The sequence below is a fragment of the Melitaea cinxia genome, chromosome 16, assembly GCF_905220565.1.
Source record: "Melitaea cinxia chromosome 16, ilMelCinx1.1, whole genome shotgun sequence".
NCBI lineage: Eukaryota > Metazoa > Arthropoda > Insecta > Lepidoptera > Nymphalidae > Melitaea > Melitaea cinxia.
In genome coordinates, this window is record NC_059409.1 from 746,054 (window position 1) to 890,232 (window position 144,179).

A 144,179-nucleotide genomic window follows, 5' to 3' on the forward strand; every position below is an offset into this window, starting at 1 on the left:
AAGATTATTATAATGAAACAATATTTTGGGATTTTATCGCGGTTTGTTAAGTTATTTAGATGCCCGACGTTTTGAATACTTTACAGCAACCATGGTCACGGGAGAACTGTCTTGTTGTTTCATTATAATGAGTGGAATTCGCGTAAACATTAGAAAAATAAATATTATTAGAAAAGTAAATTTATTTTCACCTATTACCTATATGAAATCTAGAGAGTATGTCTGTGTTCGTCGAATCTTGGATTTATTGAACCGATTTAAAAAAAAAAAAAAACTTTTGTAATTAATCAATTTCTGAGTGACGGTTGTAAAAGATAAATCATATATAGAATTTAAACTAATCACACGGAATAAGCCATCTGTAAGTATCATATAAAAAGAACCAAAAAAACCCTATCATCATCACCAGTTCAGCCTATCGCAGTCCACTGCTGGACATAGGCCTCCACAAGTTCGCGCCAAAAATGGCGTGAACTCATGAGTTTTGCCCTTAGTCACCACGCTGAGCAGGCGGGTCAGCGACCGCAGGGCTGGCTTTGTCGAACCGAAGACGCTGCAGCCCGTCTTCGGTCTGTGTATTTAAAAGCCAGCAGTTGGACGGTTATCCCGCCATCGGTCGGCTTTTTAAGTTCCAAGGTGGTCGTGGAACTATGTTATCCCTTAGTCGCCTCTTACGACACCCACGGGAAGAGAGGGGGTGGTTATATTCTTTAATGCCGTAACCACACAGCATAAGAAAATCCCACATCCGCAAATCCCCTACACGAATGTAAATAGATAAAAAGTGGCAGTAAATAAACAAGTTAAAAATAAAAATGTACATAATGATGTTATCAAAACAGATAACGGTGTTCGTGCAGTGAGAGCTTAGTGAGTCAGTGCCGGAGCATGTTATGTAAGGTGCACCTGAGGCAACATTGCGCAAGTCTGAACGACATGCTCGCTTTTTGCGCGACTGACCGAACATTCTACTAATCACTTGGAAGTTCTGAATCAGTACAGGACTTTGATGGTGTAGCTAACATACAAAAATAAGACATAAATAAAATAAACAAAAGCTGTACAAGCGACGCTGCCAGACGCCGCGTTGGCGCAACAGTCACAAGCATTAGTTTGTGGCTATTGCGTTGGCGGTTGCGGGTTCGATCCCCGTACATGACAAACATTTGTATTGGCCATGGAGATGTTTGCCGTAGTTTATCTAGGTGTTTGTGAAGTCCTTGCTACTTGCTGCTAGCACATCAGCCCGAGTTGTGAGTTCTACAACATCATGTGCTACTGCTGCCTATAAAAATATCACAGATCGTTATCTTTGAAACAAATAGAAATAAGACTGGACAATAATTCTAGAAAGATCCCACACTTGTTAGAATAAGTTAAAGCTTTCATCACGTGGTTCTATGGCGGATTTTCTAATCGACGCTGGTCTGAAATTAAACCTGTATAACGTTTTTGCATGATCATATCAAGAAGCAATAAATCATCCAATACATGACATTGCTCGAGAAGGTTTTACAGACTCCATCATTATGATACATATAATGTGGGTTTATTAATCGTTATTATCTGCTGAAAGACGTCATTGTCTTTTTTCTGATTCTTTCCATAAGAATCTCTTAGAGTATTGAGAAGCTTTTGGAAAAGGAATTAGCCGAATGGGCCAAGTCGTTCTCAAGTTGGGCGTTTAGCAATACATTTGATGTGTGGTTACGGCAGTACAGAATATAGCCTCCCCCTCTCTTCCCGTGGGTGTCGTAAGAGGCAACTAAAGGATTACACAGTTCCACTACCACCTTGGAACTTATAAAGCCGACCAGTGGCGGGATAACCACTCAACTTCTGGCTTCGAAATACACAGGCCGAAGACGGCCAGCATTGCTTCGGTGTGACAAAGCCAGCCCTGCGGTCACCAGTCCGCCTGCCCAGCGTGGTGACTATGGGCAAAATACATGAGCTGGGGAGGCCTACGTCTAGCAGTGGACTGCGATAGGCTGAAGCGATGTATACATGTAGCGAATCATTTTTATTTACTTATAAGAAGATATTATTACATTATTTCCGAAACAAATCTGCTTACTTTTAACTTATCCTCAGTAAACACAGCCAGACGAATACGGATTGCTTTAAGTATTTTCCACAATATACAATGGCAACAATGGACGTCGGTGTAAATGGTCCAGTGAACATGACAAACAGCGCTCGGCGGTAAAGAAAGCATCTTGAGAACCTTTTTTTATACATACTCGTATTTAGGAAGATCTTCTGAGACATCAATTCCCTGTAGATCAGCGGAGCGGATTAAAATCCTTTTACCGCTCTATGATAGAAAAGCCCTTTGTACAGCTATGAAACACACACATACGACGTATTAGAAACAATTCGAAGAATTTCTAAACAATACTGAGATTAGGTTACCAATAATCGTCTACTAATGATTTATAACATAAAAATAAACAACAAAAAATAAGAAAAAAAAATACAAAAACTTTTTCATTTTTCGGAAATAATATTAAGCTTACAAAAAAAGTCATTTTTAGTATTATAAATTCAATATTGTAGAGCATATCTATACTTTCTGCTATATATATATATATATAATATTGGGTATATAGATAATATACAACGCTTATTTATCACTAGAAATTATATAATGTACAAAGGTGTGTTATTGTTATGTTTTTAGCCGACTTCCAAAAAAGGATGAGGTTCTCAATTCGACTGGATTTTTTTTAATGTAGGATAGGGTGGACCGATTTCTATAATTTTTTTTAATCGAAAGGTGGTGTGTATCAATTGGTCCCACTTAAATTTATTTGAGATCTAACAACAACTTTTCGAGTTATATCTAATAATGCGTTTTTACTTGAAAATTTTTTCGCTGACCTACATTGTATTATATCGCATAACTTTTTACTGAGTGTACCGATTTTTATGATTTTTAATTTAATCGAAAGCTGATGTTTATCGTGTGATCATATTTAAATTTCATCGAGATCTGATAACAACTTTTCGAGTAATTTTTGATAACGCGTATTTACTTCACTATATTTTCGTCTCCCTACGTTGTATTACTTGTCGATGTAATTGAAGTCGGTTTTTTTCGTTTGCGAGCAAATACAATTACACATTTTTATATACTTAGCAATTACTCTAAAGTTACCCCATATTTGAAAACAATAATAGTTTTATTGGGGGGCTTGACCGCTGTTATTTACCTGCGAAAGGATCAAGGAAAGTTTTGTTACAGTAAATACAAAGAAATACAGTAAATGCAGGGGCTGACTTTTTTTTGTAAATGAAAAAAGAATCATTTGTTCCTTTGTCTCTTTACGGCTCATTGTCACATTTGTGAGTTGTAGTACTGTAGTAGTTTATGAGTTGTAGTAGTCGACTGGATATACTTCTGGCTACTTTTGTATGTAATTTTAATAATTGTGTTTGCTCGCAAACGAAAAAAAACCGACTTCAATTACATCGACAAGTAATACAACGTAGATCGAACTACGCGTTATCAAAGATTACTCAAAAAGTAGTTATCAGATCTCAATAAAATTTATATGTGACCACAAGATAAACATCAGCTTTCGATTAAATTAAAAATTATTAAAATCGGTTCACCCAATAAAAGTTATTGCGGATTTTCGAGAGTTTCCCTCGATTTATCTGGGATCCCATCATCAGATCCTGGTTTCCTTATCATGGTACCAAACTAGGGATATCCCCTTTCCAACAAAAAAAGAATTATCAAAATCGGTACATCCAGTAGAAAGTTATGCGGTATAATACAACGCAGGTCGACGAAAAAAGCGTCAAGTAAAAACACATTAGATATAACTCGAAAAGTAGTTGTTAGATCTCAAATAAATTTAAATGGGACCAATTGGCACACACCACCTTTCGATTAAAACAAAATTTGTCGAAATCGGTCTACCCGGTCAAAAGTTCTGATGTAACATACATAAAAAAAAAATACAGTCGAATTGAGAACCTCCTCCTTTTTTGGAAGTCGGTTAAAAATGGTATGTATTATATAGTAAATAGTATATGTGATTTTATTTAATGCCTCTTGTTTATATATCGACTAGCTCGTTGGCGCAGTTTATGGTGGCCCTGCTTTTTGTTCCGCGGGTTGCGGGTTCGATTCCCGCCTGAGTCTGGGCGTAACATTTATATTTATATACGTAATATTTGTATGTATATTCATCAAAAAAATAATAATAATAATTAGCTATATCAGCCGGCTGTTACCTATAACACAAGCATTAAGTTGCTTACCATAGGAACAGACGACCGTGTGTCTACGTTATAAGATATTTATTTATTTACGAGTATATCCATTCTGTACGTAATAACGTAGTGGTATCGTAATTGAGTTTTTCTAAGATAAACAAATTCTAAAAAAAGTAGCGATATCCCAGTCTTGTAATTGAAATAGCTGGTTTTGACGTATCGGTTGACGTAAGTCATGATTACACTATGAGAAATTACTGTTTTTGTTTGAAATTCATTCTAGAATGATCTATCATATTTGACACGCTTGAATAGGTAAAAAGTGATGGCTAATTGAGGGCGTATTATAACAAAAAATGCATTAAAATTATGCTTACAGTTTCCTGCAATGTTGGCGTAATTCAGGGAATAATGCTTTTATAAAGATTCGTTCATATAAAGATTTATTATTCATCTAAATTTTAAAATAATGCAACTGTTAACCTTCATTGATTCTTTTAGAAACAATTTTTTTTTAATATATAACCAGGTCGGCAACAAGCTTACGGCTCACCTGATGGTAAACGATTACCGTAGCCTATAGACGCCAGTAGTGCAAAGGTTAACCAAGCGCTTTTTCAACCCTTTAACAATTACAATCGAAAACTGCTTTTGCATCAGAAAGAATGTTCATTTATAAAAATGACTGGCTTTAAAACGCTACGCTATGCTGCTTGTATTATTCCACTGCTGGGCCAAGCTGCTAAGCCTCTTTCCCCGTGTAAGGAGAAGGATCAGATCTTAGAAAAAAAATGTCAAGTTATAATTATTAAAATAAACAAAAAATTAATCACAAACACAGTTGAGATACAAAAAGGTATACAATATATAATATACAAATAGGTATACATACATAAAACAAGACACAAAGTTTAGTCAAGAGGCAATAGATTCAAACTTATAATTAACAATGTTTAATATCATATCATACGCGCGCAAAGGACTCACTATAGACGGCGCCACGGTCGCTTAGACCGAATATAAAATTATCATATCAAAAATTTCGATCTAGCGGTTACATCGTTCCATAGCTTAGTTGGCTAAAACACCGACACGGTCAGTCAGGGATGCAGGTTCTATCCCCGCTGGAACGGTCGATTTTTGATATGATATTAAAAATTGTTTCGAATTTCCTAATGTGTGGGTAGCACAAAAATAAATCATACGAACTTATAATTACTATCAGAAATGATTTGTCTATATTTGTTTGATATGAGGTCATTAGTATAAAATAGAGTTATAGATAAATAAGGAAGTAATAAATCATGGATCAGAGTCACGACGGATTATGTTCAATGACACGGAGCCAGCTCGCTGCATTACTGTAGCTCATGCGTCATTGCTTATGTCATGGGCTGGTGACCGTCGAACTTATTGCGATGCTTAGTATTGACACTGAACTAAATCTAATAGGCTTTTAATGAAGAATATAATTGAAAATCGCTTAGTTGTGAATGCCAAATAATGCTTTGAATTGGCACTGAATCATCATATCTAAAAAGTGTTTACTGGATAACTAATTTACATCATTAGGTATTTGTTTGAGAATTGAATTCAAGATTGCCGTGTATGTGATATGTGTGTGTGATATATTTATCATATCAAACAAATATAAATAGTACACGGCAATCTTGAATTCAATTCTCAATAACGGTGTTCGATGATGGCCTAATAAGCTACTAGCAACTACAGTTACCAAAAACATATTTTAAGGGGATAAAGGGAAGTAGGTGTTCAGAGTACAAAAACATTGGCATGATATCTACGCCTATGTCAAATGTTATTTCTCTAGGTTCTCTCATCTTTTAACGAACTCTAGTTATGTTAATGCTGTCACTTTCAGAATCAGTTCAACGTTTGTTACCGACGTCGTCTATATTTGGGGACAACGGGTGCAGCGGACATGACGTCATCAATGAACTCGCCATCGAATTATATAATAAGAAGCATTTGCAAGATGAAGCTTAAGTGCGCAGACGTCAATGGCATATATGCCGAGCTACCATGCGTTATACAAACGGTCGAATCAAATGTGAAGAAGGTTTATTAAAAATAATAACTTTGATAAACTTGACCCATTTTCAAATATAAATTAGATAAATTATCTTTTTATGCTGTTCGTTTTGTTTCCCTTTCTCGTCAAATTAAACACTTTTTATTTTATAGAATACGCAATAGAAACGAAGTCACGGGTATTAGGCTAACACACAATTACTAAGTGATCGCATTAGGTATTCAAGATAAGCGCTAGAACCGGTTCACGAACCAAGATTACAATAACATAATAAAAATAACAAATAGATTTTAATATTTCAATAACAAGTTATTAAAACTTGTCAAACCAGAGATCCTTAACGAGTACGGAGGCGTTTAACAATTCTTGTTAACTATTTAATATTGTTACATATGTAATTCTATCTTATTATATATATAAATTTCGTGTCAAATTGTATGTTAGCGATAAACTCCGAAACTACTGAATCAATTTTTATCAAATTTTGTAACCATCTGTAATTTGGTCCAACTTGGGAGATAGGGTAGTTTTTATCTCAATTGGACTCGGTAGGTGGCGCTGCTATCGGTATTTCAGCAGTATTTAGTAGCTGTTTTCCGGGTAGGACAACTCTGCCGAGTCCGTTAGTAAAAATATAAAAAAATTGCAATAGTAAGTATTGCTAAACGTAAAACTCAACAATGACTGGACGAATCCGGCTAATTTGTTTTGATACAGTTTTCTAATATTTTATAGAAGTGTTTCAACTTCACGTTTGATAGTTTGCAAGACAGGAAGACTACGTCTGTTGGTTCATAAACATATCTCTAACGTGCAAGGGTAGTTCCAAATGACAAAACCAATGTCCAGTTAAGAGAAACCCATAAAAAAAAAAGAAATACCAGAAGCGATATTTAAATATTGTATTTTTATTGGAATTCCCAAATAAAAACTTAAATATCTGTCTGGGGATTTTCAATTAACGTTTGGCTTTAATTTAAGTGGCTAAATGGAAACAAAATGGATAGCACAACGGGTACAACGATTACCTAAATTGCCAGTCTTACATTATTATGTACATATGTACATGTGTATGTTATTAAATGAGTATGTATGAAGTTTTAAGCGATATGAAGATATGATTGTAAACAAGATGGTTGCTGACGCGCAGCGCGTCACGAGACGAGATCACGAGCGCAGCGCGTGGTCCCGCGCTGTCTGATGATGCGGATAGCTCGGGCGCCGATTAAAATATATTGCTTACATATTTGTACCTTTTCATAAAATAACAAAAATCTTAGTCCAAAGTAAATTCGGGTTCGAATTAAGAAATCAAAGAAGTATTAATATTCCAATCTGTTTGACAAATAATATAAAAATACTTATATCACCCACACTATTGTTTTAGAACACATCAAACTAAAAACTGAAATGTTGATATTAAGCTGAAAAATGTAGCATGGACAGAAAACTAAAATACCAAAAACCTTTAATATGATTAGATGGGGGGAGAAGGTAGAGGTAGTAATGGTTGACTGATAATATAAGTTTGCAAGTGTCGGAGACTCGTACAAAACTCCTACCTCCATCTATGGACAATCATCAATAGCTGGCGATGAACTGTTATAGTATTTTTTTGTTTTCATTCAATAGTACAAAAACTCATCTGTAAGAATGACCGTAAGGAATAAGTCCTTACTTTATGAATAAGAATCAATTTTGTCATTTTGGATTTTTTTCTTTAAACTTTACTGATTCCTATGAGAAATCTGCAGCTGTCATTTACAGTAAACGAAGTTTACTTGCCTGTCTTACTTGCTTGCCTAAAGGCAATGACTATTTTATATACAATATTACTCAAATAAAAAGCAATGAACAATAGCTAGTTAATTTGAATTCGTTTACGAATTAGTTAAGGTAAGAAAAAAATATATAAAATAAGACAAAAAATTATTATCAAATTTGCCTTTTTTTCAAAAACACGTTCTGCCAGTTGTTATAAAGCTGTTGTTGATTTAAAAAAATCACAGACCTTATAACATCTCGATTCGACCAATAGGCGAAACAATATCCATACACTTTTATTGTTATTTAACTGAAACTAATTTTTTTTAGAAATTAAAGTGTAAAAGTGATGTTTTCAGTCATCGCCTCCCATACTAGACGTCATTTGTTTTTACATCTGTTTGTGCCCCCGTGTGTACGTGAGGCGGTAGTCACTTGACATCGCTATTAGCGCAATAGTTATAAGCTTTGCATAAATTAAACATGATTGTGGCGAATGCAATATTAGTAAATACACATATAAAATATGATTCAAGTTTTTAAACTAACCGTGCATAATTTATAAAATTAAACAATTCATAACACTTACAAATTACTAATTAAAATTTTAATTAAGTGGCCGACCTTCAGTTTTTTTTTTTTCAAATCTTATTTTGCATGTAGATTTATGAGTTTAGTTACAATTGTTTTACAATAAGACTAGCGAGCGTAACGTATAAAGTTTTTAAGTATTTCCTTGATAGTTATAGGTGTTTATTAGTTTCATTTGTTACAGGAAAACACGCAGTTCCTTAGGAAATGACATGCAATAATATTCTGCGCAGTTACAAGCGGATGCTCGAATCTAGAATATATTGTGGAACAAATGGTTATAGGCATTTTGTACTATCGATGAAAGTTCACATACGTCTGAATTTTTAAAAATCAAATATTTTTAAACGCATTAATATGTCGGCGCTGTTACAATAGGTCGTCAATTGAACTACATAATTCAGCTCAATTATTCCTGCTTATTGTAATATTTAGTTCATAACCTGTTAATTGATCATTGCAATATAAAAAATATTACTTTTAATCAAAACATTAAATTGTAATTCACGTTTGATTTATTGAAATACTTAAAGTGCACATGTACGAACAATGAAGTGTGTAAATACGGCCGCTCAGTGTGTTAGAATCATTCGAGCTTCAGCCACTGAACAATGCAGACGTCTTTGAGACGTGGATGCGCTGTCAGTTCGATAAACAAAGCTTTTGAACCTAGATTGGAGTTTGCCGCGTTGGCGCAACGGTTACAGCCATGGATTGTACCTGTTGCGCTGGCGATTGCGGGTTCGATCCCCGCACATGACAAATATTTTGCCATACAGGTGTTTGCCGTAGTCAGGTGTTTGTGCAGTCCTTGTGGGTCTCCCCACCGTGCCTCGGAGAGCACGTTAAGCCGTCGCGTCGGTCCCGGTTGTTATCATGTACACCTGATAGCGACTGTTACTCATAGGAGGGAATATATCCGCCAACCCGCATTGGAGTTGCGTGGTGGATTAAGCTCTGATCCTTCTCCTACATGGGGAAAGAGGCCTATGCCCAGTAATGGGATATTACAGGCTGAAGCGTTGGAGTTTTATTTATATGATGATTATGAGCGTCAATCAAGAAACCGTTCATCCTCCGTTACATATTATGAAGCTGAAAAGTTTTTTTGTTGGAACGCGCCAACTTATGAACTACTGGTTCGGATTGAAAAATTATTTTTGGTAAGGATATTCAATTTACCGAGGAACAAAAGCTTTTTAATATTTTAGAACGCTTTATTCTTAAGTTACCGCGAGTGAAACAGTGTTTACATTGTTCCAAATTAGTGGTAGCTTTACATTAACTCTAAGTAATTTATTAAAAACAAATATAATTTTTGGAGTTAACTTCTCAAGAATCGATTTTCGTTGATACACATTGAACATCTACTAAACGAAAGACCTCATCAGGTTTTTTTAACGCTATCTATATAGATTTATATAGATGGCGTTATTAGATTCGTTTATTTAGTATTTGGTATGGTGTTATTCTTTTTCTTAGACTAGAAAGCCTTTTTGGTGCCTAGTTAGACAGTCGATCTGGGGGAGTAAATTCCAGTCGTTTGTCCGAACTGACACGCACACTTTTTTAATACGTAAAACGATAGTTCAAAATGCTTTTGAAGGATGCTTGACAGTATTGATTTTGATATAGACGGTAAGGCATAAAAACTTCAGAGAATCGTATCTTTTTTAACCGACTTCTGAAAAAGGAGGTTCTCAATTCGTGTGTATTTTTTTATGTACTTATGTTATCTCGGAACTTTGAACTGGGAGGAGCGATTTCGATGATTCTTTTTGTAATCGAAAGGCGATGCGTGTCTTGTGGTTCCATTTAAATTTAATTGAGACCCAACAAGTACTTTCCGAGTTATATTTAATAATGCGTGTTTGCTTGACTATTTTCCTCGACCTACGTTGCATTATACCGCATAATTTTGATAACATTATTTACTTACTTGTGTAGAAAAGTAAGGAAGTGAATTTAAAACAAATCAAAAAGAAAATGTCAAAAATCGACCAGTAAGGTGCTGCAAACAGGTGACTTACGGTGGCCCAATACTTGACCTATACTACCCAACACATCGACGAAAGTCATCCCGTGGCACAAGTAAAATATGGCTAATAATAATATATTATATGATATTATTGTCTATAATTTGGTCAACTCGAATGCTTCAAATAACGAACGAGTAAAAAATAAAATATTTTATAAATTATACTGAAATAATTGTGTTTGCTCGCAAACGAAAAAAAAACCGACTTCAATTACATCGACAAGTAATACAACGTAGATCGACGAAAAAATAGTCAAGCAACTACGCGTTATCAAAGATTACTCAAAAAGTAGTTATCAGATCTCGATAAAATTTATATGTGACCACATGACAAACATCAGCTTTCGATTAAATTAAAAATTATCAAAATCGGTACATCCAGTAAAAAGTTATTACGGATTTTCGAGAGTTTCCCTCGATTTCTCTGGGATCCCATCATCAGATCCTGGTTTCCTTATCACGGTACTAAACTAGGGATATCCCCTTTCCAACAAAAAAAGAATTATCAAAATCGGTACATCCAGTAAAAAGTTATGCGGTATAATAAAACGTAGGTCGACGAAAAAAGCGTCAAGTAAAAACGCATTATTAGATATAACTCGAAAAGTAGTTGTTAGATGTCAAATAAATTTAAATGGGACCAATTGGCACACACCACCTTTCGATTAAAACAAAATTTGTCGAAATCGGTCTACCCGATCAAAAGTTCTGATGTAACATACATAAAAAAAAAAAAAAATACAGTCGAATTGAGAACCTCCTCCTTTTTTGGAAGTCGGTTAAAAACTGAGTGACCCAGAACTTTTGCATGTCACTGTATGTAAGAAGAATACTCGGCATTCTAACCTACCAGTATATATATATATATATATATATATATATATATATGTATATATATATATATATATATATATTTTTTTTTTTATGTCACTAGGTCGGCAAACAAGCGTACGGCTCACCTGATGGTAAGCGATTACCGTAGCTTATAGACGCCTGCAACACCAGAAGCATCGCAAGCGCGTTGCCGACCCAATCCCCAATCCCCCCAGGAGCTCTGGTCACCTTACTCACCAACAGGAACACAATAATGCTTGAAAACAGTATTATTTTGCTGTGATCTTCTGTAAGGTCGAGGTACTACCCCAGTCGGGCTGCTCCATATTTTGAGCAGGAAATTCCTGCTGTGCCCTAACCTCAGTAAAATATAGTATAGGTAATGATCGGTTAGGCCAAATCTCAAACATACAATATTGGCACGGTTGTTTTCATAATTAATAGTAGGTACATCACTATTAACCCATGCTTCAAAATTAAATCATATCAAGCAGACACTTCAAAAATTACTAAATTTCCCCAATTTTCTATTATATTCATCTATATTACAAAATAATATGTTCCTCTCAGTTCGAAAATGTTACAATCGGATATCATTCGATCTAATGCTCTAATAAAGTAAAAACATAAACTTTTTAACATATAAAAATAACGAGAGTTTAAAAATGACATTAGCGGTTACTTCCGTAGATAAAGTGTCCAGTGACAGTGAAAGCTTAAACAATGAGGTATATTACACATAATCTGTTTAACAGAAACATGAAATTAAAACATTGAAATCCTAATGACCCGCAGTCATATCTAACGCATACTTCTGCAGTACACCTTTCTCTTGAAACAGTTAAGAACAACTCCAACGCTCGACCTAAAAGCAAGTCCGGTGTCGAGCGACAAATCCGTGAGGCCTATTAAGGCAATTCCGCGGACAAGTTGCATAACTCAAGGCGGTATGTGATGGAGGAGAAGTCTGGTCTTTTCGCCGAGGCCAGCCTGTCGCTCGAGGGATCCTGTTGCCTGCAGATCCGGGACCCTCTAACTAAAACGGCTGAAGGCTCCCGCAGGGGTTTTGGTCGGTATTGCACCCCCAAGTGCTGAAGCCGACATACGGTCTAGGAATGCCTACCCAGACATCCTGGATATCACCCGTAAATGGGTTCCCCTGCGATAACAAAAAAAAGGCGGTATGTGAAGTGAGGAAACGCGGGACGGACACGGGGGTTTTTTATTAAACTAAATCTCCGACACAGGAGTCTGAGGAGCCTTTGCTTATACTAACACATTCCAGTTCTATTTATTATACTTTATACCGTTTCTTTCTGTCACTCATCTTTTATTCTCTGGGTAGGTTCCCACCTAACCTAATACTACCACCTAACCTACGCATTTATTTTATTTCAATTCTCAGTACCAGGTAATAAGGAAGAGACAGAGTGTATCTGTTTGATTAGTGTCAAAACTGCTTGCTACTTTTCATTTGATACTTATGCTTACAAGTATTTTATAATTTCTTAACTTTACAATTATCCCTAGTAAGTCTAGTTTACATACACGAGGCGAGCGACGAAGGGTGATGAGGGGCGGCCATTGGTATGCGCGGTCAGGCGTCAGTCCTGATTTACAACCGACTCGTGTAGCCGCACTACGTCACGATTGTACCAAGGTGTACAGGGCTACAGAAATGGACTCAGTTCATACAACTAAAAAACTATATCTAACTGTGTCTTCAAAGATAACTTAGATTAGAAAACTCAAATAGGACGTCATTTGATTAAATATAGAGAAGACTTTCTGTTGTTATCATCCTCACAACTACTTAATTACAATAATAATTATTACATTTAGAATAACAGACTGCAGTGTTTCTGTTACGTAATCACTACATAGTATAAAACAAAGTCGCTTTCTCTGTCCCTATGTATGCTTAAATCTTTAAAACTACGCAACGGATTTTGATGCGGTTTTTTAAATAGATAGAGTGCTTGAAGTGGAATTTTTATATGTATAAACATGCGTAATATAATAAAGAAACACTGATAGTTTTTGCAACCGTGCGAAACCGGGGCGAGTCGCTAGTTATAATAATAAATAAATAACTAAATATCTACACAATACACACACGGTCGTCTGTTCTAAAGTAAGCAACTTAATGCTTGTGTTATAGGTAACAGCCGACAGATATAGCTACATTTTTTTTCTACAAACATACTTATAAACAATACATATATAAATATATAAATAAAAATATATTACACCCAGACTAGCGGTGGGAACCTTCTCAATAAGTGCGGAATCAGAAAATTCATCATGTTCTATATTTCATTATTTTAACTTGAATCTCGGTGCAAAATAGGTAAGTGACGACGCGAAGGTAGATGGATATCAAAAATATGAAAGTGGAGACATCTATGTTCTCTTGCCAACATCAAAATCTGTTCAACTATATGAATGTATGAAAGAATGTTTACCTGAATTAAAGAATACAATTCAAAATGCAAATTTCATTAGTTTTCCATAGAAGATCACAAGTTTATTGATCGCGATGATTCAAATGAAGCTAACTCCAAATCGTACATAACAAATAAATAACTAACGCAAAGAAGGTGTGTAAAAGTTAGGATACTTCGCGTATCACCGCTAACCGCTCCACATACAACGATTGACGTAAAAAGACCGATTTAATAATAATTTTCATGAGTTCTTTATAAAAATATTTTTACATATATCTATACTAATGTAATTTACAAACAAACGCCTCTCATTCACCGGCCCCCAGTAAGGTGAGAAATCTACATCGGGATTCAATGGAATACGTACATTATAAGCCCAAACGTCCATACTATGTGGAATATTGGAAAGGCATATACAAAAATTTGTCGTGATAAGAATTGAAACAAGAATAACTTCCACAACAGTACTAAATATCTTAAAGGTAATTTTTCCGGCTGCACCTTACTCCATTTAGAATTACACTAAGAGAAATAAAACAAATAGTGATTAAAATTACTCACAAAATTGGTCTACTAATCAAATTCCAGTACGCGCGTGCCAGCCAAGTATGCCATCTAGCTATGAACTAATCAAAATAGTAATGAATGGGGACAAAAATTAGGACAAATTTTTCGGCACGCTTTTTTCGTCGACAAACTTTTATAACTATTGTAATAGGTTCTGTATATTCAGTTAGTATAACCTTTTCATTTACTAGACTTCTTCTGAAAACTTTAAATTGAACGGTGTGGACACATCATAATATACCATCTATGAATGAATATTATTTGAAGTAAGATGTTTTGTAAAATGTAAGAAAACTTTTATAAAATATGTACATTTTGTAAACGGTTTTTAATTTCCTGATTTATAGAACAGAAATATGTTATTTGGGGAATAAAAATTGGCAACTGCGCCTGCCAACGAGGTAACATATTATTTCTGAAATATATTTAAATGCGTATAGACAAAACTGACCTCTACTGGCCACTTTATATCATCATATCTTACGATTTCCACAGTTTTAATTACAGATAATTATGAATAGAATATTTTTATGTATTTCAATGTAGTTTCCTATCGTTCTATACTTTGCCAAGGTTTGTCAAACATTACGAGTACTTACTTTGAACTGACGCACCGTCATCGCTATGGTCAATGTTTGACTAAAATCAATTCATCATCATCATTTCAGCATTGCAGTCTATTGCTAGACATAGGCCTCCACAAGTTCTCTCAACATCAAACTTATGTGTGTTGCCCATAGTCACGATGCTGGGCAGGCGGGTTGGTGACCGCAGGGCTGGCTTTGTCACACCTAAGACGCTGCTGCCTTTCTTCGTCTATCTAATACATTCAATATTAAAAATATATATCGATTATGGTACCTATACGATACATGTAAGCAATTACAACTATCAAGCAACGAGTACAGCTGCCTCAAATTATATACCACACTGTCATACTGTTTGGCGCGAACTTGGGGAGGCCTATGTCCAGCAGTGGACTGCAATAGGCTGAGCTGCTGACTGACTATCACAGCAAATCATTCACCCATCATTTTCTATGGCGGTAGTGAAAATAAGATTTGGTAGCCAATATTTTCGTCCGTTGCCCGCACATAATTTCTACTTCTTTACTGCGAAAAACATATTTCGCTCCTCGTGATTATTTCATGTCTCGTGTCTGATTTTTTCGAAACAATTTTTCATAAAAAAAAGACTACAAATTTCCAACAAAATTTTTGCGGCTTTTTACTATCGATGTTACTTCTAACACGTAATTTTATTTCGATTATAACATTACATTTGATCTTCTGGAATCGTTCCAATGATTCAATGTTACCAATTGAAAACGATACGTAAATATGAAATAAAAAATATATGATGACATGTTATCTTTACATCAACTAATAAACAGTCGGTCTGTGCGTCATTGCTTTATTTTATCAAAGATTTAAGGTTTTATAAATTTTAAAATTTAAATGTTAAAGTGCTCGAGTTGAAAGTGATATAATTTACAATTACGTTATGTGACATTAAAATTGTATTTAATATGACATTTTGCGAATTGAAGTCTTCATGAAACTCGTTCCAAATTACTGAATAAAAAAATTAGATTGGGTTAGGACATCATCAGACTTTGAGAAACCAGATAAAAACAGGTACTATAACAAACGTTTATGTAATTCTAATTTGACACTAAGCAATATATAAACTACAAACCAAAAACGTTTACAATATTATAGCTTTATTTGGTACAAAGAAGGTATGAATAAACTTTTATTATTTAATTGGGAAAGATTTCAGGATCACCAAATACGTCTCTGTGGCGTATCGGTACAGAATTCGCGTCGCGTTCGATGGAAGGACGAGGCGGGGGCAGATGTGCTCGAGTAAATCGTGATCCGAAACTTTTCTGCTTCAAACAGACCCCCCCCCCGTCTACCCTGCACTTCGTACCAAGAATACAATCGTGTTAAATTTTTCGTCTTCTGATTTTACACACTAATTGACCATTGCAATTGTTCATTCGTTTCCTTAACATGGCTTTCGTTGTGAACACTAAGAGAAAATAGTTTGTTACATGCTTACGTGTATGTATGTGCATCTTGTACTTTCTGTTTCTCATCATTCAGCAACTTATCTAGCTCCACCATTTCCTGTTACATTCTTGCAACGAAGTTGCATTGTTGGCTTCATAATGCTTATTTTAGATATTTTTAATATTCTAATAATCGATTCACTCGTTACAACAACTGACATTCACAACATTCTGATGAAATGTCGAGTATCTGTATAATTTTTATAGTTAGGCCAAAATTTATCTTTGGTAATACGAACATAATTAAAGAATTAGCTCTTTAATTAATAAAATCTAAAGATACTCATCAAGTCAAGACAGTATGAGGAAAGAAAGTTCTCTTCCTAACAAAAACAGAAATATGTCAAAGTTCATAGGACTTAAAAAGAAAAAAAGATCACAAGAGAGATTTTGACTCACTACCTACAAACGCCACACAACTACAAAAGCCTACATTACTTCACCTCGAACACTATGGCGTTTTTAACCGGTCGAGCCACTCTAAAGCGAGTCTTGACAACAAAGAACATACAACAACCATTTACAGTTCACTGACATAATTACAATATTGGAAAGTTTATTGACAAAAATTATCATTTGTGCATTTATCAGAAGAAAATACGATCTCGAGATGTATTCAAGGTTAATTCAAATCTAATGGCCGATTGAAGAGCGATGGATTATATTAATCATTTCTGACGCCTGGCCTCGGGCACTGCATTAGCACAATAAGCTGACGAGAGACTAAACACAGCTTCTTCGGTTTGAGGTCGATTTGCTTACAATAACTAAATATAAAATTCTCTTAGAATTACGTATGCATAGAAATGAGGTAAATAAAGGTGAATCTTCTATGATGTTATAGGAATACCCGCTGTTACGTAAATATTACTTTGAACGATTTATTCTTGAAATGTTATTTGGTGGTTGTAACGAAAATTCCGATGATGGTGGCCGGTTTAATGCTGTTTGTAACGGGTATTTGTCTGCTTAAATATTTTATTTGCGGTCTGAGTTTCCTTGTAGGTTGGCCTGAATTCGTTCTTTATGGTCTACCCGGGTCTAGACTCCGGAAAACATGTAAAGCCGTGTTATCACTTGATGAGGTTAGTCGTTTTAGGGAAGATATCCGTCAAAACAAAACGTACTACGAGTTTTGTCATTGGCGAATTAAGCTTCTTCTCTTTTTCCAAATCATTCTGAGAGGAGATCTTTGTCCAGCATTGGAACATCGTTCTTTGATCGTCATCGATTCGTTTATTTCATGCAGAAATGCCGTAGAAAACTTAGACTAAAATAATCTCATAGAATACATATAATGTTAATATTAAAAATATGAAGTTAACACACGCCCCAGGATAATTTAAACTGAATTGACGATCAATACATAGCTTTCAGTCTAATTAAAATTTTTGTTTATGTATTGCGTCGTAATTTATTAAGTGGTACTTTATATCTACGACCTTCTGACCTTAATAAGAAATTATTAATAGGCACTTTAATTCTAACATAAAATGTGTTCAAATCGGTTTAGGATATTTCGACTGCAACTACAAATACAAATATACTTTATTGTATACTAAGAGAGGAATTTTTTACATCGAAAATAAAAACATAAGCATGTACAAAAGGCTGTCTTATCGCAAAAATGGCCATCTCTTCCAGAGAACTAAAAAAAAAAAAACTATACTTTTTCGCTTCAAATACTTATCGAGAAAGATTCCTTACAATTTGGTATATTACAAGTTATATAGATAAATATAGAATTTACATAATGTGAGACTCAAGTGTTGTATGTTGAGATAAAGGTATCGCTACACTTCACGCGTCAGCGGCGACGATCGGTCCGGCGGCGGCGGACGGCGGACGGCGCGGCGGTCCCACGCGCCACGCTTCACGAGCCAAGCGCGAATTACGCGCTTTCTAAACTCAAGATGCTCATAAGTGTAACGATCTACCAGATGGCCTTATCGTTATCTTCTGGTTACCGGGTCGTGAACATTTTTAAACTAATTATAGTTATAAATATTTTATACGTACTTTCATATTTTTATATACATATTATTATTTACTTCACTTAAGATTTTTTAAGGACTGGGCAAGTATAATTAGACATTTAAGATAAATAAACGATATAATTCCAACACGACTCGAAGCGTGTAATATAATCTATAATCTATATAATATATAATATATATAAAAGCGAAAGGTCACTCACTCATCACGAAATCTCCGAAACTATAACACGTACAAACTTGAAATTTGGCAAGTAAGCTCCTTATAAGACGTAGGCATCCGCTAAGAACGGATTTTACAAAACTCGACCCCTAAAGGGGTAAAACGGGGGTTGGAAGTTTGTATGAAAGTCCTATGTTTTTGAAGTAAGAGACTTGAAATTTAAAATGTAAGCTCTATAGATGATGAAAAGGCGTTCAAATAATGTATCTTTAGAAATCAACCCCTTTTTGGGGTTAAAACGGGGGATGGTAGGTTGACTCACTGATCACGAAATCTCCGAAACTATAACACCTATAAACTTGAAATTTGGCAGGTAGGCTCCTTATAGGACGTAGACATCCGCTAAGAACGGATTTTACGAAACTCGACCCCTAAGGGGGTAAAACGGGGGTTGGAAAATTGTATGAAAGTCCTATGTTTTTGAAGTAAGAGACCTGAAATTCAAAATGTATGCTCTATAGATGGTGAGAAAGTGTCCAAATAATGTATCTTTAGAAATCAACTCCTTTTTGGGGTTGAAGCGGGGGATGGTACGTTGACTCACTGATCACAAAATCTCCGAAACTATAACACCTACAAACTTGAAATTTGGCAGAAAAGCTCCTTATAGGACGTAAACATCCGTTAAGAACGAATTTTACGAAAATCGACCCCTAAGGGGGTAAAAGGGGGGTTGGAAGTTTGTATGAAAGTCCTATGTTTTTGAAGTAAGAGACCTGAAATTTAAAATGTATGCTTTATAGATGATGAAAAGGCGTCCAAATAATGTATCTTTAGAAATCAACCCCTTTTTGGGGTTAAAATGGGGGATGGTAGGTTGACTCACTGATTACGAAATTTCTGAAACTATAACACCTACAAACTTGAAATTTGGCAGAAAGGCTCCTTATAGGGCGTAAACATCCGCTAAGAACGGATTTTACGAAACTCGACCCCTAAGGGGGTAAAACGGGGGGTTGGAAGTTTGTATGAAAGTCTTATGTTTTAGAAGTAAAAGACTTGAAATTTAAAATGTATGCTCTATAGATGATGAGAAGGCGTCCAAATAATGTATATTTAGAAATCAACCCCTTTTTGGGGTTAAAACGGGGATGGTAGGTTGACTCACTGATCACGAAATCTCCGAAACTATAACACCTATAAACTTGAAATTTGGCAGGTAGGCTCCTTATAGGACGTAGACATCCGCTAAGAACGGATTTTACGAAACTCGACCCCTAAGGGGGTAAAACGGGGGTTGGAAGTTTGTATAAAAGTCCTATGTTTTTGAAGTAAGAGACCTGAAATTTAAAATGTATGCTCTATAGATGGTGAGAAAGTGTCCAAATAATGTATCTTTAGAAATCAACCCCTTTTTGGGGTTAAAATGGGGGATGGTAGGTTGACTCACTGATCACGAAATCTCTGAAACTATAACACCTACAAACTTGAAATTTGGCAGAAAGGCTCCTTATAGGGCGTAAACATCCGCTAAGAACGGATTTTACGAAACTCGACCCCTAAGGGGGTAAAACGGGGGGTTGGAAGTTTGTATGAAAGTCTTATGTTTTAGGAGTAAAAGAAATTTAAAATGTATGCTCTATAGATAGCGAGGTGTCCAAATAATGCATCGTAATCTATATATATAAAAGAGAAAGGTCACTGACTCACTCATTACGAGAACTTAATAACCGCTGGATGGTCCATCCATCCAGGATGGACAAAGATGAGGCAGGGAGGTAGATTATAGTTAGTTGACGTCTGCTAAGAACGGATTTTGTGATATTCCACCGCTAAGAGGGTTTAATTAGGGTTGATAGTTTGTATGAAACATATACAGCCTGAAAATAAAACTAAAAATGTGGTGTATAGAGAGGTTTTATAAAAATAACTATTAAATTATACTAAATTGTGCCTTTTAAAAAGTTACTCAGTTTGATAAGCATTTCAAGTGACTGAAATAAAAAAAATAATTTGCGTTAAACATCTTAATAGTAATGCATATCTTCATAACCACGCGGACGTAGTCGCAGGCGACAGTTAGTGTATTATAAAACAAAGTCCCCAAAAGTATTTGTGAAAGATTCCTTCAAAATCTACTGAACGGATTTTCATGCGGTTCAAGAGGAAAGTTTACGGAACGGCTAAGCCAATTTTGATGAGAGTTTCACTCAAAGTTTGCCGGGAAAACTTTGTGACACACTGAGTTCAACGCGGGCGAAGCCGCGGGCACAGCTAGTATAGCATATCGTTATCCTTATCTCGTATTTATCTAGAATGCTACGCTCAAAGATACGTGTGTATTACAAGCATTAATGTTTGCATATGTCGTTAGCGATATGTTATTACACAGAACCAAAAAAAAGTAGGTCGTTTATACGCACTCAATTAAACAATCGTTACAAATAAAGAATCGTAACACACAACCAAGTACGTTATTTATGTATGAAATGAAACATACCGCTTTAAAAGCGAGTTTCGAAGCGTAAAAAATAATGAGTGATAAATATGAGGTGATTCGAATGCGAGTCACGGGGCCGGCGAACGGAACGGTCACGGGACGTGCGGCCCGTCACGCGTCGCAGCGCATAGCGTCTGATATGGACGTGTCTTTAAATTTGCATGAGGCGTCTTCGAATGGACGCTGCAATCTTTAACACTTACTATACACAACTATAACTTAATTGCAATTGTATCTACGGTGGATATAGATATATATTGTTATGAATAGGTTTACCTTTTTCAATTGATTCAGTAAAGCCGACTACATCAATTATAATAATGAAGCTGGCTTGAAGTTCGTATGATGCAAAAAAACACATTACGGAAACTAAAAATTACGAAACCTTTATGGATCTCGGATTCAAATGTTTGATCAATAGGCTAATTTTCGTATTTACATACACATACATACATACACTGAAGTGAAATTGTAGCCTTAAGACGACAATATGTTTCGGAAACGCTACGGAAATATATAAATTTACCAGACTTTTTAGATTCTGCTTATTATATTGTACTTTAAATAAATATTAGAATAACCATACATTTTTTAAGGATGAAACGTTTCGTCATGGTTTATAATCAGAGTAATTAATAAGAAAATTACATTTTAATATATTCTTCAAGTAAAATGCATGCATGAGAAACTCTTATGCAAAACAAACTTGCATAAGATAAAAGGCAAATGAAGACAAAAAATAAAGAAAAAGTACAATAAACCTCTCCCTCTCAACTACCGCGAGAGTCTTTCAAAACACGACACTTATCAAGTACTATAAATCATTTAATTGTTAAAAATAATAAAACAAATGACCAAAAAAATTCACAGTTCAATGAAAAATATGCGCGTTTGCTGGAATCTACAGTTATTAATACAGAAAGCGGAAGAGAATGTTTGTTTGAACGCGCTAATTTCAGGATGCACGCGCTTTCCAAAAGTTCTTTTGACGTCACAAAGCCATATTACAATAATCTGTACATATGCGATATAAAAACATTATCAGTAATTTTAGTGATAGTATAAGAACACTATGACGCACAAGTAGGTCACACAATAATTGTATTTGCTGGCATACGAAAAAAAAACCGACTTCAATTACATCTACAGGTAATAACTACCTAGGGAGGTGGGGTAGTCGGTAAAACGGCCAATTAAATACACGTTATTTGGCATAACTCAAAAACTACTCGTTATATCTTGAACAAATTTAAATGTTTTCGATTGAAATAAGAATCATAAAAATCATTACACGCGACAAAGTATTGTGAGGTTTCAAATTTAAAAAATGCAGTCGAATTGAGAACCTCCTCCTTTTTTGAAGTCAGTTAATGATAGGGGCAGTTTTGTATCTGACTGTGAACTAACAGGCAATCGGACGAGGTTCTAAATTTCCAAGTTTATAATGTCTGTGCAAATCGAATCCAAGTGGCTATCCTTCTCGAGACCAATTATAGTATAGGCGTGTACAGTAACATTCTCTTACAGGTATTAGCACACTTCAAAAAGTAACGTGATGTATTACGTACGAGGTAATCAATATACTGGTTTGTCATAATCATGATTAAATGCCTAAAATAAACATACGAGTTACTAGGGCAACCGAAAGATAACTAAAGCTGGTAATATTATGTTCAGTTACAATATTATTGCTTTTTTATTTATTTAAAGATTACCGGTTATATAACAGTTATACATATTCGTTAATAGAATTACTATAGATATCATAGGTGATGTTATTATATTGTTAATCATTATTAAGATGCACACGAGACGCTTTAGAAATAATATACAAAAGAAAAAAATTATATTATGTATGTAAGTCTTGGAAAATGCAGTGTGGGACGTCCTCCGGCCCGGTGGACCGACGATCTACATATAAGATTGCCGGTGTAGGCTGGATGAGGATTGCCTAAAACCGGGATGTCTGGCGCGAACTTCAGGAGGCCTATGTCCATCAATGGACTGCAATAGGCTGAGCTGATGATGATGATGATGACGTAAGTATTCTAAAATATATTTACGTTACTACTGATCAAATAAATTAGAAAGGACGTGAACACACCATTAACGAAAACGATGTTTTTACAACAACAGACAATGCAGGCGAGTCACCAAAGCAAGTGATCTTAGAGCATCAGATGCTTTACGATCAAACTAAAATCATCACTGAAGCTTTATATCGGAACCTTCTTGCTCTTTCGTTTCTGGAATATTTAAACATTCCATGTCATAATGCAAACATGAACCGTCACCGTTAAATAATTCGAGGCGTGATCCGTTGAGGAATGCGCTACGGGTAAACACAGGACACTGATAAGGTAGATATCACTGATAGCACATAACAGCGATAAGTTATAATACACCTACCTCGCAGTAATTCAGTATGTATTACGATTTGTTCGAATCGTCCAAATTCTGAAATTATAAGGTGACCCCGTTCGCGTGGTCTCGGAATGGTTTCGGTGTTACATTTTCACGGACATTTCCTATACCAATAACTTTGTTATACATACCAAAAATCTGAAATACATTTAATATTTGTCGATCGCGTTTAGTTTGCTTTGTTTTAGAACCGCAAATTAATGGGAATTCCTAATATCCTTGACATATAATAACTATCAACATGCAAATGAAAAAATAACACTTTAGGTGCTTTATTTTAAATTTGAAAAGTTGAATCTTAAGAGACCTAGGTTTAATTTATTCGCAACTTCGGTAATTATTCATATTGAAAGATCGTTATTCTATCGGCGAACGCTCGGCGACCAAGCGGATCAGTATTCAGCGAGAGCAGCGCCTTACGCTCGTAGATCACCGCGCTGGCACTGAGCCATCGGACGCAGCGTGCATTGATTTAGCTCTTGTTTGGACACCTATTGTTTCACTGTCGATATTATAACTTATAGAGTTCCGTAGAAATTAATATCTTTTTCTTATCTTTGAAAATATGTATAAAAGAGACCAAATCAAAGTCAAAGATGACATTGCACCTTTGAACGTAAACATAGTAACGATCAATCTCTATAAACTAAACAAGGAAACTCACTGCTATCTTCTAGAAAATTAAACAAGCGATGAGACCCGACAGATAAAAATGAAGTAACAATTATTGAACAACGCAACAGACGCTCTATTACGTTTTTTTAGTTTATTTCTATGAACAAAGTCACGACTAAACATGATTTGAACATCGAGTTTCCCATGACAAAAGGAGGCGGGCACGTAGTCCCTACACACCGGAGTACTCCGAAGCGATGCGAGAGGTGTAGGAAATAAAAAAAGAAAGTCCGTGTACCGTTCGTCGACCCACATGCACGAGCGCGCGCTGCTACAGACGTGACTCGGAATAAAAACGAAATTGAAAATTTTTATAACGCGATAGCAAAAAATGCACATTTACTTTATTGTTTTGAAATCATTTCGTTATTTTTAATCTCACGAGGATTTTGAAATATTTAATTGAATGTGACGCTTAACAATTTTGCATGTTAGTTTTAATTATTCACTCTTTATAAAACTACATATTTCATAGCCAATAAAGAATATAGGAGGTATAATCTGTAGCTGAAGGTGATTTAATGACGTCATCTGTCTATTTTAGATACACGTCTTAGATAACTTATTTAACATCACAAAGTCAATGACATAAAAGGCAATGTCGAAACATTTACCTGTTTTTCAAAATCTGTTATGTTATCGTCAGATTACATAAACACTTAATTTCTATTTACTATTTTGTTTAACCGACTACTGACGTTTCATTATTTACAAATCATAAACGACCAATTAAACTCATAATATATTTTGTAACCTCTTTCGTATATTCGATCATTTCGAAACGATTTTCGCAAATGACGAAAGAAACACTAAAAAAAACCTGAGATAATAAGGAAAACGGTATACATAGCGGAGTGATTGTCCTGAACGACACATACCTGATTTGTGAAATAAAAGCCTTAGACAATGTGACATGTGTTAATATGTGTCGCTGCGAGCAACAGCTAGGGTCATAACAGGCTGTTACGTGCTCGTCTCGCGGACGCAGCGAGGCCGATTTGATACGTGACGACGATAGGGCTGGCAGATGAGGCCAATAAATAAAATCAGGCTGTCAAATTTTCAATGATGTAATTAAGACCTTAGCGGTTAACTACACTCATATCATCTTAAATGTACATGACATTGGCGAAAGCATTTGTGATGTGCTAGTAATATCAAAAGCTATTAAACAAAATCAATTAATAAATATCGTACTTAGATATAACGTACTTATAAATGTTTGAGAAAAAAAAGAGTAAGCAGTGACTATAAACATCTAAAAAAGAGATTGTATAGTGTACTGTCGAATTTAATAATTCCTAATGGAGGTCTAAAACATCTTTCCAATGTTCAAATGAGTCTGATCACTTATAAAGCGTTTATAAGCCCACCAAAGCTATTAATGCCGTAATTCGTGTCACATTTGTTTATTTAAACAACAATAAATATTTTGGAACAGTCGTTAACACTGAAACTTTAAATGGGTAGCAGTTGTAAACTATTACAAGCAGATAAATGATGTGATGTCCTAATTACGAGGAATACAACTAACGGTTTATAGTAGACATAGCAACTAGTCAACGTAGCTTCGATCCCTCTTGTGACAAATTTCTGTACAGGAAATACAGATGATGACACAAGCGAATCAAATACAACTCTATATTTAACGTTGTATTCAAATTCAATCGATACAAAGACATAGACAATAAAATATCTCTAAATATACAATATAAATAACAAGTAATGTTAAGTGATTCATGTGTTATCGACGGTGGGAGTGTTGATAAAATTTTCGTAACAGCCCTGCAGTGTGCCGCGCGTGCGTCGGGTCAACGAACCCCGCTCGTGTGACGCAAACTGTTAACTTTCTAACCGCGCCGCTACGTCAGCGCCCGGGCATTCTGGTTAAGGCCGTTCGTTCTACCTTCACTTGAAGCAGTATCACGCCACACCAAGGGCGTTCCTCCCGGCTAATTGTATTAGTTCGAAACGATTGTACTTAATGAGCGACGATTGTGCAATCGGTTATTGCCCAATAACGATAGGACAATGGGTTTTTTTTTTATTTTTTTAATTATAGCGATGCAGACGTTTCTTCTAGATATAAATCGGCTTGAAATAATAATAAAACAATTGTAAGCGAGGTAGGTAAATTTAAAACAGACATTGAGTATAATTCAAGCACACAACCAAATCTACGAGTATTATCGAATAAGGAGGTTGAACAAATTTAAAGCCATACTTAAATAAAAATACTTCTTACACTGTTTGCCTCGCTATGTGACACTTACCATGGGTCTAGAAGATCAGTTTCAGAGATATGTCCACCTTTGCCATAAACCTTACTATTATTTTATGTTTCTATATTTAATTTAATTTACTCTTTATTGTACACATAAAAAGAAGTTTACAAATTATAAAACAATTCACAAAAAGAAATGTAAAACAGGCGGTCTTATCGCTAAACAGCGATCTCTTATAGACAACCACCTTGGAAGAGATAATGTGAAAAAAGCGGAAAGGGTGTACAGACTTAAAATGAAAGAAAATCAAATATACACACATACACATATTATAATATTAACTATACAAAAACTTACAGAACGTAACGTAATACGTAAATACACTACGTATACACTACTATATGCATTTTTGAGAGCAATAAAGTATATATAAATATTATACAACATGCTTTATAAGTAAATGCTGACACTATGTATACGAGTATCAAATAATAATTAATTTGCCGCGATTTAAAACACTAGAAATGTCCAGAACGTAAAAAATAAAATAAAATCTAGAATAACTACATTGTACCTCATTATACTTTGTTAAATCTATTTTGCTATGTAATATTTTTGTTTTTTTGTGTACAATAAAGTGTATTATTATAATTATTTACTTCAAAATTTTGTTATTCAATATTTTAGTATTAATTTAAGTTAATGAATGTACAGAATATCCGAGAACATTCTAGTAGTAAATTTTTAAGTTTCGGTTACCAGAATCAAGTGAAGATATTTTCTTTATTCCAAAAGGAAACACAAATAAAAAATTAAGGTATATCTTTGAATAATTTGTAAAGAAACCTAAGTCTGTGGATATTGAGACTTAAAGTTCATATTACGGAGGTCTGGTTTCAGTTGGCGTGTCAGTAGGGTGACCAAAAGAGTACATATGTATGTATATTATTTTCTAATATTTACTCGAATTTTACTCATTATAATGAAATAACTTTTTCGGATTTTATATCGGTTTATTAAGTTTTTTAGATGCCCAACGTTTCGGATACTTTACAGCAACCATGGTCACGAAAGGTCCTTGCGTCCGATAAAATCCAAATGAAAAACAAAATGCAATACATTAAGTTGCAATGTTGTCATTTAATATAGAGTCGAACTGAAGCAAATTTTCCAAATGTTTGATGTATTTTATGGCTTGTCTAATCAAACTTAAGACACATTAAGTAGAGAGAAAACAATTCATTTTCATTTTCTCTATTTTTGTTTTAATTTTATTTTTAATATAAAATTTTACTAACAGACAAATTATTTATATAGAAAGACAGTAAACATAAACTGGAATACTAAATTGAGATTTAAAATGTTCTGAATAGTACTTAAGCAGTTAACTTTAAATCTGTTTTTAAAGTTCTGTTAAAAGATTCGAATGACTAAGAATAAGTATTATGTAAGTACATACACTTATAGCGCTGTATTTATCGTTATCTTGATTACCATCAAGCCAGACGTTGTCAAATAAGTAGGTATTAGTCTAATTAATAAAATAATTAATCTCCATCATTACACGTCCTCCAGCACGTTAATTTACGAGCAGCTGGTTATTATTTTTTTGTTCTCTACCAATTTTAACTGGTTTACACTAATGATCAGAGATTGTAGGACAAGATATTTACCATGTTTGTTATTTGTCAATTCAAGTTCCTTATAGTTGTATCCTTTACACGAGAGAATATTAAAAACTACTCGTATAACGCCAACGTCAAACAAAAATTAACTGAGTTTCATTATCGCCTATTTATCCCAGCAGGATCAACACTCCAAAACGGTATTATCTCCACATCAGTTATAATAAAGTAATATAATAATATAAACGATTGTATCAAAGTACATTTGAAACCTTCTTGAATAAAGAAGATGTGTCTAAATAAAATTTCGAGCATGTCTTTTTTTTAATGTAATAATGTATAGTATTTTTATTAGCTGTCAATAAAAAAAAATAATAATACAAAATGATTATCCGAGACTAGACAACAATATGGTCCACCTATCGTGACAGGTCTCGGTTCGACGGCCAGCCTTAGCCTAGTTGAGTGACGTGAAGGGGTGAGGCGTTCCCCTCCACGGCTCAGAACGACTTGTTCAACAAAATAAGGTCACTGCGAGCGGCCACATGTGTACGTCGAATACAATTTTTTGTTTATTTAAAACTATGTCACGTTTATTCGTGTTAAATAATATTTTATAACTTTTTTTTTTAAATATAGAAACTTGAATGTTAAAAGTGATAATAAGTGTGGCTTTAATATGCTGTCTTATCGATATTTAGTTTCGTCTTATATAAATTAAAATCGAAGTTTTTTATTACATGTTGTACTCGTGAGTCGCTTTAGAAAGTTTTTAATGCATATAATTGGACATAACATATCCATTTATTGATCAATTTATGAGTGTTTTATCCTATCCCGCTGTCTGTATGCTTAGATCTTTAAAACTACGCAGCGGATTTTGATGCGGTTTTCTTTAGTAAATAGAGTGATTCCAGAGGAAGTTTTATATGTATAATACATGCATAATACAGTAGAGGAACACTGATAGTTTCTGCAACCGTGCGAAGCCGAAGGCAGGTCGCTAGTAACCGAATAAATTATAACAATCCACACATATGTCATTCAACTCATCATGACACCCAGTTCTTTAGATGTGTGCGTTTATTTTCAAATATGCATTTTTTTTTTTGTTTAACAATTAACCAGAAGTTGTATTGCAAGCAATATGCAAGTCTCAGTCAAAAATATGAAACGTTACATTTATAACTGATGTAGGGCACAGTATGATATTTCCTCCTTAAGATATGGAGCAGCCCGACTGGGGTAGTGTCTCGACCTTACAGAACATCACAGCTAAATAATACTGTTTTCAAGCAGTGTTGTGTTCCTGTTGGTGAGTAAGGTGACCAGAGCTCCTTGGGTAATAGGGTTGGGTTATGGGCGATAGGGTCGGAAACGCGCTAGCGATGTTTCTAATGTTGCAGATGTCTATAAGCTACGGTAATCGCTTACCAACAGCAGACCATGCTTATTCACAGACCAAGTTATATAAAAACAGATACACATTACACGTAAAATGTTAGAGGATCAACATTCTATACATTGAATTAAACTTTTAATATTTTGGAAAAGTTATTTAGAGAGCACTAATTAATCGATACTGAAGCCAAAACTACAATGATCACTTCTGTCCGTCTTATAGGGCATAAAGTCTGTGTGACTGGGCACAAATTGATTTTATTCCTGGACATAAGATACTGGAAACTTTTTGTCCCGGAATTCGGTATGGTACTCTTAGGAAAAAGGATGAAATCTCAAACATGAAATAGTGAATAAATGCCAATACATAATACATATATATAAAATGCATTTACTGCCCAACACACACACGTAGTTCCAGTATCTAGATTAGTACAAGATTCACGCACACAAAAACGTCCGCCAAAATGATAAAAAACGTCTCCGAGTTGGAACCTGTTGACGGAGATTACAATGAACTACTACAACACAACGTTCAATTACATTACTTAATAGAAAGATTATTCCATTAAAGGTCACTGACTTATCTTCAAGTGGTGTAGAGGTCAGACGAAAATAGATCGATATAAATTGGTTTACATGTCAGATATAGACGAAAGCAGATTTTCCTTTATCAGAATTTTATTATTATTATAGTTTTATCTAGACTAGACATATGAAGACAAATTAAAAAAGGCTGAGGCAGATAGTCTCATTATTGAAATCAGAATATTTTTTATTACTTCACTTACATTTGTCTAATTTAAAGATTGATCTTGAAATATGTTTTTTTTTTATATGAACAGCGACTAATAGTTTCAAAGGAGGAAATGACAACAAATTATATTAAATATAAAAATAATAATAATAATAGGTACCTCTAATCAGGGACCACACGTTTGAAACCAGGGTTCGCCAAACCGATTCATAAAGGTAACCGTTTGAAATGGTTACCGTATGAATCGGTTACCGATTGAAAAGGTTACCGTTTTATTTCGGTTCCAAAACCGTAATAAAACGGTTACCGATTAAACTGTAATACCAAAATATAACGTTATGTATTTCGGTTTTAAATGATTCGGAGAAGTAACAGAGGGTGACAAAATCTGTGAGCCATCGTTTGAAATGAAGAATCTGTAATATTCCTTTGCTTTTATTGATAATGCTTGGTTTTTCATAAGACTGGCTTCTTTAACTATCAAAATAATTAAGTTTTTTGTTTTGAATTATTCGTTATATGCAATGTAAACATTAACGAAAAAGAGATGAAAACTTGCTCGCGCCACGCCCGGGGCCTGTCGTCTATCACAAATAAATAAGTTTTAAGTAAAATCACGCAACACACGGGAGTGAATGAGATAGAGATATGGTGTACGTTCGGACCGCAATCCGAGCTAGCGCAGCGCAGCTACAAGAACGGGAATTGCCCGCTTAAACTTACGACGCGAACGTTATGCCTACTACCGGTTTATTTCGATACTGTATTACCGATATGATTCGGTTACCGAATGATTCTCTTACCGTTATTTTGATTCGATAAGTACCGTTTTATAAAGGTAAATAACCCATACCGGAATATCCTTGTTTGAAACTACTGCACAAGAACCCATTTGTGTATGTACATCCTTGTAAATGGAATTTTAAAACACCACTTATTTATATTTGTGTAATATATAAGTAACATTATAAATGTGAAACATTTGATGGATATTTGTTACTTTTTAGATATTTTAGATATGGATATTTAAAACTACCAAAGAAACTACATTAAATAAAATCAAAATCAAAAATGTATTCAAATAGACTTAAAAAGCACTTTCGAATCGTCATTTTACATAATTAAAATTTTAAAATGATTATTATTTTTAAAATGAAAGCTACCACCGATTCGGAATGTAGATTCTGCAGAGAAGAATCGGTAAGAAACTACGCAGTTAGTGTGAAGACTTTGTGCATTGGCAGATCGGTTATACAATACTATGAGATCTCTGGATAAATAGCTTATCTAGTGACATTCTAGCCACTACTATTTCAATATAACGTAGTCACATGTACTAAATCATATTACATAATTACAAGTTTTATCAACACGTCAATAAAATACAAACTTGCATAGAAAGAATCTTAGCTAATAAGTTAAACGTTTTAGTTGCGTAAGTTAAACTGCTTGCCGTAACAAGTTGCGTAACCGTTGACGAGATGACAGAGCGTGGATGGATTACTAATTTTTATATAAGCCTATCGATTAGACTTCGTAAACTGAAGACAGATTCCTCTCTTTAAATCGGATTTTTATGATAATATTAGCTTAAGCGGTCTAATAAAAAAATATATAAGCCAAACAATAGCGTACTACAGCTTTAATCAAATCAAGTAATAAAATAGTAATAGTAAATAAAAATTCTTGCAAACTTGATTCCAATAACCCCTTATTCAATAAATATAAATACTTTTTTAATAAGGGGTTGTCACAAAAATATTAGTTCGCGTATAGCCAAGAAGCTAAACGAACCCCGGAATACACATTAGAAGTTGCAGCATTTTTTCAAATAAACTCTTTCTAGAAGAATCATTTAAAATCATTTAAGCATTAAATATTATGACTGCTTTTCCGTCAGTAACACAGCAGAGCAGAAATATACTTTGACAAGTGTAAAAATGATAATTATAAATTTTTTTTTTCGTCCTATTGATTATATTAATTTCTGACACAAAAAATAAATACCAGAAGACCAGACAGCGACAGATCACGCTTGTATCACAACAAACGTTCTTTCTGTAACCTTACATTTACACATTTAAACCCAAATACCCCCAGGACTGACATAAAGTTTAAATAAGCAATAAAAAAAGAATTTACACGCAATATTTAATAAATAATAAGTGTTCATATGTTGTCATTCTTTGCACGTTAAGTCGAGCGTGTGTGAGTCCTACATAGCCACAGAACTATATATTTTAGAAATAGTATACGAGTGTGTACGTTTTATACAATAAATAATATGAATATGTTTTTATGATTAAGCGAAAATATGTACATTTTTTAAATTGAATTTAGTAACGTTTGCATCGAAAATTTTCGTAGTAATGTAAATTACTATATTAGGGATGAGTGTTTGCTTAGCGTAACGAGACATGGCAAGAAGATTTTTTTTACATAATTTTTTTTCTTAATATACCAAAATTAAGAGATTAATCTATATGCAAATTTTAAACGAAAAAATTATTGATGGCGGAAGAGCTTAGCTTCTGTGACGTAATATTTGTTACGGGTTCACTGAGTGTGTGACTTAGCGTGACCAAGAGGGAGGGGAGGTGTCCCAAACGGCAAAATTTAGCGTGACGTATTTTATGGACGACCGCTTCAATTGTTTATTAATTGCTTTTCTCTGTTTTTCAACACCTACGATACGAAGTAATGAATATTTTTGATATTTTTGATTGAATGAACTTCGTACTTATGCACAAAATTATAAACAAATATTACTACTACTAATAACTATTGTAATAATAATCAACTGATTTAATAGTAATATAATGAAACCATAATGACAACTTTACACATACAAAAAAAAACATCTAATTTTAAAAACAACTTTGTTTTGATGGTAAATATTTCCATACTTTAATAATTATCAACCTTTTTTTTAAATTTTGTATTTATAATATTTGTTTTATTATTGTGTTGTTGTCATCTTTGTATACAGACTAGTATTATTTTTCGCTATCTGAACGCAAAGTCTGATTGATTATACGTAACAATAAACTAAATTTCGGGGAAGACACCGTGGCCTCTAACACAGCTTATTTAAGTTAGCACGGGTCACATGGCTTCTGGATAGTGTAAATTACATAATTTGAGCAAAATAAAAACTAGTTTATTAAAAAAAAAACCTATATCATTTTCATCTTCTATTTTCTGTGGTCAACTACAAAATTATAACCGACCTTGATGATGACAGTGCATTTTCCTCCTCTGTGATCACTACGACTCAAATGCAAGCAAATAATATAAATAACGCTTCAGCCTGCGATATCCCACTACTGGGCATATGCCTCTTTTCCCATGTAGGAGAAGGATCAGAGCTTAATCCACCACGCTGCTCCAATGCGGGTTTTTTTTTTTTTATAGAAGAGGGGCAAACGGACTGTTGGCTCACCTGATGGTAAGTGAAAAACAACATCCACAGACACCCGCTACATCAAAGGATATTAGCAGGCGCGTTGCCGGCCTTTAAAATAGGTCGGCAAACAAGCGTACGGCTCACCTGATGGTAAGCGATTACCGTAGCTTATAGACGCCTGCAACACCAGAAGCATCGCAAGCGCGTTGCCGACCCAATCCCCAATCCCCCCCAGGAGCTCTGGTCACCTTACTCACCAACAGGAACACAATACTGCTTGAGAACAGTATTATTTTGCTGTGATCTTCTGTAAGGACGAGGTACTACCCCAGTCGGGCTGCTCCATATTTTGAGCAGGAAATTACTGCTGTGCCCTACCTCAGTTAAGGGTTGGCGGATATATTCCCTACTATGAGTAACGATCGCTATCAGGTGTAGGTACATGATACCAACTGGGACCGACGGCTTATAATAATAAAAATAGACCCGGCAATCCGCGCGGTTTTACCCACGTTCAATGTTACTGCCTCTAACGTATTTCAATCGTATCTTGATGTTTCAAAACCTCGCCTGAACAGGTTTCTTAACGATAACATAATTTTCCTATCGACCTGTTTGTCAAAAGTGTGTTACGTAAACATTGTACTTACATATTCGTACGTTAGGCATAATTTAGAGATTTTATTTATAAAACCAGTAACGGCTGTGATATTGAAAGTCAGAAAATACTAGTTAATATTTTAGTAATTAAGAAGTTGTAACATTAAGCCGTCCAAATTTTTTTATTGTGAATCTGAATGTAAAATAATCGATCCATAGATACGTAATTTTTATTTGAAAATGCATTTTTGACGCAAAGGAACTCTTCAAGGAGACCTGCTGAGGTAGAACTGGTCATGTAGGATCAAACCCAGTACAACATCTTTCTCGGGCCGGAGTCTGAGGTGCTACTGGTTCACTTGCTCTCAGATGCGTATGCATGCATTGTGGCTGGCGGAGCTCGACTCAGGAAGGGCAAGCGTTATATTAATGTTTACAAACTATATCTAGATTATGTGCTGTGTGGTTAAGGCATCAAAGAATATAGCAACACCTCTCTTCCCGTGGGTGTCGTAAGATGCGACTAAGGGATGACACAGTTCCACTACTACCTTGGAAATTAAAAAGCCGACCGATGGCGGGATAACTATCCAACTGCTGGCTTTGAAATACACTGGCCGAAGACGGGCAGCAGCGCCTTCAGTGCGTCAAAGCCAGCCCTGTAACCAACCCGTCTGCCCAGCGTGGTGACTATGGGCAAAACACATGAGTTCACGCATTTTTGGCGCGAACCTGTGGAAGTCTATGTCCAGTAGTGGACTGCGAAAGGCTGCTGTGGTGGTGGTGGTGGTGGATACTTTGGATAATTACAGACAAGTGTGTATTCGGCTACATACTGAGTTCGGAACGGACAACTGTGTGTCCAGAACGAATGTTAAGCATATTTACGTTATTTATTTGCCACCCTCATCTAAATGTTTACGGCTCCTAGTCTGGGGAAAGACTATAATTTAAATAGCTTTTAAGTAGTTAAACTTTCCTAAACATAAAGAAGAAATAATAAATTTCACGTTGTACAGATATTTACGTCAACTTTTAACTACTCGAACTGCCGCAACAATTCACGGTAAGTCGAAACGTAAACAATGTGAAATTAATCATAATATAATAATAATAAATTATAAATACAAATATACCATTGTCCACGCAAATTAGTTGTGGTAAAGTTCGTATAGCTACTGAAATCAGTTATGGTATGACTTTTTTTATACAACTAGGTCGGCAAACAAACATACGGCTCTTCTGATGGTAAGTTACTGGAGTCTATAGAGGCCTGCAACACCAGAACCATCAAAAGCGCCTAGCTGACCCTACCCCCAATCCCCTCAGAAGCTCTGGTCACCTTACTCACGTCAGGGACACAACACCGCTTAAAGCAGTTTTATTAAGCTTGGAGCTCCTGTAAGGTCGATGTAAAAAATTGAAACGGCTTGGAAGCGACTCACAGCTGAGCAAAGGTCTTTCTTCTCAATATAGAAGAGGGTTTGAAGATTTATAAGCAATACTGCGGTGTGGCAGAAAATTTCGCTACATAAGAACGCATAACAATAAGGACAGACGGATATACGTTCTCTCCGAGAAACAGTTGAGGGACCCACGAGGACATACATCCAGAACAGAGTGAATATTTGTAAAAATACAAGTATCTACTTTAAGCGAATTTGAGCCTCTTGAGCTAAGTAAATGTACTTCAGAAAGTAAAGCGTTGCCTATATATATGAGTAGATGACACCAAATGGGGTTATTTTTAAACTTGAAAAACGAAATTGTCTACCAACATGACGAAGATAGCCCGAAGCAGGTAAAGCTGCATCTCCAATATAGCAAAACATAACAGAAAATACCAGAAAAGACATAAAACAATAACGTAATAAACTAAACAAATAAAATAAATTGCACAGAATCATATGTAAAGATAACATGATAAATGTACACACTGAGTCAAGAGGCGTCTATTTACTAGAATACATAAGTTTTAAATTAATACACACAGTAGCGTGCTGGCGATATAAAAGTAGGTATGGTGTGACTATGAGTCACGTTCAGCCGACCTTGACAGAGACAAAGACCACGGTATTGTGAGCGATTACTAGGTTCCGTATACGTTTGAAGCGAATTAGGATATTGTTCAAGAGTTATGTCCAACTGCGTAAACAATGTTTGGAAAGTATCACGTAATTTACTGCGCTTTTTGCTGTGTGGGGACAGCAGTATAGAATATAGCCACCACTTCTCTTCCCGTGGGTGTCGTAAGGGCAACTAAGGGATAAGAAAGTTCCTATATTGACACCTGTAATGAAGAACTTTGTAATTAATGATACAATGTTTTCTAACTATACCATCAAAATACTGAGGGGAAAAAGGTATCTTTCAATCTGGGAACCGTATTTATACGACCACTAGAACAATTTTTATATAATATGGAAAAAAAAATCATTGTAATTCAAGATAATTCAGATTTCTGCTAAAAACATTGTGATTTTGGTTACGAAAAAAATAATATATATCCGTAATGAAGTAAATTAATAGTAGAACAATTTACTTCATTACAGATGGGGCTTTACTTAACATAACTTGGCCACTTTTTAAATGCAACAAAATTGTAAAACGCTCTCCTGAAAACTTAACAAAATGAGGTACGATGTTCTTCATATCACGTGTCGATATCAGCCTAACACTATAGAAGCCGGCCGATGGCGGGATAGCCATCCAAATACTGGCTTTAAAATACACAGACCAAAGTAGGGCAGCAGCGTCTTCGGCCCGATAAAGCAAGCCCTATGGTCGCCCACCCGCCTGCCCAGCGTGGTGATGGGCAAAATCGTTATGAATTTGCAGCAGATTCAGCAGCGACCTCACTTCTGACTGACTGACGTAATTTCCAAAACTACGTTGTTAATAAAACATCGCGGTACAGTCATCAGACAAATGATTGCATATTTTAGATGTAGCATTCATAAAAATCAAACTTTGCAGCAATGACCAAATAACATCAAATCAGCGCTAGCAATTACAACCAATGTATGTACATAAGCCATATCTGTAATGCTATTTAAATAGATTTGTGCAGTTAACAGCTCACGATAAACTAGATAAGTAATTGATGTCAATCCGCAAAACGGATTTGCAGCCTTAAAATACTAACAATACTTAATAATAGCTTTACACTAAGCTCCTACGTTTTTTTATTTATTGACGTAAAGAATTTTACTTTTCGAAATCTTAATCGGGAACTTGAATCACACTTTATTCTAACATTGTCTGACAATAACACGACTCGTCACTCTGAAAAACCGCATGCATAGGGCTGCATACATAGGGCATTCTATTAAGTGACAAATCTGTTAACCTCACATAAGATACATGTTGAAACGATCGATGACGTGGCTAATTGAATTCTTATGTCATTCTAATACGTTTTGTTATTTACGTTCGTTAAACATAATAAGACTTAGTTAACTGTTCTGTCATAGCTGCTTCTTGTGACGCTACCGTTCTTGGTGAGAAACGGAAATGTATTGAGAAGTATGACAATCACTACTAATACTTTTAATATTATTTCAGTACAATATTGTTGAGGTTTATGCAAGAGACAAAAAATTGCTGGAAAACAAATCATTTCAATAAATGAATATATTAAACTAAAAGACAATCTAAATGATAACTTTTTTAAAACTGACTAGGCACCGTCTTTGACGAATTTTTTGTCCGCAATTAAGTGCACATTAAAAACATTTAAAATTTATATAATAAATATAAATAAATAAATACATAACTTAATATTATTCATAAATTTATCAGGTAGCTCGACAAGTTACTGACTTTATATTTTAGATTTTTTAAATTTATTTTTGAATTTAACCAAATATGTACAAAATGTTTTAACCTTTATTTACAGATGATTATAATCATCAAATATCACTCTGACAATGACATACGAATACGGTAAGTTAAACACTTCAGAGTAAAAATATTACTAATTGATTGAATTGCTAATGAGGCGGAAAACGTTTAGGTAAACATAATTGTTTACGAATAGTATAAAGAGGAAGATTATGCGTATATTGTTCATACTAAACTTCTCATGTACTTAATAGAGTTTAGGTAAAATAAACTCAAATTATAACAAACGTAAGTAACGTATTTTCTTATTTTCTCTCATATAATATGTACTGATTGATTGATTGATTGATTGATTGATTTAGCCAACGACATCCCACTGCTGGGCATAGACCTGTCTGTCTATATAGGAGAAGGGTCGGAGCATATACATTATAGAGTACTATATAAACTCTAACTTGAATAAAAGAAGTAATCGGTACACCCAGTAATAAGTTATGCGGATTTTCGAGGGTGTCCCTCGATTTCTCTGGTATCGCATCATTCGATCCTGGTTTCCTTATCATGGTACCACACTTAGGATATCTCCTTTCCAATAAAAAAAGAATTATCGGTTCATAAACGACGAAGTTATCCCCGAAAATACAAATATATACAAGGTCGAATTGATTAACATTCTCCTTATTTGAAGTCGGTTAAAAATAAGCTTACAATTTGCAAATCGAAACCGTATATATTACATTTGGTATATTTTAGGTGATTGCTGATTTAATAAAAACAAAAAAAAATTACTGATAAAATCTTTTCCATTAAAAGTACTAGTAAAAAAGACCGTCCTGCGACAGAAGCAAGTGATGCCAACCTAAGAATAATAAACAGCATTGCAATGGCGATAAAAGTATACCTAAATAGGCACCATGTCTGCCTGTTAAGAATTTAAATTAGCATGCAAACAATGAAAACATTTGCGAATTAATAAAGGAACTGAGTATTCAAGATAACGCTTACAAATGATCTGTAACTACGATACATGTTCATAGAGGATGATATATTTAACAAATTATATTTAACACTTCGAAAGCGAGAACATATAACTTTTAACAACTGCAAATAGTTCTGTGTTAAATTAATAAAATTAATTTGGTAAGAGTTGGTAAGAGAGAATTGATGGTTTCCACAATTTATGGTTGAATCAACTAAGTTGGAGCATTCTCTGTAACAGAGATTTGCAACATTTTGTACGATTTAAGTTTAAAAATAAAACTGAGAAGATATAAAGTAACCTCTAAAATATTAAGTGGTATGTATATTTACGTGTATGATTATATGTATATATTATGTATGTACACCTCCATGCCGTCTAATTCTTTTGTTATGTCCTTTCCATGGTAGAGGTTGTTTGGAAGAGATCGCTCTTTTAACGATAAGACCGCCTTCTGTACATGTCTATTTTTTCTTTTTCGGTGTAATTTTTTTTTCTGATAGTGTACAACAAAGAGTATTTGTATTGTATTGTATTTTTTTTTATAAATAAATATATATACACAATACACACACGGTCGTCTGTTCCTAAAGTAAGCAACTTAATGCTTGTGTTATAGGTAACAGCCAACTGGTATATAGCTACATATTTTTTTTTCGATAAACATACTTATAAATAATACATATATAAATATATAAATAAATATTTATATTACACCCAGACTCGGGGTGGGAATCGAACCCACAACCCTCGGAGCAGAAAGCAGGGTCATTACAAACTGCGCCAAACGGGCTAGTCTAAGGGTATTGTGGTAAATAGAATATGTACCATCTCTTAGTTACATCTTTATACTTCTAAAAACTTAAACTAACTTCACTGTGGAATAAACTGCCAGATAGCGTCCAAAAAGTCCTTCCCTTGTTTCCTTCAAACGTAAATTAATTGAGCACTTTATTTCTCAAGGCAATTTATATTCATCTACTTAGTGAATATGTTAGTATATAATTACCTATAATACTATATTATGTATTTGTATTTATGTATATATATATATATATATATATATTATATATATATATATGTATATGTACAATATATTTTTAATGTGCGTTCGCGGATAACTTCATCGTTTATGAACCGATTTTGATGATTCTTTGAGTTGGTAAGGATGGTACCATGATAAGATGAGGAAACCAGGATCTGATGATGGCATTCCAGAGAAATCGAGGGGAACGATCGAAAATCGTAGTGGCGACTAGTGGCTTTGTTAATTTTTTTTTTTCGTCTATTTACGTTGTATTACTTGTCGATGTAATTTAAGTCTGTTTTTTCGTTTGCAAGCAAACGCAATTATCAAGAAAAAGTTTTGATATATGTTCTCGTATTTGAGGTCATAGATATTGTTGCATCGTGGAGTAAGGCCAGCAGTGGGATATTACAGGCTGAATCAGATTAATACCAGTATCTTTCTTTTTATAAGAAAACTTAAGAATTAATATTAATAAACGCTTCTCACTCAACGGATCCCCCAGTAGGATTTTCTCCTGTGTTGGGGGTCCGGAAACACACACAATACACAAACACAACGCCCAGACCACGACTAACATCTACATGGTCGATACACATGTCTGTCGTGAGCGGGACTCGAACCCGCGACCCCCAGTCCAACAGCCAGTGCTATTACCGCTGCGCTAACGCGTCGTCAATTATATGGTTATGGTTATGGTCGTGAGAATTATATGGTTATATCTGTAAAATAAAAAACTTATAGGTTCTTAGAGCACAGTGCAAAAATGATGCAAAAAGAAGGTACACTAAAAATAATTACGACCTTAACTTCTATGAGGCTAATATAGAAATATTGACTTTAATACCAACATTATAAATCTATTGTAAGTGTCCAAATTACATCATTAAATAGAGACAACGATTCTTTCGCAGTTTACGTGCGTCATTTCAATTTACAAGTCTATGTGAAGATGTGCCTTTTATTCATCAAATCGTGATGTGTAAGCGATTATACAGCAACAAATTAACAAGTGGCGACAATATTACTGAGCACCACGTGATCTATTACAAACATTGACTTACATAATCCAACAAATAGTGTACTAGTCGATACAAAGATAATTACTTTGTATCTGCATTTATGTCCTTCTGTTTGAAGTGATGCAATATTTAATGTCGCTGGAACTACACTAGTCGACCTTTGACGCTAAATCACATTTTAATCTGAAGTCACGTTAGTCATTACCACCTACCTCACTGCGGTTTTGTCGGACTAGTCAAGATCGTTTATTTTGACATGACGTGACGAAGTCCCTACAATTATATCAAATAATTGATCGCTTGAAGTGAATAGTATCCTGTTATTGGACGTGTTAAGGATATAACTATTAAAGATTTATGGTACCGAGAAAGATTGACTTTATGGATACCACCAAGTAGACCATAAGTGAGTTATTTGAACCGCAACAGATTCTCAGAAACCGTTTAAATGATAAGAAAATATAATAAAGTGTTTTGATGTAAATTCCACCTAATCGAAACCGTAAATAATTCGAATCGCAGTAATTTCTTCAGATCGCAGCGAACAAAAGGCTCGGTCACGCTCCGCGCGGCATATCGTAATTTCTCCGAGTCCACGGTCTCAATGTCAATGCTAAGGTTACAGCTAAGCGGCTCGTCACGGCGCACGTTTAATTGCATTCCGGAGTTATCGTTGATTGCATCACTGCAACGTGATATCGGCGTGCGCCTTTTATTGTGCACCGTAATCACTTTTCCCCGTATCCGCTGATTGAAATAGCGAACTCAGCTGTGTCAGCTGTGAGGAGATACGACAGAAAACTTCATTTAGACATCAACATCTGTTCAAACAGATTCTATAAACGATGAATATTTTTTTTTTCATTCCTTCGATATAATTTATTTCAATATGTAGGTATATATTTTTATACTTCGATTGCTCATATATGTCAATAATGTGTATAAGTCAGCAAGCGCAGTTGAAAACAGTTTGAAACGCAAAAGGAAGATGAAATTTAAATCCAGATTCAGAATCAGATATACGGTTTCGTCTCAATCGAAACTGCTATCTTAAAGCCGTATTATGACATTACCCTATGGAAAAAAATCTCATAAAACATGGACAAATGCAAAGAGTCTACGAGATCTCTTATGCTCTCATAACTCTGTATGAAAATTTGGTCTGCATTTGTCCAAGTCTTATGAGTTTTTTTTTTCCATAGGGTAACATTTTAACGAAACATCTAAATTCAAAACAGCGCAATCGGTACTGTTACGGACTTTCCAAAGTATATTCACTGAGTAGACTGTTTACTTGCAAATGGCAGTATCAGTAAGACGTCATGTCGAAAGTCACCTTCAGTCACGAACAGTTATGTCACAAGTTCATGCATTCCAATCGCCTCCGCGTTGCATTCGCCACGCTCGACCGCCTCGAGGCGCAAGTGCCTCGTTTATTGTTTCAATCAGATGATATTTTATTTTATTACACCTCAGCTACAAATATAGACGTGTACAAGTACTTTTATATTATCCAAGGCCATATGTCGCTAGTACGAACATGTATCGACATATTAAAACCGGTTTATTTGTTTTATTTACTAACTGCACCCGCGACTTCGTCCAAATGGAATTAAAAAATACATATATTGTTCAGTTCGCAGAGTTACAAAATAAATTTCTAAAATAAAAGTAGCCTTAGTTACTATTACATCAGCTATCAGTCAGAGAAAGTCCCGCCAATATCGGTCCAGCCGTTTCAGAGATTAGCCGGAACAAACAGACAGACAGACAAAAATTGTAAAAAAATATTTCAGAAAAGAAGCAAATAAAAAGAGAATTAGATTATATGGGACCAACTTTGGGGTATACTCTTTCCAATAAAAAAAAGAATTATCAAAATCGGACTACTCTGTAAAAAGTTATGCGTGGTCAATGGTCATACATAAAAAAAAAATATGCGCGTCGACTTGAGAACCTCTTCCGTTTTTTCGTCGGTTAAAAATAATAATCAATATTCTATAGTCGATGATACAACTTAAATATTACAAGAAAAAATCAGCATTCATTAATAATATTTGTATGATAATCGTAAGTTGAATAATTCTGTAGAAACCATAATCATTAAAAACTGGTCGAAGTATCAGTGGAGTGGAGGTCACAGCAACTGGTTGCACTAACGGTTCACAAATACATGAGATCATGGCAAATGTTAATTTTCGTCATGATATGTCGTTATGTATATTTCGAGATTAATGGTATTTGTTAATTATTTTTTAGTTTGGAATTCAAATTGTTATTTTTAGAGATTACTGCTGTTCTTCCATTGGTTCCACGGCCTGATTTTAAAGCGCTTATAAACTTAAATACGAATCTTGATTCCAAATATATTTTAATAAGTTCCCGAAATAAACTCATAAAAACAAATACTAAAAACTGGAGAGATAAAAAGATTTAATGAGAAGAGATGACAAGAGAAACATTTTCAAATTTCCTTTTAGCCCCCTATACTTCAAGTAGTAGTGTTTCTACGACGAACTTAATTCTAGGGAGGTGCTGGTTACACAGTGGTAATAAAAATGACTCTAGGCTAGATTGGAATCGTGACTGGGTTCCTAAAGGCCAATTATGTACCTATCGGAAGTGGCTCAGACTGTGGATTTGGTCAGAAGTTGCTTACGTGTCCGACCGTACGTTCAACACTTGAATCTATAATTGGATGAAATCGAATTGAATGAAATAAACAGTTGAACTTATACATATATGATAAATAATTACATTTGAGTCATTTCATTTATATCTTTTTATACATGCCAGTGTCATATTAAAAATACACGTTTTCTTGATTTTATTATTATTAATTTTATTTCAGCAAATTTTTCCAAAAAAAAAATGAGAGAAAAAATACGAATAAAATTGATCAAACTTAGGGACGCAATAAAAGAGCACGTAAAAAGTAAACGAGCAGAAAAAGCGTAGCCGAGTTATAAAACAAAAATATATTATTAAATATTCTGTTAAGATTTAAACCTCCCTTCTTTTTGAGTAAACTTAACCCTAACGTAGGCTAAAGTTAAAAAAAAATGAAGTGTTGTTTCTTATATATACATAATTGTGTTTGCTTGCAAACGAGAAAAAACCGACTTCAATTACATCGACCAGTAATACAACGTAGATCGACGAAAAAATACTCAAGTAACTGCGCGTTATCAAAGATTACTCAAAGAGTAGTTATCAGATCTCAATGAAATTTATATGTGACCACATGACAAACATCAGCTTTCGATTAAATTAAAAATTATTAAAATCGGTACATCCAGTAGAAAGTTAAGCGGTATAATACAACGTAGGTCGACGAAAAAAAGCGTCAAGTAAAAACGCATTATTAGATATAGGTCGAAAAGTAGTTGTTAGATCTCAAATAAATTTAAATGGGACCAATTGGCACACACCAACTTTCGATTAAAAGAAAATTTGTCGAAATCGCTCCACCCAGTCAAAAGTTCTGATGTAACATACATAAAAAAAAAATACAGTCGAATTGAGAAACTCCTTCTTTTTTGGAAGTCGGTTAATTATTAATGATTATTGAACAGATTAAAAAAGGAGTCAAAAGATTTAGACGCGTTGATTTGTTACGACGAAACTTTACATTAAGAAAGTGGCAAAGGTAACTGGTCTCGGCAGCTCATTCTCCTTATACTCAATAATTTGCTGAATGCTGTATCATAAATATTAACGCAGCTCGTTGTATTCCCGCGTCGTAGCGGTAAAACCGACGATGTTTTACATATATGGGCTTAACTTGGCCGACACCCAAAACGGGACAGGTCTCCAACTTATATCGGCAGTAAAGTGCTTGTCACATGAAAATATCAAACGAGTCAGACTAGTGAGACACGCGTTTGTACAAGATAAAATATTCAACATCATTATAGTCAACATAAAAATTAAAATAAAAAACTTTATACAAGAAGTTTTCAAAAGCACTTATGATTGGTCATTTTATAAATTAAAATTATATTTGTTTTTAAAGGTAAAAAAACAATAATTTATTAAACATTATACATACGTACAATTCATAACTTAAGAACTAAATATTTAGAGGTAGTTTTGTTACAAATTATGGCAGCGTAGAATTGTGCCAAGAATGCTGGCAGCATTTCACCGATTCTCTGGGCAAAAAATGCACCAGCTCCCTTGTCAGCAGTGTAGGTAACAAGAGGAGGAGTTATCTCATTGAAATTTTTTTTATTACTACTACTCCAAGGTCCAAGTGTTTCGACTGTTTTTAATAAATTAATTGCAGTTAAAGTAATGTTACCACCGATTCAGAATGTTGATGTTGCAGAGAAGAATCGGCAAGAAGCTCCAGAAAAAAAAACAAAAAACTAGTATCAAATTTATAGTCAAAAAACAGCTTCTTCTTCAAAACAGCTTCATTGTAAGCTAGAAGCACTGTACTTGGTCCATATAGAACAACTCCTGAAGACGTAGAGCGTTCTGGATTTAAGCAACTTGGCATAGTCAAGACGTAGCTTTTATAATATTGACAGTTATAATTCGACAAGTTCGTTTGTTATTCGTTGATTCTTTTCAAATAGTGATAATATTTATATCACTTTTGACGCAACTATATGATGTGCATGCGCCTATGAGACCGGTTCGGATTAACCACCTTCCTGACTCATGGCTGACAAAAGATATTAAGGTATTTCCACAAAAAAGGAATAGTGCCAAGTATAAATTAAAATCAATCTTAATGAAGCCATTTCGGAGAAATATAAAAAAGCTTGAAATCGCTGCAACAGAATTTGTAGAGATAAACAACGACGACGTATACGTAAGCATATCCTTGAAGAATATGACACCAGTTAAATTTGAAGATTTCTTTAAATCACTTAGAATCGGGAAAGCAGTTCAAGAAAGCTAGTCTCAATCGTTGACTTCAGTCAGCTTAGCAAGCATTTTTCATCATTTGTTGATGGAGCTAATAAAACTAAAACGTTAAATGAAATTCTTGCTTTACCCACTCCAGATTTCCTATCTTTCGTTTTTATTCTAATTACTGAAAGTGATGTAAGATAAGCATTTTAAATAAAAAGTCCTGCTGTTGGTGTGGACTACCTTAGTCGTAAAATGATTACGCTTATCGTTGATTCGTTGTTACCTATATTTACATCTATCTTTAATCACTCCTTAATTTAAAAAAAAATCCCTCCTTCTGGAATCAGGCTTAATAGTTATACTCGTACAACTTCCAGAAAAGTGTAAGCCTACTGTGTAGCGCTACTAATTATCGCCATATTTCTTTACTTTCTTTTCTTTTCAAAGTTTTGTGCGTTAATAAACCAACAATTGAGCTTGTACTTTTCGGAAAATAGCCTGTTAAATCCATGCCAATCTGGCTTCTGATCTAGTCATAGTACGACTACTGCGTTGGTCTGGCCATACCTACCAAACTTATGTTAGCACAAACACTATTGCAATCGATTTTAGATTAAGAACATTTAACAATCTTTCTTAAATCCTTAAAATAGCTTCGCTTGAGAATTGTTTATTTAACTGACTCTATACTGTACATTAAATATTTCAAAGTTGAAACAATCTCCATCGCTCCGCTCCGTCAGTGTGATCGTATCTCGTAATCGATTGCGGCGTCTACCTATCAGCGATCACGTACGTGGTCACTTTACCAACTGTTTGTTTATGCAATGGCGCAGCGGACCGATTAACATTGCGTCCTGGCGTGAATATTGGATCGTCCTTTTCTATTTTTATTCGATGTGGAGAATTAATGAAAGCGTTTATCCTTATTCTGTTCACTATTTATTTTTTATTAACAAATAACATCTTTACCAAAGAATATGTAGTACCATAAAGATAACTACTAAAAAAGGTAAGATTCGTAAAACTTTAGCGTAACCAATTTCAAGACCAACTCCACTTTTCCACAATAGCACTCTTACGACAACTTTAAAGTAAACCTGTTTGCGTCAAATCATAATAGGATATTTTTAAAACGGGGATAAACTTACAGGTATTTCAAGAAATTTGTAATACATACACTTCTTTTAATAGTAATTAAATTAGTAACAACCTTCAGTAGAAGCAAACGATATTTTTTTTTCAAAAATGTGGAATATGGAAATGTTCACATTTTAAAATTATCCCAAACATTATTTTCTTACGCTTTAAATTTGTTTTGAATTTAGCTAGTCTCTTAATTATTATGTAATCGATCATGTGAGAACGTATAATGTGTCTAAAACTGATAAGAAATATTGTAACCTACTTGTACTCTTGGAGAGCGATTATAAGAAAGAATAGAAAATATATACAGTGAATCGTAGCACGACTATGCCAATGATAAGAAAATAAAATCTATGTATATAGTTAAATTGTGGACAGCTAAACCCTTATTTATTTAACCATTTCTTAGTTTCTATTTATTGTTGCAGACTCAAATCCACGACGACAACCCCTGTAAACGTTCAAAGAGGAGAAAGAAGTCATAAAAATATAATCAAATAAAAGAATACATTGTCCTTTTCTGAAACGATCACGTTATGCCGGGACACGCAACAATTTTAAGAACGTTGCGTTCTTTTAGAAATACCTAGCTAAGCAAAGCCTTAAAAGAGAAAAAAAGAAAAGAAAAAAAAGGAAATCATAAATAGTCTAAATAAAGGAGTAAAAAGTTTGCTAAACGAGGGTACACGTGAGGTGCTCCGTAGGCTGGTCACGTTGGATGCTGGCGAACATTTGCTAAAGTTCGTCGGCACGTGACCGCTGAACGTGACACTCCCGGGGGATGAGGGGGGTAAGTCCGGATGCTCGGGAATTCTGTAAAATTATTATATGTTTAACTGACTTCAAAAAAGGAGTAGGTTTTCAATTCGACTGTACTTTTTTAAATATGTTGCCTCATACCTTTTTATGAATATATGTACTATACATTATACATATACAGGAACATTTTAATAAAATGTTTTTTTTATCAATTAATTAATACTAACGAGATATATTTATCCTTGTGACGTAATGTATGTGTAATGCAATTGCAAAGAATTTATTTATAAGAAAATGATCCAATCACCTCAATCCTTATGCATAACAATTTAATACAAGTTTTCCTTTTATTTTTCAATAACATCTATTGTTCTGGCACAGGAAAATTTACAGAAATTCCAGTTTTTTAAAACATAGTTTTACCAATCAGTTACTCAAAAAATAAAAAATTTGGATAAACCAATTTCTTCTGCGGAATTCTGAATATAAAAATTTCAAGGGTTAGACGTTAAAAGGCTGCGTGGGCACGCTGACTGAACCTAGGAATGGTCGGTTAAATTCAGCCAGTGTCCAGTCATGGGTATACTACCCACCTGAACGAATTAAATATTTCGGAAAAACGTAATATAAAATTGAAAAAGTTTTGTATGGAATCAGTAGAAATGGGGAATTTTATTGCTAGTATTTTCGAGCACAAATCCTGGTTACTATTCAAACATAATTAAAAATAATATTTAAGCCTAAAGATCGTTTGAAGGATGACACTATTATTGATCACTACAAAAAAAAATATCCAGACTACATCTTATAACATTACAATAAAAGTGTAACATAAGAAGCCGAACGCAAACTCAAATGAGACAATAGAAAATATAGTCGAAGTCAAAAGCTCGTTTGAAGAACATTAACGCTAATAGTTGAAAATATTACGATAAATACGTAACGAGAACAGACGATAGGATATCGAAAGTCAAGTGAAATGAAACGTTTCCACACAAATAGTTCACAACGAATATATTAATCCAGTGTAGATATCAACTATCATTGCCAAACAATAAATCAATAACCTCCGCATAAATAACGTAAAAACCGAAACACTTTGGCTCTTGATCAAATGCATTACTGACTCATTCCACTAAATATATTTCTGTTACGTTATTAGTAGCATCTTGTCACTCTTTTTTCTACCCAATATCGAACAGAGAGGAAAAATCTGCAGAGTCCACTTCAAAGACTGGGGCCAATGAAGATGAAATTGGTCAAAGTTACAAGCATTTGGGTGCTTGAGTAAGGTAAACTCTTATCAATAGCTAGACCCTAAAAAGTGTTTTTTTTTTTTCGAATTGTGTTATTAGCTCTACTGGCCTATTACAGCATCACCGATGAGAAGGGCCGGGTACTGAGATCCAATCGTGAAAGAAGAAGATGAGCCCTTTAGGAGTGAGATCGCACCTCGGCTTAGGACGAGATCGGTGTGGAGGAAGCGCTGTGCAGATCGCTGAGACGGGCTACGTGCGTAGGCGCGTGCGAGCCGTCAGACCTGATAAGTGTATTGATTCTCATGTTTATATAATTTTACCGTCTACGTAAGTTTGCCCCGCGTTCACATCATATCTCACTACCATGGGTTGACTGGTAGAGGTCTCTTCTACTTTAATTCGCCCTTGCAAACTTCCTACATGATGACTATTGTAAAATCACTTAGTGCAATATAGAATAGAATAACAGGCTTGTTTCGACCACAAACTAGCCTGAACTGTAACCTAAAGAAGATGTTTGCTTGTCTCTCTTGAATTCATGAATTTTCTCTTTAAAATATTATAAATTGTATTGAGGACAAAACGCTATTTACATAAAGGTGCGAGTAAAACAATACAAATTCGGGTCCATACCATTAGGGTGGCAAACACGCCCTCGGTCCGCCTGATCGTAAGTGGATACCGTAGTTCAGGGACGCTGAGAACACCACGCGCATCAGAAATACGTTGTCAAGTTAGTCTGACATGCTTAGATTTTATATATCTATACAAATAAATAAAATTGAAGTGTCTGTTTGTAATATTAAAATAACGGCTTTTTACTAAATGCTTATGGACGTACACGACGACACGGTACATAAACCAAAATAACATTTTTTTACAATTTTTGTCTGTCTGTCTGTCTATCTGTTTGTTCCGGCTAATCTCTGAAACGGCTGGACCGATTTTGACGTGACTTTCATTGGCAGATAGCTGATGTAACAAGGAGTAACTCAGGCTACTTTATTTTAGAAATTTATTTATTTTATAATTCAGCAAACTCTCACCAACAGGAAAACAACACTTCTTGAAAACAGTGTTATTAAGCTGTGACCTTCTGTAAGGTCGAGATACTACCCCTGGCGGGCTGCTGCATATTTTGAGCAGGAAATTTCCTACTGTGCTTAGAACACAACTAGGTAGACCTCAGTTAGATAACCATCACCTCATTAGTAACCCCTTAAAATTATTGCCTTATATACGAACTACTATGTTGAAAATTTAAAACGATGTACAAAATGTTCCCTTCATTGTTATCGCTCAAGACGAAATAACATAAAAAACTGAACATGAAATTAATTGCAGATAGCACAGTCGTAGAAGGAAGCCAAGATGGTCCAGTTTCCGTTGGACGCCAACCCTGACCCCTGGGCTGATGCAAATGACGTTGGCTCCATTCAGTAATCTGCGTCAGTAGTACGTGCGTCGGGACGTTGCCCTTATACGGTTGCAAGGGAAATGTGGACTGTGCCAATTTTCACTTGTTCCCGTTTAGTTTACTAATTCATTCTTAAAATAACCACCAAGTTGGATGCGATCAAACATACAAAAACGACGCGTTGGCAAAGCGTTTACAGAACTGGCTGTTGTGCTCGTGGTCGCGGATTCGATCCCCGCTCAGGGCAGACATTCGCATTGGCCATATAAATGTTTATCGTGATCTGTGCGTTTATGCTTGTGTATTGTGTGTGTTTCCGGATCCCCAACACGGGAGAAAATCCCACTGGGTGTCCTTGAGTATGAAGCGTTTATTTATTTATTTATTTATTTATATATATATTTTTAATAATATTCTAAATATCTGATTAACAACATCGAAATCTTTTTACTGTCTGAGTCATATCTGAGATAATAAATGTTTAATAGATTAAAGACTCGCATTATGTGTTGAAAAATATCATCGAATTTCGTGGTTGACCAGTGACAAATACATTTCTAACAGAAATACTAAAACGAAAGATTTGTTACTTATTAAATAAAAATGATCGCTTTTAGATTCATTCAAAAGCCAAATACACTGTAAAAAATCAAGAAATAAGCCCACTTGTTCCATTAACATGGTAAATATGTCATCTTTCTGTATGTATTTTTAAGTGCAATAAAGTTTTTTTGTTTCCTCACAACGAACGGCTCCTAGTAGGATTTTTTCCTGTGTCAGAGTTCCGGAAACAGACAATATACACAAACAAAAACGCAACCACCATAACCTATAAAGTATATACCTATAATAAAATTATTTGGAAATAATATTCAGAAGATAGAGGTGCGAAGATTAGGTATACGGTCGTTAAATTTCTCTCCGCTTGTACAAAATAGCTATATAATAAATAAATAACAACTATGCTATAAGTGTGAAGATAAATAATGATCCAGTAAGGTAAGGTACTGATTTGAAAAATACAGAATCACAATACAAACATTACCATACAAATCACGCCAAACATCTTTAGGACATAAATAAACATTTATCAAGAGCAGGGATTGAAACCGCTACTGTTGTACTGGATGTCTGGCGCAGACTTGGGGAGGTCTATGTCCAGCAGTGGACGGCAATAGGCTGAACTGACTGACTTTTTTTATGACAAATAGGCAGGCATTTGACCACAATCTCACCTGATGTTAAGTGACGATGCGGTCGAAAGTGGAGCATGCCTGCCTAATAACAGCCTATTCACTCTGGCCTTGAAGGCACTCAGATTGGGCGCGTACATGGCACACAAATAAAAGTAAATTTTAATTTTGAATAACACATGTAAAATACAATTGAACATACGATCAAACAATACAAAATATTGGCCACAGTCAGTTATTATTATGATACAATCGACACGAACAAATTAATCGAGAAGGTATCAAAAATTCAAAACGTCGTTGGCGATCGCAGAATGTTAATTAGGAGCGCTTAATTATAACCGGCGTCAGTTCTGTCGGATATCGGTCAGGAATAGCTTGGAGGCGAGCCAGCGGGCGCGGAAACGGATGTGACGTCACAGACGCCGATACGTGTTGCAGCGATTAGCATTCGAAGTTAGACAATAGGCGATATTATTCATATTTATATTATTATAAATTAATATCCGCCTTTTATGTGCTATTGTTGGGTTAAGGTCAAAAATTATAGATGAGAAATTGAGAATCGCGGAGTTTTATCCATCACTAACCGACTTCCAAAAAAGAAGGAGGTTCTCAAATCGACTGTATTTTTAAAGTGAAAACTTCTTCAGCGGCGTTGTGCACTTTTTTTGTAATGGGTATAAAATGTTAAACTCCCGTCAGGACAAGTGACCTGATTGAAAATTCGTAAGACGGAGATAAAATTCGTGTATAATAATAATAATTATTATTATTTTGTTTATGTATGTTACCTCAAAAAACTTTTACTGAGCGACACCCATGTCGATGATTCTTTATTATATTAAGTTCTTAACGCGTATTTAGTTGATTATATTTTCGTCAACCTACGTTGTACCTACCTATTTTTTCGTTTGCGAGCAAACACAATTATGAACACTACTTACTAAGAACTATATTTATTAAATAAAAGAAATTTTTAATTTAAATTATTGACTTGAATAATCTAGATGTTATAGAATACGAAAAAATAAATATATACCTATATAGCTTATATTACTAAAGATAAAAACAAAACTACCATATACATATATCCATCGTATATAACTCATATCATCTCATCTCAAACCCGTTCCTTGGAGCTGAGTAAACACGCAGACGCGTGGGAAGTAAGTAACGGTAAACAGTACGTAGGTTGTAATCATACATACATACATACATACATACATACATACATACATACATACATACATACATACATACATACATACATACATACATACATACATACACACATACGTACGTACATACATACATACATACATACGTACGTACATCTTGACCATCGAGATTTGATTGGTGTTGGGTTATCAACTGATTTTATACATCGTCAAGTGAAAATTATTGGAAAAAACCGAGTGTGCTTTAGACCACACGACTGAAGTATAACTTCTTCACAATAGGTCAGCACTGTGTCATTGATATATAAAACGGCTATGAGAGAAAGTACCTAAATAATATTTTATTTGACTTTTACGATAGATCTGCACACTGCTAGATTCACTGGCTAGCATTTTTCTCATTAAAGAGTTTTTATTAAAAATATTTTTTTAATTTTTAGCATATTATTCGGTTCAAGGTGATATTCATGATAAAGATACATAGCTGGATTGTAACGCTGTTTATCATACTAGGTGTTACTAATCTATATACAAATAAATAAAATTGGAGTGTCTGTTTGAAATGTTAAAATAACCGCTTGTAAATAAATGCATATGGATGTATACACGGTACATAAACCAAAACAATATTTTTTTACAATTTTTGTCTGTCTGTCTGTCTGTCTGTTTGTTTGTTCCGGCTAATGTCTGAAACGGCTGGATCGATTTTCATGGGACTTTCGCTGGCTGATACCTGATGTAATAAGGAGTAACTTAGGCTACTTTTATTTTCAGAAATTTATTTATCTTATAACTCTGCAAACTGAAAAATAACTTTTTTGTTAAATTCCACGCGGCCGAAGTCGCGCGCACAGCTAGTTTTATAATAAAAGACTACATATATTAATTATTTTTTAAATTGTAACTGCGGAGTTTTTTGCCGATTTTCGAATCTATCGTAATCTGAATCGGTCGTAGCTTCGAGCCTTCAGTAAACGGTAACTCGCTGCTACAAGTGTCTCTACCTCGGTTTTCCTATTAAAAAATAACATCTCAAAGATCGGAACAACGAACGAATGACGAATTTTACAAATCATTTCATATTTTTAAAACTCAGTGATACACAGCATCAGTAGTGTTCATAAATTCAAAACTTGATTTTACATTTATTTGTAGAGCCATACAAGTATTTAATAAATAGGTATTACTTATCATTAAAAGGTGTAATTACAAAAAAAATATATAAAAAACGATTTCGAGGTAGATGCCTCCTGTGAGGATTGAACTCACGACCCCTGGTTTACGAGACCAGTGCTCTACCACTGAGCTAAAGAGGCGATAAAAGACATCGCCAAATTGTCGTTCCGATAATACAGCAAGCAAATCACTAAAACTTAATAGTTTTATCATATTTTATAGTTTTATCATATTTTATAGTTTTATCATATTTTATAGTCTCCCTAAGCATACCGGCCATTCTAAATATATATAATAATTATATTGTGTACGTTATTCTTTTCGATTTTATTTCAATAATTATCAATTAATTTTGTTAATTTGCTTATTACCTTATATCCCTCAATGTGTCATCTGTAACAAAAAATACCAAATTAAAATACAATATGCACACAAAATAAATATTTACGTTAAATATTATTTCAAATATCATTTTTGACATACCTAATAACGGCGAATATTTTAATGTTATAATTTTTTCTACTAGAAATTACAGCATAAAAATAAAAGTAAAGTTTAGAAATAATTAATGAAAATAAAAAGATTGCCGAAACCCGGGATCGAACCAGGGACCTTTAGATCTTCAGTCTAACGCTCTCCCAACTGAGCTATTTCGGCTGATGAAGTAAGTTTCAAAATACTTGTATATATCGTACAACTAATAATTACTATAATATTTTTTACATTTTAGTTATGTAATAAATAAATGAAACACAATCTTATTCCAAATTCTATTATAGCATAATCAATTACATGTAAATGTAATTATTTTTAGTGATTAAAGTTTTAAGATTTTGGACATGTGCATATTAAAATTGTTCTAATAAAAATGGTCAAAGTTGAATACCAAAAAAAGTTATATATTCTCTATTGGTATATAAATTTACCGTTATCTAGCTTGTTTCAAAGTTTCTATATTCTTTTGATAGTCAATATTGTTTTTTTTTATTCATTAGACAATTTGTTTGGCAAAATGAAAATTTAGACCTAATTAAATTATTTTTTTAATATTTCAATATTATATAAAGAATAATAATAATAATAAAATCATTACTATTCCTTGAAAAATTATTGCACGCAGCTACATCTACCGAACATTTTGTGAACTACAAAGCCTTCAAGGTTCGTTGAATGTAACATTACAACAGATGGCTCTTCACAAACTTCACTTGTTCCATTTGTATTTTCAAAGTTTTAAATAATTAAATTTAGAATACCAAATAAATAAATTTTACAATTTAATAGACGATCTAGCCTTCATCATCATATAAATATAACAAAAATGTATCGGGCCGCTGTCTGTACATTTAAGATATATGAGAAAAATATAATTGGGACCTTTATCAACGCAAATAGCACCAAAAACAATGATTTCCAGAATTTCTGTCTGTTTGTCTGTGCATTTGTGCACGATAATCTCAGAAAAGGCTTATCCGATTTAGATGTGGTACTCACCAATATATTATGGCAAGCTTAGGTTAACATTTAGTGTTTGTTTCATGTCAATCAGTTCATAAATAAAAAAGTTATGTCAATTTAAATAATCATATTGAACATGTAAAGTCACTATTCCACGCGGACGAGTCACGAGCACAGCTAGTTGTTAATATATTTGATTTTTAATTCTTTTTGAATTTTAAAGTCTCACAATTTGAATTTAAAAATCATATTTTTTTTGGTTTTTAATTTCTATTTGCACAAAGGGTTATTAAAACTATAAGTTCCTATAGTTACTGGGTATTAGTTGAATTTTATGACTTGTCATACAAACTTTTTTTAAGAATTTTTTTTTAAATGGTTGGAATCTACATGTCGACTATTATCACTATTAATACCATATTTATTACCGAGCTGCTCCACTTGCACAGCTTTGTCAGCCGCCACCAGTCCCTCATCATCCAAAACAACACCACACTTCTGATAGAGATTTTTTCGGAACTGAGCCTTTTTCTGATTCTCCTCGAAAGCTTCTATTTCATCCTGTATATTATAATAGATTTTTTTGTTAAATACAAAGATATAAGATAAATTTATTTACAGATAAGATAATACTGTTTTTTTTTTTTATAATTAATTTGTGACCTGCAATAGTAATAAATATATCAATGCTATCCACTAAAATAAATAGTTTTCAATTTCTGCATTTTAAATTAAATGTACTTCATATATTATAGTAAATATTATGTTTTATATTCTTAACTGAAAACTTTAATACTCAAAATAGGTTTAATTTACATACCTTTATATCTTTTAATCTGGTATGTGACCTACTGGAATGACACTTCCGAAAATGTGATTCTGACCAAACATTTGCATCAGGTTTCAAGATACTAGGAGCAGAGTCGTGTACATTAATTTTAGGCACTTTGTACTTTATCTGTCGCAACTTTTTAGTCAAAATAGGAGAGTTTACTGTATCTAAAGATTGCAATGTTTTCTTAGGCTTTGCGACGTATCTTAACTTTTTAGGCTTATTAGGTGTATCTGGTTGATAATCATGGAGTACAATTGGGAGTTCTCTAAATGAACCTGAGACTAAGTTTAAAGAGCTCGTTTTCGCGCCAAGCTGCAAGGATGACGAAGTTTGATGGCGCGTAACATTCGAATTATCCTTTAAATTTTGACGCGACTTATGACCGGCTGTATTATACACACGGGGCATAACTCTACCGTAAGTCTTCGTACTTTTATTACTATCCATTTTACGAAAATACTCTAACGATGTTACTGTCTGTTACAATAACAAACAAATCGAACTTAACGCATAGCGTTTGTTATGACATATGTTGTTGACCAATTCACCATATTACAAATGTCATTTTGACGAAAGTTGAAATGTTTAAAAAGTAAATTAGATAAATTTGGGTTATAAAGTCATATGATTACAATACTTTCATTTCAGGTAATAAATGCATTGTAATACATGCTGAAAGTATGAAATATCTTAATAGTCTGTAATCTTGTATAACAACAAAGTATTACTAAAATAAATTTCTTATAAAAAAAATAAACATTACACATATTTACAATTTACCGTCCCACAAAAGCGCCCATCATCTTATTATTATTTTTAATTTATATCTCATGTCCTTTTTACTAAAATATAAAAGTGCTAAATTATGATTGTCAATTGTTGGAAATGCTTTCTAAGTAATATTTTGGTTTAAATTTCAAAATATAATTTTACTAAAATGACAATATGCATATTGGTTCTTCCCATGGAATTATTATGTAGTACGTACAACATTATTAAATTTAATTGTGTGCACTCCTAATATTGAATTTTGTCATTCAATAAATAATACTTGTGTTTCTACATATTGTCTATTATTTTATTCGAAAACGTACAAACATCCTTGCAACATGCCTACAACATGCTTTCGTTCCTAACATGCTCCTAAAACATGTTCCTAGCGCAATCAAACCCTCAAAGAATGATAGACATAGATAGCTGTTCATAACATGTTTGTGTTGTTGCCGGTGCGAACCTGGGGTTAGATACTATAGGTAGTTGGGTCCATCACCTATCGCAATGAGACGATCATCGCGTTCATCACTATAGGTAGGAGCCTCTTTTAGAAAGAAACACGTCACGGCATGAATTATACTTAATAAGGGTATAGAGAAGCACTTACTAGCACGTTTTAAATTATTTCTCAAATTCCTACCGACAAATCACCCTTGGGATATAATGTTTTTTTTTTCTAAAATCCCCACCACGACATTTTAAATTTCAAGGTGATTTTAGGAATATGAACATGAAAAATCCCCACTGGATAATAATGTTAAATTAAATGCCCACCAAGGGTGATTTATCGGTGAGGATAATTCAAAACATGCTAGTAGGTATTTCTGTCTACCCCTATTAAGTATAATTTATGATGATGAAAGACAAGATGAAAAATGATGACGTGAGTGATCGCTGTAATTTTAAAAATATACCTTTACGATTGAACATGTCATGCTACTAGGTGCTGATGAAAAGGCATTTAACATAAAGAGCATCAAGAATCGACGAGCGTGTATAGATAATTATATAAGGTGGCCCAGTAAAATCCGATGTACCTATAAATTACATAAAATATGGTTACCCTACTTTGACAGGACGGGTGAAGTTTTGAAAGCTCTCTTTCAGCTCGCTTTTATAATCTGAGTGAACCTTCCAGTTGTACGTAGTATATAATAATTCCATGGTTTCTCCATTCAACCTTCAAATTTAATATAGAGAACTAAGCGTTCAGAAAAAAAGAATATTATACCTATAGCCAAGAATTCTTAATAGCAGAGTTTTACCTGAAATAAAATGCATATTAAATACTTGACCGCAACTGGAAGCTTTATTATGAGATAGCATATCCGTTTCCGTCGAATTTCTACCAGTTTCCGGGCATTTTTGACTCGTATCCGTTTCGCCACCTGGCGGCGGCGTGGCAATTTTTGCTTACTTCGATTTTGCCACGCAGTGTTTTATCATTGGCTCTTTTTCACCAAGCAGAAATGCACTGAAAGCTTCCAGTATATGTAAGTATTCCTCAAACTCGAGCCATAATTTCCTCTGTAGAATGATTTTCTAGTCAACTTTTAGAAGCGACAGCAGATCGAACGCTTCCAAGTGTAGCAATGTCCAGTCTCGATGCGGCACTCGTACGAGAAGGTGGCGTTCATATTTTTTATGTGTTTACATCGTCGGACGACCGATCGGCCTATTGTTTACCAAGTTGCGGCGGTCGAGGTCATCCTCGACCGCTTTGCTTACAAACATCATTAGTGAATAATATGTCGATTATTGAATATTTAAGTGACAGTGAGATGTTTGAGGAGCAAGGAGATGTAGATAAAACGCAGAAAAGAATGAGAGAAGAAAGTGAAAGTGAGTGGACAGCCGTAGGACAGGGAAAAGAGAAAAAATTAAAAGAAAGCGAAAAAATTGAAGTTTACATTTCAAGTAAAGAAAAATTACCTAAACAGTTTTCTTTGGCTAGAATTCTTAAAGAACAAAACATTTCGGATATTATTAGGGTAAAATATTTAAATCCATTTAAAGTCAGAATAGATATAATTAGCGAAATAAGCGCACAAAAAATCGAAGAATGTCAATATTTCAAAGATAAAAATTGGCGAATCCAGAAGGCGTTAGAAAGGAATTTTTCTTATGGAATTATAAGAGATGTAGACTTAGATTTATCGAATGAAAAAATTTTTGAAAAAATTAGATGTGACTTACCAGCTCAATTAATTTCCGCTTATCGTCTCAGTCGAAGGAATCTGACAGAACCGGGGTGGATACCCAGCGAAACTGTAAGGTTGTGCTTTAAAGGGGCTTTCATCCCTGCATATGTATATGTTGAAGAATTGAGAGTCAAAGTAGAAAATTACGAATTTCCAGTGACACAGTGCTCTCGTTGTTGGAAATTTGGACATCGTAAAGTTAGATGTCCTTCTTTGAAGATAGTGTGCCCGAAATGTTCAAAAAATCACGAAAATTGTGAAAATACAATATTTAAATGTGTCAACTGTTTCGGTAATCACATGGCATTGTCAAAAGTATGCCCTAAATTCTTAAAAGAGAAGAAAATAAGAAGTTTAATGTCTGAATTTAATTGTACCTACCGAAAAGCTCTTGAAACTTATGTACCACCCGAAGTATATGATCAAGAAGAGGAAAGAAAAGAAAACGAAGAAAGAAACGAAGAACAAGAAAGAAGTCGAGAAGGCGAACCTCTACTATCTCAAACGGAAAACTTAAATTGTCAAGATTATCCAACCCAAAATAGTAGCACATCAACCTATGCAGGCGTCACCAAAAAGAAAAAAATAATCAAAACGTCAAAACAATCTAAAAATATATATTCAAAAGACATACACCCACAATTTGTTTTTAATAATAACGCTCAGTCAGATAACGAAAGTATGGAAGGTAATCTTTGTCATGAAAAAATATCCCCAACGAGAAATCCAAATGATCACACAGCAAATGATTTTAATATTGGAGAATTATTAAGAAGATTGAAAGAAATTATATTCTTAAGAAGAGCAACGATGCAATCTAAGGTTGTAGCGGTATTTAAGTGTTGTATTGAATGGATTATAATTACGGTAGTAGAAAATGTATCAGAGTGGCCAATATTAAAACTGTTACTTGATTATTTACAACGTGAAAATGACTGAAATAAAAAATAAAAAAATTAAAATTAATTTGATGCAGTGGAATTGTCAAAGTCTCAAACCTAAGTTAGTTTTGTTAGAAAATCTTTTAGTTCAAGAAAATATCCACGTTGCGGTGTTGAGTGAAACATGGTTGGAACCGGAGAGTGCTCTGAAAATAAGCCATTATAACATATATCGGAAAGACAGGTATGATTCATATGGTGGGGTTGCAATTTTAACGCACAAATCAATAAAATCACAAGTACGTAATATTCATAACCGTAATACAGGTATAGAAATTTTATTAGTTAAGCTATTTAATTGCGATGTAATAGAAAACATAATATCTCTTTATTGTCCACCTTCGGTCAACACCTGCCAACTTGACTGGGAGCATTTATTCGCGTCTTCAAGGAGTAAAACATTATTGCTTGGTGACTTTAATGGTCACCACACAAACTGGTCTAATAAAATTGATGCTAGAGGGAAGCAAATTATGGATGCGTTAATGTCCGATAATAGTTTTGTTACACTTAATAACGGGGATATAACGAGAATTAAACTTGTAAATGGTGTGATACAACAGTCATCACCTGACATTTCGTTTGCTTCAACGGATATCGCTCTCAGATTCGATTGGAGGGTGTTGAATGAAACCTTAGGAAGTGATCATTGTGTTATAAAAATTAATGCACATGTAAAAGCAGAACCGAAATGTATAGCTCGCAGGAATTTTAAGAAAGCGGATTGGAATTCTTATACCGAGTTACTTCAAACCTTATATTCTGACTTCATTATATCCAACGATTTACAACACGATTACAATAATTTTATAGACTACATGAACATTGCTGCTGATATTCATATTCCATTTGTTAAAATTTGTACAAATCCTACAAGTAATTTCTTGCCTCGCCCTTATTGGAATCAAATTATTTCAAAATGTGTAGCAGAACGCCGTTTAGCACTGTCGCAATTTCGCCGTAATCCAACTCCCAATAATTTGACTTACTTACGGACTAAAATACGTACTTCTCAAAAGTTAATGCGCAAATTCAGATCACAGTCATGGCAGGCTATGTGTTCTTCTTTAAATGAGTCATCAACTCAAACAGAGGTTTATAATAAACTGAAGTGGATAAAGGGCTACAAAGCATACGGTAATTATATTGATGTAGGAAAGGCCAATGAATTGTTAAAAAATTTAGCACCAGATTACGTACCCACTCACAAACAATCATTTTCATCCAGTAATATCAAATTAGAATCAGTTATAACTCTACATGAATTAGAAAAAAGCATTAAAGTGAAGGACACCTCTCCCGGATGTGACAACATATCGTATTCAATGATTAAGAATTTGCCGTTGAATGGTAAAGTTTTGTTGCTTTCTCTCTACAACAAGTTCCTCATTAAGTCATTTGTACCCTTCCAATGGCAAGATATCAGTATAATACCAATACCAAAACCCGGACGTGATACACAAAATATTTCCTCGCTGAGACCAATTTCAATGATCTCATGCGTTTGTAAGGTTTTTCACACCGTTCTACTTAATAGACTAGAATGGTTCATTGAGAGAAACCATATTTTACCTGAGACTATTACAGGTTTCAGAAAATGCCATTCAACTCAACATAATCTTGCTTCTTTAGTCTCCAGAATACAGTTAGGGTTTACAGAAAAATATAGTACGGTATGCTGTTTCATCGATATAGACAACGCGTATAATAACGTTGATGTAAATAGTTTATTACATACTTTGGATAGACTAGGGGTAGGCACAAAAATCTGCAAATATTTAGAAAACTTTCTGAGAGATAGAATCCTTAAAATTCAAACAAATGAAAAACAAGTTTGTAGAAGTACTAGTCGTGGATTAGCACAGGGTGACCCTCTTTCGCCATTACTATTCAATATTGTAACTGCCTGTATATCTAAAAGCGCAAATAACGTGCATATTTCTCAATATGCTGATGATTTCCTATTTTTAAAATTCTAGCAGGTTCACAATGGGGCATACATCCACGTCATTTAAGACGACTTTATACATCTTTGGTCCGTAGTAAGTTAGATTATTGTTGTTTCCTATATGATAACAGCGCGCAGATACATTTAAAAAAATTAAATTTAATACAAAATCAGTTTTTACGTATCATAGGAGGATTTATCAAAAGTACGGCAGTCCATGTCATGTAGTCTGAACTACACATTGAACCACTTTTATTTCGTAGATATTATTTGGCAGGTAAATTTTGGCTAAAATGTAAATCAACCGCAAATAGTGAAATTATTAGGCTAGTAGAAGAATTAAAATATGCTTGCCAAAGTCTTTATTGGAGAAATAAGAAAAAGCCTTTATTAATAACAATCCACGAATGTCTTAAAGAAAATTATGTTAAAGCTAGTAGTAATTTAGATATGTTTAATTTACAAACATGGATGACAAATTTTGACCTATGTAAAATAATACAACCAACCATAGAACAAATTAAAAAACCAAAAAAAATATATGACTTTGAAATATTAAGAACTATTTGTAATGATTCAATACAGCAAAACTTTCCAAATCACTATTATTTGTTTACTGATGGATCTAAAAACCAAAGCGATGTTGGAGCAGCAGTGTTTGATCCACAAAACGCATCCTCCGTTAAATTTAAAATAGATTGTAATATTTCCATTATGCATGTCGAATTAATTGCCATTGCGGAGGCTGTGTCATATATTAAGAGTGTTGATTATAGAGATTTTGTAGTTTTCACCGATTCGAGGAGTGCGCTTCAACATATTTCTCACTGTGGTTATCCTGGTTTCCGGGGTGTTCCAATTGCTTATGACATTATAGAGACTATAACCGAGCTCCACACAAACAATAAAAATGTTACGTTGCAGTGGATACCTTCTCATATTGGCATTGCGGGAAACGAAAAGGTTGATAAATTGGCTAGGGAAGCAGGGATTGATGGTATACCTTATCAGTGTTTACCTCTCTATTCCGATATTTTAATTAAGTTGAAAGCAATTGTAATAAAATTTTGGCAGGAATACTTCGACGAAAGATCAAAAAGTAAAGGTATATGGTATAGAACCATACAGCCAACTTTATGCAACCATCCTTGGTTTCTTGGTGCCAATATGAGCAGATCCGAAACTGTAACTGCCTTCAGGCTGCGATCCGGACATATTCCGTTAAACAGCTTTGCTGCATTAATGGGCAAATCTACATCACCAACTTGTTTAGAGTGCGATAAAATAGAAGATGTGCTGCACATAATGGCTGAATGCGTCCGGAACGAAGCAGAAAGGGCAGAATTTCTTGTAAGAATTAATGTAAATACTTTTGATACTGGCATATGGAATAGTATTCTTGCCTTTCCAACGTCTGGAGAGGCAAGGATGCTATACAGATTAGTATTAATAGGTTTAAGACGTCGATATTTGTAGATTACTTTAGAAATTAATTGTATAGTAGCTCACATAGGGGTGACATGATCACTTCGTGATCAAACTCCTTAAAAAAAAAAATAAAGATAAAAAAAAAAAAAAAAAAAAGTGTAGCAATGTCAGCTCCCTTTTAAGTAAGGTTTTAATCCAGCTTTCCATTACTGTGCGTGAAGCAGATTTTGTTAAACCTTTAACTGTAAAAAATAAATTATATACTCCTGCAATATCGCGCCTGTCGCTCAACAAGTTAATTATTTTTTTCTATCCAAAAAATTGGATTGAGATCATTATTCTCTAAATATGGAATAATTTTTCAACTAGATTGTCTATAATTGCTAGTATCTGCTTTGGAACCAAATTGAGGCCAAAACACGATAGTTTGTTCAGACTTTTTTACGTAATGGTTTTCGTCAATCCAAAGTAAAGTTAGATCATGTATGCGTCTACCTGAACAAAGCAGTAACAAAACTGCACAATGACGTGTTCCTTGACATTAAATTCTTTTATATTTTAATATTAACAATAATAATCTCCAACTTCGCAATAATCACGAGTTACTGCGAAGTTGTTGCTTTGATGGAATACGAAACGCCAATGTTAAAACACAACGTGGCAAAATCGAAATAAGCAAAAATTGCCATGCATCCGCCAGGTGGCGCCCACGGAGACGAGTCAAAAATGACCGGAAACTGGTAGAAATTCGATGGAAACGGATATGCTATCTAATAATAAAGCTTCCAGTTGCGGTCAAGTATTTAATATTTAATTAAGACAACATTATACAAAAAAAAAAAATTGTACAAAAGTAGCTAAGTATTACAAAATCGTAAATTTTTAAAATTGCTATTTATTGTCGATCTTGAACAGATTTATTTTTATTTCTTGAAATTGTAAGTGTGCAATTAATGTTATTAAAATATTTATTTACATAAAGGATCACCAACAGATGATACACAAAAACAGTACAACATAATATAAAGAAAATACACTGTACTTATCCATTTACAGGAAAATTAAATTGGAAGTGAGAAAATGAGAAAAAAAAATTGTAATATTCCAAAGCACATAATATTGGACCAGAACAAAAAAAAAAAACTACATTATTCATTTATCTTTTTTATTATAACTTAATATTTTAGCATTTTCTAATTCAAAATATAACAAGAGAATAATTTGTATGATTCCTAAATTTTATGTTTTTTAAGCTTGAAAAGATATAATGCAAAGTTGTTAACTATCTACATAAGAAAAAACCTTAAATAGTAAATGCTACAAATGGTTATTTGTTAAGCAATTCATTATGTTTTGTTTCATAAATCTTTTTTGCCTCGTTGAGATACTCTTCACATAATGCTATTATTTGCTTATTGACAGTAAAAACTAGATCCTCAGATACAGAGGTCTGCTTTTTATTTTTCTTTATGTAGTCATTTTGAATATCTTTAATTGCATCCCGGCAGTTAATGTAAAGAGCTTTGGCACTCTTAGCTAATGCTTCTCTATGTTCCTTGGTTACTTTGGGAACAGGAACGTACAATGTTGTACCATCTTGCTGAGGATTCAAATTCAGTCCTGAGCTGTGTATCGCCTTCAAGACATCTGGTATTACTTGAGGAAACGATGAAAAGTTTATAACAATAGTTTTAGGGTTTTTTCTGACTATTTGAGCTAGCTCTTGTAGTTCGTAGTCTTTACCGTCGTATCTAATTCGCAGTGTATCTATGGCTCCTGTCGTCGATCTCAAAGAGAGGTTTTTAGCAAAGTCGTCCTTCATTTTCTCGATAGCATTTTGGCACCTACCTTTAAGCTTATCGACAGGAACTAACTCTGACATCATGGCGGGGTTGATCTCAACCTTACCTCCTTTATCTTTCCTGTCTTTACCTCTGTCTTTACTCTTGGCATAGTTTCTAATTGTCGTACAGTTTGCTCCGGCGTAAACAATCTTTTTACTTTCGTGTGTGAGGTTAGGTAATATTCTTGTGTTCATAAGTACAGGGCCTATGAATCTACTCAATAATCTTGTGCCCATTTTGACTTCTGCAAAAGTTGAAGAAGTTTAAACGTTACATTTATTCAACAATTTTATTCAAAACATATATTTTACGTTGCGGTTAAAAATAAACACTGCACAGTGATCTTAAATACGGATGCGTTTAGATTTAACACTTTCTTGTTATCAAAATGTTTACTACTTTTGTATAATTATTTTTTCAAAAGATAAATATAATATTGATAAGGAAAGAAAAACAATGGAGACATGTAAAAATAAACATGTAGTGTTTGCGTTATCATATTTCTTAAAATTTCTTATACAAAAGTGTAAAATTTTACAAAGCTTTTAAAAAAAGTTACGCTTACCTAATAACATATTTTATATTATTATTTAGATTTTTAAAACCTCAAAATTACTTGCTTACATTTACTATTAACTGTCAAAATATAAAACTGAAATGTATGGGCTTATCATTATATAATTAATACTAATGTCGTGATTTTATTTCTGGACACAACATAATTATGTCAGGATGGATAGAATTGTCAAAATGACATTGTATCTGTATAATATGTTTAGTTTTTCAAAGTTGTAGCAAAATTATCTTATTAAAATGTCTGTGTTATTTCAGACAAGGAAATACCTTTTTAGAAAACCATTTAATAATACTTTTTGTAAATATGTATTCCTCAGGAAAAATTCTGGTACATTATTTTTTAAAGAAAGTTATACAATCATAATTGAAATAATATTTATAGGTTATGTATAACTTTCAGACGTCCCCAGAAAATTTGTAACATTTGATGAGATAGTAACTCAAAGAAGACTGGAAGCGCAGCGAAGTCTCGTTGTACAAGTTAATTCTGATTCTTCATTTAACGAACTTTACAGTTACTGCTCAAAATATGCTTCCATTAACGACATTCATCATTATAAAAATTCAGGCGGAGAGGTAGTTACTTGAAATGCATTTTATTATACGTAATAAATTAAAATAATAATAATAATATTTTCGTATTTTAAATTTCAGCATTTCATGCTTATAGAGTTTGAGTCCGAAGACAACCTTAAGGAAGTATTAAAATCATGTAGTGCTCACAACAAAGATCACGACATGATATCCGTTCAGTCACCGTTTGTATGGTTCCGAGCGGCCGCGGGTAAGAAGGAAAAACTTGTAGCTCATGAAAAAAATCTCGCCGTGAAGAATGGTTTAGAGATTATAAATGAGGATGTGTTGTATCAAGAACTTATGAACTGTGACACCGTGTCTGATCAGATTCAGTTGATGTATGACAGAACTACATTAAATGATTTAGGCATAAGGCTCAGATATATGGTGGCCAGACAGGCAAGTTGCTTAACCAAATCTTATTAAAGTATTTTTTATGCTTTTACATAAATTCACCATTTTTACTGTAGCTTCTCACAGATGAAGTATATTTTTCTATTTATTTTTTTATTATATAGGATTCTAATGTTATTAATAATAAGTCTATTTTAAACAGTAATTTATCTAAGACTTTTATCTAAATATTTGTATAATTTGTTCAAGTAATTGTGAACATAATTTGGTTTCAGCTGGAAGTAATATTTAGCAGTTTGTACTCAAACGTCAGAGTTCAGCCCTTTGGTTCATCAGTTAATGGGTTTGGAAGAATGGGTTGTGATTTGGACCTTATTCTAACTAATACATTAACTGAAGAAATGGTGAGTCGTTAATGAAAATAAAATGTTTCTTTCTTTATAAATGCTATGTTATAATTCTGTGATAGATCAGTAGCTTTTGGGTAAACGATGATTCTTCCTAGATTTAGGAATGACAGCAATTTTCACAGCTTTAGATTAAGGTTAGACTTTAGACAAAGGTATTATAATAGCTTTAAATTCTTCTAATCTCAAAACATTAACCATGGATATCTCCATAACCATTAGTTTCCGAATGATCGCAGTGTTACCTAGTGTAGGTCGCCCTCCACCCTCTGCTTTCCACCCCCCCAAAACCCTATAATTCGATGGTTCTTAATCTAAAGCATAGCCACAATCTTCATTTTTTATGACTCATTCTACGTACAGTTTTGAGTACACATTTGAATGTCAAACCTATGAAATAATCTGTTCACTGCTGAATTGGGTTGGCATTGGTTATACCACTGGCTCCATCAGAGTAAGTTTTTTTTTTACAAAGGTGGCAAACAATTGTATAATCCTCTTGATTCTAAGTTGATACCATAGCTTATGGATGCCAGAAACACCATCGCCAATGCTTGCTATCTTAATTACCACAGAACACAAAATTACTTGAGTGCAGTGCTATTTAACTGTGACCTTCTTTAGGTTGCTTGTCTCCCCAGTGGGGCTCCTCTCAAGTATGAGCAAGATATTTTCTGTTGTGCTTAACTTTATGTCAATCATTTGTTGCGACCTAAATAAAATTTTCCTTAAACAAAACTCCCCGATGACAATGTCACTGTGAAAATTATATTCAGTTTAATTGATAATTCATCAAGTAGAATTTTGTGATGTTGAATATTTTAAAATATATTGTAACATTTCATGTATTATTGGTATTATAAGTAGAATTTGATAAATCATTTCGACTTTCCCTCGATAGAGTTGTAGTTACAAAAGTTAGTCGGGTCGTCTCCCTAGAGCGAGGGCGGGAGGCGGGAATTTTGTGATGTTGAATATTTTAAAATATATTGTAACATTTCATGTATTGGTAATATAAGTAGAGCTTAATAACCCACTTCGACTTTCCCTCGATAGAGTTGTAGTTACAAAAGTTAGTCGGGTCGTCTCCCTAGAGCGAGGGCGGGAGGCGGCTGGTGTTCCAGGAGAAGCGCTGCGAGGGCGGGCGCGGCGCGGCGCGGCACGTGGAGCTGGCGGGCGCGCTGCTGGAGCTGCGCGTGCCGGGCGCCGCGCGCGTCGTGCGCGTGCTGCACGCGCGCGTGCCCATCGTCAAGTACGCGCACCTCTACACCGACCTGCACTGCGACCTCTGCTACAACAACCTGTGAGTGTGAACACTGTGTACCGGCTGGCTGTTGTGTACATAACCGGTAATTAATTTATGGGACGTTAAATTTTTGTTATTTCTGACTTTACCTTTATTCCGGTGCCGTACGAAGTGCACTCATGCTCCGTTCTGCGACTATCACGCGTTATTTTCGAACAAATTTACGTAACAACGACCGCTACTGCAAGATCAACATACGATACGAACTGACCTTTAACGACTGACAAATAAGACACTTTTAAACAAAATAACGCGTCAGACATTCTAATAAAATTAGTAACATTGCGTGCTAGAATATAGGTATAGAAATTCAAAAAATACCCAAAACCGAATCGGAGCACCCCACTGTCCACGTGGTCTTGGTCTGTCCTACCTCTAGAGTGTTTTTTTTAAGCCGGAGGCGTGTAGTGCAGGGCAGCCTTCGCCCGGCCGATTTAAAAATTTAACCTCAAAACTTAAACCACGATATCTCCGTAACCACGGGGCTTACACGATAATAGTTGTCCGGGTAAAGCTTTAGATTAGGAAAAACCGAATTTCGGGACCGTTAGAGGTGGGGGGTGGGGAACACCACCCCTGGTACCTCTGTCACACTTCGAAACCCCATGGTTATGGAGATATCCATGGTTAAAGTTTTGAGGTTAGAAGAAGAATTCCGCAGCTTTCACACATTATTTTCACATTTCACGCGCGTTTTTTTCACATTTCACACGCTATTTTCATATTTCACACGTTATTTTCACGTTTCATAAGTTATTTTCAAAATAAAAACGATCTCGACTCCAAGATCAACAAACGATACAACTTACGTTACTCATGCTCCGTTCCATAGTCTTCACATGATATTTTCACATTTCGTACTTGATTTTAACATTCCATAGTTAATTTAACGTTTTCACACGTTTTTTTAACAAACGATACAACTAATGTTTAACAGCTGAGAAATAGATGTTTTAATAAAAAATGACAGGCCACTTATCGTTTCGCTCCAAAACAATGTAAGCATAAATTCATTGTTTTTGTTTAAATAACTGTAAAAGCAAAGGTCTAAGACCATACAGCCTTGTTCTCCGCCCTCCACACCCAAAAACCACATAATTCGGTTTTTCCTAATCTAGAGCTTAGCCGTTGTCCGGGGGGTAAAAAACCCACCGTCCCTCCATCCCCTTCACCCCTCTCCCCCCCAACCCCATAAACTAGTTACCGGTTTCGTACATAATTACCCGGGCCGCCAGCAGCCTCTAGCCCCGCCGCCCGCAGGTCGGGCGCCCACATGTCGGAGCTGCTGTGGCAGCTGGGCGCGCTGGCGCCGCGCGCGCGCGCGCTGGCCGTGCTGGTGCGGCGCTGGGCGGCGCGCGCCGGCCTCACGCACGCGCAGCCCGGCCGCTGGCTCACCAACTTCCCGCTCACGCTGCTCGTGCTGTTCTTCCTGCAGCAGCGGCCCGCGCTGCTCCCGCCCCTCGACCTGCTCGTCAGATACGCCCGTGAGTCGCCCTCGCTTTAGGTTCGGTTAGCGTTCTGTGTGTTTCGAATGTAGAGCAGTGGGTGTTTTTGTGCTCAAACAAAATTTTGTGCTCAAAAAAAAAACTGAATTTAATTTACATCCACGAATGATAAACGCGTATTATTAGGTGTAACGCAAGAACGATTCGTCGGATCTCGATCAAATTTAAATAGTTTCATTTGACAAGAATGAAAAGAATATTCGAAATCGGTCATTTTCAAAAAAATTATCATTCAATTGGTAATCCAAAAAAAAATTTTTTTTTTGTGAGATACCACAAATGAAAAAAAAAAATAAGAACCTAGAAAAAAGAAATGGAGGACATTGTTGAAGTTGTTTAAAAACATATAATAACATTATGTAATCGTACATATAATTTCAGGCAAAGAAGACGTTCGAATAGCAGAAGAAAACATAAATTGCACATTCCTCCGAGACTTGAACAAGCTACCTCCAGAATCGTACGGACAGAACGACGATGATTTAGAGACTTTACTTTTCAAATTCTTCGAGTTCTACTCACAATTTGACTTCGAGGATAAAGCTATATCGATAAACGTGGGCAAGGCGATACGAAAACCAAATTCCCTACCTTTATACATAGTAAATCCTCTGGAACAGTCTCTGAATGTGAGCAGAAACGTTAGTTATGAGGAGTGTGAGAGACTTAAGCTTGAGGTTAGAAACGCGGCCTGGCATCTAGAGTCTTGCCTTGAGGGGAAAAGGGCGGACGACTGGGGCATACTGGGCCTCATTGAAAGTAAATCTTCTCGAGGGCTAAAGAAACTGTTGCGGGTGGGTAACTCGCACCGCCTGGTCTCCATGAAGGATATCTTCAATGATGATGACGAACCAGCTGTGGAAGGGATACGGGCCAAGCTACAGAAATACGTTAAGAATGATAAGGAAGTGGAAGATAGCATTAAAGAAATGAAAAGTGAAATGATTAAGGAGAAAAAAAGTGACCAAATAACATTCAAGAACACTCAGACGAAGAACGAGGTTTACAGAATACGAAGGGATAAAATTGTTTGATGTTTGGTATCTGGAGTTGTAAAGGAAATATCAGCGTATATGTTTAGTTCTGTCGACTAAAAAGTATGTAATTATTGAAATTTAGTTTAGTTTGAGTGATAATTGTCTTATAAACTTTTGTAAAATTGGGGATTTTCATGATTCATATGAAGCGTTGAGTGAAATCATTGGAGCAGTTCTGAGTAAAACGACTTAATGTTAATAACTGTATGTGCATAAAAGCAAATTAATTATTTTGTTTAACAAGAAACGTTGACGTGAAGGTAATAAAACACATCCGCACAGATAACATATTAAAACATTATTCAAAAGACGTTTTCAAGATCTGTAATAATTTTTAGTTCTGGTTTAGACTTTGTCTACCTGAAACTTACCTGACTCAATAAGCTATAAATATACGATGCAATAGTAGATGTATTTCTGCAAGATATTTTGTAAAACTATCAAAATTTCTATATTTGATACAATATTGTTTGTTACATAAATCAAGTTTTATTGCAATAGTTTTAGTGATCCATTGTAATGATGTTATTTTATGTATTTAATGCGTGAAAGATATCAGAAGCGTATGTTAGGAGTGATCCAAGGTTAGAAAATATGATTTGAATGTGGACAATTATACTGTGTATGGTGGAAGCGAAGAGATAAACATTGTTAATTTGAAAATAGTTTATTTGTAATTAAAACTTTCTTATATTTAAATTACTTTTTAAAAAAACCATTTATTTTCCATTTAAATTTGCATAACTGAAAATTGGTCCTTCATAACCGGATTAAGTACTTCTCAGTGTATCAATGAAAATTTTAACTCTTGGGTTGATATTGTTTTCCGGACCGTTAATAAACTTTTCAAACATTAGAAAATTGTCTCCGCATAACATTTCAAATATTTGTCCATATTTCTTTTCATTTATTGTATTGTATATATATTCACAAATGTCCTTTTCTTCGCATACTTCTTTTATTCTCCGTGCGCAGTCTCTGGTCCAAATAGTTTCTTCCAAATAAATATTGTATTTTTCGTTTTGATCGAAAACTCGACACTGAAACCAAAAAAAAAAAGAAAAAGTAAAAAAGAATTGCACATTAAAAGTAAATAATTTTTTTAAATATAATATTAATGATACATAATACAAATATGTTGAGTAATGAGGTTTTTGATATTTTATTATGCAAATTGATTTAATGAGAAAGATTTGCGGTAAGTTCCATTTCAAATTTATGAATTATTTTGTGTGGGTAGTTCGTAATAATTGTGTTGTGTTAGTGTGAGTTATTTTCTTTACGAGGATAGTTTCACTAATTATAAAAAATACAAAGATATTGAAGGCGGAACTCGTTGCAATCATGTCTCTTTCCAGTCAGAACAGTGAAACAGATACCTTTGTGCCTTTTGGTCAGTGTATGTAGTGTGTAAAGTAACTTACCTCAGGGTCAAGGTCATCAGAGGTCACTTCGACCTTAAAGTCCAGTAACGCTAATAGCGCCAGTGTCGCTATCTGTAAGTCATCTGGGGGTATCTATAATGTGACAGTTAAAATTTAATTAATTATACATAATGAAAGACTAAATCAATCGACAATTTGCACTGCCAATCATAGATTGGCACTGATATCAAAGGATATTACCATGGTAATAAATCTTAATAATATTAAGGCTAATTTATCTTAATAATTAAAGGCTATGCTTTAGGTTAAGTAAAACCGAATTATGGGATTTTTGGGGGTGGAGGGCAGAGGGTGTAGGGGAGCTATACTATGTAACACTGCCACACTTCGAAATCCCATGGTTATAAAGATATCCATGGTTAAAGTTCTGAGATTAGAGGAAGAATTTAAAGCTATTATAATACCTTTGAGCTCCGCGTTCACCTTAGCTTCGGCGCTGCGGAGCATGCCACCCTTGCGCCGTTTCGCAACTTTAATAAGTTATTTTCGAACAGGAGTACGTAAAAACGATCTCGACTGCGAGATCAACAAACGATACAACTTGCGTTAACCATGCTTAGTTCCGTAGCTTTCACATGTTATATTCACGTTTCGCATTTGATATTAACATTTCTGACGTTAAGTTATTGTTTTCACACGGTTTTTTAATAAACGATACAACTGATGTTTAACAACTGAGATATAGATGCTTTAAAAAAAAATGGCGCGCCACTTATCGTTTCGCTCCAAAGCAATGTAAGCATAAATTCATTGTTTTGTTCTAAATAACTGTAAAAGGCAAAGGTAATATACGAAAAATATTCAATATTTCAGTTTATTTTATACGACTATAAATAAGTAAAAAAATATATATATTGAAGTGATAAACATGACATAAATAAAATAAAAAAAAACACATAACACACATTCACACACATAACACACACACACACAAACATTTTACAGTTATTTAAACAAAAAAAAAAAAATGATTTTATGCTTACATTGCTTTGAAGCGAAACGATAAGTGGCGCGCCATTTTTTATTAAAACATCTATCTCTCAGTCGTTAAACTTCAGTTGTATCGTTTGTTAAAAAACCGTATGAAAACGTTAAATTAACGTGTGAAATGTTAAAATCATGAAGAAATGTGAAAATAGCACGTGAAAGCTACGGAACGGACCATGAGTAACGTTAGTTGTATTGTTTATTGATTTTGCAGTCGAGATTGTTTTACGTACTCCTGTTTGAAAATAACTTGTGAAAATAACGTATGAAATGTGAAAATAACGTGTGAAATAAAAAAAAAACGCTTGTGAAATGTGAAAATAACGTGTGAAAGTTGCGAAATTCTTTTCTAATCTCAAAACTTTAACCATGGATATCTCTATAACCATGGGGTTTTAAAGTGAGACAGTGGTACCAGGGGTAGCGTTCCCCACCTGCCCCCACAATCCCGAAATTCGGTTTTACCTAATCTAAAGCTTTACCAGAGCAGAGCTTAATCCACCACTCTGTTGCAATGTTGGCGGATATATTCTCTACTATGAGTAACGATCGCTATCAGATGTATATGATAACAACCAGAACTGACGGCTTAACGTGCTCTCTGAGGCACGGTGGGGAGGCCCATAGGGACTGCACAAGCACCCAGACGACGACAACCATCCATACCATCTGTATGGACATTACAAATGTTTGTCATGTGCGGGATCGAACCCGCACCCGACAGCGCAAAAGCCAACAAGTGTTGTGACCGGTGCGTCGACGTGTCGTCGCTGAACTAAACTTTATCGTATACGTATTATTGGTAGCAACCATTAAATTTATTGTTATTACTGAGTTAAAATTTAAAATATTTGGTATTCATAAAATTTATGATAACTGGTGAAGTTGTTTATGAATGTCCGCGTTATGATAAACCATTTCGGAGTCTCGCCCTTTCGTTAAAAGAAATCGAGGTCCTTTTCGATTTAAATTTCTCGGTTCTATGTAAATAAACATGTATTGTTTATTGTTATAGTAACATAAATTTAAAGTTATATAGCATCAAAGTACGGGGCAGGAAGGACTTCCTTAAATTTTAACCACCCAATAAACCGATCATATGTTCATTGGTAACGATCACGTACCGTGTGGAGCAGAGCCCGCGAGGCGCGCGTGTGCAGGGCGGGCGGGCTTGTCAGGGCGGGCGGGCGGCTCAGGGCGGCGCGGGCGACGTTGGAGTCGTCGTGCAGCGCGGCGGCCGCAGCACAGCGGGGCAGGGCACGCGCCGCGACTGGGGGGGGGGGTTGTTATTCCACGAGGGCGGCGAACAAGCAGCCTATAGACTTTGCAGCACTAGAAGCATCGCAAGTGTTGGCCACCCTACCCGCGACACGCTCCAGGAGCTTTGGTTACTTTACTCATCACAGAACAACTAACAATATTACTTAGCAACGAATAGTATTACTTAGCTGTGTAAGGTCGAGGTACTTTCCTAGTCGGGCTAATCCAGTACTTTGAGCAGGATATTTCCACTGGCTACCTTACTCACGACAAAACATAACACTGAGAGAATATCCTGTTTTATAGTGAGTAAGATGGCAATACTTCTGATGTTATTGGTTATTAAGATCTACAGTATCCGCTTCCTGTCGGACGCATCGATTCTTGTTTGCCACGTTGGTAATAAAAAATAAATAACAATCACCATAACCGACATGAAACGATCTTTACTCTTTATGGAGATAGTGGTCTATGCTCAGCAGTGAGATGTTGCAAGCTCCATCAATCAGTTAATCAGGATGTTATCCAATATAAAAGTCAGGAATCACATACAATGACAACCATCTATATATGGCCAATACATACAGTGCATCCAGTAACTGTAACCACTGCCACAACCCATCGCCAAATAATATATAATAATCAAACAGTATATTTGTATAATTTACTGCAACTTACATCGATCCTCTTCACTAAGTTTTTGAAATTTCATATCCAGCAAAGCTGGAACCATCGACAGACTTTCCTCTAGAAAGTCAACAACAGTCATTCTCGTCTCGTCACTATTGTTTGGCAAACTGCACGAGAAAATAACTTTCAGGGCTTCTAGAAACTTCTGCTCATTTGCCACACCTACCGCCATTCTAGTGCGCAGGAATTTACACAAACTACCCAAGTAAAAGTGCATCAAATTTTCGTGCTCATTATCTATGTAGTAAAGTAATTTATCCACGACTAGATCGTCTGAAATATCGCCATTTTCACCCATTTTTGCTTTTATTATAATCCTTGCTGTGTCATCTTTGAGAGTTAAAAGTTTCAGACACTTTTGGGTGCACTCCAAATATTTACTTGATCTCAAAGTTTTGCACAAGTTTTCGATATATTTGGGGTCGTTTTCAAACAAACGCAACCCATCAGATATTTCACTTATATGATTTTGGAAGTTATTTTCTAGTTCTAAATCTTTAATTAGTATTAACAAATAGTTTAAAATAGCGCATGTGACTTCGTAGTTTTTGTGCGCAAGACACTTGTAAACAAATTCAGGTACATTCGTGCTATGGTTATATTTGTGTGAAATAATAATGTGAAGGTACGCGGCGTTTGCTAGACACAATTCTCTTCCTGGATTTATTTTAAATTTACTGTCATTGAAGATAAGTTGGTTTAAAGTTTTTTGGATATTGATAATAAAACCTTTTTCTATTAATGCATCAAACCTGTAATAGAAACAAGAAAAATCAGTGAAAAAAAATGAATGATCATTAAATCGTCGTCGATTTAAGGGGGTCGATATATTTTAGTTTTAGGGGTTAGGTGGAGGAGAAGGGGGAGGAGTGAGTTACCCTCTGGTACCACTCCAACTGTGTGAAACCCCATAGTTATGGAGATATCGTTTGTTGATTTTGCAGTCGAGATCGTTTTTACGTACTGTTCGAAAATAACGTGTGAAAGTTGCGAAACGGAGCATGAGTGCACTTCCCGCAGCGCCAGAGCTAAGGTCAGACGCGAAGGTCTAAGGTATTGCGATAGCTCTAAATAACATAATTCTCACCTCAAAACTTTAACCACGATATCTCCATAATCATGGAGTTTCAGACGGTGGGAGTGGTAGCAGAGGTTAACCCAGCCCTCCCTCTCCCCCTAAAAACCCATAAATCAGCGCCCGATCGTCTATAGGTTTACCAAATTTACTATGAGTCATTAAATCACGAAAGATTTTGTAAGTTTTTTAACTGAGGTAGGGCACAGCAGGAATTTCCTGCTCAAAATATGGAGCAGCCCGACCGGGGTAGTACCTCGACCTTACAGAAGATCACAGCAAAATAATACTGTTTTCAAGCAGTATTGTGTTCCTGTTGGTGAGTAAGGTGACCAGAGCTCCTGGGGGAATTGGGGATTGCGTCGGCAACGCGCTTGCGATGCTTCTGGTGTTGCAGGTGTCTATAAGCTACGGTAATCGCTTACCATCCGTACGCTTGTTTGCCGACCTAGTGACATAAAAAAAAAAAAAGTTTTGTATTATATTTTCTTCTAGCTACTAGAGTGTAGTATCTATCAACTTATATGGCTATTGGTTAATTTCAGGATCATATAAAATGTATTTGCAACCCAAATTTCGTCTCTCCGTAATATCGTATCTTCGTATTTGGACAACTTTGGTTTTAAGCACATTTAAATGACATTATAAGAATTTAAAGCAATATAATCAGCACCATCTGGTTTCAATTCCTTAACATCGGATGACCAATTCATCTGCTAGTTATTGTCGTAAAAAAAATCTTACCTCCATATAAGCACGTTTATCATCTTGATATATTCGTCGGCTATCACGTAACACGGCACATCTCCTAAACTCTGATGGAGAATCCATTCTGACTGCTTAATGAGCTGCAGAAAGCGACTCTGATTCTTGTCGATAGAAAGCTTTTCTGGCTTTGACTCCAATAATTTTATTAACTGCGAAAGAAGAAAGAATAAAATAGTAATTATCTGTTTACATTTGCAAAAAAGAAAACAGAAGACTTTAGAAACTAATCTATCGGTCTATTGAAATATTATTTACTGTGTTCTTGTGGTAAGTAAGGTAGCTAGAGCTCATGAGAATGGTCAAGAGTCATGAGTTGGGTCACGCTTGTGACGCTTCTGTTGTTGCGGGCGTCTATAGGTTACGGTAACAACTCGCGATCAGGTAAGCCGTGCACCGCGTTACCGACATAGATGTAAAAATTAAACAAAATAAAAATGTGAAGGAAATTGAAGATAATTCCTAACGGTTGATTCATAAAAAAGGAGTGCTTTAATTTTGTGTAGTTTTACCTGTAATAAAAGCCCGTGGCAGTAGTTCTTTTTAATGGTTCTGTTGTTTATCAGTTCGAACACTTCTTCAATATGTGCGATATACCTGAAATTTTTTTTATTTCTTTAGTGAATTATATAAGTATTAATAAGATTTGTACAATTTATTGAATCTAAGCGGTGTCTTCAATTTGATTTGTACGTCCAAGAGACCATTATCTTAATTTCGAAATGGCAAAGTATGAAATATCTTGCTCAGGATTTGAAGTAACCTTATTGCGAATGAACCTTAACCTTACAGAACATCATAACCAAATAACACTGCCTTTAAGTAGAGTTGTGTGGTTGTGGTGAACAAAGTCAGAAATTCTGAATATATGCTGTGTTGATGGCGGGAGTAAGGTACACAACGCGAATGCAATGCTCTTGCTAACGTCCATAAGATATCCGTTAATTAGCAAGCGATGTTATTGTGTCATGAGCACCGCACTACGCGCACATGTCCGTCAGTACTCACCGCTCGGGCTCCACGAGCGCACTAATGGCTCTGGCGGCGAGCACCGCACTACGCGCACATGTCCGTCAGTACTCACCGCTCGGGCTCCACGAGCGCACTAATGGCTCTGGCGGCGAGCACCGCACTACGCGCACATGTCCGTCAGTACTCACCGCTCGGGCTCCACGAGCGCACTAATGGCTCTGGCGGCGAGCACCGCACTACGCGCACATGTCCGTCAGTACTCACCGCTCGGGCTCCACGAGCGCACTAATGGCTCTGGCGGCGAGCACCGCACTACGCGCACATGTCCGTCAGTACTCACCGCTCGGGCTCCACGAGCGCACTAATGGCTCTGGCGGCGAGCACCGCACTACGCGCACATGTCCGTCAGTACTCACCGCTCGGGCTCCACGAGCGCACTAATGGCTCTGGCGGCGAGCACCGCACTACGCGCACATGTCCGTCAGTACTCACCGCTCGGGCTCCACGAGCGCACTAATGGCTCTGGCGGCGAGCACCGCACTACGCGCACATGTCCGTCAGTACTCACCGCTCGGGCTCCACGAGCGCACTAATGGCTCTGGCGGCGAGCACCGCACTACGCGCACATGTCCGTCAGTACTCACCGCTCGGGCTCCACGAGCGCACTAATGGCTCTGGCGGCGAGCACCGCACTACGCGCACATGTCCGTCAGTACTCACCGCTCGGGCTCCACGAGCGCACTAATGGCTCTGGCGGCGAGCACCGCACTACGCGCACATGTCCGTCAGTACTCACCGCTCGGGCTCCACGAGCGCACTAATGGCTCTGGCGGCGAGCACCGCACTACGCGCACATGTCCGTCAGTACTCACCGCTCGGGCTCCACGAGCGCACTAATGGCTCTGGCGGCGAGCACCGCACTACGCGCACATGTCCGTCAGTACTCACCGCTCGGGCTCCACGAGCGCACTAATGGCTCTGGCGGCGAGCACCGCACTACGCGCACATGTCCGTCAGTACTCACCGCTCGGGCTCCACGAGCGCACTAATGGCTCTGGCGGCGAGCACCGCACTACGCGCACATGTCCGTCAGTACTCACCGCTCGGGCTCCACGAGCGCACTAATGGCTCTGGCGGCGAGCACCGCACTACGCGCACATGTCCGTCAGTACTCACCGCTCGGGCTCCACGAGCGCACTAATGGCTCTGGCGGCGAGCACCGCACTACGCGCACATGTCCGTCAGTACTCACCGCTCGGGCTCCACGAGCGCACTAATGGCTCTGGCGGCGAGCACCGCACTACGCGCACATGTCCGTCAGTACTCACCGCTCGGGCTCCACGAGCGCACTAATGGCTCTGGCGGCGAGCACCGCACTACGCGCACATGTCCGTCAGTACTCACCGCTCGGGCTCCACGAGCGCACTAATGGCTCTGGCGGCGAGCACCGCACTACGCGCACATGTCCGTCAGTACTCACCGCTCGGGCTCCACGAGCGCACTAATGGCTCTGGCGGCGAGCACCGCACTACGCGCACATGTCCGTCAGTACTCACCGCTCGGGCTCCACGAGCGCACTAATGGCTCTGGCGGCGAGCACCGCACTACGCGCACATGTCCGTCAGTACTCACCGCTCGGGCTCCACGAGCGCACTAATGGCTCTGGCGGCGAGCACCGCACTACGCGCACATGTCCGTCAGTACTCACCGCTCGGGCTCCACGAGCGCACTAATGGCTCTGGCGGCGAGCACCGCACTACGCGCACATGTCCGTCAGTACTCACCGCTCGGGCTCCACGAGCGCACTAATGGCTCTGGCGGCGAGCACCGCACTACGCGCACATGTCCGTCAGTACTCACCGCTCGGGCTCCACGAGCGCACTAATGGCTCTGGCGGCGAGCACCGCACTACGCGCACATGTCCGTCAGTACTCACCGCTCGGGCTCCACGAGCGCACTAATGGCTCTGGCGGCGAGCACCGCACTACGCGCACATGTCCGTCAGTACTCACCGCTCGGGCTCCACGAGCGCACTAATGGCTCTGGCGGCGAGCACCGCACTACGCGCACATGTCCGTCAGTACTCACCGCTCGGGCTCCACGAGCGCACTAATGGCTCTGGCGGCGAGCACCGCACTACGCGCACATGTCCGTCAGTACTCACCGCTCGGGCTCCACGAGCGCACTAATGGCTCTGGCGGCGAGCACCGCACTACGCGCACATGTCCGTCAGTACTCACCGCTCGGGCTCCACGAGCGCACTAATGGCTCTGGCGGCGAGCACCGCACTACGCGCACATGTCCGTCAGTACTCACCGCTCGGGCTCCACGAGCGCACTAATGGCTCTGGCGGCGAGCACCGCACTACGCGCACATGTCCGTCAGTACTCACCGCTCGGGCTCCACGAGCGCACTAATGGCTCTGGCGGCGAGCACCGCACTACGCGCACATGTCCGTCAGTACTCACCGCTCGGGCTCCACGAGCGCACTAATGGCTCTGGCGGCGAGCACCGCACTACGCGCACATGTCCGTCAGTACTCACCGCTCGGGCTCCACGAGCGCACTAATGGCTCTGGCGGCGAGCACCGCACTACGCGCACATGTCCGTCAGTACTCACCGCTCGGGCTCCACGAGCGCACTAATGGCTCTGGCTGCGAGGCGGCGCGTCGTGAGCACCGCACTACGCGCACATGCACGCACCAGAGGCACAAAAGCGGTCAGCTGTAAAGAAAAACTTAGGTTTACCCCGGTCAACTCCTCTGGCCAAGACCGGAAATTAAACGTGTATTGCGACTTTGGTATAAATACTTCATTCGAAGTCCATTCTTCTGTAAATCAAGTATATTTTGTGCTATCACCTTCAAATTGGACACCGTTCCCTCCAGCGAGGAGGGGTAGAGCCTGGCCAGCAGCAGGAGGATTGGGTACAAGGAGGGACGTAGCAGCCTTTCATCGTTATTTTCACTGACCTCCTTAAGTTTATCCTGTAACATAAAAATACCGCAAATTTTTAGAATTTGAGCAGATAGATTTTTAGTTTCCACATTAGTAAATAACATTTTACCTGGTTACGCTGTTTCTTGAAAGTATTAGCATTATATATGTATATTATTATAATAAATAATTATAGTGACTACAGCGTTTGTGAAAGTGAGTCCTATCTATGTCTGGCCGGTGAACTGATCCCAGTAATTACCGCCCAATTTTGTAATTACCAATGATCTCGAAAATTTTGCAAAGAACTATTTATTCTCGTTAGACCAATACTTAACTCCTATGAATTCACGAAGTGAACGGCAATATGGTTTTAGGGTACTGGATCATCCAGTACAATAGCTGCTAGATCGATCTTGTTACTAATATTAAAACGATTATGGATCAAAAAAAATATCTAAAAAAGACAAGATCAACCATGGCTTACTTATTAGAAAAATTTTAAATATTGGAGATTTTAGAGTAACCCCCAAAAATATCTTGCGGAGTGCCTCAGCGATCAATTCGTTAATAAACCAGCCCAGGATGATCTGCCGTTTAATTGGTTTCAATCTAATTTACTCACCATAAATGTAACTAAAACCTGCTATTGCATATTCGAAGCTAAAAATAAAATCATACCAACCTTTCATAGACTAACAATACACAGTCAATATTTGACCGAAAAAAAAAAAAAACCAGAAACGACTAAAATCATTAGAACCGACTAAAAATTAAATTGGGCCCATCTTCGGCCTGTGTATTTCAAAGCCAGCAGTTGGATGGTTATCCCGCCATCGATCGGCTTTATAAGTTCCCAGGTGGTAGTGGAACCTTGTTATCCCTTAGTCGCCTCTTACGACACCCACGGGAAGAGAGGGGGTGGCTATATTCTTAGTGCCGTAACCACACAGCGATTTTATAGCAAGACTAATATAAAATATAAGTATATATCAGTTACATTATTTTAAAACGCTTATCTTGATTTACACAAATAAGAATCACTCACAAGCATAAAGTCGTATAACATCGGATATCTCAGGAAGAATATTCGTCCCGTCATTCGGTTCCTCACGCACAAGTTTTCCGAGTCTTTAGTGCGCTGGACGCCAAATATGCGCACCATCAGCGCACTGAATAGCAACGTAGCTGAATTACGCTCCTGAAATTTGTAAGCATTTTATTTTGTTTATTCTAGGGCAAAATTGTAAATTCGACACCAGCAATTTATACTAAGCTAACTCATAAAATTGAACTTTACAATAGAGGCTTATAAAAGGGAAAAACGTGATATCTTTTATATTAATTAAGAAACTTATTTGAAATTTGGTATGTTTAATAGTTAATTTATTCATTGATATTTCACAATTTTTATTATTACAAAAAAAAAAAAACACATTTATTCAAGTTGCATTAAGAAAACCAACTTATCGAAAATTCGAGTTGGCGTAGTATAAATTGTTGGTGTCGAATTGTGAAAAATTGCTTTGTTTTTGGGTCGAGATGGGATTGAATGTGTGGTGTGCACTCACGAGCCAAGAGTCCCGCTCGAAGGCCGTCAGCGCCAGCAGCAGCGCGGAGGTGGCGTACTTCGCCACGCGCTCGTGCAGCGCGCGCTCGCGCACCAGCGCGCGCAGGGCGTTCAGCGCGTGCACGCTACCGCCGGGCCTGCTGGTACTACTGGCACTGCTGGCACTGCTGGCACTACTGGCACCACCGGCACTGGCACTGACATCACTGGCACTACCGACACCGCGGGCGATACTAGCACTGGAACTACTTGCACTACTGGCACCGGAGCTAGTAGCACTACTGGCACCGTCACTAGCGCTACCGGCACCAACGGTACTGGTGTTGACACTACTGAGACTTTTGACGCTACTGGCAACAGCGCTACCAGCCGCTAGCCGCAGTAAGCGCGTCACGCACTCGTCGAAACCATGCGGGTTGCTCTTCACCTGCAGCTCAGTTATCACCAGTGCCTGGAAAGCGTTGTTTTATTGGATTTGTTTTGTTTTAAAAACCTTGATCTTATAATTTAAATGAAACTACAACTTTTAGATTCGACGGAGAAAAATAATTACACACTAGAAACTAAAAAAAAAGTTATTTTGCAGTTCGCAGTTATAAAATAAATAAATTCTTAAATAAAAGTAGCGTCAGTTACTCCTTATTACATTAGCTATCTGCCGCTGAAAGTCCCGACAAAATCGGTCTAGCCGTTTCAGAGATTAGCCGGAACAAGCAGACAGACAGACAGACAGACAGACAAAATTGTAAAAAAATGTTATTTTGGTATATGTACCGTGTCCATATGAATTTAGTAAAAAGCGGTTATTTTAATATTACAAACAGACACTTCAATTTTATTTATTTGCATAGAGTACAATATCCGAGAATCGAACCTGAATCATGAAGGGCAGTCCCGCACTGCGGCGTGTGGCACACAGCTTCCCACGGGGGTCGCCGTTCTCCATGGCCGAAATTAATTCTTCTAGCCAAAGTTTGGGCAATTCATTGAATTCTGGATTACGACTTCGCCATAAACTGTAAAATGACATTGAAAACATATGTATATTTTTATGCATTTGTACTTATTTTATTAATATACATAGTTACTTCCTTCTTTGGTTTTAACAAAGTATGGTTTCATCAGCTTTTCGCCGATGATTTTACTAATGAAGTACTAGAGAAATTAAAATCCGGAGAAAGAATACCGATTTGTTCAGTTCAACAGCGGAACAAGCGCGATTTATTGTTGTGTTTATTATTTTTTCGGTAAATTTAAGTATAGCTTGGTTTATTATTTAAAATTTTATATCTATACTAACGCAGACATTTTCCTGCCCAGAATCCAGCTATCAAATTTGATTACTGACATACCGATAGCAGCGCCACCTACCGGGGTTAATTATGTTTTCAAACTATTCATGAACCCATAGATATATACGCAGGAAATTTTAACCCAATCGGTTCAGCCGTGCAGGGGTAGTTCAGTGACAAACAACGTATAGTTGTGTGCCAAAATGCAAAATTCATATTTAAATAGTCACCCAAGCTACTATCTAAGCTCCTATACCCGTATACACTTAACGGACACATAGACAGTGGCTCGAAACCAATATAAAGAGAGTATCGTTTATTTCAGTACCTGGTGAGCATCTTGGTGAAGCCCACGTACACTTGCTCGAAGGCCCCTCGGTGTTTGGTCTCCGTCAGCAGAGTGGTGAAAAGGTCTCCCACACGACGTACTAGGACGGAGCGGGTAGCGGGATCGAATCCATCTTGGATCAACGCTCGAGTCACTAAGTTGCCGAGGATTAAGGACACCTGGAAATTACTAAAATATGTAAGTCTATAAGCTAATGTTACTAACAAGTGGACTGTAAGTCTTAATTCAATAAAATTATTATTATTATTATAAACGTACTTGCTAAATACAGGCAGTATTGGTAAAAATCTATTGTACTGTCTAAAGATCTATTGGATGTTCAAGTTTATTTAAAAATATAGATGTAGATGCTACTACTAGCGCCATCTCTGAACAGACTTGTAAACCAGACATTCTTCTTGTTCTTCTTTAAAGACTATGACTCCATCAGCTTTTCGTCGATGATTTTGCCAATGACAAGTGCTGAAAGTGTATTGAAGTCCAGAGACAGGGTCCGTTTTTGAAAGAACAATAGTGGGTTAAGCCGCTTAAGCTGCGGTTAATTAAAAATATTTGAAACGATTATTTAATTATTTTTTTTTTAGTAAATTATAATTTTATACCATTGATTCTAATAAACTTAGTTAGGATAACACAAAAAGAAGATGGCACTAAAGTTAGAAGAAAACAAACATTAACCGGCCGCGGAACGTTTTTGGGGAGCATATGATATAGTGATACAGTTAATTTCGGACTGTTATTGTTCTGGCGAACGTTAAATTAATACTAAGTGGACTGTATATATATATCTCTGGTTTATTAGCCGTTTCGGTAACAAAAATGTGAATGCAGCAGTATTAAATAGACAGTCTTAGGCGTAGAAACAAAGGGTCGCTGACGTGTCGTAGGTCGAGCCGCCGATGTCTTCGCTCCGCGCCCGTGGTGTTGCGTTAGTCCGCAACACGGACAGTTAAAAAAATGATCGAGAGAACCTTCCTCCAAGACACATTCACATAAGGAACTGTCATCATCATCTTCCTGCCCTTATCCCACTTATGTAGGGTCGGCACAACATGTTTTCCTCTTCCATTCCTCTCTATTATTCGTCACTTCAGTGCTTACTCCTTTCTTTCTCATATCCTCACTCACACAATCCATCCATCGCTTTTTCGGTCTGCCGATCGCTCTTCGTCCTTCGACATTCATCCCTAACATTCTTTTACCGACATAGCGGTCATCCCTTCTCATTACATGCCCATACCACGCTAACCTATTGCTCCTCATTTTCTCTGTCACGGGTGCTACTTTCAAACTTCCCCTTATATACTCATTTCTAATCCGATCTTTCCTCGTTACTCCACACATCCATCTTAGCATTCTCATCTCGGCTGCGTGCACTCTTCTTTCATCCGTCACTTTTGTTGCCCAACATTCCGATCCATACATTACGACAGGTCTTATGATCGTTTTATAGATTTTCCCCTTAAGTTTAAGGGGCATTCGTGGATCACAAGCTGTTCCAGAGACCTGTCGCCATTTCATCCATCCCGCATTTATTCTATTTTTCACGTCACGGTCTATGTTGCCGTCATTTTGTATTAATGACCCAAGGTAGCGGAAGTCGGAGCAGACTGGTAGGGATACACCATCCAAGGCAATATGGGAAAAACCGGACGAACCGCTGAAATCGCAGAACAAGTGCTCGGTTTTAGACCTACTTATCCTCAATCCCGCGCCCTCCAGTCTTTCCTGCCATTTTCCCAGTCTGCTCTGTACCTCAAGGACATTATCTCCGACAAGAACAACGTCGTCAGCAAACAGCATACACCAGGGTGCTTCCTCCTGTATGTCTGATGTTAGAACATCCATTACCAGGAGGAATACATACGGGCTTAAAGCCGACCCCTGGTGCAAACCTACAGCCACACTGAACTTGTCAGTTACCCCGGCTTCGGACCGGACGTGGGTGCTAGCTCTATCATACATCGCCTGAACAAGTCGTACATACTTCTCTGGCACTCCTTTCCCTTTCATAGCCCACCACAGAACCTTACGGGGGACTCTATCGTATGCCTTTTCCAGATCTACGAACACCATATGTAGGTCTTTTTGTGCGAGTCGACATTTTTCGCAGAGTTGGCGGAGTGCAAATATGGCGTCCGTAGTTCCCCGGCCCGGCATAAATCCAAATTGGTTCTGTGTGACCTCACATTCTTCTCTCATTCGTCGCGCTATCACTTTCTCCCATATCTTCATACTATGTGACATGAGCTTTATTCCTCGATAGCTGCTGCAGTCCTGTATGTCACCTTTATTTTTAAAAATGGGCACCAGTGAACTGTAGCACCATTCCTCGGGTATGACCTCTTCTTGCAGCAACTTATTGAAAAATAAAGTCAGCCACTTCCATCCATCCGCCTTCAAAAACTTCCATACTTCCGCTGGTATACCATCTGGCCCAACTGCTTTTCCATTCTTCATACTCTGCACTGCCATCTTCACTTCCTCTATACTTACCTCTTTCACCATTCCTTCATTACTTCGTACATTTTCTAACACTCCGCTCCATTCATTTTCTTCATTCATCAAGTTATTAAAGTATCTCTTCCAGCGTTCTTTTATTTCCTCATCGTCCGTCAAAATCTTCCCCGCTTCGTCTTTTATACATTTCATATGGTTTACATCTCTTGCATTCATCTCTCTCTCTCTTGATATTCTAAAAAGATTTTTTTGACCTTGTGGGCTCTCTAAAAAATGATACAACTTATCTTGAGCCTTGGCCCTTGCGATAGCGACTGCTTTCTTAGCCTTCTTTTTAATGTTTTGGTAATCTGATCTTTTTATTTTCTTTTCTCTGTCATTTCCATCTTCCACTCTTTTCCATTCTTTGAAAGCATTCTTCTTTTCTTTCAAAATCGTCTGTACTTCCTCATTCCACCACCATGTATCCTTCCCTATCTTCCTTTTCCCTTTCGTTTCCCCTAAGACATCCCTTACCACACTTCGCACCCACGTTGCCATCTCACTCCAGCACTCGTTTACTCCCATCCCCACCATATCTCCCATCTCTATCATTTTACCAACCACTCTTTCCCGGAATTCTGCAGCCACCTCCCTATCATCCAATCTGTACCATTTCGTTCTAACTGGGGGCTTCGGGCTCTTATTTAAACTCTGAACTTTCAGAGTTAAGTCCAGGAGCAGTAGCCTATGCTGGGAGACGAGACTCTCACTCGGTATTACCTTGCAGTCCTTGGCCGATTTTAGCCTGTTTCTTCTTAAAAGAATGTAGTCAATTTGGGTAGAGTGTAGACCACTACGGTATGTGATAAGGTGTTGTTCCCGTTTTTGATAAAATGTGTTGGCTATTGCTAAGTCAAAGGCCAAGGCTGCTTCAAGTAGAGCTTCACCGTCTCGGTTCCTAACTCCGTAACCTCTGCCCCCATGCACCCTCTCATACCCGTCATTCATCCTTCCCACATGTCCATTAAAGTCCCCCCCAATGTATATTTCCTCACACTCTGGTACTTTCATTATTACCGCATCAAAATCCTCCCAAAATCTTTCTTTCATACTGTCATCGCATCCCGTTTGCGGCGCATACACACTAACGACATTTAAAACCGAGTCTTCAATCAACAGTTTTACTGCAATAACTCTATCATTCACTCTTTTCACATCCATCACCTTGTTCTTGAGCTCTCTATCTAACACTATACCTACGCCATTTCTTTTCCCATCACAGCCGCAATAATAAAACTTATAACCCGCCCCAATTTCTCTTGCTCTCTGTCCCTTCCACTTCGTCTCCTGCAAGCACGCTATATTTATCCGTCTCCTTTCCAAAACATCTGCTAGCTCTCGTCCTCTCCCAGTCATCGTACCCACATTCCAACTCGCAATCCTCAAGCTCACCCTCTGGACTCGCCTCTTACGCTGCCCCCGTCCCTGGAGCAGCAACCCTTGTCCATTTCCCACAGACGCCGGGTGCTGCATCTGCGCGTCGCCTGTGGGGTACGCCCTAGCATTATCGCATACTCTAATTCCCAAGCTCATGTTGTAATGTGATTTGGCTTGTATATTTTACGACCGGCCGCCTGCCTGACATCAACCCTCCTTGGGAAATTCACGGTAAGAAGAAGGATAGGTGAGAAGGATTTATGTGAGAGAAGGATCTGGGGTTACGGATACCAGTGCCACGGATCACGGGGAGGGATGTGTGACACTAGCAGCTAGAGTAGTCCGGGGTCGCGTACCCGTAGCGGTTCCAACCAGTTATCGGATAGATATCTAGTGGCCCCACCCTCTGGACACACATAAGGAACTGTCACGAATGCGCAATTTAGCCAAGAAGACAGGTGTACAGGAGAAACCCAATCGTATACGTATAATCATAGACCAGACATCATCTGCATCCCTACTTTAAATACAGCCAGTCGTTCACGAACTTGATCAGCAAAATTTGTTTTATTTTAGGTCCTTAGTACGATGTTAATTCTATGTCAAGGGTCCGGAGACACACAACACCATTACAAATGTCCAGGTCAGTATAATAACTATATTTGTCAACGAGCTCAGGTGGCCTAGTAAATTTTGAAATTGATACAATTCTACTAATATTTAAATGCAAAAGATTGTGAAAATGAATAAATATGCGTTACTCTTTAACATTAACACTGCTAAACTGATTTGAATGTATCTTAGTATGTTGACAGCTAGAAATTAACAACCACACATAGGCTATATTTGGACTCGATATTCCCACTATATCGAAGATTATTTGGACAAAACAGACGATTGGTCGCATGGACTAGGTATTTATGTATGTATTTTGTATGTTTCTAAATCTTTGGCAAATGATCCCATTCAACTGAACCCTTGTAAGTTAGGCGTTAATTTGTACCTCTTTTATCGACCTCCAGGCGCACAAGAGGACCATCTGTGCCGTCACCTCCTTCCCATCTTCTAGCAGAATACTCCTGAAGAAATAACAGTTATATTAAAAGAACCATTCAATTATCTGAGACAAGTGTCTAGTATTTGGAAAATTCTAGACCAACCAATTATAACCAATAAGTCTAATCCGTCACGCTGTTCCACTACAGACTGGCGTTATTACAGTGAACAAGATACGTTGATGTAGTGGTAGCTCTTGAACTCGTGGGTTCAATTTACCGGTCTACCCCCGACCCAACCCAGGAACTCTGGCCACCTCAGTCACCACAGGAACGAGGTACTTCCCTAGTCGGGTTGCTCCAGATTTTCAGCGGAATATATCGTCATTTATTTATATAATGAAGTGAGCCCCCCACCCCTGTTCCCCCCTGGTGGGCAGGTGGCCTTCCGGCGCGGCGCTGCTGAGCACGGCAGCAGTACACGTCCACACTTGTTCACACACGTCCACCGTGTGATGTATCGAGGCCGTCCACTCGTCCGGTGGGAGACCACTGTAATAGGGTGCATTTATTTATTGAGACATGTTTTTTTCATTTAATTTCTATAACTGTTCATATAAATTTTTAAACATATTTCGTTTAATAGAGAACGAAGCTATTGATAGTCGAAAGGCATTAAGAAATATGACTGTTTTAAAGTGATTTTTTTTGAAGTGAAACTTCTTTACGGATGCTTGACTAGGGGAATAAGCTGGTGAATACGTGACGAGAGTGTTACGAAACGTGTGCCCGGGCAAGGTAAATGGAAGTTAAGAAGGAGATATATTAGTGAAGACGAGAGAGAGAGTTACGTTTCGTATATTACTGGAGGGGCAACTAAAGAAGTTTTACTTCAGTCGTGTGGTCCAAAGCAAACTCGTTTTTTTAAATGTATTATTGTTTTTTGTATGTAACAGATTCTAGAATAGAATTATTTTCCTTTTTCATTAAGTTTAATAAATGTTCGTGGTTTGAAAAATCAGTTTGTTGCTAAAAATTAGTTTCAAAATAAGTGATATTTTTTTTTTTTTTTACAAGTCATATACATCCACGGGTTTATGTTATGAACCCATGTCCTTTTTTACTCTAAATACATGCAAATTTTTATTTTTATTTTTTTCTATTTCAAGGTAGGCATTACTCAGCAATATCGCTGTTATGTTTGTTTTTAATGTCTCCAAAAGAGACGTGAGTCCACCGACCGGTTCTTAATCTAATTTATGGTACAACTTTTTTTTTTTTTTTTTTTTTTTTTATACTATACTTATATCTAGCTAAATCTTACATTATTTACATGCGTAATAATCGTTTTCTTAGAAATATATTTTTTAATATTGTCTATATTACTACCAACTTACTCATCCCAAGCAAAGCAACCTATTCGAATTTTATTTTGACATCTCGAGAATACTCTCAACGACGGCGGTGTCTCTATTATGAATCGCCATCTTGAGATTATGCTCGAGGATGTCTTTTTCCGTAGCCTCCGCTGCCCTCCCGACGAAACGACAGATCGCGTCATCTCTGTAGTCGGTGTAGTAGACACAGGCCTTGGTGTGTCTAGTCACCGCGACTATCGCGATATTATAAGAATCGACTAAATAAGTGATATTATAAGAATATGGAATATCCCACTCACATCGGACTAACATCCCCCACACTGTGCGCCACACAGTGCAATAACCCATACATGGGCGCATTACGGGCCGCCAGAACTATGCTCTGCTTACATAAAGATACCTGCTTGTATACTTCTTCCAACAAGATGCATAGCAGGACAAACTTCACTTTATTTGGTTCGTTGCTGGAAAACGTTAATACAGTCTTCAGTCCACACCAATATATCGTATAAGTACACATATAATTAAGAAAACGGTACAAAGTTAGATTAGGAAAGTGTTTGATAGTTAGTCATAAAATCTTCTAAAAAAATATTAACTAAAATAATAATAAAATGTAGAAACTATAATAGTTTCAATTATATTTTTTTTTATACAACTAGATCGGCAAACAGGCTCATCGAAGTGTTGCCGACATCCCCCCCCCCCCCGAGCTCTGGTCGCCTTACCACAAGACCCACACTGCTTGAAAACTGTATTATTTAAAATCGATTGGTTATAATTGATTCGTATATCGAACAATAAACGTATACCATAAGATTCTAAATAATAACTACATAATGTCACAAGATCCGTATGTGTTTGGAAAGTAAAAACATCTTTTGATTTGTACGATTTTATTTTTGTGTTACCCACACGAAAGTGTAGTAGGAAATTCTAAACAGTTTTTAGAATCATATCAAAAATCGATCGAAAAATAGCATGGTGTCGTCTCCTGTCAAAGATTTTCATTATAATATGAGTTACGGGTTTCTGTAAAGAACTCACTATAGACGGCGCCACGGTCGCTTAGACCGCATATAAAATCATCATATTAAAAAATTTCGATCTAGCGAGTACATCGTTCCATAGCCTAATTGGCTAGAGCGCCGACACGGTCAGTCGGAGACGCGGGTTCGATCCCCGCAGGAGCAGTCAATTTTTGATATGATATTCAAAAATGTTTAAGACCATCTTTTACTTAATTCTGTGCCCCCAATTACAGACAATCTATTCAAACTGCTTTCATTGTTATTCATTCATCTGAACAATATTGTTTCTTCTAATTAGGAAGGATACCAAGAGCCCACAGACAAGACACAAGATTCAAAACTTGCCTACACAGATAACAAATCCTTAAATAAATGTGAGCAAACACAGACTAAAAACATTTTTTCATAGGCACGACAATATCTCGTGACAAAAGACACTTACACAGATAATAAATTTTTAAACAAATTTAAACCATCACAGATTATAAGCGTATATAAAATTTTATTACCTATCACTTCCCTCTACAATGTGATCCGGGAGAGTGTTTATAAGTAGCTTCAGTTTGTAGGCCGCAGTTACACAGTCCGTAGGTTTTATTGAAGACGCTTCAGTTAATATGTCGTTTAGGTCTAGACTTGTGCTGAACTTTTTAGACTGAAACAGAAACAAATTCAGTAGGATTTAAGTTAGTTGGATAAAAAGAAAAAAAAAAAAAGAAAAATAAGAAGAGAGAATAGATAATTAAGTGGACGAAAAACATAAACATAGTTACGCCTTGTATAGGTCTAGGGTTTCTTAATCTTAGGGCGTGTTTTACCAGTTGTGGATTTTCAACATTATAAGGTTTTAAATATTCTTTTTAACTATCGAATTCTGCTGTATTTATGAGATATTTCTATTTGCATATGTATTTCTTAAATTTGCAGTTTATCGATTGTGGAGAAACAGTCCTACTGACCTATTCTACCTCCCGCTGTCAAAGTCTATTTGTTTCGTCATCCGTCAAATAGCGTTATCTACAACTGGTGTAACAGGCCCTTAAGAGTTTTGAACTTCTAAAATTTATTATTTAAATATTATCTCGGCCTCGGTGGTAAGGAAAACAAAACATCTTAAGGTGTCTTCAACATTAAATACAATTTATTTCATATAATCGGCAACTTTTGACAAGTTTTTTAAACAAAATACTAATTCAGTAACAAAACAGTTTGCAACTTGAACATGGAGATTAAACGGTTAAAACAAACTCTATAATTAAACAGAAATCACTTTCGTTTACGTATATTCAATAAGTTCACAATTAAATAGATTTTGTTAACATTTTTAATATTGCGGTTTCTAAAATACAGGTCAATGACGGACGGATAGCGAGATCCTAGTTATACAAAGGTCTATGTACTTACCTTCAAAATATCTTTAGGACATCGACACAACAGCTCCAAGGCAAGAGCTTTGTTGACCTCGTAACTGTCGCCGAGATGTCGCAGGAGTATTTCTATTTCATCGTCTTTCCAATCCCTACAACCAATTCGTATTATATTGAATACCATTGCGGTACCATGCATAACATAGCGGACAATTTGTAGATAAATAGTAAATGCAAGTAAGGGGGGTTACTGTACAATAAAACGGGCAGCAGCGTCTTCGGTGCGACAAAGCCAGCCCTGCTACTCATACTCCGTTCCATAGCGTTCACACGATATTTTCCGTTTCGCACGTTATTTTAACGTTTTCACACGTTATTTTAACAAAGGATACAGCTGATTTTTAACGACTAAGAGATATATGCTTTAAAAAAAATGGCGCGCCACTTATCGTTTCGCTCCAAAGCAATGTAAGCATAAATGCATTGTTTTTGTCTAAATAACTGTAAAAGGCAGAGAGCTAAGACCATACAGCCTTATTTCGTGTTATGCTTTTTACTTAAATATATTTTATTTTTACTTATTTACTATCATATACGAAAAATATTTAATATTTCAGTTCATTTTTAATAATTTTTACTAAATATATGACAATAAATAAGTAAAAATACAAATATATTGAAGTGAAAATCATGACATGAAAAAAATTAAAAAAAAAAAAAAATTAACCTAACCTATCTAAGCTCAAAATTAGATTAGAGATTATTAGATTTTAAGTAAGTTGTATTGTTTGTTGATCTTGCAGTCGAGATCGGTTTTGCGTGCTCCTTGTTCGAAAATAACGCGTGAAATGTGAAAATAACGTGTGAACTGTGAAAATAACGCGTGAAAGCTGCGGAATTCTTCTTCTAATCTCAAAACTTTAACCATGGATATCTCCATAACCATGGGGTTCCGAAGGGTGTCAGTGGTACCGGGGGTAGCGTCCCCCCACCTCCTTCGTCCTTTCTCCCAAAAACCCAAAATTAGATGATTCTTAATCTAAAGTTTTACCCTTATCCTGAATTATTATGTATCAGAATTTTAAAGCGCTAATTTTATCTGGTATTTGAAGGTGGTGGTAAACTTCTTAAATATTTTCAGACAACCACCTTCTTTACTGTAGGCTTGAGTTGTCAAAAGTACTTTCCGGATAACCCACGGAAAGAGAGGGGTGGCACTTTACTGCCCAAACCACACAGCTTACATTATTCACACACATTCACATTTACAGTTATGGTTATTGAGATAGATCACAGTAGTAAATATATTGTTCAAAATCATAAGCAGTTATTACAGCCAAATACCTATAACGCAAACATTAAGTTGCTTACCATAGGAACAGACGACCGTGTGTGTATATTATAAGATATTTATATTATAATATATTATAAATACTACTACTGCGAAATATTATTTACTGTGTTGTTGTGGTAAGTAAGGTAGCTAGAGCTCGTGAGGACGGTCAAGAGGGGCATGAGTATCGTCGCGCTTGTGATGCTTCTGTTGTTGCGGGCGTCTATAGGCTACGGTAAACGCTTACCATCAGATGGACGGTACCATTGTCTGCTACTCTAGTGATAAATAATAAAAGATAAAGAGGGACATACCTGCCAAACCCTTCCATGTCCATTTCTTCAACCCATATTAAAATCTGCAAAGCAACATGTCTCCGGCTGTAGTTAGCCCCAACAATCAAGCTATCAAAGCAGAAGTATCTCAAGCCGCCCAGAAACCTCAGGTAGTATTGACCGTTGTTCTCTTTCGAAGGTTTACTTTCCCGTAGCAGTACTTTGTAACTATTTTTAAGACGTTTTATGAACTGGAAATTAAAAATTTTGTGAGATGAGAATTACTAATTTTAATGAATGGGGCCCGTGATGGCAGATTCAAATCGAGGTATTTATTTGTTTATTTATTTATTTATTTTTGGGGAAAACTTAGAAGTTTAAAAACAGTAAGAGAATGTTTGACATAAGATTGACAGTGGTTATGCAGCTTATGCTTATATTGTTGTTCCTAAGCTTTGGGATGGTCATTTTAGAATTAGTATTTTAAAGTTTCGGAGTTTGGAATTACCTTTTTCATAAGAGCTAGTACTTGTTGCCTGAAGTGCGGTTCCTGAGCGTTGATGTTGTACGTCAAAAACCAGAGGATGAGGTCAAGTTCACCTTCCTCGAATATTTCCGTCGTTTTGGGAGACTCCACTATGAGGGATATACACAAAATTCTACTCTGAAAAATTATACAACACGTTATAATCGAGGCTGGAGATCTATTTGGAAATTATTCAGATACTTCTGCCTTTAATATTTTTATTTAAAAATAAATTTTGTTGTGTTTGAGAAATTCACTTTTAAGCTTTTACTTAGAACCTGAACCTTCTATACATTTTTTCTTCCAAAGATTCTTTAAGATAATTCCAAATATACTTCATTATAAAAACAATAGTTCCTTAAGCTATTTTAAATCTCATGGCGATTACAGTATACAATTAGATTAAGGGGGTCCAATAGGACTAGTTCAGATGATCGGACCTCCTCATTGCAGTCGACGGCCGCTTGTCTCAATAGCTCGTAAGGCAGGGTCCCCCTCCAGATTGGACCCCCAGTACCCTCCCCACACACGGGGGGCAGTAGGGCTGCATGTCGCAGTGCCGAAGCACATACTAGGGCGCTTCTGCCTCCCGATGACTGGACGTGGGGCAGGCTGGACCAAATAATGGTGATAATTATTTTCGAGTTTGTTTGAAGAAAATATACCTAATTTTGGGCAAATTGATATTGGAAGAGAACTATTTCTTACTTATCGTTAGTTTAGCTGGGACACTGCCTTTTTTAAAATAAAGGTAAGGTTTGGTTCCATGGGAAGATATGCATGTAAATCTAAAGTTGTTTATAGTAACAAAACACATCCACTCTTAATGCCGCCTTTTTTGTACATTACGCAATTTTTTGCATATCTACGTGTGTTTTACTAAAGTGGCAACTTAGGCAAATATTTTTTGTCTTTTTCTTTCTTTCTTTCTTTTAAGTTTTTCTCAAATTAATGCGTGCCCAACGGGAATAGGGATTCATTTATATATATATATATATATATATATACCGGGTGATTTTGAAAGCGTTTTGGAAACGAAAATTTTGAATTATTTATCAATAACAGAATCTATATATAACGTTAATTTAATAATATATGTATTTTTTTTTTCATCAAAGTCGATATTCATATCGTTTACAGATAAAAAGTGAGAACCAGTAGTAGCGCTACACGGTAGGTACATTCTAAAAATAGAAATGCTATACGTTTTAATAGCAAGTCACAAAATCGTATTAGCCAATAAAAACAAAGCTACCGAGTTGCGCCGGAGTCGACCAATGACGGCGTTGCTCACTTGTCCTTGTAATCGTCGGCGTCCCGCGTCCCTGGCTTTCAGTCGGTCAGTAATACCATAGCGGTACATGCGTACACAAGGTCAAGGACGTTTAAATTATTATTCGCCGGAGTTTGAAGATGTTCTTGAGTACTTCAAGCGCGATCCCTGGCGGAGGACAAGGATGGCAGCAAGAGAATTCGATGTTAGCCAAAACTTCCTATAGAAGATATTATGTACACAAGGATTACACCCGTATCATTTTCGTAAGGCTCACGTAATAAACAACGCACCGGAAAGAATCGCCTTTTGCTAGTGGTTGTTAAATAATACAAACGCCAACATACTCTGGACGGACGAGTCACTGTTTACTCGAGTGGGACTATACAATGTGCACAATGAGCATTACTGGGCTCTAATTAACCCCCACTTGATACGAGAAAACCATCACCAGGTTCGTTTCAGTGTGAACGTGTAGGCCGGTATTATTAACGACCAACTAATAGGGCCTATTTTTATTGAAGGTCATCTAACCGGCAATTCGTACTTAGAGATGTTAAGGAGAGTAATATCTGAGTTAGTAGACGATGTACCTGGACAGTGAGTTTAGTGATAGGTGGATAGGTCGAGGAGGGCCTGTGTCTTGGCCACCTGGAAGTCCTGACTTACGCCCCTGGATTTTTTCTTGTGGTCGGAAATAAAAAGTTATACACGTCAGTCAATATGAAAGCTGTGATGATTTACGCATTGCGATAGTGGACGCTTTTGATAAAGTGAAAGGTGATAAAGACACATTATGAAAATTAAAAGAATTGTATTAAACGTGTTCGTTTGTGTATTGAACGCAGCGGACTCCATTTTGAGCAGTTGCTTCGATACTGAGAAGTGTAAATAGTGTAAATAAACTGTTAATAGGTATGTAAGTTAATTATTCTGTAGATAGCTCCGATTTTTTAAATACGCCTGAAGTTTATACCTACAATCTATAATCTATAATCTATATAAAAGCGAAAGGTCACTCACTCATCACGAAATCTCCGAAACTATAACACCTACAAACTTGAAATTTGGCAGGTAGGCTCCTTATAGGACGTAGACATCCGCTAAGAACGGATTTTACGAAACTCGAACCCTAAGGGGGCGGGGGTTGCAAGTTTCTATGAAAGTCCTATGTTTCTGAAGTAAGAGACTTGAAATTTAAAATGTATGCTCTATAGATGATAAGAAGGCGTCCAAATGATGTATCTTTAGAAATCAACCCCCTTTTGGGGTTAAAACGGGGGATGGTAGGTTGACTCACTGATCACGAAATCTCCGAAACTATAAAACCTACAAACTTGAAATTTGGCAGGAAGGCTTCTTATAGGGCGTAGACATCCGCTAAGAACGGATTTTACGAAATTCCACCCCTAAGAGGGTAAAATGTTGGTTGCAAGTTTGTATGAAAGTCCTATATTTTTGAAGTAAGAGACTTGAAATTTAAAATGTATGCTTTAAAGATGATAAGAAGGCGTCCAAATAATGTATCTTTAGAAATTAACCCCCTTTTGGGGTTAAAACGCGGGATGGTAAGTTGACTCACTGATCACGAAATCTCCAAAACTATAACACCTACAAACTTGAAATTTAGCGGGTAGGCTCCTTATAAGACGTAGGCATCCGCTAAGAACGGATTTTACGAAACTCGACCCCTAAGGGGGTAAAACGGGGGTTGGAAGTTTGTATGAAAGTCCTATGTTTTTGAAGTAAGAGACTTGAAATTTAAAATGTAAGCTCTATAGATAGTGAAAAGGTGTCCAAATAATGTATCTTTAGAAATCAACTCCTTTTTGGGGTTAAAACGGGGGATGGTAGGTTGATTCACTCATCATGAAATCTCCGAAACTAAAACACCTACAAACTTGAAATTTGGCAGCTAGGTTTCTTATAGAACGTAGACATCCGCTAAGAACGGATTTTACGAAACTCGATCTCTAAGAGGGTAAAACGGGGGTTGGAAGTTTGTATGAAAGTCTATGTTTTAGAAGTAAGAGACTTGAAATTTAAAATGTACGCTTTATAGACGGTGAAAAGGTGTCCAAATAATGTATCTTTAGAAATCAACTCCCTTTTGGGGTTAAAACGGGGGATGGTAGGTTGACTCACTAATCACGAAAACTCCGAAACTATAACAGCTACAAACTTGAAATTTTGCAGATAGGTTTCTTATAGGGCGTAGATATTTGCTAAGAACGGGTTTTATGAAACTCGACCCCTAAGGGGATAAAACGGGGATTGGAAGTTTGTATGAAAGTCCTATGTTATTGAAGTAAGAGACTTGAAATTTAAAATGCATGCTCTATAGATAGTGAAAATGTGTTCATATAATGTATCTTTAGAAATCAACTCCATTTGGGGTTAAAACGGGGGATGGTAGGTTGACTCACTCATCACGAAATCTCCAAAACTATAACAGCTACAAACTTGAAATTTGGCAGGTACGTTTCTTATAGGGCGTAGATATTTGCTAAGAACGGATTTCATGAAATTCGACCCCTAAGGGGATAAAACGGGGGTTGGAAGTTTGTATGAAAGTCCTATTTTTTTGAAGTAAGAGACTTGAAATTTAAAATGCATGCTCTATAGATAGTGAGAATGTGTTCAAATAATGTATCTTTAGAAATCAACTCACTTTTGGGGTTAAAACGGGGTATGGTAGGTTGACGCACTCATCACGAAATCTCCGAAACTATAACAGCTACAAACTTGATATTTTGCAGATAGGTAGGATTTTACGAAACTCGACCCTTAAGGGGATAAAATGGGGGTTGGAAGTATGGTCTATAGATGGTGAGGAAGTATCCACATAATACATCGTAATCTATATATATAAAAGAGAAAGGTCACTGACTCACTCATCACGAGAACTCAAAAACCGCTGGATGGTCTATCCATCCAAGATGGACAAAGATAAAATTTGGCAGGGAGGTAGATTAGTAGACGTCTAACTGCTAAGTCACCGCTAAGGGGGTTTAATTGGGGTTGATAGTTTGTATGAAACATATACAGCAGCTATAAGTTCGCCTGATAGGCTCATTTATACTGCAGCCTGAAAATAAAACTAAAAATGTGGTGTATAGAGACGTTTTATAAAAAAAAAACTATTAAATTATACTAAATTGTGCCTTTTAAAAAGTTACTCAGCGTGATAAGCATTTCAAGTGACTGAAATAAAAAAATAATTTGCGTTAAACGTCTTGATAGTAATGCATATCTTCATAACCACGCGGATGTAGACGCGGGCAACAGTTAGTGTATTAGGTATATATAAAACAAAGTCCCCAAAAGTGTATGTGATCGATTCCCTCAAAATCTACTGAACGGATTTTCATGCGGTTTCACAAATGGAGAGAGGGCTTCAAGAGGAAGGTTTACGGCACGGCTAAGCCGATTTTGATGAGAGTTTCACTGGAAGTTTGCCGGGAAAACTTTGTGACACACTGATTTCAACGCGGGCGAAGCCGCGGGCACAGCTAGTCCGTTTATAAATTGATTTGTTGTGAAAAGAACAATCGTGGTTAATAATCGAAAAGAAGTTTAAATAAAATAGGTATTTCTGACGGTCCTAAGCCCGTGTAAAGTATGAAGGACAAACGAGTCTATCTACGTAAGTACTCGCTAGCTCGCGCCTATAGGTATACTTTTATCAACCGAAACGCGCACGGACGTGTTTCATTCATATAAAATAATGAATGAATGATCAGTGCCTTACTACTTTCCAAGTCGATCGAATAAAAATGAATATTAAAATTGAAACTTTTTTTTAGTCAACATTACAATTGATTTATCAATTTTTATAGGTACTATAGATGATTCCAAAGTAAAATATTTCGTTTCCAAAACGGTTATAAAATCACCGTGTATATTAGATTGTCAATTGTCTTGTCTCTAATTTATCTTCTAATCAAAATGACATTAAAATTGAAAGGATTCAGATGATTAGAGTTAGAGTATTTAATTAAAACAATAAACCACATACAAATAGTCCACAAGGCCGCTGTCGAGCTTCAGGGCAAGTACGAGTAGACTTTCTAGAATATTCATAACAGCGGAATCGATGGAATCATCGTTTATGTGAATAAGTATTCGTTTTATCCATTGCTCGAATATAACGTCACTGTTGGATGTCTGTATGTGCTTCTGCAGAAGCGTCTCTAATGTTGTAGTGGCCTGAAATCCCAAAAAAAATGTAGTCTAAGTAAAAAAAAAAATTAAAAAAAAAGAGCATGCATCAACACATACATGCTATTTGTTTAGGCATTTCTAGGAGAATCACTTTTAATAGAGTAACAATATTACAGTATTTAATATTTTGTTTTATGTAACATTGATGTTTTATTTTAGATTTAAAAATTATGATTTCTTATTGATAAATCAAATTACAGTGGAAGTGAATTTATGACTTTGTTTTATATTCAGAAATTTAAATAGCAATTTTAGTATAAATAAATTTCACATTGGCTAACAAGGGCAGTACTTATTCTGTGTAAATGTGAAGTTTTAAGGATTATCACTGAAATTTCTTTGGGAGCATATTTGTAAAGGGTTTACACCAACAGTTATTAAACAGAAACTCACGCTAGCTTGTACCGCTTGTATATGTAGCGCTGATATTAAATCAGAGACGATGTTAGGCAACTTTTTCATAATATTTTCTGCTCCTAACACACTCGTTAACGAAGTGAGGCTCACATAAAAGCTTTTCCGTTCTCTGTCCAAGTGAATCAATTTCCCGAACAGTTCTTCCATAGCTTCTTCATTACCTGTAAAATATTTATAATCAGAATTCAGATATGAGCAAATTGCCTTAGGTGATCTAGAAATATCCAGATCCAGATATATATTAGATCTTACAGCATGGGGTGATAAAAATTAATAAGGGTTTTACTGCCCAAGAAAGTAAAAATATAGTCAAATCATATCTGCCATAGTTATTGGAGCCTTCAATTCCACCAACATTATAAATTAAAAAAATGTTATGTACGTATGAAAACGTCACTAATGTCTTATTACACATTCAAATAAGCGCAGTGGTAATAGTAGTTGTAGTAGTGTGAGCGTTGCACGGCGTCGGCGCGGCGTTCGAGCTCGGTGGTGGTGCTAGTGATGGTGGTAGTAGTGAGTGGTGAGCCGACGTACCGTGGTAGTGGCGCACGAGGTTCCGCAGCGCGTGCGCGGCGAGGTGTCGCACGGCGTCGGCGTGGTGGTCGAGTGCGGTGGTGGTGGTGGTAGCAGTGTGAGTGGTGAGCCAACGTACCGTGGCAGTAGCGCACGAGGTTCCGCAGCGCGTGCGCGGCGAGGTGTCGCACGGCGTCGGCGTGGTGGTCGAGCGCCGGCCCCAGCGCCTGCAGCAGTGTTCCGGGTAGCGCGGGGGCGGCCCCCGGGGCTCGAGACACTGCCACTAGGGCTCGAGTTACGCCCAGTGTAATACTCACGTCTGCAGAACATCTGCGAATATTTTATACCATACTATTACCGGACAAATCAGTGCTGTTCTGCACCAAACAGCTTTCAAATTTAAAAAAAAAAATTATAATAGGTGCTTTAGGTCATTAGATAAGTGCACCACCAATGGGGCGCTATGACGGTGGCTTCCTCGTAGCGTACGCTGCAGCAACTAAGGAATTAGGAGTTTTCGTATGCGATGAAAGATCGTCCTGTGGTCCAAATAAAGGAAAATATTCCAAATGTAATGATTACAGTCGTGTCCTATACCCAAAGGTTGTCTGGAAGAGATCGCTCTTTCAGCGATAAGACCGCCTTTGTACATCTTTCATTTTATGTTTTTTCTCTGTTGTTTCTTTTAATGGTGTACAATAAAGAGTATTATTATTATTATTATTACATTTGAGTGAGAGACGACATGTGAGAGGAGGGGGAGGGGATCCATGAGATAAACCAAAACCAAATGAAAGTCAATTTAACACTAGTTTATCAAGATAATTGTAAATATATATAGAAAAAAGTACATTTGCAGTACGAAAGTCTAACGTATGTATAATAAATAATCCAACACCAATTTCGAGGGAACTAATCTAAATTAAATAACGTTGTTAGATAGCATCTTTGCTATGCAATGAGAATCTGTAACGTTTTTAGTTGAAAATGCAGATTTATAGAGCTAAGAAATCCTTAATATACAGTTCAAAAATTTTTGGGTAAAGCTTTAGATTAGGAAAAACCGAATTTCGGGATCGTGCGGGGAAGGGGGGTGGGGAACGCTACCCCTGGTACCACTGTCACACTTCGAAACCCCATGGTTATGGAGATATCCATGGTTAGTTTTGAGGTTAGAAGAAGAATTTCGCAGCTTTCACACGTTATTTTCGCATTTCATAAACGTTTTTTAACATTTCACACGCTATTTTCACATTTCGCACGCTATTTTCACACGTTATTTTTAAGTTTCATAAGTTATTTTCAAACAGGAGTACGTAAAAATACGTCGTTATGAAATGAGATGATAAAACTCCACCTTCTACCTAGGCTACAAAACATTGTTGCGAAGATCATTTCGACGTAAGTAACTATACCTCAGCGTTATTTAGTTGATATGAAAAAAAAGTTAGTATCTACTATTACGTTTAGTGTAATTTTTAGATTAACATTTTTTAAGACCATTACAATATCATCAATATAAAAAAGTTAAAGAAAATTTAATCAGTATATAATAAGTATTCTCTTATTATAAGCCTGCTGTATTCCCTTGTATCCCTGTATACTTAGAACTGAAACTCGAAATTTATTTTTTCATCAAACCCATACGAGTGTGGTATCTATGGAGTATCTAGGATAGGTCTTTGAAAATGATATTGAGGCTTATAATATTGTTTTTCTCTAAACTGAATAGTGTGCGCGAGAGATACTTTCAAAGCAATAAAACGTGTGCCCCCCGCTGTAACTTCTGAAATAAGAGAATGATAAATCTAAAAAAAAATATATGATGTACATTATCATGCAATCTTCCACCGAAAATTGGTTTGAACGAGATCTAGTAAGTAGTTTTTTTTTCAATACGTCACAAATCGTAAACCGCAATTTACCTTGCATTAAATCAACTCAAATATTACAAAAAACATTACATTTTTTTAACATAAATCTTATGCTTACTTACTCCTACGGAACCCTTCATAGGTGAGTCCGACTCGAACTTGGTCGATTTTTTATTCTGAGGTTTGAAGATAAACTTACATACTTACCTATTCGTCCGTTCCAATTTCTACATAATATTCCAAGATCAAGTCCCTAATCCTTCTCCTACATGGGAAAAGAACCTTATTGCCCTATTAGTGCGATATTACAGGCTGAAGCGTTATACACGTTATTCATAAGTTCTGAATACGTCCCTGCTATATTTTACATTCATGCTTTCTTACACCTGCCTACTACTAACAGCTTAGACCTAAAGAATACTAATAAGTATCTATGTAAGTAGATAAATAAGATTTCCAACCACGGACTTCAGCGCTGGTAAACTTACAATGATTACTTAGGTAATCAAATACCATGAAATAATCTACTTTGGAGCTTGCACAAAACTACTCGTAAGTACGTTTTATATTTAAATATCACAAAACTACAATCTATTTATCTAAAACAAGACTTTTTTTAAAATAAATTGCAAATAAAATGATCAATCGCGTCGCCGCCGCTATAGTCAATCATTCTGGTTTTAATATATCGTGGCTTCTCAAAGGTTAGATCTTTTGATCTCGTCGTTATTTTTAAACACATTCGAAACGAAATTGTACTTGATCTCTTATTCTTACAAAATGAGTAGTTAATTTTAAATAGACGTTATGTGTAACAACTTTATAAATTATCGATAGTTACAATGTATACATCTATAAACCAATTGTTGTAGAACACACAAACAACAGAAACAATTGTTGAAATGCAATACTAATTCAAATTTAAAAAAATAATTTCTGTATTTCAAGGTCACACGGTATAAAAATGAGTTGAACAAAGTACGATTTTAGGTCATTCAATCATGAAGAGTTTTATTGAACAATACTGTAGATCTATTTCTAGCTGATGGCGTTAAAAGAGAAGCTTGACAAACCACAATGACATTATGATACATCCAAAAAGCTTGCAAATTTTACTTGAAAAATAGCATTAGCGAGAAGGCCACATATTGCATCTAATAAAATTTGATTGTTTTAATTTCTATGTATTGTTTCACTTTGTATTAGCGTGCAGAATTCAGTTTATTCTGATACATTATTAAATATTTACCGGTGCTATCTTACTAACCTTTCACCTAGTTCCATTCATTTTATTCTGATACATTATTTAATATTCACTGGTGCTATCTTACTGACCTTTCACCTATTTCCAATATATTATTGGTAATTTTAATAATAGCTGGTTCTCCATCGGGCAGCTCTTCTTTCAGTTTCTCTATGGGTATTACTGTGACTAATGCTGAGTATATGCTTAACTTTGCAGCTTCATCATATAAAATGTCTTTGAAATTGTTGTCATTATGTTCTGTTAAAAGGATCTGCAATAAAAGGTTTTATTTAGTAACTAGCTGCCCGGACAGACTTGGTTCTGTCAAAAGTTAATATGACAATTTTTTTTTAAATTTAAACCTTCCGTGGGCCTTAAGGAACATAAAAAAAATATTTGCCGAATCGGTCGAGCTTTTTTCGAGTTATGCGCTTAGCAACATTCATTTTTATTTATCTATATAATTCGAAAAACTTGAAAAATTAAAAATGTCCAAAAAATTTTTTTGGACGAATCGAAAAATGTCCAAAAAATTTTTTTGGAGATTTTTCGATCTTTATATTAATTTTGTGATATGTTAAAAAACAAATATTGGTCCGAAATATTAGATCAATATTATAAAGAGTAACTTTTAGATAGAAATTTAAAAAAAAATGGTTATCTTTTTTTATTGCAGTGACGTAGCGAGCTTAACTCGCGCCCGGGGCACAATCCTTTTTAGCGCCCTCACCTCATTCGAAAACCATAAATGTCCAGCAATTTTTTGTTTTGCGGACCATTTGGCGCCTTTTTGTGAGTAGGGCCCAAGGCGTGCCTTTCCTGGCCCCTCCTCCCCCCCACTAAGCCACTGTTTTATTGAGAAATAAAACTAAACTTACATCGATCCAAGAATCAGAACCATTCTCCATTATATGCATAGACACATACAGAATACCACAAACTGATTTGGTGTCTATTGGTACATCGGCGTCACATAGCAAATATTTTAAGCTATTCCTTATTTCATTATATAATGCCATTAACTTAGGTTTATTTACTTCACATATTTTTTGTACTATATACAATATCAACCTCAGAGTTGAGTGGGCTAGGGAAAATATTTCATTTTTCTCTGTAGGTGCTAAAATTTTTTCATCCCTGGAACAATATAATTTATAATATAAAAATGAGTCGCTGAATGTGTTGCTAAGCGCAAAACTCGAGAACGGTTGGACCGATTTCGCTAATTCTTTTTTTAAAATATTCCTTGAAGTACGAGGATGGTTCTTACGGAGAGAAAAATTCAAAAAAAAAAAAAAAATTAAAATTTCCTGAAAAAGTCTAAAAACAACACTTTTCGATACTCCCATACAAAAGATTTGTGATAATACTTAAAAGTCAATTTGAACTTTAATACCATACGATAAAGTTTGTGTTAGGCGATACGAAGTTCGCCGGGTCAGCTAGTTAGTTAATAAATATTTCTATTATAATAAATGCTAATGTTTGTAAGGAAGTTAGTTCTTTTTCTATGAACATTGTTTTATTTTAAAATGAAAATTGGTACATATGTAGATGGAGATAAAGAATAACATGTGATAGTTTTTAGGCCAATATTTCCATGGGATAAGAAATTACACGAGTTTAACAGAGAATAATAGCTAGTTAAATAAAACACAAGTAAGATAATGCAAATATAATGACGCAAAATGTATATAAAAAAAAAGAAATATAATCAAGCTGTATGGATTCGGCATTAAGAGTCTAGCCACCCCCTCTCTTCCCGTGGGTGTCGGAAGAGGCGACTAAGGGATAACACAGTTCCACTACCACCTTGGAACTTAAACAGCCGACCAATGGCGGGTTAACCATCCAACTATTGGCTTTGAAATACACAGACCGAAGACGGGCAGCAGCATCTTCGGTGCGACAAAGCCAGCCCTGCGGTCACCAACCTGCCTGCTCAGCGTGGTGACTATGGGCAAAACACATGAATTTAGTGCATTTTTGGCGCGAACTTGTGGGTGCAGGCCAGGCGGACTATGTCCAGCAGTGGACTGTATTAGGCTCAAGTGATGATGATGGTAATGAAATATAATTAATGCAAATGAATTGATTCAATTAATTATAATTAATGCAAATGAATTAATTCAAATAATTATAATTAATGCAAATGAATTAATTCAAATAATTATAATTAATGCAAATGAATTAATTCAAATATAATGAATGCAAATAAAAAAAGCAACCATTCAATCAACAAACAAGAATGTTTGTTGACTGAATGGAATAACCTAAGGTCTTGGTTATATGAATTTTAAAATTTCTTTTGTGTTAACTAGTATTAGGCACGTTATTATTTTGTTCAGTTGTCTTATAATATAATATAATCTATAACACACAGCTTACACATTTGCCATCTATTATAATGAGAGAGATTCATTTTGGATTACACATTTAAAAATAAAGTAATTTTTTTTTTACAAAATAGCATACCTTAATGTGCTTATACAACAGTGTAAACAATCTTTAAAGTAATTAGCCAACTTCATTTCTAAGTTTTTTACTGCAGCCGCTCCCGAGGGGAAGTTTTCTGTACAGCTTGTCACTTTACTGATAACATACACATAGCTATTGTAATCTGTGCATGTTTGATCAATGAGGTGATCTATTTCTTTTGTTAGAACCTCGGTAAATTCATTCTGGATAAAATTGTTTTTACTTACAAATCTGAAAGAAAATAAGAATTACATAATTTACAAAGTATTATTGAAAATGCTTTTTGTATACAAAATTATCACACATTCATTTACCAAGTTTATTAATAAATTGTAAAATCAAAACATGAAAAAAGTGATAAAAGGCAGTATTTATTTAGGTAGCAACTTAATTAGGTAAGGCTCATCAGAAATATTATGCTCAAAATCTGGAATACCTCGACCTTGCAAAAAATCACAGCTAAATAATTCCCAATATCCCCAATCACTACCCAAAGGTTGTCTGGAAGAAATTGCTCTTTTAGCGATAAGAACGCATTTGTACATCTTCCTCTCATTATACTACTTTTGTTTGTATCTTTTAATGGTGTGCAATAAAGAATATTATTATTATGAATAATTCTGCTGTTAAGAAAAACAATTAAAAGTCGTCATAGCGTCATGTGTTCCTGTGGTAAGGTAGCCAGAACTCTTAGGGCAGGTCAGATGTAGGGTCTACAACACATTTGCAATGGTTTACGTGGTGAAGGCGTCAATAAGGTATAATAATCTCTTACACATATTTTGTTTATTGTAATGATAACATTTTTATCATTAATTACAATTTTTATTATGGTACATTAAGCAATATGAAATCTTACCTGGATATCATACATTTAGATGGGTGTTTGGAATCAGCTTGTAAATAAATTATAGCCAGAAACTTGACGGTATCACAATTGAAGTTTTCTTTGATACTAAACAGTATTTGTTTGAGTTTTGCAAGCTGTGTCTCAGAATTATCTTCAAAAAATTCTTTATATACTTCATTCTTCTCACCTGATATTGAACCAATTTTAAAACACTTACAATTTTTATTTTTATTTTACAGCCTTATTTAGTTTTAATCTACTTGTTGACTTTATCATTTTAAAAGAACTTTATCTTTAACAATACAAATATGAAGTAGTATGTATAATTGTATTTAAAAAGTTTAATGCTGAACTCTAGAAACAACAATGCAATTAGAAAATTCTTACATAGCCTTAAATTTGCAATTATTTTTTGCCAAAGGCCTGTGAGCTATTAATTATATTGCAAGGGCTTCTTAATTGAGTTATTTTGACAAAAGGTTAGTGCAGTGTTATATCGACTAGCTGTTGTGTTTATTGACAAGGTTCAATCAACCGCTCATGAAAAAAGGAATAAGCTTCACATGGGTGTGTCATTGTCTTGGTGTATTGTGTGTGTCTCTTTCCAAACCCTGATGGGTTTTATCCTATTGTGAGCTGTTGAGGTGTTTATTTACTTATTTAATTGCAGTGGGTGGTTTTTATTTTAAATATTAAACAAGATATTTATAATCTGTAATATGAAAGAAGTCTTTGCCTACATAACAATAAATTAAAAAAAAAACTTACTAAGCATAGTCTTGTACGATTCTAATATTGTGACTGGATCGAAAGAAGTATTGGTTCTTGTTGTCGCGTCACTGCCGCGAATTCTCAGAGTATTGGAGTTCATATTTATTTATTTTTAAATAATAGTTAAATTATTTAGATTCAGAAGTATTTTATCAACACCTAATATATATCATCTGTTTTTGAAATAGTATAAAAGTATAACAAAAAATATAAATAAAAAGCTGATACTTGCAATATTTTTTAATTAAAGAGGTTTTATTTCTAAACATTTCTTAGACAATTGTATACGTAACTAATGGTAAACTAGATATGTAGCAGTGTATTGGTAACTATCAAGTAGCTATAATAAAGATTTAAAGGTACAATCGAGGTTTTATTAGTGAGCAAAAATTCAATACAAATTGTATCTTTTTCAAAAATATAACCTAAACCAAAACATGTATTTAACTTGACACTGACTTTCCCTATATATTATTATACTCTTTGACACTGACACTCAAGCACAGATGCTGTCAGCTGATTAACTGATTAAAAATTATGTATAAATTATAATTATCAATAGTCAATAAAATATAAAATGAGGAATTTAAAGATTTCTTTTATTGTTATTGAATGAGTGAAAAGACATTGTCTTATTTATTTAGTTTAACTAAACAAAAATATGATGTATGATATATATAGTACCCGGGTGACCGAGCTAAGCTCGGTATTTTTAGTAAATCGTGTTTTTTGGAAATCATAAAGTATAAATACGAATTACGTATTGATAAAATATGAATAATATATTTCGATTTTACCGACATAATAATAAAAAATAAGAACAGTCTATTTAAATAAAAAATAACGAGTGCAATTAGAAAAAGAAAAAGAAAAAATAATTGATCAGGGACACGGGAATTTGAACCACGATCTTCTCGGTTGATCCAGAGCGGCCGATTTCCCACCGAGCTATTGCAACTACATTGACTTGTGCGAAATTTACCTTCGTATTCTAACGATATTTTTTTCAATTCCTAAAAACAGGGATAAAACGACATTTCCTGAAAATGAATCCTAGCTAGATAGATTTATCTCCCCCGAAACCCCCTAAATACTAAATTTTATGAAAATCGTTGGAGCCGTTTCCGAGATTCAGATTCTATATATATATACAAGAATTGCTCGTTTAATAGTATAAGATATGTGTGTGTGTGTGTGTGTGTGTGTGTGTGTGTAAACATTATTCATGTATTCTATACATTTATACATTATTAGTTACAAGTATTGTTTTTGAAAAAAATTGTACTTGACATTATTTGATTTCTTTGAATATCTTAGGAGATAAAACTGTTTTAAGATAACCCCGCAACGAATTTATAATGACCTAATAAATGAAAAGGGCTATTTTGCATTATTATTAAACAGTCAGACAGTTGAATCCTTACAAATGAAAAATATTTCACCAACAAGGCAATTTTATTAAGATAAACTTTGTCTATACAGTGTACAATTTCAAGTCCTAATTTAGGAAATAATGTAAAATCAAATGAAATGACGCCGCGTCGCGCCGCGCACCGTTGTAAGTCGACTGTGTCATTCAAACATTTTAGTACAACGTCAATGTTTTTTTGTACATTTCTTTCACAAATTATTGCGTTTAAAATTGCGGGGAACAGTTAGTAATTGTTATTCAGTTTGACGATTTATTTTTAACTGATTTTAAAAAAGCAGTAGATATTTTTTTTGTTTGTTATCTCAAATTTGTACTGAGTGTGTGTGTGAGTTGTGTGAATGTGACTAATTTTGATGATTCTTTTTTTAATCGAAAGCCGTTTTATCGTACCTAAGTCGTTTTTTTTCGTTTCGACCAATCATAATTATGTTTATTATCACATCATATTATAAAACAAATTTCCCGTCACTGCACTTTGTCTGTCTGTCTATCTGTTTTCGATTAACTCAAAAACTACTGATCAGATTTTAGTGCAGTTTTTATCAGTACCTACATAGATTCGTGTGGAAGGCTTAGAAGCATGCGCAAAGTTTTCGTGAAAATTGGCTGCAATAATATGTTATATTTGTTAAAAGTGTTCGAGTTAGTCATGCCGCTCAGTGTCTAATTACTTTGAGATATAAAAACAAATGTATTTTCACTTTATTCTCATTTTATAGGTGTAAAATTAGTTTGCAATTGAATTATTATACCAATTTTCCAAGGATAATTAACTATACCCAATATAAAAAGGTAACTTACGACACGGAAATAGGAAAATTATTTGGTTGCTTTTTCTGATACTATTGCGTAAATTTTTCAAAATAACTATTTTTCTGAATTATCATATTCATAAAAACAAAACATAGGTTAAGCTATTTCTTTTTTTTTTTTGCCATATAAGCATGTACAAAAACTATTAAACTAGTATTTCGTTATAGTTTGCATTTTTCGTGAAGAAGAAAAAAACACACAAGATTTAAATGTTCCAATAATCCTTTTATTAGATTCAAGGGAACACATTTTTAATTTATTATTTACATTAAAATTACTTAATAAATAAACTACGCAGACTACTGTATCACACTACGACTTATTCAGTCTTATCTGAAGGCGATGGTAGTTTCGCAACTTCTTCTTTAATTTCTTCTAAAACTGCTTCATTGACCTTGACAATTCCAACTACTTCCTTTAACTCTTCTTTAACCTCCTCTACCCCGCTGCAGCTATGATCGCCTATAAATAAAAATGAAAATAAATTATTATATCTAAACAAAGCAAAAGGAACAATTGGTTAGTTTTACTTCTGTTAAAATGTATTCACAAAAGCGTTTATTATCACGAAGTTATTGTTGGTTGTTACAAAATATTAATGATTTGTTATATTACACATATGATTGCACAATAAGGACAAGTTTTTTAATTAGATAAAACCTAAAACGTAAGACATTTAAAATATAAAAAAAAAAAATATTGTGATGTAACGCCTAGAAAAACTATAAAGCAATATTTATTATTTATAATTATTGCTCAGACGTTTACAATTAAAAGTAACCATGTATTATATGTCTATAATTAATGGTTATAAACACACTAACAATAAATACATAATCTGTAAATACAAAAAAATTAGAACAAAAATTTCGAAAAACAGTGTAAATGACAAATAAAGCACAAATATTTTTATTGACATTTAACACGACACTTAAAGCTGCTTTTTTGTTCAAATACCTGAAGATTTGCGCCTATTGTGTTTATAGCACTATTAACTGCAGTCGACACGTTTAATGTTGTACCGTTTATCAAGGTACCTATCGTACCAACGAGACTGTTTACAAAATTTGACCACGCCGTCACTAGGAAAATAATGATGATTTCTTGTAAATAAGGTAACCTATAATATTTAATGAAATGCTTATTATAATATAAAGCAATTTGTTAAGAAATACCTTGGTTTCCGTTATAGCCGGGTCCTCCCTTGAGTTTAGTGTTCTCTTTGATTTCCTCGTTGATGACATCGTTTCTCGGTGTTTCAGGGTTCGGGGTTCCTTGAAATCTCTGTACAGCACTTTGAATTCCCTTAATGATGGGGTTATTTTGCACAAGTTGTTGAATAGGACTGCCTTGAGTAGTTTGAGTTGATACTTGTGCTTGCTGAGGTACTGCTGGAACTGCGTCGGCTATAGCAGGGGCCACAGGGCTGGAGTCTGCTTGAGGGACTTCATTTTGAGGATTTTCCGGGATAGCGCTTACGCTAACAGAAGGTGATTCTTGCACAGGTGTGGGCGGTGCTGATTGTTGTTGTTGAGGTTGCTGTTGTTGGGGTTGTTGTTGTTGGGGTTGTTGTTGTTGCTGTGGCTGTTGTTGTTGTGGCTGCTGTGTAAATATTTGACCTGGCCTTTGTATAAGCTGGTATATATTTTGGAAAGCTTGTGCGAAGGGCCCGTTGTTGGCTGGTTGCTGTGCAGGTTGCTGGGGTTGCGGAGGGTCCTGTTGTACGTTTTGTCCTGGATTTACGATACTTTGCCACGTGTTTTGGACTTGTTGAAGTAAAGCTTGTGGTCCCCAGGGGGCAGATGTGGATGTGGGTGAAGCAGCTGCAACGGGATCAGCTTGGACTCCAGCAGGTCGATTTTCTTGTCCATTTGTAGGTTTTTGATTTTGATTGATATTAGGAATTGTTATGCCTTGAAAGAAATTGATAACTGGGTTACTACTTCCCTGACCACCTGGCTGACCAGAGAAGTTGTTTTGTAAAGCTTGATTAAAGTTGGTGAACAGGCTAGAAATTCCGTTTTGGAAATTTGTCAAAAATGACCCGATACCAGACGTCGGCGGAGCTTGGGTACTTTCGGTATTCCCTGCACTAGGCTTTTCACCATCACCTTTTGCAACTCCATCGGTTTCACTTACTACCGATTTAGTTTTTATTGCTTCGTCTTCCTCTCTAATAATGGTGAGAACCTCAACGCCCTCTATTAAAGTATCAATACCTGCATCGAAATTTTTCTTTAAATTTTCGACGTACGATTCAGCGGTTTTAAGCTTTTCCTCTGATGTCTTGTCCGATTTAAGATTAGATTTTACTGTCTCGTGAAGTTTCTCGATCTGATTCGAGAAAGAATGTCTCAAGTTATCTAACTTCTGATGAACGTCCGGCAGGTTCTCTTTCGCTCCGAAAAGAGTTTTGAAACTGTTAGATACCTCCTTAAATCCTTCATTGAAAGCTTTCTCTGCGTCAATAGCAGATTTTTTAATACCAAAAAGAGCTTTTTCTAACTCGCCATGATTTTCAGGATTTTGCGTTTCATGTTCCTGTCGCTGCGGTTCTCCCGGATTAGACAAGTCGATTTCGAGCCTCTTGACTACAATGCTGTCATCATCCTTGGGTACGTAATCGTTTGAGTTTTCATCCAGCACGGTCGGTTCTTCGACGACTTTCACGGGTATATCAGCAATCGTTTTCTTTAGGCTGTTATCGACTTCCTTAATCGGGACCTGGTCCGTTAATTCAGGTTTCACGGCGACATCGTCGAAATCAACGTTAGAGAGATCATCTACATTTTTATCACAAGGGATTGAGGCCGCGTGTGCCAGTAGAACGCACGCGGAAAGTGTTAGTATGGACGTGTATAATTTCATGGCGGGTTGTCGGACACTGCGCCGGCGTTCGACGCGTTCGCATTTATACCGAGTATAACGGTGCCCGGCACACATGCAGCGCGCCTCAGCCGACGCTAAATATATTTGTCATTATTTGTGTTTTATACTAGCGCCACACCTCGGTTATCCTCTTTATTTTTATCGGAAAATACCAAGTAAAATTTTTTTTTTGTTTTATTTAATCTCCTTGAACTCCGATGTGTAACGACGAAATTCACTTTAAGGATAATTTTGATTGACCTTGGGTTATAAAAATTCTTGTTATAAAAGATTGAGTAACAAACTCCGTAAGAGGGAATACACAAGGTTTCAAAAGATAAAAATGAAGACGAAGAAAATAAAAAAAAAAATCCAAATATTTTGTGAACCCGAGGTCATTGCTAAAATTTAAAATAGAAACTCTCTAATGAGTAAGTACACAATGTTTTTCTGTTGCCTTTAAAGTACTTTCTCCAAAACAAGGCCTACTTCAACAATTGTTTTGGTAATGGCCAAATAAAACTGCAATGTTTGAATTTTGAAATTAGACTAGTATAAGACATAAATAGTAAGGGAAAACTTTCTGTATGTATTTTAGAACTCCTTGTGTGATGTGCTAAGCCGGTTCTTACGAGTATGTCGCCCAGTTACTAACACAAAGTATAGGGACCCTGTATTAATAAACCATAATTAATTAACTTAATAAAATTATAGATTTAAAAACCTGATACGTATTAATACCTAAAAATGCTTTAGCAAATCTACCTTTTTAAATTGTAAACTTCATAATATTTGTTATTTTTTATCGAATTCAAAAAAGGAAGAGGTTCTAAATTCAACTGTTTTTTTTTTGTTTATTACATTATAACTTTTTGCTAGTCACTAGGTTTTTACTTGGTATTTCGATTTTGATTATTCATTCCCAATTTGATCAACATCTGACGAGTACTGTTTGAGGTATTACTAATAATGTTTGACTTGGGCAGTAAGCTGGTGAATGCGTGACGAGAGCGTTACGAAAATAGTAATTGGGCCAGGCGAACGAAAGCTGAGACGGAGATATAAGTTAGTTAAGATAGAAAGAGAGTGAGTTACGTTTTACGTATATTATTGTAGGGGAACTAAAGTATTTTTACTTCAGTCGTGTGGTGTAAAGCACACTTGTTTTTTTTGTTTTGACAATTATTATTATTGTTATTAATACGTGAAACAAAAACTTTGTACCTCTTTTTACGAAAATTGCGCGGACGGAGGAGTATGAAATTTCGCTCACTTATAGTTTATATAGAGAAGGAGCGCAGAATGCTAAGATTTTTTTTTTAAATTATGCATAAAATTATAATAAACTAATAAAAAAATATTACACACACTACCATGTATTTGACACACACACGTATATTATACTTTTTTGTTAATTGTCAAAGTCTAGTCAAAATGAAAATTTTAAAAAAAGGCTCTTTATTTTCATAGTTTTTTGGTTTTCTTTAATTTAAATTTTTAATAACTGGGCCAGCACTAGTTATTATAATTAGGCTTCAAACTTTAATTATTTAAAGCAAATGTTTTCCTAAACAAATGAACTTTTGTCTTACGCAATAAAATAAATAGATTAAGCGTACATTGTTAATTTGAAAAGCAGTTATTTGCGGTGTTCGGGGTCAGGAGCGACAAGAAAGTCTATTCATGTATTCATCTCAAGGAATTGTCTAGATATTGTAAGCCATTCATCTGTGAACGCACACGGAATATGAACAAGCCTATAGTACAAATGGTATGAACAATTATTTGTTCTATTGGCTTTTGAACCGTTTTTTACTACTAAACATTGTCACTTCTAATATAGGTATTAATTTTGTTTAAAATGAGATTTTATATATTATTACTTACTAAAAATAGAAAAAATAAAAATGAATTGTTACGGTGTACAAGTATTTTTTTTATATTTTTGTTATTTGTATTTTATAAAATCTCATTTTATTGGTGTGAATATATTTTTAAAATAAGTACGTATTTTAAATTATCTTCATTTATTTTATTTAGGTCAGGTAAAGGTTTAAGTTTTATTTTAAATATTGGATTGGATAAGTAGGAAAGTTAATATCTGTGTTATAGGTATAACTTTTTTTTTTTTTATGTCACTAGGTCGGCAAACAAGCGTACGGCTCACCTGATGGTAAGCGATTACCGTAGCTTATAGATGCCACACCAGAAGCATCGCAAGCGCGTTGCCGACCCAATCCCCAATCCCCCCAGGAGCTCTGGTCACCTTACTTACCAACAGGAACACAATAATGCTTGAAAACAGTATTATTTAGCTGTGATCTTCTGTAAGGTCGAGGTACTACCCCAGTCGGGCTGCTCCATATTTTGAGTAGGAAATTCCTGCTGTGCCCTACCTCAGTTATATCAGTAACTTATATTTATACTAGCTGTGCCCGCGACTTCGTCCGCGTGGAATTAACAAAAAAGTAGTAAAGTATTTGTTCAATTCGTAGAGTTAAAATAAATAACTTTCTAATATAAAAGTAGCCTAAGCTACTCCTTACTACATTAGCTGTCTACCAGTGAAAGTCCTTGCAAAATCGGACTAGCCATTTTAAAGATAGAGACAGACAGACAGACAGACAAATATTGTAAAAAATGTTTTTTTTTTAGTATACATCCATATGCATTTAGTAAAAAGCGGTTATTTTAATATTACAAATAAAAAGTTTATAATCTAAGTCTGATTCTATTGTTGCTAGCTTCATGTAATTTTTTTTTTAAACTTCTATAGTATATTTTGCTAAATTAAAACGTGGCGTAAGTAAAAAAAATTAAAGCATCAATAAGATTTTAATGGCAATAAGTAATAGAAAATTCTTAATTATCCACATTCCGTACATCCTAATATAAGTTTTTACAGCACAAAAATAATGTGTTTATATTTGACTATCAAGAAATAAAGTAATTTAATCCTAATTATTCTTCATCCTGTAAACTTCCTCTGTCATCGTTAGACGTTCATTTATTTTTTACCATATTAGCTTGTTCGCAGTTGGCAGGCCTACATTCAGCTCCAGGGTTTTAAGTTCAAATTCCACATTCCAGTTTTTATAATGTAAAATTTCAATTTATTGAAATATATATGTAGGCATATATGTATTTAGATATCATTTAAAATACAGGTATTTACTTGTGTGAATGTTAATCATGTTTTGTTTAAATATTATTACTTCATTTTACGAATAATTAAAAAAGTTACATGTCAATGAAAAACGAATATAAAAGGTTTGTCACTTGACTTCTTCTTTCTAAGAGACATCGTACGTAGTAGTAACTTTTTTGAATATTTTTGACCTCAAAGGCTTCAATTAATGTTTGACATTTAGCAATTATATGACCTCCTGGCAAGATCTTACTGACATTTCTAATTCCAAGAATACGCTAACGATTTAAACATTTTGAATATCATATCAAAAATTGACCGCTCCAGCGGGGTTCGAACCCGCGTCTCCGACTTACCGTGTCGGCGCTCTAGCCAATTAAGCTATGGAACGATGCACCCGCTCGAGCGAAATTTTCGATATGATAATTTTTAATTTTCGGTTTAAGCGAACCGTGGAGCGGTCAATTTTTGATATGATATTCAAAATGTTTAGAATTCCTAATGTGGGTAACACAAAAATAAAAATCTTAGACGCTAACGATTTGTCATATACTCGGCTTAAAGTAAATGTACGTACCTGGAGTAACTTCTAAAAATACCGATAATTGGTGTATAGAGATTTTTTTAGCATAGCTAGTAAGAATATAATATTAATATCTACATTAATGAGTTTTCTGACGCCGCGTTAGCGCAACGGTTACAGCCATGGATTGTACCGGTTGCGCTGGCGGTTGCGGATGGGTCTCCCCACCGTACCTCAGAGAGCACGTTAAGCCGTCGGTCCCAGTTGTTATCATGTACACCCGATAGCAATCGTTACTCATAGTAGGGAATATATTCCCCAACCCGCATTGGAGCATCGTAGTGGATTAAGCTCTGATCCTTCTCCTACATGGGGAAAGAGGCCTTTGCCCAGTAGTGGGATGTTACAGGCTGAAGCGTAATGAGTTTTCTGACCTTTCCCTTAAAGCGGAAGAGACCTAATACTCGGTTAGCGTAGTATTCCTTGAATTATTGGAACGAACTTCCTTACGGCAGGCTTGACAATTTGGCTGGGCGAGCGAACTGAAAAAAATGTGATACTAAAACCGTAAGAAAAATATATAACGGAAGTGACGTAATATCAGTCACACGACTGTATAGTATGACGTTTCTAAAACTAAAATATTACTAATAAACTTTTTTTTTAAATTATCTATGTAATTTTATACTGTCGACAAAAATAAATAAAGCCATATGTTTTTTATTTCACTTAATAATTTGAAATATTATTATTATTTTGTTTGATTTATTTTATTTTACGGAATTTGTTATTTTCTAAAATACTAAATTTCCTAAATACTTTTATGTACTTAATTAAAAACCAATCAACAAAACTTCGTTCCTACCTGGTGTCCCATGACACCACATAATTTTGTATACAATTATTCGCTATCGAAAACTGTGTACCAATTTATTGTCCCCTGGTACATATTTCTAAATAACAACTTTTTATTATTTTTTAATTCTTATAAGTTCATTTCAATATTTCCATTTAAATTAAACAAAAAACCCGATTCCACCTGAGATTTTATCATTTTATTACTACATAAAGATAAATATATATTTAAAGGTTTTTTTTCGGCATGTCCGGCTAAACTCGCTTGACACCGGCAGTTCGTGTTTGTACCTGGGAACCCTACTCGGACACTGACACTAAATATCTTGTTCTAGAAATCTTCACGTCTTCTCCACACTACTTGACGTTAGCGAAATCAATTTTGCTGTATTCACATGAGATTGTAAAATATAATATTACCTCAATATGTTTCCAATCTAGGGCATTCATATCATCTATGAAGCACATATTTCAAATTAATTTTATTGTAGCAGTAGCGCGTTGAACTCTTTTCTACTCAGACCGTTTAATACCCAATTAAGAATAAAATAAAACCTGATTTCTATATTAACATATACTTAAAATTTCTGTATGAAATTTAAATATGTACGTGATAAATTGAAAGGGATTATTAATTTGAATCCTTATCAAATTTTAGAACATCCTAACGTACATTTTTACTTATTTGTGAGACATACACAGTGGGGAGACCCGCCGTTATTATGCCAGTTAGTCTGATTCATTAAAAATTTATTAAGAGAACGAAGTGAGGGTGGTTTGCAAGTAAAAATACTAAAATCATAATTAAAACTGTTCTACAGAATGGGCCAGAAAGTTTGGTGGATTTCAAAAATTCATTAAATATAACAACAAAATTGGTACATACATAAACAAATAATTTTATATTTCATACAAATAGGTAAATAAACAAAATAAAATATATAAAAAAAATTAATACAGAATTATACCGTAGCGCAACACTCCTCAAATGAGGAATCATGTGAGGAATAGCAGTTATTCCTTCCCAGATATTGTCCTTCAAATAGGCAATCATGGTTAGTTTATTGCACAGTAAGCCCGACTCTTCATGTACCCCCATAAAAAAAGTTGGTGCTGGAAGATCTGGACTTCTGGATGCCCATGCAATATTACCTCTGCGATATATATCGTTACGACGATGACGACTGCCGGTGAGTAATGAGATGTATGGCAAGTTGCCTCATCGTGTCGAAACTATGTTATTTAGTAGAAGGCTTCAAATTCTTGCAGTTGCAGAAAGAAAACATCTCACAACATGGCTGCGTCTCCGTCGAATTCACAGAACAGTCCTTGTTGATTATCAAAGAAATAGCGGACCAATGATTCCGCGTTACCTACGGCGAATGCAGAGCTTCTGATGTTTCGAATGTGGATTGTCTATGGCCTATAAACGGCAATGCTGTTTATAAACGTTTCCATTTAACTGAAGGTGGTCTTTGTGAGAAAACAAAATATTGTTAAAAATTTTGAATGTGCTCACACATTGTTTTGACAGAATCACGGTGTAAATTGCAATTATTTGGGTTAGGAACATGCACTAGTCGAATTTCATACGGATGCAATAGATCTCTCGTCAAAGATGTTCTGAATACAGCAAGTTCAGCTGATTCCTTGCGAATTGACAGATCAGGATTACGCTCTACGAAAGATTTAAGTTCGTTAATTGTATCTTCTGTTGTTGACCTTAGGCGCCCTGCAGGTGTCTGATTAAGAATCGTATTAGTCAACTCAACCAAAGATCTAATAACACTTTCACTTGGGTTACTGATTTAGGTCATAAGATCTGAACTCAGAACGGAATAAACGACGAACAACAATGCAATAATCGTTATTTTTTTACATTTTTTTTGACACAGGACACGCGGTGCGCTCTTGAAATTCTTTATAGCTAATTTTCGAAACTTGAATTACTTATCCCAAGCACCCGCGCACTCTTCTTGTATTCCACAATAAAGCATTTGAATTTTCAAAATTGTACGTCTTTCTGGTCCACTCTTATAATCGTATTCGAAACAGTTATTATTAACTGTTGAAAGGTGAAATTATTCTTTTTGAAATAAAACATTTCAATTTGAAGTCTTTTTCTATAAATTAGGGTTCAATGAAGATTTTTTTAAAGAAATTTAATATAATTCATTAATAATGAATATTTATTTTCTCAATTATTACTTTAGTTATTGTAATTCATTTTGGTTTTGTATGTGATTTGTATATTACAAAAGCTATAGAAAAAATATTTTGTAAAATTTTCATAAGTTTGATACAAGAAAACCGAAAACAAATTTTTAAATAAAAACTTCTGCCAAACTGAATCAGTTTGTTAAAATTAACCACAGGCCAAGTTTTTTTCTTCATATTTACACCACGATTGGCGAACTTTCGTGCAATGAGTTAGAATGTTTTTTTTTTTTGTTATCGCAGGGGAACCCATTTACGGGTGATATCCAGGACGCCCGGGTAGGCAATCCTAGACCGTATGTCGGCTTCAGCACTTGGGGGTGCACTACCGACCAAACCCCTGCGGGAGCCTTCAGCCGCTTTAATTGGAGGGTCCCGGATCTGCAGGCAACAGGATCCCTCCAGCGACCGGCTGACCTCGGTGAAAAGGCCAGACTTCTCCTCCATGGGGACTATCCGGCTCACCTCTGAACAATCTCGACGACGCCATGTCTAGCAGGACCGGGTTCCCATCCCGGCCCGACACGAGCACAGGGGCGTTACTGGAGGTGCATTAAGTAGCGCCTCCTACGCACCCCCGTTCGTCGCCTGCGGTCGGAGGCCTCGTCGGTGAAAATGTTTATAACAATCTGGACCAAAAGATTTACGTGTTCTTCCACCTCCGTACGCCGATAAGCCCTACAAGGACAAATAAAATAAATTGTGTAAATACAATAGCTTATAAATAATTATTGAAAAAGTACTTTTTATGATAGCATTTTATTATTTTTTGTAGCATTACAAGTTAAAAATGTCATTAAACATAAGATATCTATATATGCATAAGAACGAAGAAATTTAGTTGGGGTAACATTACAAAGGTAAGTTGATTCAGCGTCAAACTTTGTAGCTCCTAAACGTATCGTATGATCAGCTTAACGAATTTTTGAAATGTCGAAGTAAGGCGTTCCACTTTAAATATACTTACACATAAAAACAACCTTGATTCAACCAGCCAGCATGAGTCGCATCTTTACACTTTAGATAAATTTAAGTTGTCATGCTGTGATGAAAATAACACGATATAATTATAAATAAAAAAATGTATAAGACTAAAACTTTTCTGCCATTCTCTATCACAAATATACTCAGAATTAAAAAAAGAACATAGGTGGAAAAAGGCAGGTTGTCTAATCCTTATAACAATAAAAAAAAATTAAAAAAAAAATATATAAATATGATTTTTATTAAAAAAAAAACTTATATAAAAAGTAAGAACTCTCGAACTTGACCGGTGTAACGACCTATAAGTTTACTTAAAAACCGAATAACAAGATCGTAAAATTAATAAATCCGGTATTCATTAATTGGACTAATTTATAAAGATTTATTTAAATTTATGTATTCAAGTGGTTTGATATGCAAATCGTTATGGGAATTCAATATTTGTGTTGGTATTTGTCTGATTTACCGTTAATTGTTTTACAACCTTGATTTACTATTTCGACGCCTGCGCGAGATTGCTCTTGTAAATTATTCAGTGTTGATAGTTTTAAAAATAGTAAATGTTAAGTTTCTTGATTATTTTCAGCAGAATCTACATTTTGAAACGATAACTTTTTATCAGTAGATTCTTAACATATCATCCATAAAATACTTTGAGTAATGACGATTAGAGGTAATTTTTGTCTGACTACAAAAGAATTATAATTTGAGAAATGCGTTTTTTTAAATATATATCTATTAATTTTGTTTCAGTTCTGAATAAAGCATCATATGTAGGAAGATAGACATACAGTAGAACTCATATTAATCTACTATACCTACCTATTATTTGTATCGCAAAATTGACAAAAGCTGCGCATATAAAGTTGCGCTGGCAAAATCATGAGATGATTTGTATTATATAAAGTACTCTAAAAATTAGTTTTTAAAGGAAACTAACCCCTAGTGCTACTGGGACTAATAAACGAAAGAAAAAACGAGTGTGCTTTAGACCACACGACTGAAGTAAAACTTCTTTAAAAACGATAAATAGGCCTTTACAGTGTCTTAGATATACGAAACGTTACTGGCTATCTGAGAAAGAGGAGGAAAATGTGTTCTCACATCTATCTCTCTTGTTCTATCGCCTCACCTAATCACACTTTCCGTAACGCTCTCGTCACGCATTCACCAGCTTACTCTATAAGACAAGCGTGCGTAAAGTGGTTTCACTTCAAAAAAATATTTTGAATTATGTTTTAAGGCGTACATGCAGATAGAGGTCTGTTACAATTTAGTTTAAGTATAAATTTAGCGAAAGTTTGACCCAGACTGGTAAATGTATGCGTATGTTCTAGTGTTACACTAAAGGATCTCTACTGAGCCAAATACCGTCATCTCTAACATGGCATACTATCTCTGCCAAGAAGGTCACCGGAAAAATCGACAATCGACTATATTATATTAATACTAAACTAGTATTAAGTTAGAACGACTTTAGTATTCCAATGTCTGTTGGGTCAGCTATCCTTAAAAATATTTATGAGTAAAAATTTTAGAAATGGCCGAGATCTATGGAGGTTTTAAATATTTAAAAAAATATATGTCTATACAATAACATTTTCAGACTGGCTGATTATGATAGGCGAGCCTAAACTTGTTAGTTTAACTGACGTTAAGGCTTTTAAGAAACACTAGGTACCGTTCAAAAACTAAAATAAGTAAAAAACGTTAAACAATAATGTTTTTTATATACTTTTTTTCTACAAATCCTAAAAAAAAAAAAAAACCGAAAGCATCCAACGTTATACTTTACGTTTTTAATTATGTTATGATAGAGGGACTACGTGAGCAAAATTGCAAATAAAGGCGTTATAAAAAAGATCTTTAGCCTAGAAGTAAGTCATTTATAGATTTCACCTTGACGCTCGATGGCGAGTGATGGTATTACCAGTCTTACCGCACCTTTTATGTCATTACTGGTAAATTGTATGTAAAAAAAAAAACGAGCCAATAAACACCGGACATGATCTTAAGACGCGTATACACTTTGTGATGTGACGTGTTAACTTCGTAGTTTAAAAGGAAAACTTTCATGGTCTGTCACATTGATTTATAAAACGGAATATTTGCCACGTTCGTTTAGGGGTGGTGTAAATGTAACGCATTTGTTACATATAACGAGTCATGGTGTGGTATGCAGTAGTGTCGGGTGTGACAAACAAGCGTAAGGTCTGCTAATTATTTAATATTGGGCACCGTGGTCTCTGGACGCTTGCAACACTAGCAGCATTGCCACTACTCCCGTTTCTATGAATTCTAACTATTTTCGTTACGCACACAATAATACATGAAAGTAGTGGTATTTGGCTATGATCATAATTGAGTTTTAATTTCCTAGGTCGGGCTGCTTGAAATTTTGAACAAGATATTCCCTGCTGTGCTCTGTCTCAAAAAATTCATGATATTTTGGCACTATTGTTAATTATTGATATGGAAAGGTTAAAGAGACAGACATAAAAATCACTAATTACGTATAGGACGTTGTATGTGCAGGTTGTATTTAAACCAATAATAAACTTGAATTCGGTAGTAGCGCTAAAAGTTGTAAGAGATAACATCAGGTATAATAACTTCCACAGGTAACAGGGCTGGTTCATTAACCTTACAAAGAATACAAACTGTGAATTGGTAGGGAAATGCCGCTAGCATTCTTTCCACCACTCTACTACACTAGCACTACAGTCGCAGTGCTGACTGTTGCGTTGGCGGATATCGCAGGTTCTATTCTCGTTATGTATGACAAACGTTTTTAAAGGCCATACAGATGTTCGCCATTAAACAGGCTCCGTTATTTTCTTAGTAAATCTTTATTCAATCAACAGTTACACTTTGTAAAAGTTGAAAATGTTTTGATAGCCATTTTTACTAAGTCTAAGTTTTATGATAATTATATTTTATGAAATTTTCGTAATGCGAATCTAATACAATAGCATAAAATGTCCAAAAAAAATCTCTCATACTCTAGCAACATTAATAAGACCACCTGAAAACGACAAATATCGATGAAGATTAAATCAATGCACCTTTTGTTTTGAAAAAATTTTTTTAGTCAGTGAATCATATTGACAGATTAGGCTTCAATTCGTTATGTATACATATGAAAGTGAGGCTTTTGCCCAGCTGTGAGGTACGAGGTAGCAATTTACAGGTTGATACATAGTCAATTCAAAGCAGTTTAGTGTTCGTTTTAATTTCTAGTTAGCATTCGTGAAATGGAAAATTTATGTAAAATATTAAACATTATAATAAACGTCCAAAAACAATAATCATCAATTAAGTGGAATCAGTAATTAACAGTCAAAAAAGTGGTAATGTGGAAGTGGTACATTTTTGATCGAAAATGAAGATTAAAAGTCGACATGAACTGAATAATATTATAATATAATCAAGCTTGCAAAAAATATTGCTTATAATATTTTGACTATAGATCATAGAGAAGTAAATTGAAAAAATCGACGACAAAATGTCTTTATTCAAAATGGCTTCAAATACACATCTTACATCATCTTACAAATTGGAATTTTAATTATCGTTAAAAGTGAAACTACCACCAGTTCGGAATATAGATTCTGCAGAAAAGAACCGGTGTAAGCTAGTGAATGCGCGACGAGAGCGTTACGAAAAGTGTAATCGGGCGAGGTGAATGGAGCAAGAGACAGAGATTTTTTGTCTCTTTCTCTCATAGCCAGTTACGTTTCGTAAATCTAAGACAGTGCAAGCCTATTGTGCAGAAGTTTTACTTCTGTCGTGTACTAAATAATAAGCGTTAGCTACTAATTTCTTTTTAATCATCATCATCATCATTTCAGCCTATTGCAGTCCACTGCTGGACATAGGCCTCCACATAGTCACCACGCTGGGCAGGCGGGTCGGTGACCTCAGGGCTGGGTTTGTCGCACCGAAGACGCTGCTGCCCGTCTTCGGCCTGTGTATTTCAAAGCCAGTAGTTGGATGGTTATCCCGCCATCGGTCGGCTTCTTAAGTTCCAAGGTGGTAGTGGAAGTGTGTTATCTCTTAGTCACCTCTTACGACACCCACGGGAAGAGTGGGGGTGGTTATATTCTTTACTGCCGTAACCACACAGCAGTTCTTCTTTTTAATATAGATGTCAAATTAAACTTAAATAATAAAACGCAATTAGTCAGGGTTTTTCGTCATAACCAAACGTTTATAAATAAATATGAACGATTTTATCAGCTGGCTGTTAAAAATAAAACACAGGCTTTAAGTTATTACAAAGACAGGATCGTGTCAGTTGGCATATTTAACTAGGGGTCGCCCAGTGGTCGAAATTCGACCACAATTAATTTAAATTATAGGTTTGAACATTAAGCAAAAGATTATATATACGAGTGTGTGTCAAACACATGGTAGATTGTGTATTTTTTTTATTGATTCAATGTATTTTTATCCATAATAATAATTAAAAAAAAATAGCATTCTGCACTCTTTCTCTATATAAACTAACTATAAGTGTGCGAAATTTCATACTCCCGCAATCTCGTAAAAAAGGGTACATAGTTTTTGCTTCACTTATTAATATATAAATATTCTTAACGATATCATACGCCGGTCTCTTGCCACCGTCAACGTGCCAAGTCTACTTGAGCCGACTGGTATTGCAAGAGACGATGGCAAGAGACCGGACGGTATGAGTTTGATTCCATGGAAGATGGGCCGGGTGCTGGTATGGGATGCAACCTGTTCAGACACGCTGGCCCCTTCCCATCTACATGGAACCAACAACAGAGCTGGTGCGGCTTGTGAAGCGGCGGGAAAAACAAAAGCAGACAAATACAGGGGTCTAGGCTCCGAATATGATTTTGTCCCATTCGGTGTCGAGACCCTTGGTCCGTGGGGTCCTAGTGCTACAACACTTTTTAAGGAAATATCGAAAAGGTTATTCGACGTCACAGGAGACCGAAGAGCTGGCAGCTACTTCGGACAAAGAATTAGTCTAGCTATTCAAAGGGAGAACGCTGCCAGTATCTTCGGAACCTTGCCTAAAGGGACTCCTTTTAATAATATTTTTTAATTATTATATTATGTGTATATATATATATATATATATGTATACTTAAGATTTTTTAGTTTAATGTTATTTATCTAATTATTCTTATAATATTGTGAAATGATTTTCTAATATTTAATATATGGATTATTTGTCAAATAATATTGTCCTTTATCTAAAATGTATCTTGAGAGTGTGAAGGGTCTATAACAGTGACATCGGCTTTATCGGACGTTGACCCGCAGCTGCAGGCCGATCTTGATTTTACCGTTGTCAGTTATTTCATTTCGGGTTGTTTTTTACTTGTCTCGCTGTTATTATTGAACTAAAGACTTCAGGCTCATTATAGACACTAGATACATTTATAAAGTTGCTACTTTTTACAATAGAGCCTTAGAGGCTTGATGACTTAAGGAGGATAATATCTTTTTACCATTTGTGTGTATTAAAATTCACATTCAGTGTTCAATTATTAGTAATATATAATATAATTTAAATATTAAGCTGAATGTGACTGTTTTGGACCTATTTCACCCTTTTCTTGACACTTACGAACCTCTCCATAAATATTTTCTTTTCATACTATCTCCCTATTAATTTAAATTATTATTAGCTGTATTTGTCACATCTAGCCTTCTCAGGACCTCTCATACACAAATGTATTATGTAATGGCTTCCACAGCAGGAAATTTTCTGCTCAAAATATGGAGCAGGTCGACTGGGGTAGTACATCGACCTTACAGAAGATTTTAGCTAAGTAATACTGCTTTCAAGCAGTGTTGTCTTCCTGTGGTGAGTAAGCTCAGAGCTCCTGGGGGAATTAAGGGTCGGCAACGCGCTTGCGATACTTCTGGTGTTGCAGATGTCTATAAGCTACGGTAAATAATCGCTTACCATCAGATAAGCCGTACGCTCGTTCGCCGATCTGGTTATTTAAAAAAAAACACAAACTGGGTAACGACCCACGATCCCCAGTGCAGAAAGCAGGATTTTTCTAATATCTCTATTATTAAATAGGGCTTATGAACTACAAAGTAAACTATGCTTAAATATATATTGCAAGTCGGACGAGTAGTAGGTACTTGACATTTGTACAGCGCCACATATGACGGAAGGCTTTTAAAATTTATTTTATTTTATTTCTAAAGGTTCAGTATTAAATAATAGATACTAGATGAACATTGAAAAATCACTTATATTCATGTAAGTGTTGCTTTAATAAAAAATGTTAATTCAACATTTAATAAGTCTACTTACTTTAGTTGCTAACTTCATTTTATTCATTAGATATCTATTATTATTATTAACAAATGAGCGTAATGGTGAATTTCGCCGGTTGCTGATACGGTCAAACCTTTCAAACAATCTGGTTCATAACGGTATTCAACAGATAAATCTCCGTCAAGTTTTTATGTTTTACTATCAAACTTTATCCATATCACTTAAGCAATAACTTTTATTAAAAACTCTTGCAGTGTTACTTTATAAATTAAAGTAATACTGTTGGAGTTTAACTTCAATTAATAAACTAGAACTTATAAGTAGTCGGTTGTTTAAGAATCTGGTCCATAAAAGGGAAATTTGTCGGATTTTAATTCCGATGAACATATCGTTTTACAGTTCTATTAATATTAGTAAAAATAAAACTTTAAAATGTTATATGTGAGCAAACATTAAATGCGTATAAAAATTACGATTCAAGTCGGACGAAAGATGGTTACCGCGAAATAACGGACAGACACGGCGAATATTTTCACTATTACTAAACAAATAACACAAGGTTACCATTGCGAGCCTACATCAATAATTTTGAATCTCTAACAGTAATACCATCATATCATTAAAATATTTTTTTACGTGAAAATAAAAAGCACAGTATTGAAAACTGTTGTATCGCAGAATGTTTTAATTAACTTATTGGAAAGCGTTAGGGATGTCGGAAGTGAAAAAAATATCGATATATCGATGTATCGATATTTATTAAAATATCAATATAGACGTCGATATATCGAAGAAAAAAAATCGATATATCGGTCAAATTTTCATAAGTTTTTGCGCTTTTAGAATAATATTATAGTGTATTTAGCTCAATATTATAAATAGTAATTTTAATATAAAATGTAAATTATTTTAATATTCAAAAGTCTCAATAAAAATGAAAGTATTTTTATAAGTATTCCTTTTTATTAGGAAACAATTACAAAAACGTTAAAAACTAAAAAGCTACCTTCTAACTAATATTTTTAAACCAATTTTTTGTATTAGGCAAACTTGTGTTTATCCGGTGGCGAAAGTAGAAAAACTTTGCTCTTTACATGATCCGCTGTCAGTATTTAGTTACATAAATAAATAAAAAAATATATCGTTGTTGATACAATTTTCGATATGGGATATTTTGTATCGATATATCGGATCAAAATATATCGGCTAAAAATATCGATATATTGGATTAAAATATCGATAAATCGATATATCGATACTTTTTTAACAACCCTACAATGCGTTTAGATTGTAGCTGAGTGAGAGACAACATGTAAGGAAAAATTAATATGGTCAAATCCACTGAAAGTCGATCTAACAATAAATTTATTGATATAAATTGCAAACGTATGTAGAAAGGTCGGACGTCATATGTGCAGTACGGACGTCGAAGTTGTTGCAAAAACACCAAACGCAAGTAATAACCTTAGTTATATAAAGTAATGCATGTTACACTTATATTGTTCTTTTTTAATTTATAGGACGTACAGTCGGTGCTTTGTATTATTAAAGGAACTTATTATTTTTCATAAATTATATGAGCATTATGTTTATTATCTATACTCTATACAAATAAATAAAATTGGTGTGACTGTTTGTAATATTAAAATAACACATTTTTACTAAATGCATATGGTTGTTACACGGTACATATATCAAAATAACATTTTCTACAATTTTGCTCTGTCTGTCTATCTGTTTGTTCCGGCTAATCTCTGAAACGGCTGGACCGATTTTGACGGGACTTTAACTGGCAGATAGCTGATGTAATATGGAGTAACTTAGGCTACTTTTATTTTAGAAATTTATTTATTTTACAACTCCGCAAACTTTTTTGTTAAGTTTCACGCGAACTTTACTTTGAATGTACGAAGCTAACTGTTTGTACTCAAGTTCGGTGAAATTGCCAGGAAACTAGTTATTTAACTGTAACTTGAATGTTACTACTTGACATAACGTCGTAATTTGTTCATTTTGGTCGTTAAATGGTTTGTTTACTGTAATTTGAAGAACTGGCGGAGTAATTTCGAAGCATGGTTGAATATAAAAAAAAAATAACGAACGACACGGTCTTGTAGAGATTAAAAATATTATTTAAAAAAATTGACTAGTACGCTTCAGCCTATAATATCCCGCTACTTGGAATAGGCCTCTTTCCCCATATAGGAGAAGGATCAGAGCTTAATCCACCACGCTGCTCCACTGCGGGTTGGCGGATATCTTCCTTACTATGATTAACGATCGCTATCAGGTGTACACTATAACAACCGGGACCGACGGCTTAACGTGCTCTCCGAGGCACGGTGGGGAGACCCACAAGGACTGCACAAACACCCAGACCACGGCAAACACCTGTATGGCCAATACAAATGTTTGTCATGTGCTGGGATCGAACCCGCAACCGCCATCGCCAGCGCAACAGGTACAATCCATGGCTGTGACCGTTGCGCCAACGCGGCGTTTGTTTATAAAATACTTCATTCACGAATTTAATAAATTAAAACTTTGTTTGAGTTTAATAAATTCGTGACCCTAAATCTGTTATTCTAAAAATTACTTGAGATATTTTGGCAACACAATCTACACTACTGAACAATAAGCAATAACAGTTATCACTATCAACGGTAAGTATGTTTAGTTATCTCCTGATAGGCAATATTTATAAGCGATGTTACAGGAGCGAAATTGGATTCTGACATTTTGAGCTCCTGTTGTTACTAGTGTCTTATTAATATTTAATATAACTAGCGACCCACCCCGGATTCGCACGGGTGCAATGCTGATAGTAAATATACTACAGAATGTCTTTATTTATAGTGTGAAGTTAGCTTATGACATGGTTATTAACATAATAACAACAACATTCAAATATGCGTCGTTAGATTACACGTTGTTACAGAATGCGTTGAAGAAATAAAGGTTCACTGCTCGTTCCCCGTAGCTGATAGCGTGATAATATCTAGCCTATATGTTGACCCGGCTTCTTAATAATATTCGTGCCAACATTTGAAGTAAATCCATGCAGTACTTTTTGAATTTATCCCGGATATACATACAGACAAACAGAAAAACACAAAAATTCTAAAAACTATATTTTTGGCTTCGGTATCGATTGTAGATCACACCCCAAGTATTCTTTTAAAAAAATATTCAATGTACAGTTTTGACTTTCCTACCATTTCATTATATGTATAGATAATTGACTTGATTATTTATCTATAGCTTAGTAGATAAGGTAATATTTTGAAGCGCGAGAATAAACATGCATTACCTTACCCATTAAAATTTCAACGTAGGTCTATGTGCGAAAGTTGAACATTGTCTAATGTTGTTGGTCATCGGCAGAGCTAGTTGGGTTGACACTAATAATTGTCACTACTACGTCTTGTGTACCCATCTTGTGTGATTATGTAACATGACTTTGGGTCTCAAAAGAAAGCTTAGGTCACTTAGAGAAATATGAAGGGGATTCTACATCTAGTGTCTAAGTAAGCGAATGTGTTGATTTGTAGTACCTAAACGTCATGACTTAATTTTAATTAAACTGAAGATATAGTTGAAACACAATGATTATTTGAGACTGAAGGTACCTACAGGAATGGTAGCTTCAGTCTCCCATGAGCAGTGAAGACATTTTTTAAGCAGGCTAACGAATAGCCTCTAAATAGTCGTTAGGAATGTTTACTTCAGCAGTTTTTTTTTTTTTTTTTATAAGAATGGGGGCTAACGAGCAGACGAAGCCATCTGATGTTAAACGGCTACCGTCGCCCATGGACATCTGCAACACAAGAGGAGTTGCAGGTGCGTTGCCGGCCTTTAGGAAAAAGATGCCTGCTCGACGCTTGAAAACCCCCAAATAAAGCAGTAAAAGAGGATGTCTATTAGAGATAGGTGCAAAGGTTCATACAGCAGTGGAAGGCCATAGAGTAATAATAATAATGAAATAATCTTAAACAAAAAACTAAATTTAGTAAAAACTCGACGTTTTAAACATCTGTAAATTGCAATAAAATACAGATATCAGATATCTTAATTATATTTTTTTTAAATTAAATCAATGTGAGAAAGGATAAATTGATTATATCAAAAAGGTAAAATCAATAAAAAATTTAAATTATATTTTTCAAAGTAAATATGCAAATTTGACCAAATAAAAAATTATGTCAATTTTTATTTTAAGTAATCGCTACTTTTGGTTTTACTTGCTTTGAGCTCCGAACTCAGATGCTAGGTCAGTGGTCAGTGGATCAGACTTTTTTTATATAACTATGGTAACAGATAACACAAAAAACAAGAAAAATCATAATGCAAATATCTAATTAATGATTAATAATGATTTTAATGGCGTTAGTGATGCTAGAAATTTCAAGATAACACACGCATAACAATTGCAGACCATTGTAACAAGACTCTAATATTCTTTTCTAAATGAAGATTAAATAAACAAAACGAATGTTCTTTAGACCACAGGATTGAAGTAAAAATTCTTTAGCTCCATCTAGCTTATATCTCCCTCTCATCTTTCGTTCGCCTCGCTCGATCACTCTTTTCGTAACGCTCTCGTCACGCATTTACAGCTTTCTCTCCAAGTCAAGCGCGCGTAAAGAAGTTTTACTTCAAAATTCCAAAAATAAACGTTCACACAAACAAATCTAAAATTTTATTATTACACATTACTATTTAATAATAATTATATCAAACTAAATTGCGTGCAGATCTTTTTCACGATATTTTTATAAAACTTTTTCCTTTATTTTCATTATCAACGTTAAGAGGCGACAGCAATCTCGGAATATCTTAACCGGTCGCGAGTGCCGTTACGATAATTACACATTTGGCGGTAAAGCGTTTACACACTGAACACTAATCATTAAATAAATTACAGTTTAAAAACAACTTAATAAAAACTTAAATGGCAAATCTACTGACAATAAGAAAACCATATTTGTCATCATCGCCCCTTGAACCTTGTTTTAAATTTTAAATTTTCGAGTTACTCGCACTTCTGGAAATTGGTAAAAATTAAGTTCAAGTTTCAAACACGACATATTCAAAAGTTAACGACTTGTCAGCAAAACGAATCGTTTTCTGAATATGAGAATTAGTCTGTTAATCTGTTTTGAGAAATCTCTCTTGCTTTAGTTAGTAGGTACTAACGATAAGATGGTAACAAAGTTACGAATTAAGCTTCAAAAATGTTTTTAAAAGATTAAGGTTATATATAGTAGATATAACTAGGTATTTTTAAAGGTTTTTTTTATCGACAGTAAATAATATTTTTATTGGTCGTCAGGATCTAGAAATGCAGTCACGCAAACACAAATACCCGGATTCCGACAGGGACACCTCTATGGTACAAACAAATGCTAACAGCACCATAGCTCCTTGGCATCACTGTGCTGAACTTTTTTTACTTTATACATATATAAAAAAATATATTCCTTTAAGTTTGTATATTTGTATAGTACCTTTTTTTATAGCAGTAGTAATATGTACTGTTTTATAAAGAGATTTTTGACACTCCATAATACTCACATATAAAAAATATATTTAATTTTAATTTTATGTATAGGAATTGGTAAATAATATTAAATGTTGTTTCTTTGTTTTTTCAGGTAGGTTAAGGGTTTTTATAATTTATTTTTGTATCATAATATATAAAGAAAAATTGTATAATAAAATCTTTGTTTTTTTCAAAGCAACACATTGTATAATTTTCCGATTCCAATTTTAAGTAGTCAACTAATGTCTTATACATATACTCCGCGGTTTCACACGCGTTAATATCCTCGTCTTTCCTTCCTCAGTAAATCCAAAACAAAAATAATTTTATAATGAAACAATTTTTATAACAACGAAAAAATGTATCCGAAACGTCGTGCATTTAAAAAACTTAATAAACCGCGATAAAATCTGAAAAAGATGTTTCATTATAATGAGTTAAATTCGCGTAAACATTGGGAAATAAAAAATAATTTTTCAATGCGAACTTTTCCTGAAATAAGCGCGTTTGAACAAACAAATAATGAAACTTTTCAGTTTTGTAATATTAGTGTAGTTATATTCATACAAATTAAATTATTTATAATTATTACAATTGTAAAAAAAAAAAAAACTATAGTAAATTACTTTTGTATATTGTGTACTAAGCTTAAAGTTCTCAAACGTACGCACAAAAACGTATTTAATTGGTAAATATTATTTGAGCACAAGTATCAGTAGATTTTAATATTAACTTTGTAACGTTATACGTACATTACTTGTGCTGCTAAATTGAAATATGCTTAAATTTAATATTTTAAATACGTGAAATTATTTTTCTTTAAAAAAAAACATTAATTTATTATAATTAAATCTTGCATGAAAATCTACAGTAATTTATAAAACACAATTTTATCATAAATTATTTTTTTTTCTACAAAAAAATAATATAAATTCATCAACCGGCATTTATATATTCGCGCGGGCAACATTTTAACTTTTCAAAAATTCAAATGAATCTTTTGTCTCGGCTGATAAAAACGGCAGTACTGGTCGCCGCCGCGTCATTCATTTTTGGAATTTTGTCTCAAGAAAGTAGTTAACGCACATCACATTTTTTATTACGGTCTCTTATACGGTGTCTAATATATATTTAAGCATCGTAACCGTACTTTAATAATTATTGTGATCCTTGCTTAGCGTTGTCTCGATTCAACAAATACATATAGTGTCAGTGTTTATCACCCCCAAACTGGGTAAGTGGTATTTTTATATCGCAGGCAATTTATGTAATTTTAATGCAAGTAATCATGCCTATTGTAAAATCTAATATTTGTATTAGTAGCATAAATCTCATTTAAATTATTTTCTTACATTTCATCATCTTTCAAATTCTACCCTCATATTTAATATTTTTTTAAAAATTGTAAATTTCATTATCAGTAACCTTTTTTTTTTAAATATTACTCTCCGCTTCTGGCTTTATGATTCCACGGCACTACTGCTACAATTTTGGTGCTTTCTTTTATAACGCAGTGCCGTGGATGTTTGCAAATAGTGCTGGAACGCTTATTTTTATATTTTGATGGCGCGTTCTAGGGTTCGACGTTTGGGTCACCAAGTTCGACGTTTGGGTCACCAAGTTCGACGTTTGGGTCACCAATTTCGACGTTTGGGTCACCAATTTTGGAAGTTTCCACTTAACCCCAACGACGAGAGTGCACTCCGCCGGGTTTTGAACTACCCGTTCCTGCCGCCCCCGGTCGATAGCGGAATCCTGCCACGCGACTCCCGGGATTACCACCTGCACGGCGAACCAGGAGAGTACCTGAGCCGAACTGCATTTGGAGCTTGTGTGAATTGAGTGCTCGACCCCGCCCATATACATACATTTTTTATCTACCTCACCGGGTTAATTAATTTAATAATTTTTTTTTTATTCATGGTACCCTGGTTTCATTTAGATCTTTAATAGACCAGGGGAACCGTGACAACTTGACACGTGTATTTCATCATTTCACCATCATCATTTCAGCCTATCGGCAGTAAGAATATAGCCTCCCCCTCTCTTCCCGTGAGTGTCGTAAGAGGCGACTAAGGCATAACATAGTTCCACTACCACCTTGGAACTTAAAAAGCCGACCGATGGCGGGATAACTATCCAACTGCTGGCTGTGAAATACGCAGGTCGAAGACGGACAGCAGCGTCTTCGGTGCGACACAACCAGCCACGCTGAGCTCACGCCATTTTTGGCGCGAATTTGTAAAGGTCTATGTCCAGAAGTGGACTGCGATAGGCTAAAGTGATGAAGTGATAATGATGTACCTATAAAAAATATGTTGTTGGTTTCATTTAATTATATCTTTTGGAAATCTGTGTGGTATGTAAACAGTAAGGTAGCCAAAACTTCTGAGGATATCGGATAGTGGAGGGGAGGGGGGTTCAGGCGACTAATGAAACCGTTTACTATCGGAGGAGAAGGGTATGGTTGTTTGCATCCTATCGACGTAAAAATCACTTTTTGCTAAATATCTATGCTATACTTAAACGCAATACATATCATATCACACGTTAGACCGAACTCGCTAAGTACAAAATGGTAAAAAGGAAATTGTTTGTACTTTCGCTTTTTAATACATGCATTTCTTATTTTTCCTATTCTAGTGAAATATTATTTTGTATCCTTTTCGTATTAGATATGAAATAAATACGAAAGAAGGGAAGGTTTATTTATATATATAAACATGTACCTATGTAAATTCAATGTACTTTCTATAATGTACTTAAACAGTATGACATACATATAAATTATATATTGTTACAAGTTATCATGATTCAGCTAGTAACATCCTACTGCTGGGCATAGGCCTCTTTCTTCATGTAGGAGAAGGATCATCATAACTATAGTGATCAATTATTAATATTTGATAATATAACAAATCTACACAACTACAAAGCATGTTTCATTGCATAGTGTGATAAATACAGAAGGCAAAATGTATTTTTTTTTATTGTTGCCAGTCTGTTTTGACCTTTGAGACGCGTCACGTCAGTATTACGAGTCAGTATTACAGTTGTTACTGTTACCCTATCGGTCTTGGCAGCGTCTCCGGGTTGACTGGCCGGGTACTGAAACCCAACCGTGAACGAAGAAAGGGGCTCAAGGTTAAACAACATTTTGGATGATGTGAGATTTTTATCGTAAACTTAAAGTTTCAATAGAAGTGGGAATGAAGTAATAAATACATTCTGTTTTATTTCAATTTTCGCTAGAAATTTTTTTTTAAATTAATTTTGTAAGTATTTTATTTATCATGCTAATTACACACAATCAATTCTTTTTGATAAATCAAAACAAACAATCACAAAATGATTTTTTAATGCATTGTTACGTAAATTATTTTTTAAATGCAAAAATGAAAGATAATAAATTCAATAATTTTATTTTATATTAGCATTGAAATCAGTTTGGTGAAATTCAATAATTACAATTTCATACGAATTTCGAACTAATTTGAAATACTTCAAATGTTCCGTTTCTTGCCGCCTCTGCAAAAGATGCTAACACTGAACACTATTGCTGCCAGCTGGAAAACAAAACTTAGATAATATAACATACAGCTTTATACCGTACACGAACACTACAACTTATAAATATTAACTATTTATTAAACATTTCTCAATTGTTAATTAAATGTCAGTTTAATTTTTGTTTTTGTTTGAAACATCCTGATTAAAATCTGGAGTCACCCGAATGGGGAAGTACCTCGACCTTACAGAAGATCACAGCTAAATAATATTGCTTTCAAACATGTCCTGTGATGAGTAAGGTGACCTACCTCCTAGGGGGGATTGCGGGTAGGGTCGACAACGCGCTTACGAAGCTTCTGGTGTTGCAGGCGTCAATAGGCTACAGTAATCGCTCACTATCAGGTGGGCCGTACGCTTGTTTGCCGACTTAGTTGTATAACAATAAAAAAATCTGAATAAAATTATTCGCAAATACTACAGATATGAATAGGCTGATTGCAGTCTGTTAACTTAAATATAACTAGAAGAAAAGTTTGAGGGGCTTACCTCCACTGCAATCGTCACAATTAAAACAATCCCGACCGCTTCACCGTAGGAGGAACAGACGTGACTCAGTACGTTGTTACAGCCTTCGTATGCATTCTCTATGACGCAGATCTTATATGATTTATTATTAAATGGCGTCGAGCAACAGGAATCCGGCAGGACAAGGGATAAGTAGCTCTCCGGGCCGACTGTCCCGCAACATTGGAACTGGGAAGTAAAACTGTCATATTATACAAATGTCATCATCATCATTACAGCCTATACAGTCCACTGCTGGACATAGGCCTCCACAAGTTTACGCCAAAAATAACGTGAACTCATGTGTTTTGCCCATAGTCACCACGCTGGGCAGGCGGGTTGGTGACCGCAGTACTGGCTTTGTCGCACCGAAGACGCTGCTGCCCGTCTTCGGCCTGTGTATTTCAAAGCCAGCAGTTGGATGGTTATCCCGCCACCGGTCGGCTTTTTAAGTTCCAAGGTGGTAGTGAAACTGTGATATCCCTTAGTCGCCTCTTACGACACCCACGGGAAGAGAGGGGGTGGCTAAATTCTTTAGTACCGTAGCCACACAGTACTTATACAAATGTGTATGTACAAAATTAAATCTTAACACAAAAAAGTGTGTCTGTCAGTTCCGACACGCGACTGGATTCACTCTTTCAAAACGATTACGAAGACATAAAAATATATTATCTGTACCTTTTGTGATGTGTAGGTAATATAAGTCGAGTTATGCCGTTTTTGTGATTTTAACGTGGACATAAACAAAAACAAAAAAAATATTTTTTAGACTATTCACGTTTTTCTATCTGCTATAATTACGGAAATATTTTTTTTTAGGAAGTGATTTTTTTATGTAACTATATAGATTGGCAAACAAGCGTACGGCGTTACCTTACCGTAGCTTATAGACGTCTGCAACACCAAAAGCATCGCAAGTATATTTCCGACCCCATCCCTAGTTCCCCCCAGGAGCTCTGGTCACCTTACTCACCAAACAGGAATACAACACTGCTTGAAGACATTGTTATTTAGCTGTGATCTTCTGTGAGGTCGGGTTACTACCCCAGTCGTGCGGCTCCATATTTTGAACAGGAAATTTCCTCCTGTGCCCTACCTCAGTTAAAAGTGATATATTTCTTTTAAAAAAAATCATGAAAATATATGATTGTTAGGTTATACTCCTTTGTCGCTACATAGTATGACGTGCTTAATACATTTATTATAAGTGTAATATTATATTAATTTCCCTTTTCTTGTATTTAATACTTATGCGCGGTCGCGTAGCGTTGCGGCATATAAAGCTCAGGCGCTATACGACAAGTGAGTTGGTTGACGTGACCTTTACTTCACGAGCTGATATGACATTTATGTGGTCCACCTGATACGCGGATACTGTACCTTACTTTCTAATCCTACCCTTAACTCTCACCTGGAATTCTAGCTACCGTAATCACCACAGGATCTTCTGTAAGATGGCGGTACCTGCTCAGACGAGCTGCTTCAGATTTTGGAAAGGGTATTTCCTGCTGTTATCCTGTATCTAGTGTTCTATTTGCGACTTAATATGTACGAATAAACGCATTACTAAAAACAAGTGTGCTTTAGACCACACGACTGAAGTAAAACTTCTGCACAATAGGCCTGAACTGTGTCTTAGATATACGAAACGTAACTGGCTATGAGAGAAAGAGAGAAAGAAAATGTGTGCACCCAACTCTCTCTCCTGCTTCATTCGCCTCGTCCGTACACACTTTTCGCAATGCTCTCGTCACGCATTCACCAGCTTACTCCCCAAGTCAAGTGCGTGAAGAAGTTTTACTTAAATAAGTCAAATATAAATACGATAAAGCTTACAGCAATTTCAACGTCATGGAACTTTTGTTTCATGTCATCATCAATGAACGCAGATCCCAGCGAGTTTGCTACCAGCGGTTCCACACTATCCAGACTTTGAAATATCACCACAGCGAGGTAGATCTTAATCGCTGCTAGGGAGAGCATTGAAACCACGTACTAAAGAAAAAATAATGATATGGTCAGCAATATATTTTCAAGGTGAATCTATGACTATCCCGTTGGCGCCGTTTGTAGTAGCTCTGCTTTTTGCTCATTTTTATTTGTATTTATTATTCATTTATATAACTATGTATTATTCTTAAGTATATTTATTAAGAACAAAAACATTTAGCTATAACATTAAGTTGCTTACCATAGGAACAGACGACCGTGTATTTATGTTACATAAAAAAACAGTTTTATTATTGCTTTGTAACAAAAGCTAGGCGTTATTCTAGTAATATTACAAATGCAAGACTTAATGTGGGTAGATGGATGGATTGATGGTCGTTTGTTACTCTTTCACGCTAAAACTAATGTAATTATAGTAATTAAACGCGGTAATATTAACGTTTTCTTATCACAAAACTATGAATTAGTTTAGACTTACTTTAATAGAAAACTTATGCTGGGTGTATCCTATTCATTTTTTAAAGCGAAAGTTTGTGATGATGGACGGATGATAAATATAAGAGCTATTGAACTGATTGTAATGAGACCTGGTAAGTAGATAGCTGTAGATCCATATTAACACATTCCCAGTGGATTGGAGTTAAATCGCGAGGTGGTAGTTTTTTAATAGTTTAAAATTATATCAATTAATAATCAGTTTTAATTTATTCAGTACTAACCAATTTGTCGCGTATTTTAGAAATAAATCTAATTTGATAGGTAGCTTAAATTTTTAGGATACTATCTGTATTTTTACATAAAAAAAGTTCTATGTTTCGATCATTAGCGATAAGGCCGCCTTTTGTACTTGTCTCCTGTTTTTTTGCTCATTTTGCTCATTATTGGTGTACAATCATCACTCACCATCATCACTTCAGCTTAATATAGTCCACTGCTGGACATAGGCCTTCACAAGTTCGCACCAAAAATGGAATGAACTCATGTCTGTTATACAATATCTAGGTGGTGCATAATAAAGTTTTAATTATTGTTATTATTCTTTAGTTCAATCTATCTGTTCATATAAAAAATAAATTCTATTTCCTTTTGTCACACCGTAACTTGAGGAATCTTACCGATTTTATTTAATATATTGTTAAGTCTCTTAATCTCTTGTACAAGGTTCTTCGAAACGAAAAAAATAAGAATGTTGCGCAGAAGCATGGAAGTTCAGAAAACGTAGCGACTTGTTAAACTTTGGGTGTTTGACAGTTCATAAAACAGAATAATGTCTGTATACAGCTAATAATTATCAATAACTATTGTTAAAGGGGTATGTACACTCGTATTATAACATGTGCGAAATGATTAAAAAATGTTACTAATGCCATAGAAATTCTTCAACCTTACCGCAATTAAATAATACTTGTTTTCTCTGATCCAGCATCCGAAGAAAGCGATGAAAAAGATAAGCAGCCCCAAGATAGTCACTATCCTTGGGGCAGTTGTAAAGTTCGGAGGTAAGACATAAGACATCAAGGCGAACTTCACCGAGGCCGCGACGCTGACTCCCACTAACGATATACCTGCTAACTTGAAATACAAAACTTTAAATAATTATGTGAAATAAACTTGCTGTTGCCATTTTTATTTGACCATTTGGTTTCATTTCTTAGTTTAAATAATTAATTTAATTTACCAGACACCAATATATTAATTACTGGATTTTCTTAATTTTTTTAGAACAACTAAAAAAAAAATATCCAAGATTTTAAGAATATTTTATAGGTATTATATTGAAGTGTACTTACGGTAAATATTACATTGGCACCAAATAATCCATATTTTGCAATGTACCACATTTTTGGTTGTAAGGACAAAGGAACACACACATATTATGCGCGCATCAACTAATTCGAATGTTAAAAAATATAATAGAAAGTAAAACTTTTGCTAGAAATGGTAAGAAAACTAAGAATAAATAAATTAACCAGCAATGGCTACAGCCAAAATATCACAAATTTAAATATTTTTTTGTCTTATTAAATTTGTAGACCGCTCTGGTGTAGTGATGCTTGTAATTTCCTAAAACATCCATGGTTAGTAGGGTTCGATTCTCGCTTGGATTGGATATTTATATATATACAAATATTTCTTCCCGGTTTGAATGTCTGTCTTTTTGGGTCTCCAGTCTCCTTTTGGTCTGGGGAAGAGCATGTTAAGCTGTCGGTCCCGGTTGTGATCGTGTACACATAATAGCAATCGTTACTCATAGTAGGCAATATATCCGCTAACCCGCATTGAAGCACCGTGGTGGATTAAGCTCTGATCCTTCTCCTACATGAGGAAAATGGCCTATGCTTCGCATTGGGATATTATATGAATGGATGGCTGAATGCAAATGTGTAGAATAATTCAGAACAAAGCTTAAGTGAATGTGAGTTGAACATAATGTATAAATACAAATATCCACTCCGAGTGGGAATCGAACCTGCGACCGTCGGTGTTTAGGCGCCGCCGACACGGCACATGCACCATTACACCAGAGAGATCAGTAGTACATAGGATCAGATTTACTTTACAGTATACATTAAAAAGTTGAATAAAATATGCAATACTTACCCTTATGATTCCGTGTGTTGTTTTGTAACATTTCCAATAAATTGAGTACTCTAAGGTATAGTACCTAATTACATCTGTTTAGGTGCTATCTGATAGCAAAACAAGGTAAACAAAAAAATATTGACAAGAGCTAAAACCTAATGGAAATATCATTTCAAAAGATTATCCTGTTACAAAACTGATTGATGATTAGAAAAATGTTCATATTTCGTAAGTTTTGCTTGTTTATTTGCTCGATTGTTGAAAATTCAGTGTTACAGATACAGATACAAATATACATACATACACACATACTCGTACATACAAAGAGATACAGACTATTGTGTTTTATAGATACTAATTAACTAGTACAAAACGGTCGTATGAATGGTTTCCTATTAGCTTTGGTCAAGGTACGGGAGGTCATTTATGTACCTGAACTGAAGAGCACCCTCCCACTTACCAAAGTAGACTGAGAAACCTTACTCCTTAATCTTTTGATAAGAAAGAGGTACGAAAAAAACGAGTGTGCTTTAGACCACACGACTTTCTTTCACACTTTTCGTAACGCTCTCGTCACGCATTCACCAGCTTACTGCCCAAGTCAAGCGTGCGTAAGGAAGTTTTCTTTATAATATGTTTCTTGTATAGCAATATTCCTTTTTCCTAATTTATTGCTTTGGCGATAGTCATCTTTAATCTTCATCTGGGTATTGTACTCATATCAGTTAATTCAAATATATTCTTTCGGAGAATTATCAACAACCTTGTGCATTGTCCGGAGTCAAAAACAAAGAGCTAGCTAGCTTCACACTATAAATAAAGATATTCTGTAGTATATTTAGTATCAGCATTGCACCCGTGCGAAGCCGGAGCGGGACGCTATTATGTAACATAAGTAATTCAATTTAATGTCTCTTGCCTGCCTTCTTTATATTCATGGATATGTAGATATAGATATGTTTGCACTCTGCGTTTACAAACGCTTTGTCAACGTGCACTTCAGGACGCGTATACTCTAGTGGTCTTCGGTCCTGCCACACACGTGACGAGCCCACTGCTTCAAATTGCTGATTCTACGGCCGTTACAGGCACATTTGATCATCATCATCATCATCATTTCAGCCTATCACAGTCCACTGCTGGACATAGGCCTCCACAAGTTCACGCCAAAAATGGTGTGAACTCATGTGTGCTACCCATAGTCACCATGCTGGGCAGAGGGGTTGGTGACCGCAGGTACATATGATTAGGTTTAATTAAAATCAACTTTTTGAATGTAAAGTACTAACATAGTAAAAAATAATAAATAACGCCTCACTCTTAACGAGCCCTAGTAGAAATTTCTTCTACGTCGAGACTCAAGAAAAACACATAATATACAAGCACAAACGCCCGCCCAGGTCACGAAAAATATCTGTATGGCCAATTCGAATGTGGCCCATGAGCGGGGATCGAACCCAAAATAGCCAGCGTAACACCCTGTGTTGTCACCTGCGACCGCTACGCCAACGCGTCGTGATCGTTGTATAAATGTATCTATAACTAGAAAGTTAAAGTATGTAGTACTTACGTTAGAATTAGTTTTCTGAAATGCTAAACACTTACCGAATATTTTATCAATATTTAAACAATAATGAATATTATATGTAATGTTATAAGCAATTAGCGTGTGTTACACATAGCCTACCACAGTAGATCGCTGCATCAG

At 35.6% G+C, this 144,179-nt stretch overlaps 5 protein-coding genes, 1 long non-coding RNA gene and 2 other non-coding genes across 8 annotated transcripts; 2 read left to right on the plus strand and 6 right to left on the minus strand.

Annotated features, from left to right (window-relative positions):
• The first annotated feature begins 31,585 nt into the window (after positions 1–31,585).
• LOC123661039 lies at positions 31,586–47,933 on the plus strand. Its single transcript, XR_006744276.1, has 3 exons — positions 31,586–31,597; positions 46,486–46,491; positions 47,683–47,933. It is a non-coding gene; the product is annotated as an uncharacterized LOC123661039 (long non-coding RNA).
• Positions 47,934–54,307: 6,374 nt separating this feature from the next.
• Trnat-cgu lies at positions 54,308–54,379 on the minus strand. Its single transcript has one exon. It is a non-coding gene; the product is annotated as a tRNA-Thr (tRNA).
• Positions 54,380–54,531: 152 nt separating this feature from the next.
• LOC123661187 lies at positions 54,532–57,070 on the minus strand. Its single transcript, XM_045596173.1, has 3 exons — positions 56,518–57,070; positions 56,126–56,258; positions 54,532–54,632 (listed from the first exon to the last, which is right to left on the minus strand). The coding sequence occupies exons 1-3, from the start codon at positions 56,977–56,979 to the stop codon at positions 54,607–54,609; spliced, it is 621 nt and encodes a 206-aa protein (XP_045452129.1). The 5' UTR covers positions 56,980–57,070; the 3' UTR covers positions 54,532–54,606.
• Trnaf-gaa lies at positions 54,824–54,896 on the minus strand. The gene has a single exon. It is a non-coding gene; the product is annotated as a tRNA-Phe (tRNA).
• A 7,905-nt stretch (positions 57,071–64,975) lies between the features above and the next one.
• Positions 64,976–66,015, minus strand: LOC123660805 (ribosome-recycling factor, mitochondrial). Its single transcript, XM_045595839.1, has one exon. It carries the CDS (start codon positions 65,902–65,904, stop codon positions 65,152–65,154), a length of 753 nt encoding a protein of 250 aa, XP_045451795.1. The 5' UTR covers positions 65,905–66,015; the 3' UTR covers positions 64,976–65,151.
• Positions 66,016–66,418: 403 nt separating this feature from the next.
• On the plus strand, positions 66,419–72,128 carry LOC123661030 (poly(A) RNA polymerase, mitochondrial-like). Its single transcript, XM_045596044.1, has 7 exons — positions 66,419–66,572; positions 66,645–66,820; positions 66,899–67,219; positions 67,450–67,578; positions 68,676–68,884; positions 70,148–70,371; positions 70,774–72,128. Exons 1-7 carry the CDS (start codon positions 66,482–66,484, stop codon positions 71,424–71,426), a joined length of 1,803 nt encoding a protein of 600 aa, XP_045452000.1. The 5' UTR covers positions 66,419–66,481; the 3' UTR covers positions 71,427–72,128.
• On the minus strand, positions 72,121–109,305 carry LOC123661188 (thyroid adenoma-associated protein homolog). Its single transcript, XM_045596174.1, has 29 exons — positions 109,203–109,305; positions 108,444–108,621; positions 107,582–107,815; positions 105,985–106,243; positions 105,196–105,377; positions 102,126–102,316; positions 101,447–101,631; positions 100,841–101,038; positions 95,539–95,694; positions 95,070–95,281; positions 93,460–93,574; positions 92,565–92,710; positions 91,324–91,488; positions 90,063–90,197; positions 89,654–89,729; positions 88,981–89,056; positions 87,748–88,757; positions 84,751–84,929; positions 84,005–84,146; positions 83,132–83,581; positions 82,609–82,761; positions 81,485–81,610; positions 81,244–81,347; positions 78,164–78,248; positions 77,631–77,803; positions 75,800–76,563; positions 74,986–75,131; positions 72,854–72,946; positions 72,121–72,469 (listed from the first exon to the last, which is right to left on the minus strand). The coding sequence occupies exons 1-29, from the start codon at positions 109,303–109,305 to the stop codon at positions 72,200–72,202; spliced, it is 6,306 nt and encodes a 2,101-aa protein (XP_045452130.1). The 3' UTR covers positions 72,121–72,199.
• A 2,349-nt stretch (positions 109,306–111,654) lies between these two features.
• LOC123661189 (activating signal cointegrator 1 complex subunit 2 homolog) lies at positions 111,655–114,318 on the minus strand. Its single transcript, XM_045596175.1, has 2 exons — positions 112,626–114,318; positions 111,655–111,912 (listed from the first exon to the last, which is right to left on the minus strand). The coding sequence occupies exons 1-2, from the start codon at positions 114,316–114,318 to the stop codon at positions 111,770–111,772; spliced, it is 1,836 nt and encodes a 611-aa protein (XP_045452131.1). The 3' UTR covers positions 111,655–111,769.
• Between the last annotated feature and the right edge of the window lie 29,861 nt (positions 114,319–144,179).

Excerpts from the sequence above, each read along its gene's own strand:
- LOC123661187 (XM_045596173.1), bottom strand. The coding sequence starts at position 56,979 with ATGGATAGTAATAAAAGTACGAAGACTTACGGTAGAGTTATGCCCCGT. Across the intron at positions 56,259-56,517 it reads CCAGATTAAAAGATATAAAG|GATGAAATAGAAGCTTTCGA; the intron begins GTATGTAAATTA and ends TATAATATACAG. Across the intron at positions 54,633-56,125 it reads TGTGCAAGTGGAGCAGCTCG|ATGACACATTGAGGGATATA; the intron begins GTAATAAATATG and ends TTTTTGTTACAG.
- LOC123660805 (XM_045595839.1), bottom strand. The coding sequence starts at position 65,904 with ATGGGCACAAGATTATTGAGTAGATTCATAGGCCCTGTACTTATGAAC.
- LOC123661189 (XM_045596175.1), bottom strand. The coding sequence starts at position 114,318 with ATGAAATTATACACGTCCATACTAACACTTTCCGCGTGCGTTCTACTG. Across the intron at positions 111,913-112,625 it reads CGGCTATAACGGAAACCAAG|GCGATCATAGCTGCAGCGGG; the intron begins GTATTTCTTAAC and ends TTTTATTTATAG.
- LOC123661188 (XM_045596174.1), bottom strand. The coding sequence starts at position 109,305 with ATGAACTCCAATACTCTGAGAATTCGCGGCAGTGACGCGACAACAAGA. Across the intron at positions 95,695-100,840 it reads TTGTGGACTATTTGTATGTG|AGTAGAATTTTGTGTATATC; the intron begins GTTTATTGTTTT and ends ATAATTTTTCAG. Across the intron at positions 81,348-81,484 it reads GAACGGTGTCCAATTTGAAG|CTGACCGCTTTTGTGCCTCT; the intron begins GTGATAGCACAA and ends TTTTCTTTACAG.
- LOC123661030 (XM_045596044.1), top strand. The coding sequence starts at position 66,482 with ATGTCTGTGTTATTTCAGACAAGGAAATACCTTTTTAGAAAACCATTT. Across the intron at positions 66,821-66,898 it reads ATAAAAATTCAGGCGGAGAG|CATTTCATGCTTATAGAGTT; the intron begins GTAGTTACTTGA and ends TTTAAATTTCAG. Across the intron at positions 68,885-70,147 it reads GACCTCTGCTACAACAACCT|GTCGGGCGCCCACATGTCGG; the intron begins GTGAGTGTGAAC and ends CGCCGCCCGCAG.